The following is a 136848-nucleotide window of genomic DNA, read 5'->3' as shown; positions in this document are numbered from 1 at the left end:
ATTTATATATATAATAATATTTTTTATTTCAATTTCGTTTTATGATACGTATATTAATATATATTTATACATATAATAATAGTTTTTATAATATATGCAATATAAAATTTATATTATACAACAATACATCTAACAAAAAAGAAAAAAAAAGGGAAAAAAGGTTTCCGAACCGAATTCGGAATTTACCAAATTCCGAATTGAATTCGGAATCGAAATCGAAATCGAAACTGGTGAATTTGAAATCGAAATTGGTCAATAATTCCTATGCCAAAATTCCGAAAAAATTCCGAATTTAAACTTTCGAATTACCGAATTCGAATTCGATGCACACCCCTAATGCCTTGATCTCTTTGCAAATCCTCAACTTAAAAAAAAAAAGGTATATATACCTTGCTTCTTCTTCTTTTTTTAATGTAATAATTAAATGCCGCTAAGATTTAGCGTGAGGTATGCAAAATAAACGTACGTACAACAGAAATTGGAAATTTTTTTTTGTCGCAACGATAATATTTGTATAACTTACTTCAGAAAATGAAAATTTTTTTTTTATCGCAACGATAATATTTTTATAACTTATTCTAATTTAATCTAAAGAGAGAGGGAGCCGATAGAAAAATTCAGTCAAAGAAAACCACAATTAAGTAGCAAAGTGAGAGGCAAGATTTAAACTTTTGAACTCTCACTCCGCTGGGACTTAAATGTCCTGGAGGTACCAGCCCAAAGGCTGTTGGCAGAAACTGGAAATCATGTGGTGTAGGACTAAGTTCTCTGCCATGCCATTCAGAGAGAACAGCTGGTGGGTTTTGCCTGCCGGGTAGCCAAGGACAAGTTAGTATGCAGCACACGTCTTTTCTTGCTTTCATTTCCTCAGCCTTAAAGGAGAGCAATGAATGTGCACTATAACTCCGTCATGGGTGCAAAGGACATCGAATGCATATTATATTATTATTACCGCACCAAAAAGTCGGGTATTTCATGGCCCTTTTTTTTTTTTGCGTTGCTTGTAGCAGCATCAAGCAAGGATCCAGATTGTTTTCTTCAACGTGTGCGGAGTCGTTGATTTTTCAGTATACATTCTGAAAGTCTAATCCAGTTGGTTTTGGCGGATGCGTTCAATTTGTAATATGTATATATGGCGGATGAGACGAATTGTAAAACATGTAATAGTACTTTTGCACTATATTATTGTCTTTATGTTTATATGTATTATGCTTATGTATCTACTACATTTATTCTGTTAACGTTACATTGCAACATACAATACAATTGAGACTAGTGAGATAGAAACCCTAATTCGGTTTCAATGGAAGTTCCATTCAAAATTTGGTTTGCCACTACTAATGCTGACCAGCGACCGTCCCAGCAGCGGCATGCAAATGCATGCGGCCGGTATGAACTTCTGATATTACAGATTAAACGAAGCATCGATGAATGCGACTATGAGTATGAGCAGTGTGGAACCGTTGGCAATCAAAAGGCACATAAAACATCCTAAACTTACTAACCTGTGCCCTTCCTGGGAATTTAAAGCCTGAGATATGGATATCTTTATGACCCCTATCATTAATTTTACTACTTGTAATAGAAAGCTAGTCTTGAACGACGAATGAAACATCAATCTGAAATCTGACGCATTAGATTGGTGGACATATAAATGCCAAGAACTGGGAAGCAAAATCTCAATGAATGTGTAAAAGAGGATCCATTTTTAATGCCAGTCGCTTTCTTTTGCGCTCTATTATTGGTCCCGTTGAGGGAGGAGTAGGGTGCTGGAACCACAAAGGCTAATGATTTCATTTGCTTCTTATAGAGATGGAGAGATAGTGTGGTGATGATATGTATATGTGTGTGTGTATATATATATATATATATATATTGTAGTTGAGGTTCCAGTCATGGAGGGGCCTGAGCAAATATGGAGCTAGGCTGGTTATTATTGAATGTATCTCAACTGGCCCCGTCCCCAAATGATGACATGCCTGAATTATGTGTCTTCCAGTATTAAATTTCACATCTGTTGCTGCTACAAAGATAGGAATCCTCTTTATGACACCCCATTCAGTTGGTGTCTTGGTGATGCTATTTAAATCTTGCTCGCGGCTCTTCATTCCTTGAGCCTTGAGGTAAGGTTTACTGCAGATTCCAACCTATGTTTTGAAATTCAGACAGGACAATAACTCAACAGAGGTCAGGGGTCAGCGATTAATGGTCTGATCGGTTAGCCTGGGGTCGAATCAGATAATATCATAATTAAGATATAAAAATATTTTAATTATACATAAAATAAAATAAATAGAATAAACATGTACTTATTTCAATTTTTCGACATATGTCCTATGTATATTAAGATGTCAAATTTGTAGTAACTAATTGTAATAATCAACTCATATGTTCGGCCAACTTAATGATTGTATATCTGAAATGCATATTAATGTGTCTCTAATTCTATAAGATGGTGAATCTAGAATGAAAATTAATAATCATTGTAAACATAACAAAATTAAGGCTGCAAATGACAGTAATAAAAGAACTTTAGGTGTGTAGTTATGATTGTACAAAACATTAAGGGATCAAAGTACAATATGAGAAAATTTTTAAGTTTAAGAGGGGATTCCTTATCAAGTCTTCTTCTTCGCCATCAAACTTTCCAGTTTCTTATGTCCCCATCACAAAGTCCAGTTCATCTGTTTGTGTTCTGATCTTTCTTTTTTTCAAAAAGAAAAGAAAGAAATTGTCTTCATCCAGGTGTCCATCGTTGCTTTCTTATCAAACAGAGGTGAAGAAAAAACGTCCATAGTTGCTTTCTTATCAAACAGAAGTGAAGGAAACTTCTTATTCTTTGCTTTCCCTTCTATTTCTTTGCCTCATTGAGGTTTATTTATTTCGGATGATGTTTTAGATATTTAGATTTGCAAATTTTTCTACCTTACCCAAGTTTTTCATTTAGGTGTCGATGAAGCAATTTCGCCATCATTGATTTATTTGCAAATTGGGGAGAGAAAAAAAAACCTTTTTTTTTTTGTTTGGATAAAAAATGCATAAGCTTGGGAAGTGAAGATTCGGGATTTTCATATCTGATTTTCCCAATTCAACCCCGAATGAACCTGATTTTTGATCGATTTTAATTGAGTTTTCGACAATCATTTTTTTTAGCAACTTGGACCAAATACCTGTCCAGTTCTCGGTTCAACCGATTGAACTGCCCAATCCATAGATTTGAATTTAAAAACATAGATTCCAACCCCAACAATGTTGGGGAGAAAATCAGATTCACATCTGCTATTATTGGTTCTACTACTCCATTAGGAGTATCAACAAGAGGCAGTTTGACACTCCCAATCTAAACAGAGTTTTCAGCATTCTTTTTCCAATCATAAAACAGCTCACTTTTTTTTTTTTAAGAAGAAAAAAAAAACAGATTACGTGTAATGCAGTATAAAATCTAGGGATAAGGAAAGATATGAAGTAAGTAGCTTAGTCGCACCCAAAAAATATAATTTAACTGGTTAAGAATCGTTAGTTATCTCCAAAAACACAGGACATTTCTATTTATTAGATTGAAAAGGATTTCTTTTCATCACCTCAGAAGTAAATTATTTTGAAAATCAACGCTGCTCATAAAATGCTTCATCACTTTGTGTTGTTAGTTGTACATGAAAAATCATATTAAATCGGTTAAGTATTGCTGTTTGATTAGTTGTTATAAATTTTGTGATGATTATGACTGAATTTTCACTGTTCAAATGTTTCTGTCAAATTGAATACTAAAATATTCTCAAATAAACGTCATATTATTTTAGTATGTTGATCTGCTCGTCAGAATAAAAGCAATAACATGACTGGATGGTTGTTTTTGTGCCTCTTTTTTTTTTTTTTTTTCGACACAGGGGATGTCCGGGTCAATCCTTACGGGGCCCGGCTAATCTTCCTGCGCTCCGGGAGAGGAGGCCCCACTCCACACCGAAGATGTAAACAACGGGACTCGAACCCTGGTTGTTAGGTAAGTGGCCATACCCTAAAGAGGGGGAGCACACCGTCCGAGCTACCCCGTGAGGGCTTTTGTGCCTCCTCCTTGACAGCAATTTAATTGTATTCAAATACAATTAATGTTTAATAATTAGTGATGTACAAATACACAAATGTGTTTCTTGTGTATACATCTTCAGAACTTAAATGTCTATGAGAATTGTATGACTAGATTAAATTAGAGTTCTTCATTTTATTTTATTTTTATTTGTGTAAACTAGGAAACACAAGTGTGAATAGAAGTAAAAAATAAAAATAAAATTGTGATTGTTAAAAGTGTCACGTGCTAATCTTGGTTTGCCGTGTGAGGCTGTTGATGATGCCAGCTCTGAACTCTGCCCAGCCCAGTCCAGTCTGGCGGAGGACTTCCCAAAGCAGGAGACTCTCTAGTAGTATTTTTTTTTAGTTACTACGGTGGAAAGTGGAAAACACGTAACGTAACTAATGACTACATTCACGTGACTTATGAGCTTACGTCAGGCAGCCTTTTTTAAACCGAAAACAATGCGGAAAAAGGAAGCAAGGACTTTTTTTTGCGTCATTTTTTCTCTAATTCTTTTTCGTATGGTATGGTGTTGTTGTCCAACAAATTCATCCATTGATTCATTATTATTATTTCTATTTTTGTAGTTTTTGAGGGACACATGGTTCAATGAGCTGACAATATTCATTGTCGTCTATCATTATTATTATTTTTTCAAACATGATAGACCTACATTTATTCTATACTAGAATCCAAGGAGAAGGAGGATTTGAAGAGACCCATAAGAGACTGAACTACTACTGGGATAGACGAGTGCGATAGATCTACACTTATTCTATATTAGGAGAAAGGGGACTTGAAGAGGCCTAAGGAGAATCCAGAACAGACTAAATCACCATCGACCTAAACGGGTGCTTACGCATCGGGTGATAATATTTTTAGAAAAATCTAGATTTTAGAATGTAAATAAGGGAATTTGATTTATTGACTTACAGTCAAATAGAGTTTTAAACCTCTTTTAATGGCCAAGGCACTGCTGTCATTTATCATTAGCCCATGCAAAAATTGTCTATTCATTTAAAGTAGTAGTAGCGGTATATGTAACATTGAATAGTATATTCCAAAATTTCTTCACCCAACTGGTTACTTGATAGACCATTATCTTTGTAGTAGACAATAAATATATTTTTTTAGTGCTTCTATTTCATATTCGCCAAATCCAGTTGCAGTTTAAAGAACTTTTTATGATACACTTTGCTGAAACCATTAAAAGACGTTACCATGGTGGGGATAGGGCCGGCGGGGGCAATATTTGCGTATATGCTTTACTGAGTTGGGCATCAAGAAAAGAGTTACAGATTATACACCTGTCCTGGTTAATCGTAATGGAGTTCAATTTTATTAATGCCGGAGTGGAGCCTTCATTCGAGTGGATAAAGGGCATTTAGTACCATCAAACTTCTTCTTTTTTTATTATTAGAAAAAAAAAAGTGGAGAATCCATGGTTTAAATCATCTAACTAAGAATTAGGACTAATCCCAATAAAGAAAGGAAAATGGATTTTTTTTGGACTATTATATGTAAGATTCTTATTATGAGTAGAGTTAATGGAAAAGTTCGTACGGTACGTTCGACCTTTAGAAGTTCCATAATTAAAGAGTACCAAGATGCAACTCTAAAAGTTTATTTATGGGTAATTCATGCCTGCACTCCACGTATAGGCATCAAATATTATGTGGCCAGCGGCCAGTGCCTCTTCTTCCTTTATCTGTTTTCTTTTTTTTTTTTTTTGACAAGAAATACAACCAAATATTCCATGGAAGGAGGGCTTGGAATAAATTCTTAGGCGATGGTTGATTTGGCAGAATTCTTATGTGTGTTTGTCATCTCATCTCGAAAGATCATTCTTGAACTCATTTTTTTGGGACATTCTAAGATTAGGTTACCTCATCACGAACTTTGTCTACCAATTTCATTGGCATGTCCCGTCTTCATTGACACATATACTGCATTACAAAGAATCCAAACTAAGAACTTGGCAGCTCTTGATCCTGTTTCAGATTTCAATGATGCTTGCGTATGAAACACGATTACTATGTATAAACCCCAGATGCAACTCTGTTGACAGTTCCGTTTGATTAGCTGTTTTTGAAAAATGTTACTGTAACAATGTATATGAAAAAATTTTTACTATAAAATTTTTTGAAATATTTGATATATTGTATGAATGAAATGTTTTTTGAGTTATTGTGTATTACTGTAACATTATATTTAAAAAATTTGTTTTTAAAAAATTGGCCAATCCAAACATAGTTTTGTGGCCTATTACTACTATTACACAAGAAAGACAAACAAAATTGTTCATTAGTATCTATCTTCTAAGGTTGATAGAATGCAAGTGAAATATCTGATTGAATGGACTTGGGACCGTGAGATCCAATATTGCGTACAATCTCTACCATAAGCAGTGCTTCCAAGATTGAAGCAATGCAAATCAAGGGATCCTTCCTTCCTTGAGGATTTAAAAAGATAAAATACTACATGTTGGGCGTTGTTGATGGCTTCTAAATTTTATAGCCAGCACACAATTAACTTGGGCTCAGTAGCTTATTTTGGGCTTTGATGCCGGTTTCCTTGAAAAATCACAGCTAACCAAGTGTCAACTGCAATATCGGTTTTTAGTTTCCACACTTCAAGGCCCAATGCATGTACATGTCTAATGCACATGAGGATGAGTTGTTTTTTTTTTTTGGGTGGATGTGAGTAAAAAATTTCCATTTGTAGTTGTGGTGGCTTATCAAAAATTAATTCAATTAGTAGAATTTTTTTTGTTAAAGTACTAGATTATATTATTTGGGTGTACCCCTGTATAAGTGAGTTTTTTATTTGATAATATATAATTTTGAATTTCTAGAACATATTTATCTCTACATTTAGTTTAAAATTATATATTAAAATAATCAAAGCTAATTCTTTGTATATTTTTTAAAGCACAAGAATTGTTCTAAAAGTACATTTTTTAGTTTGTGCTAAAAGTGCTTTAATGGCTAAAATATATACTCTTAAATTTAATGACTCTTTTGTTTTTTTTTTCCTATTTAAGTAGAAAATAGAAGTTTTACAAAGGAAGCACATAGTTAGATGAAACATTAATTGATTATAGCGTAATATTTGCACTCTCCAGTAGTAAAATTTTTATTTGCTACTAGTGCAAGACTCAGAGGGTACAAATATCACTCCGCCTGCTAATTATTACTCCTAACTGGAAGGGCAGTTTGGTCAAATCAAGTTTCTTAAATTTCCATCTGTACCACCGTAGAAAATTGTGTGGAGATGACAGGAAGTGGAACAGACCGAAGATGGGCATGGGAATGGAAGCTCCATTAGGCACTGTGTTGAGCTTCTCTTCTTCATCACTGGTGCTTCCTCCTCCGCTTCAACAATCCAGCAACTTTAATGTCTTTTGTTTCTCTTCTTTACAAACAAATGTAAGGTCATCTATCAGGCTTAGGGAGCCCAGAAATAACTTGAGATTGAACAAGAAGATTTATTGCAAAGCGCCTGAGAGTGAAGTTCAAGAAAACCCCACAAGAAAAGGCAGCTCCTCCAAGAACAGAATGGAAGAGTATAACATAGCCATGAAGAGAATGATGAGAAACCCTTATGAGTATCATCACGATCTTGGTTAGTTCCTTGGTTTATTTTCGCTTCTTGACTTTGCAAAGTAAGTTCATTTTTTGGGTTTGTCATGTTCGTCCACAAAGATTGAGAAAGGCAAGCATTGAGATGGGGTATTGTTTGCAGTAATATCATGCTACTGGTCGAGTGTGTTTTGTGGTGGTTTTTTTTTTTTTTTTGAGAGTTTCCTATATGAATCAGGAAGATTTGGGATATGATTTACCTTCTGCACTAGAAGCTTTTGAATTATTATACTAAAATAGGTCTCAAGGTTTTTGAGAGCATGGACGCATAGCTTCATCTTCATAAATTTATTTAGCTGCCTCAGGACAAAATTGATAATCTCTTAAATATAGTTTTCATTGATATGAAGTTCAAGGGCATTTTTTTCCCCAAAATGCAATTGAATCCTGAGATGGATGTCTAGATGTCAACCTGGACTAAGTCCTGATTTACTGGTACAAATAATCAAGTTTGTTTGTTATTGTATATATGTTTTTCTAATGAGGACTACTCTCTTTGTTTCCCTTACAATATTATACACTCAAATTTGCTATCCTCCTCATTGAGCTCAATTTCCTTTCAACCATGTGTGCTACCTATCCAGAGTTATAGTACCTTCACCACTTTCAATGAAGCTCCTTCGGTGGTGCAAATTTTCCTTTTTTTTTTTTATGCCTAAGTAGACTGCAGCCCTTCTGAAACAAGATACTGTCGTCTGTCTAGTCTTCTGATATAAGAAAAGTGGAAGACCATGCATCCTAAGTCGATCGGTATTCTACGAAACTGAGAATCTGTGCCTTGTAACCATCAATTCAGATGTTTATTGCTAATTTGACAGCCAAAACTTGCTTTACCCTAATCAAGCATGATAATGAAGAGTGGCCAGATAGGTTCAGCATTATTCTTGGAGAGATCTAAGAATCCGCTGGGTGAAATGCTAACTCCAACATATACATAAGTGGCAGCCAGCTTCTTCATGAAGAGTTCACTCGTGTTTGTTAATCACTTGGCTTTCCTGTTTTGCTACTATCATAGTATTTTTTTTTTATTATTAATGAAAGAATAACTCACTTGTGATGCACTTACACCCTCAGGAAGATTTTCTGGTCTGGTTAAGTGGGATGCACTTAATTTCATGAATAAAATATTGCACTGACTTTCCATACTTGTGTGCATGTGTGTGATGTGCATTTCTACTGAAATTGAGTCTTTGTAAGTTATCTAACAAGTGTATTTTCACGTCAGGCATGAATTACACATTGATTACTGAAGATCTAATTGTTGGCTCCCAACCTCAGAAAGTTGAGGACATAGATCATTTGAAAGAACAAGAGAATGTGGCCTATATTCTGAACCTGCAGCAAGACCAAGATGTCGAGTATTGGGGAATAGACCTCCAGTCAATAGTAAAAAGATGTGAAGAAATTGAAATCCATCACATGAGAAGGCCCGTAAGCAATTAGCAACACTTGCATTTTCTGAAATCCACACTTGAGAGTTTGCTGAAAGCTTTGAACTTGTATTGATGACAACAATTGCCATGTGATAACTTCCTTTCTCAACCATGCCCAGTTTCTGGATTAACTATACTGCATAGCTGCTTGTGCTTGTGCCTATTCAGCAATCATGTCCTTGTGTTAAAAAAGAATGCTGTTGTTCAGGTTTTAGTAGGACAATTGTGGAATTTATTTACCTGCCTTCTCAGGATCATCATGAAGTCATAACTTGTGCTCCTTGACCTTGTTTTACTCTTCCAGTGTGGTATATCATTTTAGATACTTGCAAATGTTCACTTAGTTTGTCTTTCAATTGCTGTCGGTTCGCAAGTTCCAAAAATGAATAGTCATCTATGTGTGTGTAATGCTGTGTATAGCATGAGCTTTTTCTCTTGATCTTTATGATTCACCATTTAATGTTGTAAAGTTTTCTAATTACCAATGCCAGCTTAAACAGTGCCTCTAAATTATCCGGGACTGATATATCCAGAATCACATGTCCTGCAAACCATTTTTTCAAAATTTTCACGGATAAAGAGCATGTTTCTTTTCTTATTATTAGTTTTATAAATTTCTCTGTTATCATGCAATGCAATTCTTGACTGTGCTTATAACAGATATACATTGTTTACTTGCAGGCGAGGGATTTTGATCCAGAATCTTTAAGAATTATGTTACCCAGAGCTGTTTCCTCACTGGAATGGGCAATTGAAGAAGGTAAGGGGAAAGTATATGTGCATTGCACAGCTGGACTGGGGAGGGCACCTGCAACAGCAATTGCTTACATGTTCTGGTTTCAGGGCATGGATGTAAGTGATCAAGTTTTTTTAATCTTAAAGCAACTGTATTAAGTCTCCTTCACTGAAAATCGGCTTGATAGTCTCAGCTCTTTTTAAGAACTGATCGCATATAGGCTGTGTTGGCTTTAAGATTAGTTTGTTTCAATCACCAAGAGATACGAATTGATGTTTAATGTTTTTTTGTCACTATGCTATTGAGCAGCTAAATGCTGCCTATGATGAACTTACTTCAAAGAGACCCTGTGGACCCAGCAAAAGAGCAATCCGGGGGGCTACTTATGATTTGGCTAAGACTGAGGTCTGGAAGGAGCCATTTGATAGTCTTCCAGATTATGCCTTTCAGGACGTAGCAGACTGGGAAAGGAAACTGATTGAGGATCGTGTCCGCGGTCTTCGAAGCACTTGAGAGTTAAAAAGAGTAATTGGTAACTTCCATTTACTTGTACTACAATTTTTCATTTTTCCTGGTGTGGCACGGTCCAAAGCTTGTGCCTGGAGCTTAGTAATCTACCGGATGTTCTTTTCTACTGGCCGCCAGATTACTGGACACATCCGTCACTGTTTCACACTTTCTAGTAAAGCAAATTTTATGGATGTAAATCTACTGGATAACCATTTTTATGGCGTTGGCCAGTTGTGAACGAACCATTGGTGTCGTCAAGGCAAGGCACCCTTTTATAGGGGGACGCGACTTCTTACCAACGAACGTGTTTGCAAATCACCTATATTGCCCTAAGCTCTTTTGGGCGATTGAGTAGTCGAGCACTCTTGAGATTTTTGTTTTTCCTTCATCACTTCATCAATTTGACGCATAAGTACTGCAAATTTTCATGCTTTCAGGATTCTCAAATCTGGGAAGAAGATCAGCAGTGTATGATCGCAAATCGAGAGACTTGGACAAATTTTACGTCGAATGGAAATGATGCGGGTAGAGGAAACTAGAAGCTTTATCAGTAAATAAAATCGTCTTTTTTGGACATGAATTCGTGAATTTTGAAGCTAATGATAATAACCACCCGTCATTTAAACAAAGGGTTTCGCCTGTAATAATCGGTGATGGGAGCTCCTGCAAAACCTATACTTCAATTAAGGTGAGCTGAGGACAACTGTTGGAATTTTGGGAGATTCGAACATCATCATAGACAGACCGTAGGGCAACGGCCTCAAAGTTACTAATGCAATTCATGAGAATGCACCTACGTCTGTCGTCGTCGTCGTCTTATTACCTCGGCCTCAAACAGCTACATCATCTCGAGGCTGCTATTGAGATCTTAATTTAGCGTACATCAAAGGAAAATTTTGGGCGTACAATCATTTTGGCAATGTAAGCAGCAGATAAAATGACAGAACTTCGCAGATGGTAAAGGAAATAGCAAAGTACAAACCCAAAAACCTCATATATCTCGCCGTGCTAATTTTTTACAATAAACAAGTCAACAAGCTATCACTTATCTATACCGAATTTGGTCTTCACCATTTTGGTCAATTTCAATGTAAACTTTGGTCTTCATTGCTTGGTCTTGTGGTGTCAGTCAAAACGAAGGTTCACTCGTCATGCCGCAAAACTTCTAGTCCAACCATTGCCTAGTAAAGTTCATTTCTGATTGCATTAACAAAACCCCTACCAATATCATCTTGGGGAGGTTTCAAGTGACTGCGATGATTGTGGCAGTTTTGCAAGTCGCCTTTGCTGGCTCCCTAAATGGAATGCTGTCACCATCCACAACACGCACACCTGGAATCATGGTACAAGGAAAAAAGGTGTAAAAAGTATCACAGCTTCATTCTAGGCAAAATAACTTGAATTACAATTTGAAATTGTTTCGACAATTAAAAGGTACAACTCATTTTGCGTGTATCAAACAAACAACATACAGGAAGGGCACAAAGAGAGGCAAGAGACGCCTTTCCACTAAGCGTGTCAAAGAGTAGCTTGTACATTCCAGCAGCTGAAGCATCCCCCAGCCGTTGAACAATTACATCTATGCATACCTGAAACATCAGAATATGTAATGTAAACGGCTGCACTCCAGACACTACAACTAAATCCTAATCATACATGCATTTATCAGACTACATCCCATGGAACATTACGGACTGAATCTTCCTGGAGCTACTTCAAACCTCTAATTATAACAACTGAAAGGAAAAGAACAAAAGGAAAAAAAAATTGAAATGAGAGGATTATAGACTCCCCTGCGCCCTTGTACGCTTTCTCAAAATCCTATCTTTCAAAAAGAGGGAGAGGGAAAACAATCAATTTGTGTAATATGTCTAATACCTTTGCTTTGTACTTCTCATCTTGTGAGACAACAGTGAAAAGCAGCTCTCTTCCAGGCCTGGTTACAACATATGTAACCACCTGAAGCAACAAAAAGAACAGATAATACATTTAGTTTGCAACTAATGTAACTTTAATGCCACAATCCAGCTTCCCTCACTGTTGCCCACACAAAAGGTACAGCTACGTGTTTCCTTATTACTTTTCCCCATCCAACGGGTAAATAAAACAGACCTTGCGTAATGTTTCGCACACAGCAACTGCAATCCATGTCGGCCACACAGCTATAGCAATTAAATTAATGATCGCAACAAATGGTGCAGAGCATATAGCAGTTGTAACCCCAAAGATAGTAAGGATACGACCCTGTGATTTCAGAGAAAATTTGTTAAAAGTGTTGAAGGTAATGCAAAGAAAACCATGAAAAGGCCCCCATCTGGATAATCAGAGGAAATTCCAAGAGCACCAAACCAAAAACCAATCGGACAATTGTGTCATACCGTTAAACTAAGTTGTCCAGCAAGAATAAAAACAGCAATAAAGCTATTGATCTGAGCAAACAATCTTCTTCTGTCAACGGGACTTGTAAAACTTGTGGCAATCACAGTCACTTTCTGCAGACAGAAGAGAACCGGATAACATCCGTCAGAGGAAAAGGTCTCAAGAAATATTATCTGGTCATTGTATTCAATCCCTCTGCCTTGTCCAAAAATAATTTCCATAAAGACACACGGACGCAGCTATAAAGGAGGAGGCAGGGAGGGAGGGGTACAGAGAGAGAGATAATGAAAGAAAAAACACAAAAAAGAGGCTGAAAAAAACATAATAAAACCCTCAAATTCTTTAGTAAATGATCAGGCATCCTTTACCTGAAAGTAAAAGAAAGAGGAGACTACTGCACTTAGCCACAAGAATAATGCAACAAGTAGCAAGTAGTTCGATGCGAGTATCAGGCGCAGTCCATCTAATATAGCCAAGAACTGAGGATTTGCTGCTGTAGAAGATAATCTAGGGGAAGATCGTCTATCAGCAGGTTCAGTCTGTTCATTAGCCGTATTAAGATGATCAAAGTCAGATTTCCTAGAGCCCAAAAGAAAAGAAGGTTAAGTCTCTTATCATACCCTACCAAATCCTCAAGAAGGTTAAGATTATATGCACACACATGTGCATGTACGTAAAACTTTTATAGAAGATAAATGTACACAGATGTGCACAGCCACAGAAATGCATATATGAATAAGAAAACATGTTATAAGAAAAAACAAAGATATAAACTAAGTCATGAAGAGACAGAAACAAGAAGAATAAAATCAAAACCTTATGGGAAACTGTTCTTCAGGAAGACGAGAGATATCTTTGTCAATTCCTTTAGCAGATTGTGCAGCAAGTTCCATCAAAATAGCGGCAAAAAGAAGCAAGTCTACAAGTACCCAGATTCATAGTTACAAAGTAGAAGGACAAAATTTAACACAAAAGGGAAAAAAGAAGAAAAGAACAAGTGAGCAATCAAGAGAAGTGCAAAGTGAGAGGCAGAAGCAAAATAGATTTAAAACTAGATCTTCAGACTAAGCAGGGAATATTGACATACATGGTCCTAACCACGCCATTACAGTTGCAAATACTGAACCAAATAGCTGACCAAGTGTAGCACCAGCACCAATAAAACCAAACAATCTTGAACCTGACTGGATTTGTGAGAGAGTTAATTGATGTAGATGCTTGTTATCAAAGCAGCAACGATAGCACTGTTTGATTTCTGCTATTACTTTGAAGTTTTTACCACATATCAGTTGCTCATAAAAAAGTTCTCAAAGCTGGGAAAGAGTAGTTAACTGACCTCACTATCCATCACATCAATAACTCTTGCCCAGGTTGATGATATAGTGATAAGATTAAGCAGTGCAACCTGAGGTGAGAAATGAAGAAGGTAAAACTTCCCCTGTAAGAGTGACCAAGTAGTCCAAAGTCACAATTATACCAAGATACAAGGAATAGAAGCAAACACATACCCAGAGAAACAAAGAAATTCTGACTGAATTGTAAAACCATCCATTGTTGCTCCATCCATCAGAAGATGGAGGAGTGGCTTGATTAACTTGAACCTTGAGTTCTTCTTTAATAGTGGACGACATGTGAAGAAACCCCTAAAAATGGATAAAAAAAAGAATCTCAAATTGAAGAAGTCAAACGTTCTGAAGTTAAAGAGCTGATATAAAACCCCACCTTGAAATTGAACGCTGCGCTTCCAGGTGAGGAGGAAAGCCAGAGGATAAAGAAGACAACAAGAGACGCACTAAAAAACCTGTGGATGAAGACCAGAGCCTGCAAGTTTAAGAATCCATGAGAGATGGCATAAACTGGAGACTCAAATCAAAGCACATTGTATGTGCAACAACTATTAATCATGTAAAAGGATAAATTAATAGACTAGTAGAAATATACTCAAAAATTTTAACTTTTTCCAGGAAGTGAATTCTCGACATCCAATTAGTACATGAAGGTGAAACTAAATAAACAAAAAGAAAAAATTAAACTGAATTCACTAGTTGTCGCAGCATGTGCTTGTGCAGGGGGGAGATAGAATTGAAGTGAATCGAATGGAAAGAAGAATGTAGCCACCTTTCTTTTAGGAAGATTAGGCAAAGAGAAGATGAGGGTGGAAAGGGGAGCAGCAAGCAAGGTGAGGAGCAATGATCCCGCAAATAGGCCAGGCAATTTGCCTAACCCTAATGAGATTGCCCCTTCGTCGCGTAAGGGTAAAACCACGAAATAAGCACCCAATATCTGCAATTGTTAGTTACACTGGTAATTTAATTCATCGAACAAAAGAAATCAAATTAACTAACTGAGATTTATCATATACTACTACTATAAAAGAGATAGTAGTCGAAGAAGAAGAAAATAGTGGGAATGGAGAAGAAAAGCGTACGAAGAAGAAAGTGGAGGTGGAACAAAACAAAGCGGATGTCTCGTGGGGATGAACTCTGACGAACCAAGACATGAATGCTTCAATGCGGGATTTACCGATCATCTTCATCATCATCATCATCTTCTTCCTCCTCCTCCTGCTCTCCGTTTGTTGAGAATTGAGCAAAGATCGTGGCGATGGGAGGCCAATTTTAGGGGAGGACAGATTATGGGATTTCACCTATAATCATCGCAGTCTCGATGGGATCATCCTTCCAACTGATTTTAACTTTTAAGGCGGCGATCAATCATAAAATTCATGACCCACTCATTCACTGACTGACGATTTGGAGCAAAGGGAAGGAAGGAAAGCGTTCCCATAAGCTAAATAAACTGTCCGAGAACCCGTTTGAGTTGCCGTGCATTAAAGAAAAACGCTTTTAAGTATTAAAAAATAGTTTTAGCATGGTTGGTAATTAATTTTTATAATTTAAAGAGTCCAATTTTATTAAAAACACTTGTGTTAAAAGTGCCTGGTTGCAGGAAATAAATAATAAGTAATATGCTAGTTTATTGACTTATGGCCATTTTTTCAACAACCAGCAAGCCATTAAGGCACCTCCCACCAATTACCACATTATGTGGGTTCTTTGGATTCCTCAATTTTTTAAAAACAAGTTTTTCATATACAATGCGATAGTAATACACAAACAAAAATAACTCCAAAAACACCATATCCATATAATATATCAAAAACAACTCCAAATATACAAAAAAAAAATAAAAAATAGACCACTACCCATCATCATCACTCTCCACCACCACAATCGCCACTTTACCGCCACCACCCCCACACCCACGACCCTCTCTCTCTCTCCGCCCATCTTTCCTCACTCTCTCCGCCTCCTTCTTCGTTTTTCCTCCTCCTCTCTCTCTTTGTCCTTTCTCCTTTCTTTTTTCCCTTTCCTTACCCTCCAATTTCCTTCCCCTCTACTGACCACAACCTTTCTAGTCACGATCAAATCTGATCGCAATCAGAAGTCGCGACCAAGACGGTCGTGGTTAGAGTAGTAGCTAAAGTCGCAGCCACCACCCAGAGAGAGGTTTGGGGTTGGGGGGAAAGAGGGGAGGGGAGAAAAGGGAGAAGGGAGAGGAAAGAGGGAGGAGGAGGAGGAGGGGGGAGGAAATAGAGGGGAGGAGGAGAGGAAGAAAAAGGAGGGGGTGATGGTGGGTGGTGTAAAATTTTTTTAAAAATATTTCAAAAAATTGTAAATTATAAAAATATTCAAAAATATATATTAAAATATATCTCTAAAAACAATCTAAAAAACATCTACAGTAAAAGTTTTTCATATACACAGTTACAGTAAAATTTTTGAAAAACACTCTAAAAAAAAGCTAATCCAAACAGAACCCGTTCTTCAAAAAAGGATGCGTAGTGCACTTTTCTGATTCGGTGGTGATTTTATCCCTATCGGCTCCCTGTAGGTTCAGTTAGACCTTCTCTCTTAGTTAGATTAGAATAGAGTATGATATAAATAAAAAGTGATGATTGAAAAAAAAAAAAGACTTATGGCCATTTTTTCCTTTTTTTTTTTTTTTTTTTTTTCAAAACGGCAATATTATGGCCATTTTTTCCTTAAATGACCATTATGTCATTTCACCGCGGGCTTGTTTGTTTGTTCGGTTATTCTGCATTCGGGACGACTATTGAAAACTACACTCCTGCTGCGGTGCGCTTTAGACGAAATTTTACTAGTCCTTTGCTTTGGATTCATCACCATTCTGAAGTCATGCCTACACTACAATCATTGCTGGTTCACTATCGCTTTAGGCACATCATTGATCATTCTCCTGTTGCAGCTCTAGAGTGACTTGACAGATTTAGAATCTTCTTGGTCTTAAGAAAAAGTTCATGATTCAAATCGTGTGTTTAATAGAGCAAGGTGTCAAAAGAATGTGAAAAAGGAGCAAAGGCAAAAAAATAAATAATAATAAAGAATTGGCCGGGAAACACTCTAACAAAACAAAAAATAAAGAACTCTCGCTTCATGTATATACTAAAATTAAATTGCCCGAAGATATCATACTACAATGTAATGTAACTTCCAGCGTGCTAATAAGTGCAAATCAAGTTTTAATCAGTCATTTTACATTTTGCATTACCATAAGGTTGAATTTAGATGCTGACAGTTACAAGATGAGCTTCTTTACAACACTACTTCATCACAACGCCTCTCACATTGTCTACCAGATTGACAAAAGTAGTAACACTCTCTGACTCTCTTCTCCCATCTTTCCCTTGCTTCACCTACACACTCCCCTGGAGCCTTTCCCTCCTCAGTCTCTCCAGCTCCTTCACCATCTGCCAATGATCCAATGACAGACACGTGTCACCAAAGCTCACCGAAACCAATCGCCCCATAGTAAGCAATCTGCAAAAAAATGGTCTCACATCATCAACCCTACTATGAGAAGGATATAAGGGAAATATGGGCAAGTTCACAGTCCGCAACCAACCTGCTGAGTTCTTGGCTTCCTAAGCTTCTATCAGCTTGCCTTGCAGCAACCAAGTCATCTTCTACCACCTGCAATTATGTTTGATCAGTGTTAGCAACGAGTCAGCTGTAGATCTATATATTGAAGTTGATATTTGACCAAAAAAAAAAAACGAGTCAGCTGTAGATGCTGCACAATATACGCAAGTGTGTCTCCATGTATGTCGATATTGGATTGGGACAGGAATATCATATTGGGAAATTGTGAGTCCCTCACTGGAACATTGCAAACAGTTGCACTAACAAATTAAACCCAACTTCACTGAATAAATAAAGAAATTTCAAACACTGTTAGCAGTTTCGCAGACATGCAGGTTTATTTTTATTTTGTAGGCACCAACCACGACTGCAAATGAGGAAATCATTATTGACTGCCACTGGGGACTTTTTCGACTATAAAGATTACACACATATATGACTAAACAGAATAGAAAATACCAAATCAAGAAAAATTTTGGAAAGCCACGTCACTTTCTTGGAGGACTTGAAAACGAAGATCAAAATTAACTTAACCCTTACCTTCTGCATCTCCTGCTCAATGGAATGTGGCAATGATCTCATAGTAGCTAAGTACCATCTCCAAGCTTTCAGTAGTTCTGGGTCCACATCACCATAACAGTCTACCGAGGATGGACGCAAAGGCAACACCAAATCAGCGGGTAAGATATTAGATTTTCCCTCAGAAAGAATTAACATTTGGATGTCTGCAGCCATGTCCATTTTATAGTATGTAAATTCATACTCCACCTGTTAAAGGGAATGAAGATGTTAGCTAAGCTAATATATCGATCTAAACCAGCTTTATCTGAAATCAAGAAAAAAAATTGTAAATCAACTCCTCAAGGCACACATAACCAGAAAAGATATCTACATCTGTCAGAGAAACTTAATGCAACAGCGGACTGAAAAAAATAATACACAACCATAACATTATGAGTCCAAGTATCAGTGTACCTTTTGCAACTCCGTCAAGCTTTTCAGCACTCTTGCATTATCAACTCCAGTCGAGTTAAGGGTCCCTGTTTGTAACTGAGTCTCGTCGATAGTTAAATGAGTGCCCTCAGCTAGTTGTAAAGCTCCAGAAACCAATCTATGACACCGAGAACATTGAACCACAAAATTACACTGAAGCTCAAGAGTTATTGAAGTGCACTTCAAAGAGAAGTATTCTGCAGGCCAACAGTATAACGTCAGAATACCTGTTTATCTGGTAATCCTTTCTTGGGGCAAGAGAAACAGAATTAAGGTAATCAATGGTGAGAGGTAGAGAATGTGCAAAAGGTACAAGGTTCCTGATCGCGAGGTTTAAACGGTTTCCAAAAATAGATATGCTTTCCTTGTTTAAACAAGTAAGGTTTAGTGAAAGCTTTCCCACAGCAACTGTATCCACCCTAGCATGTACCTGCAATGACATTACTTGGTGGATACATCCACTTATGTCCAAAAATTACATGACAAGGAAAGAGGATGACAAATATGATATTCTCATAAATAAAAGGACTAGGAAACTTGGTCTCTTATGAAACATACCCTGGATAAAAGGTGTAATAACATGAACTGAGCTGCTAGCCCGTCATTTCCAAGAACAGCTGTGAGATGCCCCAACAGTGTTTCTCTTATCCCTTTCACCAGGAATGGTTTGGGCTGTGTTACAAGAGTTCGGTTACAGAATTAAATAACCAAATGACATAAGAAGCATCTTTATTTCTCGCTTCCCCTTTTGTTAGATTGAGTGGAAGGATAAAAGATGGAAAAGAGGGGAGATAGCATTGCAACTAATTTGCAGGTTCTTTTTTACTCTCGTACAACAACCACAAGCTCACTCATCTCACCTCCAACATTGTGGGACTTGAAAGAAAGTCATGAACTGCTAGTTTCCTGTGTACTAGACAATGGATACGAGGCACCTACAAAAGGAAGTAATCAGCAAAATCAGTCATTTTTTGTATGAAAAAATCATTTTATTTTAGTAATTGGTTTTGCAGTACAGTATCAAATGAACATTTGCTGGTTAAGACAAATTGTGACTAGTTTTCTTTAAGGTCAGCAAGCTGCAACAGGATTTCAACTTTTGGGGTTCACAGATTCTAGTGCATGACTACCAGTTTGTTCTCACTTCCTTTTATGTAAAGAAAATTTTAAAAAAAATGGTTGGCTTTAAGACAATCTATGATGGAACTTTTCCTTCTAATTGCTGTCTATGGCAATTCAAAAGCATGGCTGTTAGCTATAATCATCTTATTCATAAGCAGGAGGATTAAAAGCTTGTTGCAAATCATTATCAGAAAAAAAGCTTGTTGCAAATCATCATCAGAAGACATTGCAGGTTTCATTCATGATTGATATGCTACAGTCCCCGTGAAATTAACCATCGACCATTGAAATGAGATGCTGAATGAGCCTATTTGGTGGCACAAGCAGCACATAAAGAATTTTGAAAAGCATACAATAAAAAAGGTTGGTAATGATAGTGATCCTTACTTTTTCCTTATCGTTGCACAAGTCATCTTAACACTATTAATTGTTTCGTTACTTGATGAGAAAAGTAGACAGGGCAAACAAGAAGCGAGAAACATTTGGTAGTTTAGAATCAATTAAGACCTTGCTAGGGGGCAGATGAGTCAATTCTTCTTCATATAAACTGTTATTCAGTTCAGTAACCTCATCGGCATCTGTTTTAAGCTCTGTATCAAAAGTAAGGACACCAATAAACTCGAATACATCATTCAGCTTCAAATCCGACTCAGGAGAATCATACATCTGCAAATTCAAGATGATAGAGAAACTAATTTTAATTCGGATTAACATGAGCAGAACATGTAGCTGCTACCACTACATGCAAGTTCTAACAATTAATAGCAATGAATTCACCTTCAGTAGACAGGGAAATGAATTTCCGTCAAAATCAGGCACCAACCCAGTATTAGAACTGGTTTCTCCAATTTTATTCGCCTGGAGATTAGAAGACTGTGAAGGAACACTTTCCTCTCGCTAACAAAGACAAATTAAACCAAAATAAACTTAAAGTCAGTTCAAACAGCTTAGTTACCTCAAATACAAAAAGGAAAACCAAATTGGTCAACTCAGCCCATTTTCAATTATAAGCATTGAAATTTTCAATTATATGAAATATCAACTGATTTCAAAGTTTGGCTCCTATCATCCCCTTCAAAGATTTCATATTGGAAATACACGTAGAATGACTGAACTGTAGAATTGGGAGGATGATTGGGGATAGAGAGGAGATAGAAGAAGATTGTTGAGGAAAGAAGGTAAAGTACAGATTTTAACTAACCTTCCTTTTTGCAGATGGAGAATCCTGAAACTCGTGATCCGGATCCTGGAATCACACAAAGTAAAATACATGTAACAAAACTCTTAATCCTGGTTGAAAACAATGACTGATAAGATTCAATTACAATCCAACAAAGTGAAGGCAATGAAAAAAATCTCTTATTGGAATTATCCAATAATTCAGTATAACTCAGGTCAAATAAGATAACAACTTTTCCTAAGCATAATCATGTTTCCTGTATGATTCATGCATCAAATAACTAAGGCGCTCATATCAAACTTCCAATGAAGTGTTATCTCCAAGTTGATAGCGTATGTACAAAACTAAGAAGGACCAGGTAGTTTAAAGAAACCTGCATGTCCACGTCATTTTCCCTCTGGCGCTTCTCTCTTGCTGGGGAGGTAGAGTTTGCAAATGGAGGCACTGCAGCTTGGCAGAACGACTCGGTCCATGAGTTCTGTCCTGGAACCTAAAATGAGAAGGCCACTAAACTTACTTATCTAACTCCACGGAACATTCTACCTAAATACTGACACTCAAAAATGCTGTGACATTTGATGCAAAACCATAAAAGCACACGTAAAAGGAACAGAACTTACAGGCACACAATAAAGTAAACGGCGTTCCCATACTCGCATATCAGATGATGATCCAATGGGGAATTGGGAATGATCAGCGAACTTATTTGTTCTCCAGACACTCCCATCCTTAATAAAAGAAAAAGTTTAAACATCAAAGACATTAAGAGATGAGAACGTTCTATCTACTACATAGAGACATGTCAAATAGATAAGTAACAAGTAGTACCTTGTAAGCACCAACATAAAATTCATTTCCTAACATGTCTTGAATCATGCCCCGGAACTTAACCAGTGTGTTAGGCTGAAGCGATCTGATGGTGGAATCATTTAACGTTGGCACCTAAAAATTCAATATCCCAGTGAACACAAATTGGCTACAGTCGTACTAAATCAATTTTTATGACCACCAAAGTAAAATCCGATATAAGTGGAAAGTACTCGTACACCATGAACTCCCATCTTAGTACCACTTTCTAGTTAAGACCATGAATTAGAAAGGTAAGGGTGAATTGGGAGGGCTATAAATGAAGAATGCTGACCTTCGCAATTTAACTTGCCAAACTAGAAACACAAGAAGAAATTCCCAATCACAAATTAAACTGCTCCTTACAGGTTTCCGCCCTAGAAGCTTTTAGCAGATTGAAGCAATTAAACGAACCAAACGAGACACGTACAGTAAACCCTAGGGTATTGGGAGAATTATCAAATACTGCAACAAATTAATCAACGCATAAAAAAGAGGACCTGCGAGAGGCCGTCATTTTCGTATAGGAAATCGCGAAAGAGGTCAGTGGCGCCCCAGTCCTTGCCATCGAATGTGGCCGGATCGATGCCTGAGGCCACAGCCTTCTCGAACGTCAATCGGACGGCTCCAAGTGGGTTTGCGAGGCAATCGTACGGCAACCCAACCATTTTTTTTTCCTTTTTTTTGGCTAGCTTTCTGATATAATAAGAAGTTGTAGGTTTTTATCTTCCCTCTTTCAAGCCTCAAAATCCCACGCTCTCCAAGAGCAGTTGCCGGCTTCCCGCGCTAAACTGTTGAGTATAGGTATCTTTTCCCGCCAAGTCTTGGGGGAGTCTTCCCGCCAATTCGGCCTAGAATGATGTTGGTGGTTGAGTCACAAAGCCCACCACTAACAGACTGCTAAACATTGAATTGTTCGATGAATGGGCCCTAATTTCTTGCGCTTGTTTATGTATAGACTTGGGGTTTTACAATGTTGCAATCCTCTTCAAAAGAAATGAAAGAGTTTCACTTTAACTAATAGGCAAAAAAACTATTTGTTCTAAAAGTTTAAGTAATTGAATATTTTCTTGCTAAACAAGTAATACTAAAAAGGATATTGTATTGTTGTAAATTTCTTTGATTATTTTAGGTTTATTAATTAGTTTGACGTTGTCAAATTGAATTTCCATCACTTCAGTTTTTTTTTTTTTTTTTTTGGGCTGCATAAGTATTGTGTTTCTTAATGAACTACGTTGCTTAGAAATATCATTGGTGCCTTTTACAATGATCTTATTTTATGTCTCACAACATTAATTTTTTTATTTTTTTCCTAAACGAAGACTCCAAATCATAAAAGGGATAAGGAGAACGGCTAAAAAATCAAATCAAAGATTTCACGATCACCTGACTAATGTTCCTATCAGCTAAGTTGAATCCTTGGACCACCTTCAATCTTTCTATGCATTGATTTTGATACCAAAATTTACACGAAGACAATTTACTATGTATCAAACCTTTCTGGTGTAGGGTTAGTGTCTACCCTTTTTTTTTTTTTTCCCAAAACCACCTAGAGGGGTCAACAGGCTCAACATTTAGGATGACCTATATATCTAATGAAAATTCCAATTGGCTCCGCTCATCGTTGGTGTTCTTCGAGTAAGATGCAAATTTTTTCCGTTGTGTTAGTCATGTATCATAACCTTCGTATCATTGCATGAACATGCCACAATTCAAAAATTTTAGACTGAGTGAAGAATCTAAAATTATTAGAGTAAGTTTGGACTCCATAGATACTCCACACAAAAATGAAACTTACAAAATGCTTAAGAAGTTCATCCAGCCTCAACCCATGCAGAGCCCACCAAAATTAGAAGGGAAAAAACAAATGTTTAGGAGCTGATTTCACTCAAACATGCCTGAACTGCGATTTCAATATACGAAGCGTACAACTATTGTGTCCATATGGAAATAGGTTAATCAAAACCTAAGCCCAGGAGGAGGGGGCAATCTTGAGGGTGATGTGCCTCTTCCAGAAGTCAGCTGGAGAAGAGCCTTGTGAAAAAATTTCCGGACTTGGACTTCTCAAGACATTCTACATGAACGTATCTCCCGAATTTATCCACTTGCCTTGGTTCACCCCTGGTATCTTTCTTGCAAACTTTGCATGTTTTGTCAACCCATCCTTCGTCAACGTATTGTCCATCCACTGTTTTTTTTTTATTTATAATTATTAATAGATGACGATAAACTGAAAGCTTCAAATAGTGGGGAAAACAGATTATCATGGAATCAAGAAATACGTATTTCAAAGTGTTCATAATTACCTTCAATATAGGATTTGAAGAAATCTTTGTATGTTCCACCGATTTTCCTTCTAAGAGCCCCATACTACAAAGAGGTCATTTATAAGTGTTAGCAACCACTAAGCAAAATATTAGCATCACAAATCATGAAGTGCAAGATAAATAAGTTTCTTCATATTTCATAATTACATTCCATAGCAGCAGCAGCATGAATAGAACTTGGGAGGTTGGTTAATCAGCAAGCTGAAATTAAATTAAGGAAGAGCCGTAGAACTTGATGACTAGTATACTCAGAATTCACCTGTTCCCTACTCATGCGTCCACCTGAGCGCGTAGATTCGCTAGCTTCTTCCAAGAGCTCGGCATCCTTAGCTGATCGGACCTGAGAAAAGTCCAGAGCTTCTGTCACACTTGAAAACAGCGACTGCTTCTTCTCTGTGTTGCCCGCTTCTTCTTCGGTGCTAGCGCTCTCATTCTTGGCGGAAACAGCAATGAAGTTGCAGCTTCTGCTAGAATGGTATCTGAAGAATTTTGGCGCAACCGCTGCATTACCCAGGAACCCATTCTGAGAGGGTGACAGGGGAAGTGCTTTTAGCCCCATATTTTTCCTTCAGTTCGAGCCTCAAAGTCCTTTGAGTCTTTCTTTATTACGACTCAAAATAGTCCTTACTATTAAAATTCAAATCTGTTTAAGTTCTCCTGCTAGAACTTTTAGACGCTGCAATCCTTAAAGAGAAGTTTAAAAGACTTAAAAGTGAGACTGGCTGGGGGAGGGAAGGGACGAATGTGTGATCGTGGATGTACTACAGCGTGATTTTGCTTTGTCTTTTGGTGGAGTTTTGGGTGATTTAGGAGTAGCCTACCGTCTAAAGATTGCATATTTGCCACTCGGGGGAGCTCGTGGTGGTTATGGGAGGACGACGTGGCCTTTTAGGCTTCATTTGACCCCTTCACTGGAACGGAAAAGTCCTCAGCCTGTCGATTGTTACTGTCAACCGCCAGCATCAAGCATGCTGACATAGTCTAACATGCAAGAAATATACTCTCTGGCGTTTAGTTTTGCAACTTCTGCTTCCTCGTAACAAATTACAAGAGAGAGAGATAATAAAAAAAAAAACAAAAAAGTAAGGGATTTCTTTGAAGTAGGAGTTCATCGAGTCGAGTCGAGTTTCGGTTTAATTGAATTTAGTTTCAACATAATTTATAAAACTCAAATTCGAGTTCGAGTTCAATTGATTCAAAATGTCAAACTCGAGTTCGAGTTTAAAAAAATAAAAAATAATTATTTTATTTTTAAAAAATAAATAAAATAATAATTTTTCTTAATAAATAATAAAATATTAGAGATATATATAATTTTTCTATTAAAATAAAAAATTATATATATAATCGAGTGCGAGTCGATTCGCGAACTAACGAGTTTAATATTTTTAAACTCGAGTTTGAGCTCGATATTGATCAAACTTGACTCTAATTTAGATTTGAACCGCTCGCAAGCGGTTCGATTCATTTACAACCCTACTTTGAAGATAAGAGTTTTTTTCTTTCTTGATTTTTTTTGTTACCATGCACGTTGGAACGTCTTCGATAGTTGGTAGTACAGAATTTCAGATAGAAGTTGAACATTTTAAAAATGTTTTTTGTTGCATTTTTCTGATTAGAGGATAGGCCACGGTTTCAGAGAATATACCAATCGTGCAAATTTCTTACGTAGCCATGCACAACGAGTTACCAAGAAAAATTAAGTGACCCGCAAGGAACCCCACCTTTTTTTTTCCCCATTTTCTGTGTCCCCTTTCATTTCCGTTATCACATTCGCGAACTTTCAAGTAGATTTTCGCTTTTTGGGGAGACAGTTTTCCCAAAACATTTTTCCTATCTGATCCCATGTTCTGTACGATGACCTACCTTCTACACCTGCTTTAGACAAGGTTTGTAACAGCAGACTACAATACAAGCCACAACTACAAGCAACAGCAGGACTTCATCTTCCACAAAAGTGCTCACACTACGTAAACCATGCCAACCTCTAGGAGCGAGGCCGGAGGCACCTTTAACGCCACATCTGGTCCCCTGCAATTCCTCCTCAAGAAATTATAACCAATATTAATTGCCAACTTCTTAAGAAGAGACGATCCTTGTTTTGCTCTCACATGTGAGTGACCAAGGATGAAAGCAGTCCCAGCTTGTTGAGCTCCATACAAATCTTCAAGCTCTTCACGGAGTTGGATGTCCATTTCAGGCCGTGAATCAGCTTCAGACTCGTAGTCAACAGCAAATCTAACTCTTCTTTCAACGACACCGACTGGTTCCATTTCTATTGCATCCGTCACACTGTCTATTGTTGGGAAGCCAACAGATACGCTTGCTGGTTGCAGGTCTTCCTCAATCTCAAAAGCTGGTGTGCCAGCGAAACCCACCGTTCCTATCACTGCCAATTTGTAATCACCCGATGATGCACCAGATCGAGAGCCATCTTCCTCATTACACGTATCAATTATGCCACGTGCTTTAAACCAGTCAAAGCGGATGAAATCAGCCAGCTTACTGACCAGTTCGGATTCAAAAGAGTCGACATCCTGGTGAACATCACGGTAACCATATCGGACTATGCACCTATAGGATCGGTGACCTGGGGGACCCACGCGACCCACAAGATATCGTTCAGCTGGGGGTACAAAGGGGACAGGCACTGATTTTACGCATACAAAAACAAGAACGCGGTGGAAAGCAGGAAGGTTTGTGACAAAACGTGAAAAATTGGCAGGTATGCCTGATGTTAGGTCAGTGAAAACAAGACCAATGCCAGGGACTCGAGCAATGCCCAAACTTGGGCCCAAGGCTAATAACCATTCTAGTGAGACCTTGTTGTGGAGGTCATATTCATATTTCTTGACAGTGGCATAGTGCCAAACAAACATGACACTGACTAGGAAGAGTGCAAGGAGGATTGGAAGCCAGGCACCTTCAAGAAACTTAATGAGGGAGGCAGAGAAGTAGAGCAGTTCAATGGAACCAAAGAAAAGGAGGAAGCAAAGGGCTACAATTGGAGGTTTATGCCAACAGAGTATGATGACCAATGATGTGAGGCAAGTTGTCACCAGCATTACAGCCATCACTGCTAATCCTGCAACAGTCAAAAAATAAACAACAAAATGTTAAATGCTTCCAACCAAAGCTCATAATTTAATATCATTTGCAATTTCCAATTGAGATTGGTTCTCTTTAGAGAAGAAAAGGAGAATTTCCTAAACAACCTTCAGCTGATCAGGTCAGTGTTTGTCAGTTCAGGCAAATGCTGATAATTAGCTAGTTGGTATTGTTGAATTTGAATACTAAATAGTTAGAAGCTTGCCTTTATAGGAGCAATCTACATCTTTAACCAACTTAAATACAAATGTTCCTTAGCATTTTCTGTATCTAACAGTTGATACAGAAGGGAAGCAGCCTTGCAGTCTGCAGGCAACAATAAACTGACAGCTTGATAGTATATATAATCAGCCATTGTGAGCGGACTTACCGGACGCATTTCCCATGTGTTTTACATCTCTGAATCCAATTGCAACAGCAATACAGAAGATCATGAGTGTCCAATTGATCTCAGGGATGTAAATTTGGCCGTGTATCTTATCAGAAGTATGAATGACCTTAACTCTTGGAAAGCAACCAAGCGACTGACTCTGGTTGATTATAGAGAATGTTCCACTGATGATTGCCTGGCTTCCAACCACTGAAGCAAGGATGGCAATAACAAGGACTGGCCACCTTACATGTTCTGTATCGAGAAAATAAAAAAACAGAATGTTATTCATGTACATTGCACACGGTTCTGGTGGCCTGAACTGCCACACCCAAGGTAATGTTCAAGCCTTTCTGAATGAAATGAAATTTTAGTGCTACCATTTCCTTTGCAGACTGAAGAATTTATCCTATGCATTATACTTGTCATTGGTTTGAGTAAAAAAGAAAAGAAATAAAACAACTGTTTCTTGACAAAACAAAAGAACTGTTTGCTGTCCAGTAACAGGAAAAGAAAAAGAGACATTTGGATATTGTTTGTCCTATATGATGATAGTGATTCAACAAGTTTTGTTGGGTTTCTTGAAAACAACAGGCAAGAAGTAAGCTTATCCCATGTACGTCAATCACTTGAAACAATGATAATGAACTATTAACTATTAAATGACCCACAGTAAAGAAATTCCATATGATAGTTGACGTGCCTAGATCTCTCTCACACGTGTATTCATGGTATTCTTCTCTCAGAAATTCTTCCTCTTTGTACATAGACCCTGCAAAATGCTAACATTTTTATAAGAGATGGTAATACCTGGAACTGACACATAAAATCCAATCTGGTAGTTGGTATCATGATGCTTTGACAAGAAAGCTGCTTGACCCATGTAAGCCAAAATTAGAGCTGGATATACCATAAAGGTGAAAGCAATCTGCAGAAGAAGAAGGTTTTATAACTATTCCAGAATGTAAGCGAGAATTGGCTCCAGTTAGAGCTGTGACAGACTGGACTAAGGAATATTAAACAAACAATTGTACCTGAATTGCAGTATAAGAAAAATGACCAAGGTCAGCGAACATTGCTTCTGAGCCTGAAAATGCCACAGTAAAGAAGATCAGAAGCACTAGATCTTACTGATAATCTCCAAAATATCAAGTAGTAGAATTAGAGTCAGTCGTTCATTGGTTAAGGTCTCAGAAAAAGTATCATACCCTCTCGGATGTCATTTAACTTCAAAAGCCCCAAGTGTATTAAGGTATGTACATTTCTTGTAACATGAAAATTTTAACTTAGGCTTTACCTGTTATGCACAAAAGGATGCCACCCAAAGACATCCAACCTCTTTTTCTTGTCTTCTTCAAGAACTTGAACATGTAATATGGAGAAAGAGCTTTGTAGACATGTGGATTCCAGCGAAAGATGTTATATAAACCGAGAGCGCTAATGCATAGTAACCAAGTGAGAACCACTGGTGCAAAACAGAATCCTATGCGATGTGTGCCATAGTGTTGTAGTGCAAATAGGCACACCAGTATGAAGCAAGTGATTGGAATCACAGCATCTGCAAGCCAAAATTTGACACAGATGTACAATATGAAAGAATGAACTCACAACCAGCAACTTGTTTCAAGCAGTCAAACACAAGATAAGATTTCTCTTGTGGCTTGGATTAGTTCTTGCAACCCTAGGGGTAAGGAAAATGTTTTCAGATTGTGAAGAATTTGAGTTCAGCCAAAAAATTAACCAAGGAACTCGTACTCTCAGATTTGTCATTAAGAACTTTTCTCCTATGTTAGTCACATCTATTGAGATCTCATAGATCGAAAATATATTTCCACTTTTGACTCACTAATTTATGTAATCATGTTGGTGAAATTTGTTTCCAAGATGGGATTTACATGAATTCTTGAACTTTAAAAAGAAAATGTGTCCTACAAGGCAGGTTTCAACAGATTTCCTTGGAGTGTCATACCTAATGTGCATTGCTACAACAGGTACTGATGACTAAATTTGCATTGCTACAACAAACAACAGGTACTGATGACTTTTGATATCAAAATTGCTCTCAAGTTTCTCGAGTATAAAAGAGTATTTCGAACAGTAATATAGAACAAATACTTTCATTGTCAAATCCTATTCTAACAGTGATATTGGTGAAAAGAAAAAAAAATCATAATTAGCCCCAGTCCCAATTAGTTAACAGTATAATCAAGGACAGGAAACCATCCAAACCACTTTAGGAGATAGCTGGATATGTTCTCCCAGTATTCCATCTAAATGGCATGATCAAACTGGTTATCCTATCCAGAACAACTCCATGTGATACAGGCTAAACATCCCAGGACTCTTTAAACAAAACACGTGGAGTTTCCAAATAGAAGAACCAAGCAAAAGAGGGAGAGAGATTCCGTTCTATGTTTTTACCTGCAAATTAAGCATTTAAAAACTCAGGCAGGCTAAATTGATTCAATTTTAGAATTTTCACTTTGTCTGAGACAACATAACTTCACAGAGGATCCCTAACTCATTTTCCAGTTATATATACACTTTGTAACAAAGAGAAAGCAAACAAAAACATTTATATCATCATCCTACCCCTAGAAGCAGCTGCCTAACTAGCTGTCCTGAAAAGAGTAAAACCTTAAAAAATACTGACATAAGGAAAGGCCTCAAAATGCATCATGTGATTATGTGTTTTAATTCTCGAGGAAAATTGCCAGTCAAACTGCATTATGAGAAAGCCGTAAAGACACAGCATCAATTAGAAGGAGGGGGGGGGGGGGGGGGGGAGGAGAAGGCAATCATCGTGCCACCTGTTACTACTGTCTACTTGAGATGACTATAATTTATCACTTTAATCAACCAGAAAGCAGGCAAAGTTTCTAACTTGTAGAAAAGATTGGAATCTGAACAAATAATAAATTAATATATTCCTCTTTTTCAGTCCACAACCATACATTACCATACTAGTCTACCTATCAATTACAATTAAGTCTGCAGCCATTGGAATACCTATATAAGGAAGGAAGCTTCTAAGTAACATAAGAAAAAGCTTACATTGGTGTCGATCTTTTGACATGGATAGCTCAAGGCCAGAAACTGCAGAGAAAACTACAAAAAACAAACAGTTAGCATCAGTGTTTGAATCACTGCTGCTCCATGAAGGATATGTACCATGAAGAATATTTACCAGATATAGCTGGAGTGAGTAGCCCATCTCCAATGACCATACAAGTGCCTAGGAGTACCAAAATCAATAAAGCTGTGTGCAAGGATTTGTGCTTCTCAAGCAAAAGTTTCACTCTGGAGCTATTCTTTGCCTGAGGTGAGTGTTCAAGTTTATATGTAGAAAGAGCTTCATCAGCAACTTGGCGGTTGGGGAGAAGGCTTACTTTGGCATGCCTGCAAATTAGTGAATAGAGAGCAATAGTACCACCTGCAACATCGTGACAGAACTTCAATTAAATCACTAACTCACTAGCATGCCTTTTAACTGCTCTTTTTCAGCACTGGGAACATACCCTCTCCATTGTCATCAGCTCGCAGAACTACGAACACATACTTGAACAGAGGAACGAGAGTTAAAGTCCAAAACACAAAAGAAAGAACGCCAAGAATTTCTTCATTTGTCTCTGAATGTTGAATATCTTCAGCAAATGAGCTCTTGTACACGTAGAGAGGGGAAATGCTCAGGTCCCCATATACTACACCAAGACTTTGATAGGCTAATAGCAACGTATTTTTCCAAGAGGTCTTCTGATATCCAAATACGCAAGAAAGTGATAGAAAATGCACAGTTAGAGATGACAACAACATTCCGATAGATCTTAAACTTGCTACCAGAAACTTCGGATTCAGCAAGGACCAACCTTTGAGGTGCTCCAACACCTTCCACAATCAAGATCCATGGAGCTTATATGTCAGTGGTCTATACGGTTGCTGATGATTGACAAAGATGGATGCAGATGCTCACTATAAGAACATCATATATGATGATATTAGAATCCCTAAATGAAACGACACTTGTTATATTCAATTTCCCAACTGCAAATAGATAAGATACAAAACAAGAAACATTTGCCCACGCTTCAAAAATCCCCTGCGCGTGCATACATATAGATACACTTTTGCAGAATCCACAAAAAAGACCTACACGAAACCCCGCAGCAAACTGAACCTCTCATCAACTTTTCCTTCAACAAGCTAAATAAAACTAACAGCAAACAATTAAGTAATACCCATACAAGTCATAATATTGAAAGAATGCTGATTCTGAAGGGGGGAACACACCTTCACTTTACAAGCATTCTTTTTACTTCACTTCTCTAGCATTCTTTTTACTTCACTTCTCTGGGAAAAAAAAGTAAAGGAAAGTGGCAGATAACTTCCTCGCCTATAGCACCTTGATTAAGGAAGCAAGCCAGTCAGAAAACACTAGACGCAAGAGAGAGAGAATGGCATGAAAATTGGAAACTACAGTATCACTAACGGTTCATCCAGATTAGGACATTGAACAACTGATGCAAAAATTGAAATCACTCTAAACCAAGAGAGATTGCATAATGTTGACAAGGACCGGGCACTAATCACATAAGGTGAAGACAGTTACATTACCAAATCAACCACACCAACTTGAGCTCATCAAACCAAAAAAAGAAAAAAAGGGGGTAATAGTGATAACACAATCATGCCAAGTTGAGCCCCACGGGAATGAAGGCGATCTTCAGGACCATAAAACGCACATACTTTGCATCCTCACCCCCCTACCCCATTCCCTTCTGTATGTGCCAACACTGTGCACCAAAACAATATAATAATATATTTTATGAACAGTAAGTGTGTGTTTGTGTACAAAAACATTAAAGGGTGCCTGATAGCCCAAACACCGACCAACCAACCAACCTGAAGAGGATAAAACCAATTTATCCCCAAAAAAAAAAAAAGAATGCAAAGAAGCTCCGGAAGCTTGGAAAAATAGCCGCAATGACTAAAGAGCTAGAAGCGGGGAGAGGAAGGGGGGGGGGGGGGGGGTAGTGATCTTTGTGCGGAATGGAAAATGGGTCCATCTTTACCTACCATACTCAGCTGAACTGAACAGAAAACAACAAAAGATGAAAAGTGATTGGAAATGTATCCAAAAAAAAAGATTGGAAATAACATCAAGACAATAACATCAAGGCAGAGCTTTCAAATCTTCAAAAATAGTTGAGCACGTACCAATATTGGAGGTTAGCTTCAAAATCTGGTGATGGAGAAAGAGCAAAGCCCCATAGAGATTGAAAAGATGTGTCCGAGTAAAAATCTGGCACACTACTTGATTAGTACTAATATCTCCTTTAAAGACAGCACCACGTGATTAGAACATGGACCTCAACCCCAACCTATTTATGCAAACATTACATGCTTGTAAGTATTTTGCTGTTCACCAACTTTTATTCTAACTCCTTTTTGATTTCTTGCTTGTTTTCATTCTTCACGGCTTCAACGTTTTACCATCCGTCTTTAAAGCAAAGCAAAACTGATGGGAAAAAAGCTCGCTTTTTTCCAGGTTTTCATATTCCCTTTAGCCCACTTTGCCCATAACTGCCACTTTGCATGCTTTTTCTGTTTCTTTAAAAGACTGCCTTTTTCTAGTTTTTTCTTTTAAGCTGTCACTGTTCTTTCAAATTAAATTAGTGGTTACTGCGGCCTAATCCATCGGCATCTATAGTGAAAATGACCAGCTTATGGCACCAGATCCCCTGGGATGGCAATTGCTGCTGGTGAATCTCCAAAATGGATTCTAGGATTCATCATATTTTGGCGGATAATTATGCATCTTTTTGAGTATTCAAGAGAAAACATGTAAAGGGTCCTTTTCTGCTATAAATGTACTAGTAGTAATAAAGTGTTGATGGTTACCTTTCGATATCCATTAAATTGCCAGGGAGGAGAACGGTTACCATGAGGTAGTACTTGCTGTCTGTTTGTGTAGGCCAATGACTTTTTAATTTGTCACCCAGGTTGAGTTTTTTTTTTTTCTTAATAAAAATTTTGGCAGATTCTACATCATTTACAGAGATTTTACGTATTGCCCACCAATATAATTTTCACATTGATTTAATTTCAGCATGGATCACTTACAAAATTTTTATAAATCGCCCTACTAACATGATTATAACATTATCATAATAACGAGATTCAAACATACATGTTTTTCGTGAAAGGGTTGTACATTATCAACTCGTGTTAGCACTTAGCAGGTTATAAGACAATATGTTACTGTAGCTGTTTAGTGTACTTGTCTATATACTCCGATTCTTTTTTGTTCTCGTTTTTGTCGAGCAGGAGAAAAAAAAAAAGTAGTAGAATTACTTATACACATAAGAAATTTTAATTTTTTTTTGGCCCCTTCTCATTGGCCAATTTCAAAACTCTAACAACGATTTAGCAGTAAAAGGTATTTCATCCACATTTTGGTTAATTTTGTACATGGAACAATGATGCCAGAAGATCACGTCCTACGCTAAGTTGAAGCATAATAAGATGTAAGTATACTATTGCCTAGTGGGGTAATTTATTAGGAGACAAAAAAAAAGCAGAAAAGTCTGTTTCGGGATAAATTAGTGATATACACTTCATGGAAGATGAATTCGATGAAAACTTAGGAGATTGGCTTTAAGGGTTCCTTTTTATTTTATTTTATTTCGCGTGCGTGGTTTCATGCACAGTAAACGATACGGGTGATATTGGAATCCACGCGCAGACATATATTCGCTGACCAAAACAGGGACAAGAAGCAGCGAAAAAAATCCTCGTATTGGAGTTAAACCAAACATTGGTGCGCCATCTTTTAATCTTGCACAAGTTTTGGGAAAATTTCCTCAAAAAAAAATTGTTTTTGAAGAATTGATATTAAAAAAAAAAAAGAATTGACATTAAATCGTACGCTAATGGACAATGGATTCTTTTTTTCTTTTTTTTTTGGGAATTCAATTATTTTTTCTTACCATAATCTAACATATTCTACAGAAATGAAGAGATTAAAAAGGATGTGTAAGAGGCAGGGAAGCCTAAAAAAGCTATTTAAGGGGTTAGTAGATATACAAGTCTGTCATATAGGGAAGATGAGCCTCTTTTAATCCTCATATTGGAGTTAAACCAAACATTGGTGTGCCATCTTTTATTCTTGCACATAAGTTTTGGAAAAATTTCCTCAAAAAAAAAAAAGTTTTGGGAGAATGATATTAAATTGTACGCCTAATGGATAGTGTTTTCTTTTTTTATTTTTTTTGGACTCAATTATTAATTTTTTTTGCCGCAACGATAATATTCTTATAATCTAATATATTCTATTCTATAGGAATGAGAAGTCTAAAAAGACTGTGTACGGGGCAATGGGGTCTAAAAATATCCTATAAGGGGTTATAACCTAATTAGACCTGCAAACGAATCGAGCCGCTCACGTCGAGTTCGAGCTGGCTCGAGTCGAACTCGAACTCAAAATATTAAGCTCGTTAGCTCGCTCGGCTCGCGAGCTAGAGTATAAATATATATATATATATATATATATTTTAAATTTTTTTTTTAAGTATATATATATATATATTTTTTATTTTAAGTATATATATTTTTTATATTTTTTAAATTTTAATAGTAAAATTACATATATATCCTTAATATTTTATTATTTATTAAGGAAAAATATTATTTTATTTATTTTTTAAAAAATAAAATAATTATTTTTTATTTCTTCGAGCTTGAGCTCGAGTTTGAAACTGTCAGCTCGTCGAGCTCGAGCTCGAATTCGAGTTCAATGAAATTATGTCGAGACTCGGCTCGATTAGGCCAAACTCGACTTGATTCGGCTCGTTTGCAACCCTAAACCTAATCTATCATATTTTACAATAAAGAGACTGTGTAAATGGTGAGCCTAAAAAAATTGTATAAGGGACTAGTAGCTATGCAAATCCAATATACACAAAAGAGGAGTCTGGACTAGTAGATATGCAAACCCAATATATACGAAGGAGAAATCTAAATAAATTATGTAAATGGTTGGGGAGTCTAAAGAGACTATACAAAGAACTTAGTAGATATACAAAATCAACATACATAGAGTAGGAGTTTAAAGAAATTGCGTAAGGAACACTAGAACCTAAAGAAATTGTGTAAGGAACTAGTAGGTATACAAACTCGACTGAATCAAATGAGTGTTTGTACATATCTTTTGAATTTTTTCACTACAAATGTAAAGTGTAAGGGAGCCTAAAGAGGCTATATAAGGAACTTAGTAAATATACAAAATCAAGGGAGCCTAAAGAGGCTATATAAGGAACTTAGTAAATATACAAAATCAACATACACGGAGTAGGAGTTTAAACCTAAAGAAACTGGATAAGGAACTAGTAGATGTACAAATTCGACTGAATCAAATAAGTGTTTGTACATCTCTTTTGAATTTTTCCACTACAAACGGGATTCAAACCCCCAGCTTATAGTTCAAAGAGAGACTTAGTTCTTTTTAAGTGGGCACCAAAGCCAAGGTTGGTGGTTTTTGGGAACTCGATTATCGTGGGAGATTAGAATAATATGCCTTCCGACCGTTATAACGCTTGTTTCGGCTAATCCGCCTTTCACCTTTTACTCTGTAACGCTTGCAAACAAAGAAAGAAATCTATTCACCTGAGTTTGCTGTTGAAGTCCAACATTACGCCGACTTTCGCATTTTATCCATTCCACGAGGGGGCGCTTTCCACCATACGTTTCATACACAGAGATTCAGGATTTGGAAAATGGGTTTGCTGATAGGTGCTCTGGTTAAAATTGAAAAGAGGTCTCAAGTGTTAATTTTATTATAAAAATATAATTAATTTGAAAATGTGTGTAGATATGGAAAATGTGGTTTGTGTACGTTCATACGACAAGTTAAATTTAATATAAACGTGTTAATAATAAATAAGCATCCGTTAGAGAACTTCTTTGTAAAGAAATGAAAAGGAGTTCCGAACAATTACTACTATTTCTTATTTAAATTTTTTTTTCGGTTGAGTTTCATGATTTTTTTCCCAAATGCCCTTCTATTAACCACTCAATTTTCTATTTCTGTTAAAGGGTAGGTGCGTTATTTTCCATCACACAAATCCCCACAAAAGCAATTATGCATTGCTTATGTATTATCTTTTGAATGTAAAAAAAAATAAATAGGAAATACAAGTGAATCCGTGCAGTTATTCATTTTCTTGCGCAGCATCAATCAAGTTGCAATTGTGATCCCTCTAGCATTACTTATTTTGTAACCAATACACGCTAATAGTACCTTTTTTAATACATCAATTGCGACCTCAAACGGTATTCTATTCAAATAAATAAACCAATGCATTGAGTTACTTCGAAAATTAAACTATTTGGTTATTGGTTTTCTCTTTGTTCGCCTAAATCACATTTAATCTAATATGTGAATGCATAAATTTGTATTTGTTGCCCGCTTTACATGCGCGCTCATGTGTGCGTGCGTCCGCGTGTGTTTAATTAACTTTATTTTTTAACATATTTAACCTTTAAACCTCATCTTAACGTCGTGGATCCTTGATTATTTGGTGGAGAGGTGGAAGAATAAACAATACAATTCTACAATTCCAAAATCGATTACCAACCCAAATGGTAATAGGTAACACAAATCGAAAAGGAGGAACTTGATTCATCCCTGGGCAGAAACAATCAAAGGCTCAAAAACATGACACTAATTTGCTTGTGAGCTTGAGAGTTTGGGCTTAAAGGGACCCAATGCAACAATAATGAGGAAGCAAATTCCGTTTCCGACACGTGCTCGCCTCCATTTTTACAATAAGGACTGGAACAGTTGGGCCGGCCTAAGTTTACACCCCCCCCGGGCTAGCAGTTATCAACGAGGGCTGTTCTTTTAAAAGGATTAAGCCCATTATCCCAAGGCTGAGCCCGTAGATTACAGCCAATTTATACGTATGAGTTATGACCACCCAGGGCTTTGTAGACTCCTTTGTTTGGAATAGGGATGTAATTGAACTGAACTACTCGCGAATTGGAATTCGACTTACATTTGGCTTTGACCGAGTGCGAGTCGAGTTTGAATGACTCGATTGTGTACTTCGATTCGAGTTCGAGTATTATTTTTTCAGACTCGAAGGCTCGTCGAGCTTTATTGAGCATCAAGTAATTAATTAAAATTATATATTTAATTATTACATTTTCCCTTTTTTAGACTTGATAGTTGTATAAATTACTAGAATATTGGCTATGGCTTTAAAATATTTATAGGTCATACAGTCATTTCACATCGAAAAAAAATAATTTGCTAGGTAAAAGATTAAAATTGAGTATTTCTAAAACAAGACAAGGATATCGAGCTCGAGTACTTGATTCGAGCTTGATACTCGCAAGAAAATCGAACATAATCGAATCGATTTCAAGTATTCGAATAATTGTTCAAGCTCGAGCTCGAGCTCCATTTCTGCTACTCGTTCGAGATCGAGTAGTGCTTTCCTAGTGTCGAGTCAAGCTCAAATACCACGATACTCGAGCTCGATTTGACTCGATTACAGCCCTGGTTTGGAGCTTAGAAAAGAATTGAGAGGCGCACCTACTCTTGCCTGTGCAACATTTCAATCCTACCCTTGGCCACTTCTTAGGGGAAGCTTCCGAATGAAATGGTATTGGTATGCTGGCAAATGCGTTGATTGTCTCCTTCCTTCTGACCTGCATGTTTGTCGCTTCTTCCATTTTGTACATTCGCATACTAGTGGTACTAGTTAACATCTTTTTAAACTCTATAGATCGGGGTTCAAACTTCATATCGTCGGTTAAAATAATTTAGAGGCAGTGCAAAATGCATTAACTGGGAATTATTCACTGCATTCATATACAAAAGGGGTAGAATTGCTATTTTGGTCAGTTTTGGATGATAATTTTACAAAACTCTTTTATAAAGTGTAAGGGCAATTCATTTGTCATGTAGTAAAATACTAGGAGGCATAAACCGTGCTACGCACGGTGGGAAAAAGGATGGAGATGCCCAATTTAACAAAATAATTTATACTAATTCAAAATGGATAATTAGTGGATTGAATTAAATGTAATCAATCCCCACAAAATTTTTACCAAAAAAATAAAGGAAATACAGGCCAGACTATAAAGACAACCGGATTTCATCACTTATCAGGAAGTTTCATCACCCCATCAAGAACGTCGCCTATGGTTGGCACAGAACCGACTGCACTGACCCAACATCAATTCATTCCAGTATCATGTTTCTGTGGCTCAGGCCAGCATTGGATTTTATCTCCACTGGGAAAATTAAAAATCCAATCTCCAATCGCCACGTTTTAAACCATATTTGATCTTAAATTAATCAGGAAAACAGTAGTATTGGTTGAACATGCTAACAACCTCGGCTACTCCATGGAACACTTGCTATTATCCCATCCCTAAACGTTTCTACCTTCAAAATCTCCATTTTTCGAGCAATGCTTATTCCCTCTATTCCCCAGAAACGTTATTCACCAGGACCCCTCTGACACTTACAGCAACAAATAGTTGCAGCAAAGAACAGGAAATGAGAAAAAGCCCAAAAAACCCCCAGTACCCGTGTCAGAAAAAACCTCATTTTCACAAAGTTTTTACTCTTCCATTGAAACTCAGAGAACCCAGAAAAGAGAATATCTAGAAACAGCATATAGTGATTTAGAGATCCACTCGGGTATTTTTACAAACATGTGGTGGGTAGATTTGAAAGCTGCATTAGGGCAGAGAATTAACATGGAGGGTATTGCTTCTTCTGTTGGGATTGTGGCTAAAGATAAGCATTTGAAGAAGAAGAAGAAGACAACTTAGAGCTATAAGTAGTAATTGGAGAAGTAAAACGGTTCAAGTGGTCGGGTTGGTTATAAGAATCGGACCTTTTCTTGGGCAGCGAGGGCGAGTTTGTCGGAAGCGTCGGAAAGGGAGGCATCGAGGGACTGAAGGTCGGCGATGATGGCGTCCTTCTCGGTGAGCTTGTGACGGAGAACCGACGCCTCTGGTTCGAGGAAAAATAGCAACTCTAGGCTAAAAAATGCAGAGAGAGGCACAACGAAGCACGATCCAAACGGCGGAGGAGGAGGTGATCCAAACGGGTGGCAAGATCGAACCTTTCCCGAGAGCAAAACAAGAGCCAGTTGAAAAAAGAAATAAAGGAAAAAAAATAGGGGAAGCTAACAGAGAAGACCGCACCTCAACGTAAAGGAAGAACAACGGAAAGGGAGGCATCGAGGGACTGAAGGTCGGCGATGATGGCGTCCTTCTCGGTGAGCTTGTGACGGAGAACCGACGCCTCTGGTTCGAGGAAAAATAGCAACTCTAGGCTAAAAAATGCAGAGAGAGGCACAACGAAGCACGATCCAAACGGCGGAGGAGGAGGTGATCCAAACGGGTGGCAAGATCGAACCTTTCCCGAGAGCAAAACAAGAGCCAGTTGAAAAAAGAAATAAAGGAAAAAAAATAGGGGAAGCTAACAGAGAAGACCGCACCTCAACGTAAAGGAAGAACAAGGAAACTTACAACGGAGGAGGAGGAGGAAAATCGAACGCACCGCAGCTGATCTGGACGACTGAGACCCAATGAAACGCGAGGGACAGAGGTTCGATGGTCCTTGCGCATCTGGAGAAGGGGAACAAAGAACAAAAACATCAGTTCCAGGCTAAAGATTCACGCAGAAAGCTAATGGGAAAAATTGCACCTCACCGGAAAAGAAGAAAAGGAAGAAGAAGAAAACTCACAACGGAGGAGAGCCAAATGCCTGGAACACAGCAACCCAAAGAACGCGAGAGACCGAGGCTCGCTGATACCTGCGTGGTTAGAAGATAACCGGTTAGCTCAACAGGCTCTCGTACCAAGGCTCAGAATAGTCAGATAAGCAACAGAGCAACATTGCCCAAAGAAAGAGAGAGAGAGAAGACAGTGGGAAGAAGAGGCAGACAACGCAGCAGGAGGCACATGGGGTTTCGGTAGAGGAGAAGAGGCGCGCGATGCGCGAAGAAAACAACGTCTCAATCACATGCACGGCACGTGAGAGGACGACGAAAAACTCCAGGTCATCAGAGCTCTTCGCTCTTTATCTACTTATGTTGAAAAGCTAGTGGCAAATATACCAAACATGAAACACGTAGATTTTCATTTAAAGCATCAAGAATTGTCCCACAAATGAAAATTTTAGTTAAGTACACCAGTAAATGTTAGTTAACAGAAAATGTAATTACTACTACGATTTTTATTGTTTTCATTCAAGGAAAAAATTCAACAACACCCAACACGGTAACTTTAATTACTATCACATTCATTAGACATAAGAATTAGTCATCAATATTACCTGCTAACCACCCGTCATTAAAATTAGCCATAATAGTTTAATGAGTTGGAATGGTAACTGCATCCTGAAAGTTTTATGCATTACCACTCGCACAAGTGTAAGCAACTTTGATTTAATGGCGGTTTATTACAGATTCTCAAAATTATGCTAAAATGGTAAGAAAAGGAATGACGACAAAATCTCATTAGTCTCCTCTCCAAAAACGCCTCCTCCTCACAAGGAAATAACACACTCAAGTCAAAGCGCTGGGTGGGCAGTCGGAGTTTTCCCACGCACGACTTTCTTGGCCTCTGACTTTTTCAACCACTTGCTTACATGCTCCTCCAATATGGTAATGTATATATATATATATATAATTTTTTCTTAAAAAAATTTTTGAAGCACATCTCAATCAGGCAGTGCCTAATGTACACCCATTAGACGGACTCAAAATTAGTCTTTAAATGGCCTAAGCTTTCCACCCCTATTAACTAGCATAAAACTGACGAGTGCCCTTAGCAGGAGCATATACAATACAAGCAACCAGCTCCTTTCTTGCACTCAATTCCAGGTTCTTGCAAACAAATCATAGGAACCCAAATTCATAATCCTCTCACAAAGGAAAAGAAAAAAAGGTTCAACAGAATCAGCTATACCTTTCAATTTATTGCAGATTTTGAGATGATGATGGCGGCCAAGTCAAACACACCGTACTCGCAGCTTACGACGCTAATTCTCTTCCTGTGCCTTGTTCTCTGCAAATCTTCATCAGCCAGACCACTAATTAATGACATGAATTCACAAAGTGTTGGGGCTGAAAAAGGCTCGCATCAGTTGATGAAGGGAGCACCTGCAACCGCAAGCCTAGGGAAGGTTGGAGGAATAGTTGGATTATTAGTCATGCAAGTGCTTCCCAAAGGGGCCACTCCCCCATCTGCACCAAGCCGAAGAAACAACGGCGTAATACAAACCTAGTCAGGATCGAACAACATGTATCTAGCCATGATCATAGGATGGATTGGCTGCTGATCATAACCATGCATGCCATGTTAATCAAGGCTTTCAGCTATATACAAATCTACTGCTACTTGCTTCAGTTGCTTGCTGCTGATCTCTCTCAGTGTTATCTCTGTCGCTTCTATATCCATTTCATTCTTTGAGTTTTCTCCCCTCCTCCTCTTCCTCGATCCTATCTTAATTAATTACTAGGCCGTGTTTTCCTTTTTCCAACTAGTAGTAGTAGCCAGTAATAGCGAAGTAGTTGCATGTAGCCTAGCAGCTATGCAGGAGTTATCAAAACGCAGTATGATTATCGGCTAATTCCATACATCAACAGTTAGTGCAATCGTCAATGTTTCATGGGGAAAGTTTTGCGTCTCATCATTCGTACATGGAATTTCATGTGTTTGACTGAATATACGCGTCGACGAATTAAAGATGTGAACACAGGAATGGAAATGTAACTGAAATTGAGCACCCCATTAATTCCGTTCCACCTTAGGTAAGTAGTTCTTTCTTTTGGCAAGGATTCTAATCAATCTTTGCACCATCAAACGACAATCTTGAGAGTTGTATTCCCATTCTTGCATACGATTTTTTTGAAGGAAAAGTCATCATACATTGGCATCTTCCATTAACTGCTTGGGAAAAATACATAAATGAATCAAGAAGAATGCCAACGTAGACAGCTCAACTCAACGAGGACGACAACTGAGGGGGACGCATGCTTTGGAGTTGTTAAGGCTTAATCAAGAACGAGCCAATCATAAAAATTGATTTCGAAGCTGTTGAGTCCACAAATCAGCAAAAGATGGCACCACCTACACATGGCATTATAGATGCTTTTCCAATTTTTTAATTCCCCGTGGTCAACTCATGTGAGAAGCATGGTTGGGCGACAGTTCTATTTTCTACGTATATACCAAACTTGAAAACCAATTGCAGTAGCATTATTTTGGGGGTGTGTTTTGAAGTGAGAGTAAATGCCTAGGAAAGTATATTTTTTTTTTCACCAATGAATTACGAAACACTTGGTACAAAAAAAAAAAGGAGTTTTTTTATCATTTTACCCCCTTAAACTATACCCCAACTATCAGTTTAGTCCATAACGTTAACTTTTAGTTACTCAACTCCTTGGACTAACAGTCAAACGAGACGGCATTTTATAATTCACGTGAAAAGACATGTTTAGATCCAACTTAAATATGAATGGACAAACATGCCCATGAGACCCTAAAAAAGAAATTTCATTCTCAAAAATGCCCTTTATGAAGTGGCAAGACGACAAAACAAAAAAATCGAAGCCACTTTTCTAATTTCTTCTTCGTCAGTATCAACCCAAATTCTCCCTCCTAAAAACCCTAGAAAGAAATCAAGTGTTTGACGACAGTAAATGTGGGGATACTAGTACATTTCAAATAAAAACATTAGAAGGGATTCCTCGTAAGTGTCCAAGGTCCTATAAGAACAAGAGTGCTAATGCAAGATGGTTAGCTCAAATGTTTGTTAGGGCCATTGCTGATGATCCATCTTTGAAAATTGAGGTATTTAAGAAAGCAATGAAGAAGAAATACAATGTTAATGTGGGTGACCAACAACTTTATAGGGCCAAGAGTAAAGCGAAAACAATGATTCAAGGTGAGCATAAACAACAATACTGGAGATTGATGGACTACTGTGCTACTTTAATACTTAAGAATCCGGGTTCAGTTGCTATTGTAGTGACCGAAAGATTTCCTGTGTATCAAAACCCCATCTTCAAAAGGATGTTTGTAATATTTTCTGCACAAAAAAAGGGGTTAGACATGCTCCTAGACGTGTTGTTTGTTTTGTCCTATTGAATAATGATATTATGTTGCTTTTTTTCTGGTTGGTTGGTGTCTTTTAAGGTAGCAGAATGACTATTTATCTTTTGTTTCAGGACAATTAGACACTTAATGTAATGATGGTATTTTAATGTGATGATGTTGTTTTTAATGTAATGACTATTTATCTTTTGTTTCAGGACAATTAGACACTTAATGTAATGATGGTGTTTTTATGGCAAGTAGACAGTGGAAAAACATTTGTTATTGTAAATGCACCAGGTTGCTAAAGTTGATATTTTGAATTAATATGTGTAGACAAATATGATTTATACATGAAAAAAGTTCCGTTAGGTCTCCTTTTCAACTAATAATGTCTGGTTTCCAATTCCTTAATCTGTGAGAATTGCTTCCATTTGGAAAAACTCACATGTTCTTATAATTTGGAAAATTATGAAAAAGAAAAGACCACTGGAGAAAATTTTTTTAGTAACATATCACTTGTTAAAAAATAGACCTTATAATGGAATAACTATAAAATTTTCCTTCTAAGATTGTCTTTGCTCAATGACGTGCAAACAGGTTATGAAATTCCACACTTCAATATCATCATATTTGCAATGTCTTGAATTGCACAAAATAAGAAATTTTGTTAACAATTTAAGAAAATAGAGGAGAGAAAAGCCTTCTAATCCTTGTTTTATACTTAAAGCACGAGGGGAGGGTACTTTTGTCATAAAAGTTTTCACCAAACTTTTAGTTAGTTAGCAGGGCAATTTTTAAATGGGTTAATGGTCAATTATCTACTTTGACTTAACTGATGGACTTAAATGACTAAAAATTAACGTTAGGAACTAAACTAATAGTTGGGGCATAATTTAAGAGGGTAAACTGATAAAAAGCCAAAAAAAGAAGAGGATAGTTTTGTGCACGAAGAAATTTACCGTTCTGATTTATAAATAATTACCAAAATTTTTGACGACAGAATGATAGAATTAAGGACATGAAGATTTATCGATACATACATAATGATAATTACGCTAAACTAAACTCGCATATAATGAGATTTTTTTTTTCTTTATAGTAAACATCTAATGAGATGTCAATTGAGAATCTCTAATTGTGAGTATCTATTTCGACCATTAGATTAAAGTTTCATTTCTCAATCGATCCTATTAACAATACTTTTTTTCCCTTTTTTTGTTTTTGTAATATTTATGTAAACCAGCGAACTTCATTAATAGGAACAAGTAAGAAAAGCACATGAGCACAAAGGTAATGAAGTTCATTAAATTCTCCTGTACATCAATCAAAAATTCTGAATTCTGCTGTACATTTGAAAAAAAAAAATAATTTACTTGGCAATATATAGTCAAGCGAGATTAAAACGACAAGTGTCACTGTGTCAATTGTCCTTTGATAGGAAGATTAATCTACAGCCAATGATGCCACCACTGAAATAAAAATAAATGACTCCTAAGAATAACTTTTCATGCTGCTTAAAGCAAACAAGGAATTACAAAAGTCGAATGGCATATTTTACTTATTTTGACTCAATTTATCAATGTCCCTATAAGTTCCTTGTCGTGAACGAAAGGGATTACAAAACTTTGGTAATTGAAAATGATTTAGGAATAATATTTTAATAGTATCAATCATAGTTCCAAAAAAAAAAAATACACACATATATATATATATACCTATGTGTTTATATACATACACATATAGACACACACACATAATAAATCGAGTAAAAAGAAGAAGAGTTTGACGTCGTAGGCTCGTAGCTTGTCCTCCTCCTAGGCACTCTACCCTGTGATTTGTAAAAGAATCAAAGCAAATGATCATCCGTATCATGGGGGATCATCATCTTCTAAACCCATATTCTGGTTGCCATCGGCTCTTTTGTATAAGCAATGATTACGAACCAACCATTTTTGTCGAGCATCGAACCGACCAAAATCCAAATCAACATAAAGCTTCTGCACCATCAATATAGGGAAGCATAATAAGTTGTCAACCTCACAAATGATATGGAAGAAATCAAGAATAATCAACCATATTAGTAAGATTTAATACTGGTCTCTCCCAATGTTAAAATCAATATATTGCTCCAAGCATTCGCGAGTATAGTACCGTGTCAAATTCATAGGGATTTTTTTTTTTTTGTCAACACAGAGAGTGTCCCAACAGAGTGTCCCAATTTTCGGTCAGACTAAAAGGATATGCAAGAGTCCCGTCGAATGTCCAAGGAATTTTTCTTTTTAGGTACGTTCTAAGATGCTTAATTCAATATTAAAATTAGACAAAAGAGTCCGAAATTTTATCCAGACGAAGAAGCTAGAATGGAAGTGGGACCATGTCCAGTGTTATTGATTGTTCGCTAAATGGACGGTTATGCTAATGAAAGAATAGCGGATTTGAGAAATGCGAGCTGCTTGTAAAAGAAAAAATTAGCATCTTCCCCTTTTGGCATATTCTTTTACCAAACCAGAGGAAATATACTGTATTATTACTCATTTCACTACCTATGGTGTTGCAGAGCAGAGGCAGCTCAGCCATGGCGCCTGTACTTATAACAATCATGTATATGTACGTCATGTCGGTGATGATTGCTGCTAGAATGGTTCTACCAGTTCATCCTTATTCAAGAAGTCTAGTAAAACCCATCTCCAATATCTTTGATACTTCCAACTATGGCGTTTTTCAGCTCGATAACGGCTTGGCTCAAACTCCACAGATGGGGTACGACTTACATTCATCGTCATCTCTCTCTCTCTCTCTCTCTCTCTCTGGCATACATTTTAATTGGGTGATGACTGTTTCGTTTTCTTTTTTACAATTTTGCTTTTGGGATCCTGCAGGATGTATAAAGTCTGTAACTTGGCTTTTTGAATTTGAGATTCTGTAATTCCATGTGTTCGTTTTAACTGAGATTGAAATTGGGTTTTGCTTGTTTGACTGTGGCTTTTAGTAGTTTGATAATTCAAAGTACTACTTGCAATTAAGTTTATCTGTTGGGGTTTTCATTGTGTACTACTTGCATTTGGATTTTAGCTGTCCTTGTTAAAATAAATTGTAATCTGTTCTTCTAAGTTTTAATTTTGGATAAGATTTTGTTATTTTTACTCAAGTGTATGTGTGGCAGGTGGAATAGCTGGAATTTTTTTGCCTGCAACATCAATGAAACAGTCATCAAGGAAACAGGTGATGCTCTGACTTTGTTGTTAGATATGCTCGTGCATTAGATGGAAGGCCTAATTAAGCTTCCTTTTTTTTTTATGGTTCTTAGAAGCTTAAAAATTTGTTTCATGAAAACTAATGTTATTAAATCGAGATTGGGTTCCTTATGCGACCACAATAAAGAGATATAGGAGCTAATGTCATAAGGACAAAAAGATTTATAAGATCTTGTTCTATGGTAATCATAATGTCTTTGATGTGCGTTACATCAATGATGCTTCCAAGAATCTGACAAAGTAGTCTGGTTTAATTTGGATGGGAAGCTGAAAATGACAGGCTCAAACTTATCGTCCCATGTTTTTCATCAAGTAGCGTTGGATCTTGCCACACTTTCCCTTTTCTTTCATTGTCTTGAGGAGCATGCACGCTTTAGAGAAACACATGCTTGTGTAATCTGGTGCAACGCTGTAACTTGTTTTTCCATCCTATGCATATGCTTCCAATAGATCTCTGCTTCAGGGGTTGATGTTTGCTACATGCATGCACTAGCTGCTGCTCGCTTACAGATCTATTGACTAGTGGAGCTACACATATATGTTAATGTTTCTGTTGTATTTTTCTTTCTTTGGGGCCAAAAGAAGTTCACCTTACCCTTATAATTCTGACAGCCATATTTTCTGATACCGGACCCTTACTCTTTGAATAGCTGACACATATTACTCTCTTTTACAGCGGATGCACTGATCTCCACTGGTTTAGCTGGCCTAGGTTATAACTACGTTAATATAGGTATTGATGTCATATGTTTCCCTGACTGGCCATGTAATCACATATGGACTATAGAAGTACTGAGTATCATTTACCGCAGATGATTGCTGGTCCAGCTGGGCTCGAAACTTGAAGGTCAGTTCAACGATTTCTTAAACTCGTCCTTTGTTGAAGTCCTTTTCTGTTAAAGAAGACAATGATATTTCTCTAGTTATAAAATGCTTCTAAGAAGTTGTTCAGGCTGCAATCTTTGAGATGGCATGCTGAAGAGGTTGAAGTAACTGCTGTTGGCACAATTGTTTGTTTGATCAATTATAGCAAATTTAGTGTTAAATCAAAGGTTAATTGTGGAGATGGTTGTGCAGGGTCAGTTGGTTCCTGATCCTAAAACTTTCCCATCAGGAATCAAAGCTCTTGCAGATTATGTGCATGCGAAAGGGCTCAAGCTTGGTATCTATTCTGATGCAGGGTAGGACCAATTTACTCAGAACTGGTCAGAATGGTTATAATTAGACATAGTTATACAATCACTTTTCCCTGTAAACCATGACATCCTGCTGCAGTCAACATCTGTTTCTCTTCTTACTGATTGGAGCAACTAAAATGTGTAGAGTTTTTACTTGTCAAGTTCGACCTGGATCACTATACCATGAAAATGATGATGCAGCTCTCTTTGCATCTTGGGTTAGTTTCTATTTATCGTTGAATAACTCTCATCTTATAATTTTTGAGTCTGAGAAGTCTGTTCCACTGAAGTCATCTACTCTTTTCTAGTATAATTTGGATTTTTTTTTTCGATGTTGAACTGTGCTTTCTAAGAACTTAAGGCAATATACCATGAGTTTACTCCTGAAATCTATTTCTGCTTTGGGATGGATTTTTTTATTTATTTATTTTTCAAATCGGACTCAGGTTAGTATCATAACCCCAAACATAAGAACATGTTATTTTCATAGTAGATTTACCTATAGTAAGCACTGTTATCCACAGAAGATATGTACCGTAATTGAGCCTCTTGGTGTAGACGTATATTGGATTGCTGGTAGCGAAGGACATAAATCTCTTAGTTTACTATTTTATTACATTCTGCTGTCCGATACAGGTATATGGGCTTCAGATAAGTTAGGAAATTTACCAAGTCTGACCAGTATTTCAAATTTTGATATGTGCATTCACAGGAGTCTCATATACTTTTTTACCCTCTATCTAAATGCTACACAACTTTGGTGGCAGTATTGACAATCTTGTATTGTCTGATAAATTTTGTTTTACCTGGAGTCATAGCAGATGTAAAGCTATTGTTTAATTTGTTAAGAAAATAATGGTTTGATGGAAATTTGAGGTACGTGTGGGTTGGAATAGAGCGTGTGGTAGTAGGGCTGGTCAAGCCACTTAGGGGATGATAAGAGCTTCGGTTTAATTAGTGGGAAGGATGCAGGTAGTGATGGTTGTGAATTTTGGTCAATATCTGCCTTGCCATCTTGAAACAGTGTGTTCCACTGCTGCTTAATAATTTCAATACATGAGTTCCAATTGTAGATAAACAACTTGTTTGGATCTTTTGAAATCTATAAATTTAAGCTGCTACCTTGTGTGTCACATTGTCTGTTGTACAGGATGTGGATTATTTAAAGTATGACAACTGCTTCAACTTGGGTATCCAGCCAAAAGAAAGGTTATAATCTTTCCCATGTTAATGTGAATCTTATTGCTCAATGTCCATAGTTTGACCCATGTGCTTATTTCTTGATTGCCAGATACCCGCCAATGCGAGATGCCCTAAATGCAACTGGGCGAAAAATATTCTATTCTCTTTGTGAATGGTAATCTTCTATCTCTTTTGCTTGTTTCTCCAGTATACAATTCCCAAATTCAAGCCTCCGGATATTGATAATGGATTTTACTTAAATTGTACATATGGCAGGGGCGTTGATGATCCTGCTCTGTGGGCTGGCAAAGTTGGAAATAGCTGGCGTACAACAGATGACATCAATGATTCATGGGCAAGGTTTTGTAATTTAAGCATCTTTCTCTTAGCTGGACTGAAAGAATTTCTTGAAAGGATGATAGTATAAAACCTTCAAGTTAAATAAAGGCAATACTTTTCTTTCAAATGCTTTTTTCCCTGTTTCTAAATCAAGTTGAGTTACAATAACTGCTATCTCATTGCCATGCAGTATATCATTAATGGCATTTACTAAATGTTACCTATTTAATTGAACAACGCCATGAATAGAAGTTTTCTGCCAATTGTATTGAATAAAGCTTTAGATGTCGCTTTCAACAATATCACTTTGTATTTAGATGCTAAAGTTTTCAACTTTTCAACCACTATTACTTAATTAAGTTCCACCTGCTAAATTAACATGATTTACAAGCATCTACTTGAGAAAACAAAGTTTGAGAGTTGGTCCTAAAGCTGCTTGAGCCTATGGTTTCTCTGATGTAATTGTATAAGAAGATAGCTAGAAAAACATGGGCATGGATGATCTCTAATTGCTCTTCCATCTTCATGCATTTATAGTAACTGCCTCCAACCAAAAATTATGCTGACAAGCTTGTAATGTTTTCTATTCCAGCATGACTAGTATTGCTGATCTAAATGACAAGTGGGCTGCTTATGCTGGTCCTGGTGGATGGAATGGTAAGAATGTGTAGCTTTGTCTGATGAATGTTAACGTAGCCTTTATGGTCTGATTTTCAGTTTCTTACACAATCGCTTGATCTTCTGTCAGACCCTGATATGTTAGAGGTTGGGAATGGGGGAATGACTTGCCAGGAGTATCGAGCACATTTTAGCATTTGGGCTTTGATGAAGGTGCTCTTTTACCAAAATTTCACACCTCTTGGCAACTTATATTTTGTTTTACTTGCAATATAACTGTGATTGTTTAATAAAACTGAGTTTAGTGTTGCTTTTAGTTTTCCTTTTCATTGGCTCATTGCCCATTCTGTATACCAGGTAGATCTCAAAATATTTTACTGGTGAACTAACCTTTTCTATGCACATCCTTTTTACACTCAATTCTTTTAAAAATTTACTTTAGTTCCCTGCATGAATCTGACAATGGAAAGTAAATTGCTTGAGTGCAGGCTCCTCTTTTGGTTGGTTGTGATGTGAGAAATATGACCTCTGAAACATTTGAAATTCTGAGCAATGAAGAGGTTATTGCTGTAAATCAAGGTAAAATGTCTTAATTGACGGTTTTTCTAGCTTGCTTCTGTCTGTGATTGTAATGAAACAGGTTTGAAAACTGAGTTGCTTACTGGAATAAGTTTGCACTGCTTGGCAAAGACATCTCAACTTGATGTCTTTGAAAGAATAATCTTGATTGTTTCTCTCTGCAGACTCACTTGGGGTTCAGGGAAGGAAAGTTTACGTTTCTGGAACAGATGGATGTGAACAGGTGTTATTCTCTTTTGCTTTTATGTTCTTCCTTTCTCTTTGGCTGCGTTTTTCTTTTTCCTACACTTTCAGTTGTATGTATCCATAAAAGTAGTCTGACTATTAGAATGGCTGTATTTTTTAACTGGATCAACTTTTGGGATTGTAGCGAGTTTTGAATTGAAGACAAAGTTGGTATGGATACTTTATAGCCAGACTAGGAAGAAAGGAAAGTGTGTAATCCGCTTTTATGAGGGATCTGTGCCTCAGTAGCCATGTTTGGTTTCAATGGGACTATTCTGAAAGACAACATAACAAGTTAGGTTCTAATTTTGTAAGCTGTGATTGATGTGGAGAATCTGTGGTTTTCTACATCATCATTTGACTGTTGAGTGAAGTCCAAATGGGTTCAGGACAGTTAGGCTATATGGTTTTCTTCTTTTAGCATCAATTCAAACTTCCATTTTGGAACTGCCAAAAACGAAAAGTACAAGCCTTTTTCTGGACTGAATTCAAGGAGTTATTAAAATTTTTGAGCCTGCAGAAAAGAGTAACATGAATCAGTTGACACGTGAAGCAGCACAATGGTTCTCTCTGCAGTTATGAAAGGAGAGAGCCATTAATTCTGGAAATGGAAACTCTCCCTAAGGGCAAGAAGTGATAATTGTATGTTTATTCTATGCGCTTTGCAAAGAAGGTATATGGTTATTTTCTTATTGGGCTTGCTCAACTTTCAGAACTTAATTGTCACGAGGGGGTGTCAGGCTACAGTCTGTCTTGCTTCATGCCACTGGTTAACTTTTCATCCATAGTTGTAATGTCCTTCTAGATGTGTTTCTTTGAGTGCAAAATTGATGTTTCTTGAGAGATGGGTGAACTGAAACTGAATTTGTGAGAACAATTATAAAGGTTCTGTCTATTTTAAGAGTAATTGTCTTTTTGTCTTTTTCTGGGTGGGAGGCATTTGTGGTGCAAACAAATCTTTGTCTGCTAAAGTATGCCATGACTACATTCTGTTACATACAATACATATAAATGTGCCCACAGAGATATATTTCTCTTACCAGGTTTGGGCTGGCCCTTTATCTGAGCAACGTGTGGTTGTTGTTCTATGGAATCGATGTTCAAAAGTTGCAACTATTATGGCTGGATGGTTAGCATTGGGACTCGAATCTTCAACCCCTGTGTCTGTTAGAGATTTGTGGAAGGTGATTAATACTGGTACACTTAGACAAATAAGGCAATAATATCACTTACTTGAAACATATTCTTTTTAAGGTTTATCTTCCACACTTTTTAGTATTTTCTTGAGATTTGGTCCCTCTGTCACTTTTAAGTTGCTACGGCCTCTAAGGCCTTTTCAAGAAAGGAATTATATGCAGTTACTTAAGCCCCAAAATCAAGTTGGTTCTAGCTTTGCCTATTTCATAAAACTTAGTTGCAATTTAGAGAAGTGTGGGAACTTGTATAGATCACTGGAACGCTCATATCATATGCCTCTGCGATTCTCTGGTGGCTTTTTTTAAGTTGCAGGGTTCTAATATTTTGCCTCTGTTATTGACCGAATGCTAATGCAGAAAATGGATTCATGAATTTGAACCTTGTTATGTTTCTGAGTGCCATCAAAATATTGGAATTTAGTAGTTAGAACTGAAATATAACATCTTAGGAATCTTATATTCTTTTTTTTATCAGAGGTAACATGATCCAATTCTGTTAGTTGGAATGCATTTTGTTTCCATATTTACTTGGAATCTATTCTTCTGACTGATTGCAGCATGAAGTTGTTGCGGATAACAAGGTGGCTTCATTAAGTGCTCAAGTTGAAGCTCACGCATGTGAAATGTTCATTTTAACTCCTCAGACTACTACTAACTCTCAGATTCTGTAAAAGCTAGCAGAGTCATTGCATGGCTCAATCATATTAGCTGGTTGATGCCAGTAATTTGATGTACGACATGAAGAGGAATATCTGTATCTACTACCTGATGCTCCACCGTATTAGACACCCATCCATGTTGTCCTTGAGTGAATAAATTCATTTCTCTGTACGAAGTTGATGGACAAGTTGGTCAATATTACCTTCATAATCATCATTCTTTTTTGATTTTTTTTTTGGTTGGGGAGGGGGGGGGGGGGGGGGGGTGGCTAGTGTCAACGAAATTCATCCATCATTTTTGCTCCAACGTATGCATTCTGATCAAGTTATTAGTAGATGGTCTATACATAAGTTCATAATTCTCTGCGTAGTTCAGTAATATACTCCAACCTTGACCGTATCACGGTACAAGGAAGTTGCGTTGGTAAATTATAAAAGAAACTAAAACACCGCAGCGAGATTCATCTGTCACAGTACATTCAGAGATGAGAGAAGCTGCGCGCATCCTGCCTTGCAAACGCGGTTTGGCATAACTTGTTTGGCCGTTGGCTTCCCTTGTCAAATGAATGTCTCGACCATGTTGAATGAGCAGGAACACACTTTAATAATACAATTTTAAGTATGGTTACTTATCTACCTTCCATTGTTGCAAGGACCTAGAACCTAGTCTGATCCAATTTCTGGCAATGAATCTGCACCAAGCAAATCTTGTTTGATTTTGGTCGATTCTCTATCTCAAATCCTGACGTGCTCTGAATGTTTTCAGGCTCTAAAAGTATTCATGTTATATAAACAAGAGAAGTTGCTAATTGTAAGATAGACGAAATACAACTACATAGACTGGATATTCTTTCTCTGCAAATAACCGGTGTAGCTTTCCAGGAACAATTTCTAGGCGGACTGACCATTAATCCATAACTGAAAATCCGGTAAGGATTTAGCTATGTATGAAAAGTAAGTGCTACTCTTCTTGAAAAAGTCATTAAATTATCTCTACTTTTAACATATCCAGCAAGGATTTAGCCATGTATGAGGGTAGCACTTCCTTTGCCATTTGAGACCACTATATCTGCGGTCTAGAGCACTTAACATAGCATTTGATTGTATGACATTTATCTGGTTGAAGTGTCACGAATGGAAATTTATACAGAAGAAATGGCCGAAACATCATCCCGCAGATGGTCTGAAACATGAACCTGCTGCTTCTCTGTCATCGGTAAGGACATGACTCGTACAGCTACCGAAGATCTCTGCAGTTGGACAGTTTGCAAGCCCACGGGGAATCATTTGTTAGCTGAATCTGGCTGTGCCTTTCTGCTTGTGACAGGTTTTTTGCAGCTAGAAAGCAGAGGAAAATCATCTAGTGACAGAACAAAAGTGCTGCTTCCAGCATCCTTGTCTGATTCAGCAGAAGTTTTACGAGAAGAAAGAAGCCAGTGCCCTTCTCTCGGGACATTAAAACGACTGCTTTCCCTAACCCTGCTCGACTTGAATGGGATACCACCAGCCATCCGGTTACTTGTAGAGGTTTTCAGCGATGATCCTACTGAATACCTCTTCATCTGAGACGAGTTTATCCGCCAGTCATGGCACTGTGCCTGCAAAAAGTGAAACACAATTCAACCTGAAATAACCAGTCCCATTCATACCCAAGGAATGACAGATTAGACAGATTACTCACCTCAGGCGAACGCAAATCTCTTTCTTTTGACTTCGGCTCCCTTTCTATATCCACTTTAGGGATGAACAAGCCTGTTCCTTCACACTTCGCTCTCTCGCTAACAGGTGAACTAATGAAAGGTGGAGCAGACGCACTCAACTTGAATTTTCCCTTAGAACTTGCAGGGGGTACAGATGTGCCCTTTCCCAGGTAATTTTCTGTTTCATCGACACTCAAAACAGAATCTAAAAGCTGCGAAGCATTTGGATGGACAATTGATGAGGGGACAAAACAATCTGCACCTCCAGCAAAATAGATATTCTGACTAAATTCATCCTCTATGCTTTGGCTCTGAACCACAGAAGGTAATGTCTGAAGGCTTGATTGTCGAAACTCGTCCGAGTTAATATACCACTGGGAATAGTTTAGGCATTGGATGGGACAATTATAATCCCCTTTGAGGTGAAAGATGCTAGATTGGTTATCAACAACAGAAACTTCTGCATCAAGGGTTTGTAACCTTCCACTCCATTTGATAGTGTTGACAAGGAATCCCATTACACCTTCACCTATGCTTTCTAGCGGTCCCTTAAGAACGTCTCTGAGCTTTTCATATCCATAGGAGAAAGCAATTTTCATGCGACAGAGATTGCCTATGAGACAAAAGGCACAATTAATGACTAATTAATGAGCCAAAAATCAAGAATGCAAATGGTATGCTTATAAATACCAACAAATTGTCATGTCAAAGGCATAAAAATATACCATACATGTGAACTTTACATTAAGTCTTTGGCTAAAACTGCTAAACACCAACTGATCATGAACTAATAGTTAATCTTCAAAAACTAATTACAATATCACAAATCAATCGGTTTATGGCACGAAGCTGATATTTCGTGTACTGAGTTCCATACAATTCTGCAGAATATCTTTATATACTATATGGGTTAAAGAGGAAGTCTGAAGGTACATATTTCATGATATATTGCAGACAAAAATCATACAACAAAAGAGGCAAGAGGAAAAAGAGAAACAACAGCATTCAAATTGTTGGATCATAATATTTGTCATATGCAACGACATCTGCTACAAGCTTTTCTGACCAACAAATTCTCTTTTACGTCTGAAAACTTAGGAGTTTCTTGTGCTTTTATGCATCTTCGTATTTTATCTTTCCTGCTTTTTGCTCTCTCATAGACGTAAGTTTCTTTCTGTGTCCTTTCATTAATCTCTCATTTCCTTAATCTCAAAGTTTCTTGACTCTTTAAAATTTTATTCATATGCTGGACAGATATACTATTTTTCACCAATTGAAAATGTTAGTACAAGAGGTTTTGCATTTCTTATGAAAAATGGCAAAAGAGTCGGAAAGGAAATGAGGATAATCAGTCCATCAGTTTGGAGCCAATATAAATGCTAAGAATGAATCCAATCAATCGAAATATGTACAAATGCAACAATAAATCAAATAACTCAAATAACTAGTGCACTAACTCCCACAATTTTTTATAGTCAGAGGGTTGCATGATGTCATTTGACTCGAATCTGTTTCTCTGCAAGTTATTCTGATTCTAGCCTCAAAATGGGAATAAATTATCTGCTCTTGTAGTTGGTCTCAGACAAAACACCATTAGTAACCTAGATAAATTTCCCTTCTTATCTTCTATAGTATCATTTTCATGCATTTAGCTATCTCTCCTTGAAGCTCACAATATCGGACAAAGGGAAAAGATGTGCAGCTTCTCAACTATTACATGCCATAAACATGAAACTTTAAAAAATTAACCTCAATATTGCTATCTAATATGACAGTGGAGTTGGAACCAAATAACACAAATGGACATAGTCTGAAGAAAAGAAACAAAAAAGATTTTAACATCCCTATGAAAGTTACAATTTCTTGAAATGACTTCGTAGTACTCCTGGTGACCGCATGTTAGTTGATCAATAATCTTCACTTATCAGTAAAACATGAAATTTAAAAATGTTCCCAAGTAAAGAATATTTATTTCACGTCTGGTTCACAATGCTCTCAGTCTAATAGCAAGAATAAATAACAGTTCCACAAAAAAGAATAAATGGTACCTTTGCTGATGCTACGGCCCAAGTTATTTTTGTGATTCAGAGGATCAATTATGTTCAAATGCTTTATCTGGAACTCTTGTCTTTCGGTCTCAAACATCCCTTTTGAAGTTGAGAAAGACTTGATGCAGCTTTCAAGGAAATTCTTACCAAGCAACAAGTTAGTCCCCCTGGTTGCTGATGTCTCTACTGGGCAAAAGAGGGGAACAATGAGAAAAAAGTTTTACAAGGAAAGTAACCACCAAATGCTCAAATATACACAGAAAAAAGGAAATCCATTCTGATATAATATTCAATGGCAGCACCCAAGTGCATTAAGCACCAACAGGCAATAGGTGAATGAACATTGGGGCTCACATACAAGTCTAGACAAGGAAATACTTGACTAAGGCATGCCCCTTCCTCCTGCCACATGAAAACCCCATGCACAAACCCCAACCATAAAAGAGAAAAATAAGGTGCAATCGAAAATTATGAGCCAATAAAAGAAAATAGATTCAAGGATCCAAAGACAACAAACAGAAATTGAATACAGAAGAAATTAAGTTGTCAAAGACCGCCCAACACCTAGTGCTGCTACTGCAGATTATGAACCAAAACAAACTACTATAGAAAAAAGCCCAGCCAAGCTCACACATAAGTTCGTGATGCAATTCTACAACCTGGGACCAACTCCAATCCTGAGTAAACCCCTTTGCAAAAACTTTATTTAAGTACTCAAACCATGGTCCCAAATTACGCAAAGCTTTCCAGTTCGAAATAAAAAACCAATCTGCATAAAACCTAATCCTTGAAATGGACACTCAATGCTTTTACCCTTACATCCATGGTACTGGTAACATTACTAAATTTGAAAATTAAACAGCTAAAAAAGAAGAAAGGTGGAGAAAAAAGTTGCTCAGTATTTGAGGCATAATGTAACAGATATGAACATTCAGAGAAAGGAAAATGAAGAAACATTGAAACAAAGACAGCTGAAAGTATTTTGAGGCACTAGATAGCATTCTTGTCAGATTCTACTCACCATCTGCTTTTGCAAGAACATTTATGTCAACTGGACCATACACACTAATACAGTATTTATTCCAATCCAAAGTGCTATAGTAGTCCAAAAACTTATACAAGACCTGTAAATGCAACAGTAAATATGATCACTAAAAAAAATCCAATAACAGGGATAAATTAGTTGAAATCATGAACCAGAACTAACCGCCAAGGGTCCGCTCAAAGAACAATGAAAGATATTGATTATGTACAAGACCAAAATCTCTAATGCATAAGTTGACATCAAGTTACAGTGAGAACCAAGAAGCCGACTCTCATAGAAGCACCAAGCTTTGATCAGGATTAGACTCTGTTTGAAAAGGTTGCCCCTTCCAATATACTGGTCCATCTGTCGTATAGGCAGAAAAGTTATTGAACTTCTTCAGAAATAAAGCATATTCAAAGCGAGCAAGAGAGAGAGAGAGAAAGAGAGAGAGAGAGCTGGCAGCACTCAACAAAATTCAGAAGTATGAAAAAACATGTATAGAATCATAAGTAACTGTTTTCTCATTTTTTTTCTCTTGGCTTTCTGTATCTAGTAAAGGGTCCTGTAATGAAGTTCAAAATACATACCTAAACATAAGCAAGTAATACAGTCTGATAAGATAAAATGGAGAAAAAGGAAAAAGAAACTAGCCAAATACAGCAATGAAATGAAAATAGGACCAATAACATGACTGATAATGGATCTATCTAATATCACCATTCTTGTAATTAAAATTTTGCACAAGCATGTTTTAGTCCTATAAAACATTATATACAAGTGCAGATCAGTTACCACTGATTATGTGGCTTATATGGAACCATGGATGTCCAACATTTCTACACAGAGGCCAGATAGAAGACTGACCGACAAAAACAAAGAAAACACTTTCTCAAAGCAAAGAGAATATGCATGTAAGCATAAATGTAAGCTAAGGTTGATAAGAACAGACAGATTGGTAGAACCAAATGGACACAAACAGCAGAAAAGATTCAACTGTTGACTCGTACTACAAGAAACTGGCATCAAGTATTGAGAATAAAGATATTCTTTGAAACCTATCCAGTCAAGCAACGCTCCTCGAAAAGTTGTCTTTTCTTTGCATGGTAATGCTGCTACAAAAGCAAGCTTCAATGCCGAAACTATGGAAAGTAAGGAAATCTGCATCAGTTGGTGATTAACATGCATGACAGGATGAGAGGGTACTAACCATCTCTTACTATAATTCAAAATTGTGGCAGTAATGCCAGATCAAAGTGCAAACTAAGATGCCATAGACATAAAAAAGCAAGCAAAGACAGAAGACCTCACAACTACATTCTTAGACTCCACAAGGATCAGGAAGAAAAGAAACTAGCAATTGAGTTTTGACTTGTAATAATTGTGTTTTAGCTTATGAATACACACACACACACACACATATATGTGGATGTGTAAGTTTGTATATGATTCTGATTACCTAACTGTTAATGCTTTTATCTAAATGAAAATATTCAAACTTATGTCCAGACGCACTTCTGAAATTTCATGTTACAAGACAGTAGATACTAGGTAATGTTTCTCAAAGGCATTTCCTCCTAGTTTGTTCTGTCAAAGCTATGGCCAAATGATGAGAGTAATTATAAAGTCAAACCTGCTCCAGGAAGCACAAAGCATTAAGTCCAGCCACTTGATTGAAGGAAATGTCCACCCACATATGTTGCACCCAGCACTTGACAATCTTAACCTGTCATTTACAATAATGACATCAACCCCATGAAAGTAAATATGTATAAAATTCTTGACCTGCTGACTATGAGCATTTTGCAGCCACAAGCTCTTTCCCAGAAGCAATAAGGAATAGGTCAAGCCCAGTGTTACCAATTTAAACAAAGACATTTCAGCTAAATCCTCTGTTGTCTTGCAATTTTAACAGCTTACCTCTTCTAACAGGCTGAAGTTAACACCAAAATCATTTGTCTAATCTTGATATCAGTTATCAGAGCAAACGAGGTAACGCCAACAAAATACAATAGGTAAGCACTCAGAGAAAACTAGAACGAAAAATCTGACCATGCCACTGACTCATTCAACTTTCAATTGTTCTACACAATGCTTCCAAACAGGTGGAATTTCTGGCAACAACATCCTGTTCACGTAACAGACATGTTGATCGTAAAATTTTCATGAAAGGAAAAATTCTGATCCTCAACTTCAATGTCATCATTTAAACATAAGCAAAAGAAAAAACAATCATCCTCCATGACAAATTATGCAACACTTTTAAAGAAGAAACCAAATAAAAAAACAAAAAAGGAAGCTTGAACCAATGGAAACTCAACTCTACCATTGCGACCAATTATTATGCAACACAAACAGGTGAGACACTCGTGCTTAACAAAACTTCATCAAAGCTAAATAAGGTGTAAAGTGTGAACTCTATGGACAGGGCCCCAGAAAATTGGAGGCCTAAGAATAAAACAGCCTACATATATGTGTATGTGGAGTTGTGACTTGCCAAGTTAAACTGGAGTAACCCCCAAGTTGATCTAAGGCAAACCCTTAAAGCTTCTACAAGTTGTACAAATGACCATGTGTGTATGTATATTGTAAGTGTATGCTTGTCTATATAGGAATTACAAGAATAATAACTAAATCAGCTGAAACAACACTACCAAATATAAGCATCAGAATCATTAGCATTTTAACTGCTTTCGCCATTGTCAAATATTTATTGATTATTTTAAAGTACAAAAGCTTGATATTCTCCATCAAAACTCAAAAGCAATCTTCATAAGCAACCTGCATAAGCAACTTGACCATTTTTCATTTCTTGATCACCATAAGGAAATTATTCCTTCATACGTGAAAGACGACGAACAGAGAATGATACTTAATTGCTTCAAAGTGAGAAATCGGATTTCATGTTCCTTGACAAATAATTTAATGCATTTAAACTTTCAAAGATTTCCTAAGACATTTATGAACAAGATCTTGATTCATGCAAAGAACATGGAGAGGGGGAAGGAAGGAGGGAGAGGTGAATGAAAAGTAAGTATGTACAACGATCCAAGATAGCACGAACTGGAAAGCCAACTGTAAAAGAAGCATGCGCAGATCTAACTCAATTTTTCAATCCAGTTAAATTCTTAAACCAAATATAGCAGAAGTTAGATTTAAGAACTACCCGTGCATCAACGACTTGAACGTTCTTTATTGGAGAACTGTCACAAATCTGCTCTTCAAGGATACTGCAAACAGAGCTAACCAAATATGCCACATCATTTTGAGAAGTGATTACTGTCAGATCAATGTCTCCATCAGGTAGATATGTTTTCAGTGGCGTTGAACCGAATGCCATAACCTGCAATGCAAGTGCATAATGACCTCCTCATACATCAAAAAGTCTAGACAGAAGAATAAAGTACAATTTAAGGTAACCCAATGTCATGTAACATTTATTTAAGGCCATCATACAGCACCCATGTGTATATGCTCCAAACTTGTCAGGGGAAGCACAGACCAGAAAAAGCTAACTGCCATAGACAGTAAAGCTTCTAAAGTCCTTCATATCTATTTGCCTGACAAAGTCAGAGACATTGGCAACATACACTAGTCAGGAACACATGGTAAAAGGCATCTTAACATTAGAAAATCCTTGTTGATCTTATCAACAAATTTTACATTTTCAGATGCATTAAATGTTCAGAGCAATTTTGGGAAACTACAAGATTAAGGAAAAGAGATATGATGTCTAAATTATCCATTCCTGGCAGCAGTGTCTCAGATAAGTTTGAAACTAAATGCTGAAAAACTGTACATCAATGGTTAGATCTGGAGAAATTAGGTATTATCATTATAGTTCTGCACCAAGGATGCGGACTATTAAACTTTGAAATAAAGAAGAGAAAATGGAGAATTTTGGAAAATCCAATAAAGAGGTTTTAGAGGCACAATAGTTACATGAAGCTAAAAGAAAGACAAGTTTCGTGGTAAAAAACCAAGGTTAAAGCAAATACCTCAATCATATATGAATACAAAATCAGTCAAAAGGCCAAAAAGTGGCAGGAAAAAAAAAACCAACCAAACCAAAATTTAGGGACAAATGAAGGTCTAACCTCATCTCCAACAACATCTCTAATTAGTTCCCGGACATAGCTCACAATTTCCAACCTTTTTTTATAGGAAAGTACAGTTGGTTGTACGACAGATAATACATCCTGGGCTGCTTTTTCAGCTTTCAACCAACATTCAGCCTCACTGTGCAGAAGATTTTTATCCGACATTGAAGAGAAAGAGGATGAAGAACCAACTGAAGTATAATCCATGATCGGAACAATCTAGAGAATCTTATGATCAGAGGAAAAGACCAAGGCCACTCAAAAACCCTATCTATGGTGGCTAGTTTCGATAAGATAAATCAAGATATAAGCAGTATATTGCAGAAAAAGACCCGACCAACAGCAACCCCAATCTTAGCATCCAGAAAACTACAAATTCCACCATGGCACTATTGGCGGGGCCCAAGATATTTAATCCTCTGAGCCTACGTAGATATGGAGTTGGAAAACAGCAGTATGCTTAGGCAAGATGAACTATGAATTGTGCAAAAGCCTAATTGGATAACAACAAATTGAGGTGAAGCTAGCGAATAAAGGACGACTCGGAACTTGAAGAAGACTAGTTCACATTCCAACAGAAAGAGATGGGGACTTGATACACAAACAAAGAAAATGTTTTTCATAACCTGAGATTAAACAAGAAGGAAGCATAGAGACAATTAAACAGCCAATTGTAGAAAAGTACCACTCTCTATAGCTGCTTCCAAACGAAATCCTCCGTAAAGGAAACACAAACACCAGAAGTAACTTAGAAAAGGAAACTCTCAGACTTGAGAAATATAAGGTTCCTTTACTGAACAAATTTAACCCCAACCAAAAGATCTGAGATTAAGCCAGACCAGAATTCAACAATTAGAAAAGGAAAACAGGTTTTACTTCTCTAAAACTTGAAAAATACTAAACTTCCCAAAGGACCTTAGTCTCTCCACAGCAGAGAAAGAAACAAAAGGACAATGCTATTCTGGAAGAGTTAATAAATGATAAAGTTGGGGTCTTCCAAACTTAGACACCATTACGTGGCTGAAATTGCATGCATAAGATGGTACCTCAATCATGAAACTTATACAATTTTGTTTCAGATGAAGACACCTGTGCATTTAATGCCACTCTTTGTTGGGAAATTTCAGCCACGTCTATCTGCTGAGTGTTTTGTTCATTAAATTCACAAAAAATCCTTCACTAATTATCAGAAAAAATTGTAATTTATTTGCTTTCTTGGAAATTGTGTCAAATGAAAATCATGCAATTAGCATCAATTCCATAAACTATCTAAACCATTCCAAAACTTCATGACCACAAATGGAAATTACAAAAACAGTATTATCACTCCTTCTGAAGAGGCCAAAATATTCACTATATTTCGGCTTGATGCAATTCAATAATTACAAAATGCCCCTTCACTAAACACTATCTGCATTAAATATAAAGAGTCATTAAAATCTCGTTTCTGCCACTCCAGTGCCCAATTTAGACTTCTTAGACACCCACTTTTAAGGTATGTATGCTACAAGAAATGAAATAAAAACAGTGGAGATATTTGGCTATTGCAAGGATGTAAAATAAACAACTGAAAGTCAATACAAAGTTAAATTTATTTTGTCTGACTGCATGGGCTTTCTCCAGTTAAAAAAAAAAAAAAAAAGCTCTCGAATAATAACTTTGGAAGCCCAAAAGTGTCCAAATTCTCAAGAAGGCAACCAGCAGTGGAATTTATTACAAACTCTGGACCTTGGACCTGTTTCAACATGTCATCAGCTTAGGTTGCACTTGAGCCAACTCTTTGTACTTGCAGGATATACAAGACATGTTTTATGATGATTCAGTTTTTGTGCATCACAGGTACCATGCTAAACAAATAGCTTGGCATGCACTCTATACTACAAATGGAGGCAAGTATGGGATGTGCTCAATATACCAGCACAATCAAATTAAGTTTCACAGTGACCAAGAAGAATTTGGATTTTTTTTTTATCACAATTATCATGACATTGACATCTAGACATCCATCTAAGTCAAACATGTTGAAAGCAAGCATTACACTTATGCATATATGATGATGTCACCACATTTTAGACCAAAACGGATAGATCTTAATAGCAGTAAATCACAATAAAGGACTTACCATAGTTCTATTTATATGCTAAATGGGCAAAGGCTACAATGGTTGTCACAGAATATAGAAAGAGTAATTTGCCCAATATACCCCCATTCACCAACTTCACTCATATCATGCATCAAGTGGCACAAGTTACTCAGTTGTATCATCACTAATCTCGAGCTGACTCATGATTCAAAAGGGGCAGAATAGAAATGCAGCATTACGAAAGGCCATAATGTTGTCGGAAAAGCATTCATCTCTAGTTAGGAAATACTTAGGTAGAGCAGACCTGCCAGCTGAAGTAGGGCCACGTGGTCAATAGTGCCCCACAATATCTAATAAATAAGTTTATTCTTTGGTTGGACCATGTAGAAGGTGATGCGGTTCAATCTTGACTAGATGATCCACAAAGAGATAAGCTAGGTCCATCTAAGTATTCTCCATGTCTTCTAATCTTCTAAACCCAAATTGAATGAAGTGCTTTCATTGATTCAAAAGCTAACATTACGACGTGCAATAACAAAATATGAATACTATGTCCAACATATTTTGCCAACTCGTTTTTCCATCTTTGGCCATAATGTTGTCGGATAATTGAAGGTTAACATCCTATATACCCAAGTAAGATAGTTTAGTGCAAAAGAGCCCACACAGCTGATTTTGAACACATTTCCTGTAATTATCATTATTCCCCCAAAAAGGGATTAAATTTTCAGATAACCACAATCTGGGGTATTGCAGCAATATATAATCAACGCTGTAAATGAACAAATAATGGTAAGAGAACAAATGCTTGTGAGATTAAACTGATCGAAGTAGATTCATGTAATCTGACAAAAAAAAAGACTTGAACTTTTACCTTATCATTGAATGCAAAGGGGGATGTCCACTCTTCCTTTCTTCTTAATTTTTGTCTTCTTCTTCTTGTTGACCATATTAATTGGGTGTTGAAACTGAAATCGCATTCTTTTGTTTGCTTCCGCGAGGGGGTTAATAAGCACCAACGGATCGATTGTTTTCCCTTATTCAGCAACCAATAAGTAACCGCCTGTTTTCTCTTATTTTCAGCAACCAAAAAGTAACCACCCGATATATTAGCAAGCTTCCAAGAAGTGTTCTCCTTTCTCAACAACCCACAGGATGGAATCCACCATTATGAGAGAGGAAGAAGCAGATGAGGTGAGCAGAGTGAAGGAGACAAAATTCTGCAATGTGGAGGATCGCACGGTTGTTTTGTTTTCCCTGTTTCTTGATCCCGTGTGACTAGTCCATGCTTGTCATCATGGACCGCCTACTGTCCATCATTGTCAATTGACGGCATTAACCCTACGTACTAGTACTAGTTGTGCTTGGACAGTGGATTATTTGCATTTTTTTTATTTGCTTATATCATTGACACATTTTCTATTCACATATTTATTTTAAATACATTATATCAAAAAGTGCTATAAATTTTTTTTTTTTTAACAAAAAATATTCCAAATAATCTCCTATCCAAACTTGTGTAGGGTAATGCCATTAATTACCAAATACTAGCACACACATTAAAAAAATAAAATTTATTTTAGAGGTAATAGATTAGCAAGACCAAAGGCAAGAAAAACTGTCAAATTACTAGTATATCATTTGTTTATCTAAATTTGACTGTCCAATTATTAGTGTTAAGGGCACATGTGCACAATTTGGAAATACTTAAAATGAATTAAATTTATATAATTTTATCTTTTTAATAATAATTTAGTAGTTATAATATTTAAAAGTACTTATAGATAGTTATTATAATACTTAGGTGGTTACAAGTAGTAATGTTAGCAGAATCTATGTGATTAAATGAGTAGAGTAAGATTTTTTTTCTTGTTTTAACAAGAGTATAATTAGAAGTTTAGAGAATGACCCGTAGGAGTAGATAATCTTGCTTTTACTGCATGGAGTAGATAAGGCACCTAAAAAGCCCAAACTACCCCTGCAGCTGCCCAGAAAGGCCAAACCATAAACCACCGCCAAGTAACGGTCGGCATATTCTGGTCATTTCCCGCCATGCTATCGCTCCCCCTGCAACTGCAACCTCTATCCCCGCCTTTCTACCCTCCCAATTCCCAACCTAAAACCCTAAAACCCGTTTTTCCCAAAGCCTGCAAATCTCAATACCAAACCGAAAGGGGTCTTCAGTTTGACATCGGAGACACCTTCTTCCGCCATGAGAGCGCCACCGGTCGTGACTTCGGCGTTCTCTCGGCAGCCCTCTATAAGCAATCCAATGGCAGTCTTCGAGTTCTCGACGCCCTATGTGGATGTGGAATTCGGTCCCTCAGGTACTTAGTAGAGGCAAAAGCCGACTTCGTGTTAGCTAATGACGCAAACGAAAACTATAGAGGGATTATTTCGGGAAATTTGTCCCGGATTTCGGAAGAAAGATGGGTTGTGATGAATTCGGATGCCAATAGAGTAATGACGGAGCGTTATCTGGAAAAGGATTATTTTGACCTGGTCGATGTTGACTCGTTTGGAAGTGATTCTAGCTTCTTGAGAGCTGCTATTGGGGCTGTCAAATTGGACGGTTTGTTGTATATTACTTCTACTGATGGCTACTCATCCGGTGGCCACCGCCCTCAACAGTATGCTTGGCCTTTACATTCCTATGATTTTCTTTTATTCCTACATTGATTTATGTTTGAATCATTTACTGTGTTATTGCTTTCTTCTAGTTCTTTGGCTGCATATGGAGCATATGTTCGGCCAATGCCATACTCAAATGAGGTTGGTTTGCGGATGCTTATAGGTGGGGCGCTTAGGGAGGCTTCTGTGCTTGGTTACCATGTTGTGCCGTTGTTTTCCTACTACTCGTATCACGGCCCTGTTTTTAGAGCAATGCTTCAGATTAAGCGTGGAAGGCTTCCTGATAGCAGGTAAAGAATTGTTTGATTCTTTGTGAGTCGTGTTTGATTCTCTTGGGATCTCTGTAATTGATGGTGACTTGCATGATTTATTACAGCACCTATAACTTCATCAGCTACTGCATTCAGTGTGGAAATTCTCAAACAGTTTCTTGGGATCAACTTGGTCAGATCAGATGCCCCTGCATCACTAATGCATGTGTGAGTACCTTATCTTACCACCCGTGTCTTCTTGTGTTGAGATGTTTGTGAGTGTTAGGCAGTGAACTGGTTCAAGAGAAGCATTTGCACGTGTGATGAGTTAAATAATGCAGCTCTCTTTCTGCTGAATGACACGCCCTTCAAAAACCTTCTATGATGAACTTTTAAATTTATGTTATTTCATTGTAGGTTCCCAACTCGCTAATCGTCTCGGGACCTCTTTGGACAGGACCTCTTCACCAAGCATCTCACCTTGCTCGCATGTTGAATTTGGCTGAGCAATTGGGGTGGATAAGCGACGGCAATGGAAGAAACCTTGAAAAACTGATAAGACTAATGGTGGATGAAAGTGACCCCAAACTGCCAGTTGGATACATCAAGATTGATGAGGTACTCAAGGAATGTGTATGTCTAGGCCTTCGATTGTTATCAAATTCTTATCCATAAGGTGATCGAAGTTTGTTTTTTCTCTTTTCATTTCTGCTTTTTGACGGTTCACTGGTTCAGGTAGCAAGTCGTGCTAAACTTAATTCTCCATCCATTGGGGCGATAATGAACGCCTTGCACGAGGTAGCGTTTTCTCCTTCCTTGTGTTCTTTGTCAGATCAGGATCCTCCTATTGCTTTAGAAACTTTTGATCTCACAGCCTGGCCGAATATACTTTTGTGGGAAACCCCATCTCTTGGCTTTGGTGATGCAAATCATTGATTATCATCATCATGAAAGCTTTGTGACGCTTTGCCTGCTGAATCCTTGATCTAATTGGCATATTGAACAGTCACCTAAGAACGGGAATTTGGAATTATTGTGACAGGAGGGATACGTGGCCAGTAGATCACATATCGCTCCCAATGCCATCAAAACGAATTGCCCCATGACAGAATGTATAAAAACTTTTAAAGCGCTCCAACAGTGTTCAATAAGATGATTTGAGTGTTCAACAGAGTTCAAAATGCAGTCTATACATGCTAAATAACAGCAGGGTTGACGGTCAGTTGAGATGCATGTGGAGGTCCTCAAATGACGATGAAAATTTATGGAGCTACCCTAAGTTCCTAGCAGACAAAGAAGTCTTGGGTGGGTTCGCCAAGGCAGATGTGACCTTTTAAATTGCTGAAATCGACCTCGCACTGCAATGATGCCATTCCTTCTAAGCGTTAAGCTCATATGTCTAGTTACACTTCCATTAGATTCCTAATGTGAGACACAGCGTTGGTTTCTACCAAATAGTAGTTCACCTTGGAAGGTCTTTCTACCCAACGTCATAGAAACTATTCTTTGAAAGTTCTATAATTCCAATTCAGACTTGTATGATGTTGAAGCTATGCGTATGAAATGCACAAAATTAGACAGTAGGAAATTCATAGCCTAGTACTGTGCCTCTGAAAAAGGGGAAACTGACCCATAATCTTATAGTACTTCTTTTCTTGTTATTTCATGGATTTTGCGCCCGTTGATGTCAATATATTACATGTTAACGTCAACTGACATGGTTTCAGAAAATATTCAGAAGTAGCCAAATTATTCTGTAAGTTTGGCAACTGCCAGTCGTCAATTCATGTACTTTTCAAAGCAATGTTTACTTAGTGCCAAGAACAAGAAATCCAGAAGGTTCTGCCAAATCAAATGTATGGCCCATGATTAAAGGCAACTTGCAATCTTGCGTACTTTGTGGCAAACCAGAAACTGAAACCACAGGGAGGGTTGATATTATTAAGATGATCCTGAAAGCTTTAGAACAGCAGGCAACAACCTAAACTAAATATGCATTTAGGATCCAACGCTAATAATACATCATTAAGTTCACACTGCAACGGGAAATTTAGGGATGCCACAAAAGTTGCAGAATTTATTGCCTATCTAAACTGGGTAGAGAGCTGGTAAACCATCTCCCTTGAGGCCAGTTCTCCAGTTCAGCAAGTGTCTGATCAAGGGCATTCTTTCTCATAAATATCACTTGCATATTTCCAGTTGATGACTTTCCATATGTTTTTGAGGTAATCAGGCCTTACATTTTTGTACTGCATCAAAGGAGGCAATGAATGTATTCAGCATTAGAGGATTGTAATGTTTCAAAGTTCACGCTAAGCAAACAAGTACGTAGATTCACAGGACGAAACTTCCATGCAAGAGTGGACAAACTAGTACTGCAACTCAGAAAAACTAAGCAACTCCTTGCAAAACCCAAGGAAAAAAGATGACAAAAAAGTAAAAAAAGGAAGGAAAGGAAGGAAAATAAGGAGATAAATAACCTGTAAGTAGTAAGCGTGTTCCCAGACATCAATACCAAGCAGAGGAACCAAACTGGATCCCTTAGTAACCAGAGGGTCCTGCAAGGAAGCATTAATACACGTTATGAGGCCTTACTTCATTACTTTGCTTATACATGTTACAGGATGGAACTAGTGTAAATATCAGCTCAGAAGATTGAAATCTTTTCTTAGCCTCTTGCAGCTCAGAGTTACGCAGACTAGTAGCACACAGTCGAAACAGATTGGTGTTAATTACAAGATTTCATACTTACGAGAAAACACAGGAACACTACATGCGGTAGGCATTCAGTATTCCTTCAGCAGGAAAATAAAGGTTCAACTCAGAATTGAAAAAATAAAAGTACAAGACATGAACTTGCCAGCATTAAACTTGTTCTTTGAAAAATGAACAGAATGTCTCACATTTGCCCCTCACCACAAGAAATTTAAAATATTTAAACCACTTTACCGTGAAAAATCTTTTATGTAAAACAAACGAATTGTGTGTATCAGATCTAGCAAGGTTTGTATGAGGGGATTGTATGGGGAAGAAAGTAGGAGTTGGCAACTCGATCAGGCTTGATGGGTCTACCAGACTGCCACGGTTTGACTGAGCAGACATTTGATTGAGAATGCTAAAGCAATTCCAGAATAAACACAAGCATAGTGCAATGGAAATTTTTTTATATAAGATGCTACTGTTTCAGATAGCCATTCCTGTGGACTTGAAAAAAACAAAATTCAAAGGTTAAAACTCATCCATAAACTCTCCAAAATTGAAGTTAGGACAAGTAATGGAAGAAGAATTGAGCGTTGAATATACATCCAATAACGGCCAAAATTTTCAGCTAGAAGCTAAAAGACAAATCCAAAATCAAGTACCTGATTCGCTGTTGTTTCGACCACAAGGCGTTTCAGCTCTTTGTCCAATCCAAGCCACTGCCAAGTTTATTTAAAATGAGAACGTGAAGAAAATGTTACCTTCAAAAGCACCAGGAGCCAATTGCAAGTTTCGCCACGGGAAACACTGATTCACAAGGATAAAACTTACCACCCAACCAGATCCCTGTAAACCAGCACCATCTGCATTCATCTTTTGTACTAAGGCTTCCAAAGAGCCAAAATGGTTATCAATAGCCCAGCCTAAAGAACCCTTTGGAGGCTCACCACCACCTTCCTGCAATGAGATTGTAATCATTTGGCATGCATATTAACATAATGAACAGAAGAAAAAGACAATCCTCAGATGATAAACTTACACGAATGGGTGCAAGATTCTTCCAGAAAATAGAGTGATTGATATGGCCTGAAAATCAAAAAAGATAGTTAAAAAATGTCAGTAGATATTAAATAATCTGTCACATTGATATAGCCAAGCAAGCCATCAAGCTGAGAGCAAAGCAAGGTTGATGGCTGAAATCTAACCCCATACATCAAACATCACCAAAATTTTTAGTATCCCAAGCAAAATTTTTCCAACAACATGTTTCGCACAGAATCATGGGCCTTTACAAACTTATAACAATGTGGTAGTTATGTATAGTATGAAATGATGTTGTATCCATGCTAATCTTCACAATAAAGGTGTTATTTTTTCCATGCACTTATTGCAGCACTCAGTAGACTCGAAGATGTAAATATTTTGAACTTAAAGGGCTAGAAAGCCCCATTGGTCATCTAACTTCAATAAATTAATCAATCAAAACCTTCTTAACAGTCTCATGACCGTGCATTTGCCCCCGACAACCTAATTCAAGCTTCGTTGAGCTACAATTATGTCAATGTGTATACTTTCATGCATCAAACTCCCATAACTTGGAAACTAGCCCATTAAGACATGATTACTTTGAAAGTGTCCCTCTCACCAAAGGTTATTTTTGTGCACACGGACATGCTTTCCTTCATAAATGCCTACTTACCAAGTAATATAGATTAACGCAAATTACATGCCCCCACTAAAATGCCAGTGAAAGTTTACTGAACTTTTTCAATAGATTTTAACAGTGACACGCAGTCCAGCACCTTGTTCCTAAATTCCAAATGTTGCAATCACAAACGCATATTGTTTACATCTGAGCTAGCACAATAGCGTATCGCTCTTTTAACCGTAGAAATATCACTGTAATGCCTGATTATTCCTAAATTCCAGTAATTACCGTAAAAGCCAGCAAGACAAAATAGTTTTCCAAATACAAGACAGACGTGACATTTCAAGCAGAATCTTATGCGCAAAGGGGAAAAAGGAATGAACCTCCGCCATTGAATTTGATGGCGCTCTGCAATTTGACAACAGTAGGAGCGTCGCCTTTGTTAATAGCATCATCAAGCTGCTCAAGAGCCTTGTTGAAATTGGTGACGTAAGTCTGGTGATGCTTCTGGTGGTGGAGTTGCATGATCTCTCCGCTTATCGCCGGCTCAATAGCTCCATAATCGTAGGGAAGATCCGGCAACGTGTAGGTCTGCAAGCCGCGCAGCTGTTGCCGGAACGCTACTGAGTTGCCTAGGGCTTTTCTGGTGACTAGAGTTCGAAGAGCCATGCCGAAGAAGCTTCTGTGGATTTCCGAAATGGAAAAAGGAGACGAAAATTGAGAGGAAACTGAATAGATAGGGTATTTGTAAAAACAGGGGAGATTAGTTGAGAAGATGAGATGAGCGAGAATCCAGTGTGCTGACCACAGGCTTGTCGAAATATGGCGGTGAATCCGGCGTCTTTCGGTTTACACTGTGAATCCAGTGTGCTAAAAAGCCACGGGCTCGTCAGAATTAAAACCTGTGAAGTTTGTTGGGCCAGCCCTAATCCAATGTATCTTATAAAATCTTAAATGGGTTAATTACAGAAATTGCCCACGTTGCTCACTTGCTCCATTCGATTGTACGAATCAACATTTTAAATTTTCAGCAAAGGTTTTTTCATTCTACTCGATATATATATATATATATATATCTTGACAAACATTAACATTTTCGTTTCCCGCCGAAAGCGTATGATTTTACATTGGGTTAAAAACATAAAAGCCCCCTGTGGTATAGCTATTACACATAAAAACCCCTCGTAGTTTCAAATCATGCCTATCGGTACCCCATGGTTTGAAAGAAAGTGCATTTTAGACGGAAATCGTTAATGAAAACGCGATTATGAACCACGCGCTGAAAAAGAGCGTGGTTGCTTCGGAAAATGGTTTTTTAACTCAAAGTTTGAGCTGATATTCCTCTTGTGCCCTTGACAACTTAATAAAACTTGATTTCCAATCATTTTCGTCGGACTTTGGAGAAACCCAGCTTCTTTGACCGAAGGTTTCTTCAAGCTCTCGTGCCTCAGGAGGAAAATCTGCAGGCTTGTGCCTCCTTAAGTGCAAGTTTCAAAAGGTAAAACCTTTAACCATTTGGAATATCAATAAATTCTTATAATGAGCTCTATATTTTTGTTTGTGTAAATAGTGAAAGGAATAATTAAGAAACCGTACGACGATGTCTTCCTCAAGCTCTCGACCAGGCAGTGGGGGAAACGGAGCTAGAGATCTTCGATACCAGTACAAGATGTGTAATTGTCGAAGGAAGGCGAAACTAAAGATTGTTGAGTCGGAAAAGCCATCAAAGGGAATGTTATATTTTGTGTGTGAAAAAGATGAATGTAGGTTCTTTTCTTGGTGTATTCCCATTTACAGAGATGAACCAGATCGGGAAAATCAGTTTGTGAGCCAACCTGTTGCAGAACATTCCAATGTGGATGGCGTGCTCTCAAAACTGGAAAATTTGGATAATGAGTTCAAGAACTTAAAATTGCTAGTTAGAGGTTGTGTTATGGTATCTGTTTTTTCTATTTTACTGTTGTTGATATCTACCAAATAAGACTCTGGAATTTGGTAGCCAGTTGTATGGAGTTGCTAAAGCTGATCATTTGGCTGTTTCAGCTAGAACCTTGTAATGCTATGCTTTCTTGATGAAGTATAATTCGACTGTTTCAACTGCTTTCAAAATGTTGTAACTTAAAACTTTGAATAGAATACTCATAAGCAGCAAATGTTTTAGAAAAATGAACAGAAAAAATAAAAGAGGCACGAAGTGCCATTATTCGTGCCTTTACAGACAAAAGATTTCTAGACGTTCAATAACCTGTAAAATAACTAGTGATCAAAGAGGCACGAAGTGCCATTACAGACAAAAGGTTTAGCACTTGGTGGAAAATTTCTGTAAAATAACCTGGCTGCACAGAGAACTTCATTCAAAAGGTACAACCAAATAGTGGCAACTACTGCCAAGTCAAGTGTACAAAAAATTAGACAAAAGAATTCCAGACGTTCTGCAGGCAACCAATCATTCTGCAGGCATCATTACAACCAGATGTAATATTCCAAAATGAAAGTCTAAATACAGATAGGCAAATATTAGGCAAGTAATTAAGGCTGGACAGCTTTTGCTCTCTTTGGCCTTAACTTCTGCAGGACATCAGTAACAGTACGAGCCAGAGCTCTTTTTGTTGGTGCAGTGGTGTCATCAGCCCTGCTACACCCTTGGTTTGTACCAGCTACAGACTGAAATTAAAACAAAAAGACAATTTAGAAATGTCCCACTGAACTGATAAGTCTTTCAACCAGTGAATGTTATGGAAGGAGTGTACACCTTCCGAGCCTTAGTGCTTGTCTTTGTAGTAGTCCCGGTTGCAGCAGCCTCTTCAGTAAATGACTGTGGTTCAGTAGATGACTCAACAATTGGCTGTGATTGCATGGAAGCTGTAGCACTTGCTTCAGGTGCCTACAAAGAGCATTTAACATTAGTAATAATAAATACAAATGCTGTAACAATGCCATTTAAGTGTACAATGAAAGATTACCTTGTAAAATTTGGAGTTAGGGTGAATGGGATTCTTGCACGTCCGTGAGTTATGATTTGGTTGAAAACACCTCTTGCAATGCACAGATAGACCCTTTCTAGTAGATATTTGCCCCTTCTTAGGCTCATCTTGTGCTCTTTGACGCATCTTCTTTGGTCTGCCAGGCATTCTCCTAACTTCAGGGGGGTTTAAGCCCTCTTGTTCACATGTTATTCAGTAGGTATCACTTGGAACATGTGTGATAGTGTGTGCATATATCTTCAGATATTCTACTCTAGTGTAGCAAGCATGAACATAATCGTTTATAGGTAATCTACACACTCCTATTGCAGCACATGCATGGGCACAAGGATAACCTGTTAGTTGAAAATAACCACAGGTACAAGTCCATTCATGCAAATCAACCACCACACATTTTCTCGGACCACAATCTATCTCATATTTCTGATGTCCGTCCCATGTCGCACCAAATGTCCGGCTCAACCTTTGATTCTTATCAATCTTTTCTGCTATATTTGGACAGATTTGTCCATGAAACTTTTGCATTCCAGATCTTTTTGTTTGAATTCTATGCATCAGCTTCCTCCTTATCCATTCAAGCATCCCAATGATTGGTAACTCTCTTGCTTCTAATATATACTTGTTGAATGACTCATTTAGGTTGTTCACTAGAATGTCACACTTACTACTTCCTCTAAAATGTGATCTACTCCACAGAGTTGGTGGAATCCGGTTCAGCCATTCAGCAGCTTCTTTGTTTGCCTTTTCCAAGTCATTCATTGCCACCTTCCATTCCTTTTCATTGCCAACACTTGCAGCAGCCCAGAACATGTCTTTCATTTCCTTTCATTTGAACTTTTGGTTGAAATTTTGGTACATATGTCTCAAGCAGAATCTATGTTCCGAATCTGGAAAAAGTTCATTCACAGCATGTACTAGCCATTTCTGTCTATCTGAGATAAATGTCCAAGGAATGTTATCCTTTCCTATGCCCAAATCAGCCATTAACAACTCCAAAAACCATTTCCAGGAGTCATACCTCTCTACCTCAACCACTGCAACTGCTATTGGCACCATGTTGTCGTTGCCATCTCTCCCAAGAGCAAACAGTAATTGGCCACCAAATGCTGTTTTAAGAAAACAGCCATCTAGACCAATTATTGGTCTACAACCATCAAGAAAACCCTGCTTGCATGCATGCAAGCAATAATATAATCTTTCAAATGTCCCATTTGAACCTTCAGTTGGTCTGTCCATCTGAATCTTGATAGTACTTCCAGGATTTGTGTCTCGGACTGTCGCTGCATAACTCCAAAGTTTCTGATACTGCTCCATGTCCGTACCAAGCATCAGATCCTTTGCCTTACGCTTAGCTCTGCCGACCTTAGCAATTGAAACATTGATCATTAAGTCTCTCCTGATGTCATTCTTCAGCCCCATCAAAGCACCTCTTGGATTATCCCTGATCTTATCTTGATACTTTATGCTCAAATATGCAGCTGTTGCATGCTTGTTTTGATACTCTCGAGCACACACATGCTCACCCTTCAATGACTTTATTTGAAAGGTTGATTCAAATTGAATTGGTGTTGCACGAATCCTCCATGTACAGCCTTTCGCACACTTGGCAATAATTTTCTTGGAGTAGTTTTTCACCCAAGTAACTTCATATCCTTCTCTGACTAGCCATTCACGCAACACAAATCTGAACACTCTGAAATTAGTAAACTTCTGCCCCACTTTCAGCTCAAAGTTTGGCTTCTTAAACTCAACTTCAGGATTAAAGTCAAGGCAATCATCATCTTCTCTACCATCACATCTTTTTGCATCCAGCAACTCCTCATCCGAAATCACTGGTTCCTGCCAATTCTCTTCAACGACATCATCATTCACTTCTTGTTGTATGCCTGCTCTCAAATCTGGATCTCCAACTGTTGAAGGGTCTTTTTCAGTTCTAACAGCTTCATCTTCTGATAGAATTTGTGATGGTATTTGAGTTGAAATAGTTGGTGGAATTTTCTGAATCACATCAGGCCCTTTTGATTGCTTGGTTTTACTTGTCTTTTTCTTCCTTGCATCCGCACTTTTAGCAGCACTTTTTTCATCTTTATTCTCAGCAAATGAGAATACGTGCAGAGGGAGTCTTGCTGAAACAGTGGCCCCATCAGCTTTGTCCTTGTCTCCATCAGCTTTTTGGTTGTTGCCTCCACTAGTTATATTGGTCTGGTTGTTATCTCCTGCGGCATCTTTCTTGGGTGCAAATATGTCCTCATCTTCTATTGTTTCCAACCCCTCTTTTAACCATTCTGGCTCTTCATTATCATCAGTACTTGTATCTGTCCCTGTAGTAACTATAGCTACCCCACCATCCTTTGTATCACTGCCTTTCTTTTTTATTGTTGTGTTGCTGGATGTTTCCTTTGTAGATATACCATCATTGACCCCACCATCTTCAGGCTCTTTTTCAAATGGCTCATCCCCACTACAAGCATAAATTAGTCTTTCTGGTGTCCCCTCATATGCCAAATTCATCAATTTAATATCATCATTGTTTCTAATTGGATGTAGGCCACCATCCAAATCAACAAAGGGGGCACAAAACCAAAACGTTACTCTCGTTGCTCCTTCATCTACTTTCTTAAACATTCTGCACAAACTCACTATGTCTACCTTATCTTCAACTCTTTCTTTGAAAATGGCCATGTGGGTTCCCGTGTAGTGGAGCCTTGGTTTTTCTTTGAATTTTCCACCAAAGTACATCTTTATGTCTACTTTATCCTTGCTGTTCTCCTCTGCTATTGCATGACAAACAATAAAGTACTCATTTTTCAGTAATTTATCTTTCACAATTATACAAAAAGCTAACATAATACAACAGATCCAGAACAAATAATTCATTATACATGAGATGGGGGACCACATTTGACTACAACATGTTTTCATTAACTCCTGAAAACTGATAACGATACAAATTTGGACAGATTCAGTCTTCTGCCAACTACTCTAATTCGATAGTACAACAGATTTAAAGACGAACAACTTAGTTGACTGAGATTCAAAGACAATCACATATTCAGATTCAGCAACTAAGAATGTCCGCTAACAACTCCAGATTATAAGGCTTTTCTTTTTCGTAGTCAACCAAAGACAATATCCTAACAAATTTGCCAATTGATAATCAAAATAGCAAATGTAGGGCATACTTCGAAAACCTTCAATTCATTAACAACATTAATATATATATCAAAAACCTTATTTTTGTTAAATAATGACCTTAAAATGTAGTATGAAACCAGTAAATCACAATAAAAATCCCAAACTACCCCAAACCCCAAATCGAAATAGATGAGGGACGGCATACAAACTCATTTTTCTTCGATTTTTTCAGCAAATCTTCACTTCCTTGTAGTTCCTGTCGCTGTCGGAGTTTGATTGCTATAACAATCGGGAATTTGGCTGATAATTGTCTCTCTCTCTCTCTAGGGCTTTTTCTTTGTTTCTCTCTTCGATCGTTCTGTCTCAGCAAACTGACTAATTCCTTCAGCAATTTTTCGCTTATATCGTTAGGGCATTTATGTCTTTTCACTGACCTCCGTTTTCATTAACGATTTCCGTCGAAAATGCACTTTCTTTCAAATCATGGGGTACCGATAGGCATGATTTGAAACTACGAGGAATTTTTATGTGTAATAGCTATACCACAGGGGGCTTTTATGTTTTTAACCCTTTTACATTTTACAACCAGCGGCATAAGGCGCTATTCGAATGCACTTACAAGGGAAAGTTTGCAGGTTTGGTGGGTCGGGCCTGGAGATTAGAAGCACCAAATTCCCGCAACTTTGCTGCATAATCGTGTTATATATATATATTTTTTTTATCTGGACATCGATAGAATCTATCCTAAATTTACTTTTACTCTATACTAGGGGGAAGCGATGATCTAAAAAGGTCCCAAGGAAAATTCGAAAGGAATTAAACTACCACCTACCCAAACGGATGTGTATATCTACGCACCTGCTAACAAACTTTTTCAGGAAAATTTGAATTTTTAAAAATGCAAATCCGTTAACCTACATCCAAATAAAGGTTTAAAACTCTCTTGGTGGCCAACTACTCTAGGAGTAGTGAATAGTTGGTTGTATAATCGTGTTACATATCTTGTTTGGATTGCAATTTTTCTCTAAAAAAATTTTATATTTTTTGTGAATATATTTTTTAACAATTTTTCTAATTCACATACATCACATCACTACAACAAATTTTCCTATCAAAACTCCAAAAAAAAATAGCAATCTAAATAGCGTATTTGTAACCCTCTATATCTCTTTTCCCATTGTTTTGCTCACCTTCACGGTAACCATTCCTTAATGATATAATAACTTTTAAGCACGCTGTAATTCATTATAAATTGATTGTACATTTTTTGTAATAGAAATGTTACATTCAATTATTGTTCATGTAAGCTCACGCATCAACTGTGTTAGAATTACATCGCATTTTCCTATCTTTACCTCTTAACTTTTTGCCTTGTTAGCATATTTGCGATCTTTTATTGTTTGTGACAAGTATACTTGTCCCTTACACCTCCCCTGTCAAAGCTCTATCTGACCAAGGTCTCTCCATAATGGCATAATATGTAAAGGGATAATTTCAGAAACCTCCCATAAGCTTGCTCGAGGTTTTAAAATAATACGTACCTCCCTTATCAAGCTAAAATAATTATATTAGCCTTAACATCTCAATAAAATTCTCTTGTTAGATATGGATATACAAATAATGGGATTTATAATTATTTTTCCTTTCCCTTTTCTCTTTTTATTCCTTCTTTTTTATATTTTTGCTAGTATAACCATAGAATATAAAACATTAACCCCTAAATGTTGACTTTTTTTTTTGGATGACTTTGAATGTGATCCCATTTTTATTTGACGATCTTTTTTTTTCTTTTTATTTTTTTTGTATCAAAAGCAACATGGGGATTTTTGGCTTTTGCTTTCACCACTGCAGTAAGAGATGCTTGGGGCAAGCTGTACGTACGGAAGGAAGTCTCAAATTCTTCATCTCACATCAATCGCACTTCCTTTGTTAGGGTTTTGTGAGCTGGGGAACAGTACCCAGGCAGCTGCATGTGGGATTCTGATTGGTTCAGCCAGACCTCAGATTGGTTGTTACATAAATTTCATATCCTTCTACCTCATTGGTTTGCCAGTTGCAGCATTACTAGGCTTCAGATCTAGTTATGGTTTTGCAGGATTCTGGATGGGACTTGCCGCTGCACAGATTTCATTTATGTGTTTGATGGTGTCTAATTTGGTTTGCATTAATTGGACACACCAAGCTAGTATGGCTTTTGGCCTATTGGTCACCACCAGTCTTGGTGGTGTCATGTGTGACAGTCTTAATTGGCTTTCTTCGATGAAGTCTCTACTCACATCGAGTCCTCCTCCCCCTAGATTATATTAGATTAGGGTATAGGAATTCTACCATTGCTAAAAAAAAAAAAAAAAAGCTAGTAGCGCCAAAGTACTAAGCCAGGATACAAAAGGATGTAACCAATCTAGAATGACTTTGGAAACCAATCTTCATAGCTGATCTATCCTCCTTAAAAAGAGTAGCAACACAAGTTAAATAAGGAAGGGACAAGGATGTAAGCTACTTCAGTACTGCACCACGTAAGCCAAGACCTTCACACGGTCTGCAAGGACAATCTTATTGTCTTGAACAGTTTACTCCAAAATAATTAATTGCAATATAATATGAGATCAGTCAATTCCTACAATCTGCTCATTTTATCTTCAAGTTAATGGGCATGAGTTTTCTGAGTTCAAAAGTTCATAAATTGACGTGTAGATATGTGTTACGTGTTTAAAGTCTTCAACCTATCTGGATGCAGTTCACTTCAATTGATTCCTTACCACACCTCCCTATCCCCCGTACCCCCAGATGTGGAGAAAGAGACGAAGAGAATGAACATACCTCTTCCAGTTTAAGAACTCTATAATTAAGATACAGATACAAGTGCATGAAAGGAGAAAGATCAAGTTATAGAAAAGGAAAGCGAGTCGTGTTGGGATTTTGCTTTTGATACAAAATGTTTTAAAAAATCACAATATTCTTTTCTGTTGAGAAACTACACAATTTTTACAATTAAAAAAGCTATAAAAATTGAAAATTCAAATTCTAAATTCCAAAAGTATGCAATCCTCAGAACAAAATATGATTGGCATGTCAGATATATATACACAAATATATACTGTAGCAATATCAAGGACCTGCTACGCACATGATTGCTGGGGTTACAGGACCAGAATTTTTATCAACATCCCCCACTTGCACTACATTGGCGTCAACTTATCAGAGTTCAAACAGTTCCATTGCAGCTGTGTACACAAGCACCACAAACCTGGGAAGCATTTATGCATGCATGAACCTCTCAGATTTCCGTTCTGGTGCCCTGGAAACAGCAATATCATTAAATGCTGCAGCACCATTTTCTGCATGTGTTAGAGGTTCAGATTCACCTTCCTCAGCCTGGATGAAAAGAGATAGTAAACTCAGGATAGTAAATTCAGGAAATGAACGAACAAAACTTACGTCTGAAATAATTTTAGAGTCGACAATAGGGAAAAAAGAAGGGGATGTAGTAATTTTATAATAAGGATATATATCTAACGAATAACAGAAGTACCAATGTCAAGTACCTCAGGTGTCGCTGTTGGTTCAATGGTTTTTTTCTGATTTTCATGATTACAATAATAGGAGTAGGAAACCATCCCAACCAGCGCAATCACAATCCCACTAATGTTCCTCCAGCCAAATGGATCGTGTAGTAAAACATAACCGAATGCTAATACCAGGCAAGTTTTCAAATGCCCAAGAACCTGATAGGTGACAGGAGATGTCCTTCCAATCACAAGGAATGTGCTAAAATTAACAGAGACAGAGATCAAGCACGAAAGTACAATAAAAGCCTGCAATATTGACAAAGAATTAGGCCTGAACATATTTTCATGAACACAAAGAAGTATTACTTTCAGTAGTAATCCTCACCAGTACATCTGGAGTATACTTGAACGTGAACACATTTTGATTGGTCAAAAACTTATCTAGAAATGGACCAGATATGAACAAGGTCATTGCTTGATATGGACATGATTGATATAAAAGCTGGGTTGAAGAAACTTTATATTTCTTCTGGATTGTATTCGTCATCTGAGAGAAACTAATTAAGATGCCAAACATGTCATAATATATGCAAAACAAAGAAACACATGGTCTAGGATAGAGTCTCTTCAAAAGGCTGCTTAGGTGTCTTAGCTTAAACAATGGTTCGCTGATTAATACCAAGTAGGCCATGAATTCTCAGCAGGTGATGATGTATTTAGAGAAAGACAACAGAACACGCCAAGATGGTTTTAAAAACAAAAACTAAGCATGGATTCAAAGGTTCATTTCTGGACAGAGATAAGTTTAGGTATCTTGTTTTGAAGTGAAATCTTCAGTTTGCTTTTAAAGTAATCCCTCCACTATGATTGACATATTATATTTTTATAGGTCTATTGTATATGTCCAGACATGCAAATAAATCAACACTTAATTATTGGACAATTGAATTTACTTTTACTTGCAGCAATAAAAGATCCCTAGAACTCCATGATTTTATCCACTATTTCTGCAAGATGCTCATTTAGTCTGACATTATTCAGACATCCCAATGAAAGCAGTTGCACTGACAGAGATCATTAATTCAAGTTCTGCATAACTATGTCACTACTATTAGAAACCAAGTATTAAATGATAAGCATGGTTTAATTTGAAGCAGAAAATATTCCTTTTGCAATGTCAATCTATGGCCTTTTCACATGAAACATATGAATTTACTAGGAAATGCATGTATCACATTCATTGTCTGAAATACTATGACATCAGACTGACAAACAACCATGGGCTTAAGTTTATGACTGATGAAATGCTTCTAGCAGAAAACTGTCTTACAAATTCATCTGTATGCCTGCAGTTTTAAACACTGACAGGAAATAATGCAGTCAAGTTAAAGGATACAATCTGTGCTATGCATGTTGTAACAACTGCAAGCAAGGACAAGACAGAGCCCAGGATGTTGAGCTGCAGATCTGTAACAGTAGCAATTCCAACACCGAGAAGGAGGATGGCAAGAGAAAACTGAACACTCCTACTGCATTAATGAGAGGAAAAAACAGAACAAGGTTGCATGAATTGACCAGGCAAAGAATAAGAAAACAAGGAACAAGACAATTATGAGAAGTAAACAGGAAAAGTGATTTCGGTCCAAATAATGATTAAGAGCTTATAAAGCGCAACACTACGAAAGTGGCATTCTGCTTTTACAAATTTAAAAAAATGAATACAAATCCTATAACTCTGAGATATCCCCACAAAAAAAGGGCATAATTCGAAAAGTGCATCAATTCTTCATATACTCATTATATAATCAAAATGTGGCTGTACAAAGTCATGCATTACTCTACTAAAAAATGTTAAATCATAAGATGTTAGGCTAAAGTTCACAGTGCAGCAACTTTATTTGTCCACAGGAAGATTTGAACTTGCCAGAAGGTTTACCTGATCAACTAGATTTTGTTGTGGAGGTATCCTAATAAGGAATAAAGCACCACAAAGAAAACAAAAAGGACAAGAAATTTTCCTGTTCAGAAGCTGGCAATTCTCCCTAAAATTGTACCTATTAACAACAAATACTTGGAGGATTTACTATCATTACTTCAAACTTTGCTTCTCTGGCTTTAAATGGTTAAGTTGAAAAAAAAAAACCTGAATCTCTTGCTCAAGTAAAGGGTCTCCAACAGCACAGTGCAAGGGATGATTGCCAGCTTGGTCATCTACACAGAAGTTGTAAAGCCATAATTCAGAAACCCCACAATGTTTCTCAACATATAGACTAATAAAGGTTCAAATGATAAACCCAACCTGATAGAAACCAACTGAGTTGAAACCCAGACTAAGGTTTAGCAATCCAATTGAAATCCCATTGAGAATTCCAAATCCAATTACAGTTCGTGGATCAAAAGGTTTGTGTTCAAACAGTTTCATCCAAAGTGCAACATGCAGGGAACAGAAGGTGACAAGCAAATGCCAGCTTGTCAGAGTCGTAGCTGCATTTGGAAAGTGCAGAGACTGAGTCATAAAACACAAGTATATCCTGCCTCTTTTTCAGTATAACGTTTTAACAAAACAAGGTCTTATAGTAAACAAGGAGCATATAAATCAGACTTGTAATACTGTAATTAACACCACAATGCAAATAAACTATGTTCTGACTTATGTATTTTGTCAAGTCCTGGCTTTCAGCTTTCAAATCACTGATCAGAATGGGTTGGATGAATAAACTCCAATGTCCAAAGACGGTAGGAAAAAGAAAAAAGAAAGAAAAAAGATAAATGTGGAAGAAATATATTCTGACTTGTGAAGATAAATCTCCTATAAATGCATGACTCCTCGAACTACAAGGTACATGACAACTTAAATTACTATTGACATCTAATAAAAGCAAATAATTGACATTCCAAGTAAAGAAACAGAATCTAAAAACCAGATTAACATTACAAGCAGTAGTTTAGTCCTTCATGATGGTAGCTCTGCATAGAATAATTTTTCATACTTTGTAAAATAAGTGGACACTCACCTTACCCTTGCGAATAATAGTACAAGAAAGTATACATAGTCCAGTGCAGAAGCAGCCAATATAATTATTACCCAACCAAAAAAAAAAAAGCTATTCTGTATTCTGCAGATGTTACTCTTCCACAACCCGATCCCTTCTTATTTCCCAAGTTACATGAAATCAGCCTAAATACAAGGTCATTTAGACTCATTTCTCCATTAAGTATCATGAAAGAAGCGGTCAGCAACGTAAGGAATTCAACTGAGTTTAAAATATGTATGCATATATATACTAGAAGCTACTAAATCCATTTTTTTTTTAGGATAATAGATAGTTAAAGAGTACTTGCAACTCACCAAAAATGAAACCTAGATAGCTCATAAGCGCTTTATTGCAAATTACGATCGATACTGACGAAACCACTGACAGGCCCAAAGCACCAATGGTCCCAAGCTGAAAACTCTTGCTCTCACTCATCTCTGCAACTTCAATCCTCTGCACATTTTTCACATCACCGACAAAAGAAAAAAAAAACACAGAGAAAATAGAAATACGATCAATGACTAACCAAAAATTTCACACCTGCACTAGAATTTTCAAGTAGATCCGGTCCGAGCAGTTCGACACTTCCGTGTCCACACAGGGCCGCGCTTTATCAGGAGCGGAGAAGCTTTAGTATTTGGGTACAGAAGTTCAGAGTTTTGTTTTGGAAGTTGAGGACTTCGTCGTGTAGATATAAATTTAAAACCGATTTAGGGCAAACAGGTGAGCAGTCATTTTTTGGAGCCAGTTCAACTAGAGTTGGTTGCAACCTGCAACCGGGGGTAGCGTGGAAACTACAGGTTTCTGAATATAGATAGATGGTATCCGTTTGTCTTATAAAGTTTGCAGTCAAATTATCAAATGCGAGAGAGGGAGGAAACGGGAGAGAGAGAGGCGAAGACGTGCTTCCATTTTTCCCTTCTTCCACCGTGGAAAGCGGAGGTTACGGTCTTCATTCAAAATTAACAAATGCAAAACAACGGCGAGTGTGGTGCACACGCGCTGACTTTAAGAGCGTCGGGACTCGGGAGCTGTTGGCAATGCATGTCTAGACAAACTTGTCTTTTCACTCTTTTGGTAGTTGAATAAAGGATTAATTACAAATCTCCAAACTAAACTATTGCTATTTTGTTATTTGTCCCCTGAACAATCCATTACAATATTTTGAGCATCGAATTATCAACTTCTCGTGGCATGTTGATGAAGTTAACGGATGAAAGCTACTGCTTTGTCTTCTTCAAAAACTAAAAAGGTGAAAAAGTAATTAAACTGACGCGTGTCACACACACATATATATATATATATATATTGAAAGAATATTACTTTGCTTGACAAACTCATCTCAAATAAAAAGTTAATTGCATATGTCGTTAAGAATTGTTATCGACTTGATTTTTGCCTCCTAGAAAATTAATAGCAAAAGCATTTTATTGAATTAATATGTGAATTTGTGACCATTATGCAAATTAATTGAAAAAAAAAACTAAGATCTGTCTTAACCTATTTGTAATTTCCTTCTATCGCTATCTTATAAATAATGATTTGCGTTTTTTCATGAAAATGATAATTCAACCTAATTTCATTTGCTAGTTTTTTTTTTTTGTAGTAATCATTTTGTTTTGTTTGGCTTGGAACGCATTAGAGCTTTTTGGGCAATGGAATCATATTAAAGTCATTTTTAGTTTTTTTTTTTTCGCGTTCCAAACACAAAATATGGGGTATGAGCAACTCAATGGTCACAATTGATATTCAAGATATGATAGGTGTTACATGGTAAATTGACAGTAGTGCAAGGGGCATTTTGCAATGATTCGATATAATAACACCTTCGAGACGGCCAGGGTGGCGATGTCAACTGTGGGGCTACAACGACGTCGTTAACCTTTGCTTTGAACCTCTAGTTACTTGAAAATTCTACAACGACGTCGGGATTGATTAGTTGAAAATTCTTGGAAGCTTTTTGTTTGTTTAGTTATTCCCTGGAGTCAAAACAAACTTAATATATAGCAAGATGATGATGGCGACTCTCCAATTATTCCGTAATTCATCATTCTTCCTTGTTTAATCTCCTTTTTTTCAGATATAAAAAGATCATCCTCTACGAAATTACAGGTGGGAAAAGTAATAGTTCAGTTTGGTTCAACGGATTTTTTCTGATTTGTGGGTTTGATTAAATTGAACTTCTGACTGACTTCAGGGTTTTGAAATTTGTGCTTTTCTACAGAGTTTTAAGTCGTTCAGCTTTTAGTGAATTGAAGAAGTTTTCGTGCAGTTGAGAATTTGATGGAGAATTCTGATGATCCATGCGATGTAGTGGTGAACGGAGATGAAAATAACAGACATGACAGCGTTCCGTCGACGTCGACGAGTTCTTCCTATAAATTGTTCGGTCGTCAACGGTCCGTTCACCAGATGATGGGTGGCGGTAAAGGTAACAGCTGTTTTTCTTTTTCTCACCTTTTCTCCCCTTCTCTTTCTTTTGTTTCGTTTGGTTTCCCAAGTCCGAGAAATGTTCATGAGAAATTATTTTCATTGTATTTGCGTGCGTGTTTGGAGCAAAGAAAAGTTTTATACTAAGTAATAAGATACTTTGGTGCTGGAGAAGGTGACATTTTTCGCTTGACAACTAACTAACTTGGTATACTGGCTATCTTAAATCTAGATGGACTTGCATGTCTGACAGTCCTCTTTCTTTTTTTTTTTTTCCTCTAGTTAAATAATTAGGTAATTGGAGAAGTTTGTGGATGAGCAGGATCACTGTTACATGGAATGACTACCGTATGTAATTTTACTGGTACTACAATATTTTGTAATGTATGCTTAGTTTAACGGCAATCGGTTTCCTAAAGAATGGGGTTCATCATTCCTCAAGGAGAATTGTGTTTATGTAAAAAAGACATTTGAATATAAATTATGTGGTTGAATCTTGTAGATCATTTTCCTTTCTATGAATGCATATTTTTAGATATAAACATAGTACGGATGAAGTGAATATACCTATTGACATTTGAGCTTTTAGACCTTGAATATTGTGGGAGAGAGGGAAAATGAATACTTTACTCTATATTGGGAGTTTGGTGAAGAAAAAAAATTATGATGGGAAGAGAACAGAAAGAACAGAGAAGAATTTTTGTGAACCCAATTTTTTGCTTTGAAAGAAAGGTTAAGAAGCTTTTTAAGTAATTTGACATGTTAAACCTGTTTTCTTCGGTCTGGATCACAGCAAAGCAGAAAACAGGAAGTTTAATTTCTTCTCTTTTCTCCCTGTTTCCTCCTAGTTGGAAAGAAAGCAAAATGAATTGATCCCTCCATTTTATTTTTGTTTCTTCTCTTTTCAATTCTTTGTGAGCTTTCTTTTCAATCCATTGTTCTTCTCTCCATTACTCTCCTCAAATCTGAAGCCTAAGGGAGTGTTGTCTTTCGATCAAGTTGGACTGAAAAGAACTGAGAGGAATTGGAAAAATTGAGTCCTAAAATTTTGGATTTAATTTCCAGTGTGATAGGCTGTGGTGATTGGCGAGCAAAGGGAAGGAAATGGTGGGAAAGGGGGGAATAGCTTAAGCAATATGTACTTAAGTTTTGGTTTCACCCAGAAGCCTGCAAAAAAGATGGGAAAGGAAACCAGTATGTTTAATTCCTTTTAACGTAGCTAAACAACCTTCTTTGTCATGCAGTGGTTCCCGTCACTTCTTTCCGTTTTGCTAGGAAAGGGTATGTTTAGATCCTTTTAGTTTCAGTTTGCATATAAGGAAATGAACACTACCTGTCTCCTTTCTCTTTCTTTCCTTTATCTTTTTCTGAATGGTGAGCCGATTCTTGCTGGTAATCCAACAATTGGGGAGACATGGATATGCTTATCTGATTCTTGATACTGTTAGACATTTATTTCCCTGTTTGCCATCTCTGTGCATATTCGTCTTGTTTGTTCAAAGGTTTCACTAATTGTTATTACTACTGCAGCTGCTGATGTTATACTATGGAGGCGGAGGCGTGTCTCATGTGGATTAATGATGGTTGCTACTGTTGCATGGTTTTTGTTTGAGCGGTCTGGGTTGTCATTCCTATCAGTTTGTTGTGATATCTTGCTGATCCTGATTGTGTTGCGGTTTCTTCGAGCTAACTATGCTGTTCTTAGGGAAAGGTGCTATAACCTTCACCAATATCAGTTTCACATTTTCTAGTTGCTTTAAGTGTGAAAATCAAGTTAACTCTTTCCTTTTTCTTTCTCACAGACAACTCCAATCCTTGCCTGAGCTCGTCTTGTCAGAAGAAATGGTGAATAATGCTGCTGCATCATTTCGTGCTAAAGTCAATTACATGCTGCTTATGGCCCATGATATCACCCTTGGCAAAGATTTCAGAGTCTTTTTCAAGGTTGGTTGTTGTGGAGTGTTTGACTAGGGAAGCTTTCTAACACTTCCAAGTGGTCACAGAAAATAGACAAATATTACTCACCTGCAGATTCATTTCCTACTTGCATTTGGAATCTTCCATCCAAATATTTATGTCTGTTATCTTGGATTTAAACTTCTTGGAAAATTTGCAGGTGGTGATTGCTTTGTGGCTCTTGTCAGTGATTGGCAGCTTAATATCATTCTGCACTTTGGCATATATAGGTACATAATTTTAACCATCTGCTAACTGGATGCTTGAACTCTTTGTAGTGATTTAAATTCCTGTGCTTTTCTTGGTTTCATTTAGAATACCACTGACCAGCTGTGCCAATGCGGCTGTACCAACTTGGCTTCTTCTAGACTATAAGGATCATGTTTATTTATGGCCATCATGCACTTCTGAATGAAAAGATTGAAATTTTGTGGCAAAGTTTCAAACTGTAGTAAGCATGTGAAGAATATAGTTAGCACTATAGGCATGACTTGTAAAATGTATGCGGACATTTTGGGTCCATTTTCGTTTTTTGGCTTCTCCTTTTCCATTTTCACCCTTGTTTCAGTGTGTTGGTTGGTTGGGTTGGTCTCATGGATGAGGAGGAGCTAATGGCAGAGAGAAATGATTATGGAGTCTAGGATGGTTTTCACGTTCTTTTGGAATCTTATGTTCACTTTCTTGACAAAATGTTTCCCTTTGGCAATTTGATTACAGATTCTGACCTCTGTGGGTTACATTACTGTTGTGTTTCTTATGTCATGATGAATATTGTGCTATGATGAACTTTCACCTTTAAGAATGGAGGAGGATGTGGTTGATAATAGTTTTGCATTTGCATTGATGACAGGAACCATTATCTTTATTACACTTCCTGCTTTATACGACAAATTTGAAGACCGTGTGGATAGGTACGCTGGAGTGATCCACCAAAAATTTTCAAAGCACTATAAGATAGTGGATGAGAGTGTCATTAGCAGAATACCCCGGAATTTGCGTAGGCACAAAGATTTGTAGAATTTGGCCATCCAGACTGGACAAGTTTTGATAGCAAGATTCTTTTGTAGCAGGGTCTCCTCAATTTTGGTACGATCAAAGATGGAAATTTTGCCTTGGTTTAATCTACCAACAACAAAGTTTCCCGGTTTCAGCTTTTCCAGCGTTAAGAATCATGCACGCACACACGAAAACGAAACAAAGCCCAGTTGGTTGTGAAGTTGCATGCTGCATTCAAGACCAGTTAATTGCGAATATGTATCCCGTATCTAAGCCTTGTCGTCGTTTTTGCTTTGTTGGATTTTGGGTATTTTTTTCACATTTGTTTTGCTCATTCTATTTGATATTTTATCCTTCAAAGTGTTGCAAGAATGTGTGTCCGCAGACATGCGGGCATGCCAATCTTACGAAGTCCATCTTATCTTCTCCAGCTTGTTAATCCTGCTTACTTTACTGGTCATGGAACTTGGCAATTTGCGAGAAATTCTGATTTATTCACAAATACAGGGTGCTATGAAGAAGCCATTCAGGCTGGCAATTTAGCCTCACATGATTAATCGTTTGCGAAAATTTACCAGCTTATATATAAGCGACTTCAAAAACAGGATCATATGATATGAACTCTGAAATTGCTCAAGAGCTTCGACTTTGGACCAATTCTGAAAGTGGGCTTCTCATCTTTCAGAATTACCACCACTTGAAAACACAGAGATGGCCGGTTTCTAGGATTCGATATGATGTCAACGCAAAATGCCACACGAGCATTATTATCATATGCACAAGAAGCCATGAGTTTTTAGATAGATCATGCTACATTAGACACACTCCTTGCCCCCTATCAAAAACCAAAAGTTCTAAATACAAGCCACCAATTTTTCGACAATGCTCCTGGAAATTTATTCGCAAACTGATCATTAATATCCTCAGCAAATAGCCCATGAACCTTGGAATAATTTTTAGAGACTGATGCAAGACAGCTCAGATGCCTCATAACCATATCATCAAACCACCGGCTCATGAATTTGAAAGCAATTCTCTGGCTGCTTTCGACCAAGCATTGTAAATCTCATCTGAGAACAAGACAAAGTGGACCTGAAAATGAATGAAGAATGGCATCAAATTCTGAGCAGCCCTCACAGATACAAGCAGAGAGTCAGGAAAAGATAACGGTGAGCTTGCCTGTAAGCAAGCATGCCCCTATATCTAACCCCATTGTCGTATTTTTTTCAAATTCTGAAAAGTGATCTTATTTTTGGGACTGTAATAGAACATGCGCAAACGAAACTGTCTAAGCAAAATTATGTTCCCAAAGATGAAATAGATATATCTTTTCTTACCACTAAATATAGTTCTTTTTGCCAACTATTTGATGATTGCAGTAATTATTCAACATATCATCATCTAGTTGGCAACTTACTAAGGAGAGACAATATTCCTACTTTTTTGGTTCCAAGGCCATTTTTATTTTTCTAATCATGGCATGGCCCATAGATTTGCTATCTCAAACTCTACACCTCAGCTCTTGAACCACATTGAATTAGTAATTAAATAATCTTCGCTTGATCTTTCAGAGCAGTTTCCCAGCAAAAGCAAACAAAGATTAGCTAAACAGCAAGTAATAGTTGGTGAAGTTCTGGAACACCATAAGCTAAGTTTTTTGACACTTGACAACTGAGAAAAGAAAATTTATTGGTCAAGGCATGTAAACTGGAGGAGAGGTGAAAATGTTCTAATACCCTGTTTGTACTAATATGATGGAGAAAAAACTCGAACGTGGAACAATAGGATTGAGTCTGAAATCCAATTCTCAACAGAAAAGTTGTTTTAAGTGGCTGAACAATATCATTCATCATGACAAATCAAAGAATACTACTAAGCCATTGCTTTCAATCAAATATGACATTCTATACTTTTACTCATCTCCAGTTGCTATCTTTTAAATTAGGGATACTTTCAGAAACCTTCCTTGAGGTTTCTGATAATTTCACCCAGCACACCTTTAATTTGACAAAAATTAAACTGACCTTGCTTACTTTATGGTTTTTGGTTACAAATTTACCCCTGTCAGAAAAAGTGAACAAAAAAATTAAAGGAAATTCTAAGAAAAACACCATTCTGAAATTACCCTTAAAGCTCTCACAATAAATTATGGCACATAATATACCTAAAAATTTGGAATACAAAATGAAGAAAAATCAGAAATTGGTCCAACCCTTTTAGTAGAAAAATTAGAATGAGTAAGTATCATATCTGTTGACTGTCAGGCCCAATATAACTGTTGCCAATGCAACATTGTTTCCGGTGAGGAACTGGATGAAAAAGGCAGGAGATGCAACTAAAATTAACATGCCTTTTCCTACTGAATTAAGAGGTAAATAAGTTCTTAGCTTTTAAGTGCAGCAAGCCAAGAAACTAAAGGCCTAAGAACAGTTCTTCAAAGCATGATGGCAAGCCATAGAGAGAACTCATTTCAACCAGCAACATACTTGAGGATCAACATTCGCATTTGTAGTTATGGTCATAAAGCAACATTATGAGTTTCCAAGAGCCAAAACCATATACACAAGATATACTTTTGCTGGTACAAAATGTTATTTCTTCCATTAGAGATTGTTTTAGTAAAATGAATAGTATTTGAGTAAAATAAAGAACTAATATTTTGCAAAATCACCTTGCTTTGAAAAAACTGTTTCACTAAAGGTACTATAGACAATTTGGGCCTTCTAATTATGACACTTTGTCCCATCAAATTGACGAGGGAGGTTAGCGTAATTTTCAAAATTAGAGGGGTGCTAGGTAAAATTGTCAAAAACCTCAAGGGAGGTTTCTGAAATTATCCCTTTAAATTAAGTAGATCCATCTTCTACAATGTACTCATCTTGGTCACCTTTTATGTGCATACTATCTTTTCATTTTGACCTATCACCTGGTAAGCAACCAAAGAACTGTACAGTCTTTTGCAACCAAATTTGTAATTCAATGCACAAAATGTAGAGAAACACAATAAGACAGTTAACTCAAAATAGGCGTACGTCTTTGAGGCCATCAGCACATTCCCTGACCGTAGAGATAGCCACAAAGGCAGCTTCATCAGAGGGGTACCTGAATGATATTTTGAAAAAAGAAGTTAGACTAATTATCTGAGCGCTCAAGATGAAGCAGGAAACCCAAAATGCCAACTTTACCTGAATACCCCACATGATATGGCTGGGAAAGCAATATACTGAATATTGTTCTCTTTAGCTACGCGTAGACTATTTCTGCAACAAGTTCCAATAAACAGATGGAAAATTGTTAAACAAGGTTAGAAATAAGGTTTCAAATAAAGTTGTGGTGTGTTCAGCATACAAAACACAGTACCTATATGCATTTGCCAAAGAAGCCTCAGGGTTTCCATCGACATCATATATGGGTCCAACAGTGTGAATCACATGAGATGCAGGCAATCTAAAACCACTGCAATACACCATTTGTTAGCAATCCAACAATAAGGTCGAGGAAATCTACAATCCAATGGACCAAAAAAGGGAAAAAATGAAGGGAACGGAACAATGCATTACGGTGTAATCCTTGCTTCTCCAGTAGGGCAGCGGACTCCAGGTCGGACTTCAGGAACTTGATAGCACGCATCTCGTAGTTCTGGACCAGCAGCTCGATGTATGGCTATAAAACAACTTAAGGATTACAAAAGGACAAATTACAAGCTATGCATGGCAGGGATCACAACTTCACACTGCATGTAATCCGCACAGACAACATAACTTACCTCCATCAGCACCACCACCTCCAAGCATTAGCTGATTAGCAGGATTAACCTAATTAAACCAGTTCAATCAGAAATGGAAAAAAAAAAAACGAAAGGGAAAAAAAACTCTAATGTATGCCCAATCACTTTACGTACTATTACCTAGCATTTTCTGCTGTAAAGAAGAAATTTGGTTAGGTTAATTGCAGAATATAACTTACGATGGCATCGGAGGCTCCATCAATTGACCACTGCGTGATATCGCCTTTCTGAATTTCGAGGGAACAGGTAGGAGACAGCTGGAAACTGACTAATTCGCTGCTGTTATCTCCGCCATTTGACAGTGTTGAAACCCTAGCGGAGCTCAATCCACCCCCGTTGGCGACGACACTGCTCTGCTCCATTCCGTTCAAAATGACCCTAAAGGGCCTGATCGGGATTTGAGCAACGAAGAAAGGTCCCCTATGAGGCAGGTTCCACCTGGCCTGGTGAAATTGTAAATAACGGGGGTTTCTAGGGATAGTTAAGGACGATGAAGAGAAAAGTCGAAGGAATAATCCAGAAGTGGAACTCGCCAGTCTCATAGAAATAGTGGCAGTAATAGAAGAGAGAGCGACCGAAGAGGAGGAAATCATCTGCTGACTGGTTGACCCTCTACATTGACTTTTCGGGTGGGATGCAACCCTTTCTATAATTATTAGTACAATTTTCCACTAGGGATGTATTGGGCATAGCCCGACCACTCGACTTCACTGGACCAACAAATAAAACTCTACCACGCAATACAATAACGTGGGTGTGGTATTGTGGTAAATGGGTTTTGATTTTTAAGTACAGTAAATGCAACAACTCCCAGATACTTAGTTTGCTCAATAAAGTTTTTTTTTTTTTTGTATTTTTAGCAAGGGATGGGATTTAAGAAACAGCGAGAGGAGGATGCAGAATTTGAACTCAAAATCTTTTCTTATAGTTTCAACCTTAATTTATTTATAATATATATTCTTCATATTCTAAAAGGATATTTAAGCAGGATGTTTATTTATCACTGGCAGTGAAAAAATAACATAACTTATTATTGACTAATTATTTACTAGTGTAAAACAACAATTATATATATTGAACCAAATTTGAGACAGCTATACAAAAGAGAAGGATATGAGAAATTAGTGGTATAAATAAATGCAATACAATAAGAAAAATAAAAAAAGGAAGTTTAATTTGTATTCCTATTATCCATTTTACATAATTTTATTCTAATTCGCTTCTCACTTCATTCCTAAAGTCTCAATACGACTATTTAAATTTTATGAGGCTATAATGATTTAAATTCCAAACATTACGGACTAAAGTGCAAAATCAAAATTGTTGACTAATTTTAGATTGTTATGTTTTTTTTTTTTCAATTTTACTCCCATAAATTCATCCATATAATTAGAAAGAAGAGCTATATTGAAAAGAGAGACTAAAAATTATTTTGATTTTTTTAATCTTAAAATGAAAAAGTATAATACTTTCAATTTCAATGAGTGGAAGGGAATATATGAGTTTGTAACTGAAGTTTCTTGCACGGTGTCCCTTCGGGAACATCCGATTAAATTGGAACGATACAGAGAAGTTTCTTGCACGCTATCTTTTCAATTTGTCATATATGGGTTTTCAGAAAAGAAAGAAATCGCTCGATAGTGATGTGATGTTTTTTACCACGCTGAACATAAACAAGAACTGAAGGACGCCCAAATGTAAGGTGTAGAGCGCCTGCAACTGCAAGTGATCAATCAGGTTACAGTTCACGAAAAACATGCGCATGGAATTGGTTTCTCACCAAATAGCATGCGTTCTGAACCAAAAAAAAAAAAAACAAATCATAAATGAATTAGGCTATTCAAATAGTAGAAGAACTGTAGAGTAGAGGTACCATAATTGTCTAGGGCCCTCCAACTTTTTGCACCATGAAAGAATGGTTAATGATTATGTAGCCTAACAAGCAATATTTTGAATCCCAGAACACTTTCTAGCCGGTAAAAGGGTACTCAAATCTGGCCCGCGAAAGTTCCGAAGAGGAGACAGACCAAATCACATGGGCAGGCAGGCCATTCACTTCACTCTGTGAGGTTGCCTTGGAGCAATGACTAAGGAAGGAGGTGCTTTTGCACTGTTAATCCTTCTTGTTACGCCCGCATAGAATGCAATTAAGAAGCCACATTTCTGGGTCTAAACATTAAACAGTCGCACCAAAGAAACTGTTCCTTATTAATTGGACTTTCGATCCAATGTGTCAATTTCCACCTTATGAAAAGAGCCTTGACTGTTGAGCGAAGAAAAAGATAATTCAATCATATTTGCCTGCCTCAATCCGGCAACTGCACTTAATCCTACAAGCTTCAACCGGCTTACATTCTATATAGCCACCGATTGAATATCACTTGTGGGGGAAAAAAAATGTGAAAAAGAACCTAAACATATATATGAAATCCACTCCTATTATATGATGGATTAAATATGTCGCGCTATATAGGTAGGCCTAAGCGGGTGCTTAACCAGCCACCACAGCAATAGAGCCAAAAGCCCTGAACCTCCTCTTCCAAACCTACACACCCCTTTTATAATGCCATATACAAACAAAACGAAAAGCCTAATATTAATATTGTTTTCCAAAGACGGTGGAAACCAACAATCACTATCCGTCGATCAAAAGCTTCACTTCCTCTGAAATTTAGAACTGGCCCCCCTCAAATGTTTGCCCAAACTGCCAATTTGCAGGTGCAACATTGTAGCTGGTGAGTGTTCTGCCATCACTGGTGGTGATTTGGAACGAAAGAGTCTGGCCATTCAGGTAGGAATTGCTCTGCCAGTTTTGGCCCCAGTTTCTTGACATGGATTGCCACCCTGTTCTAGACCCCTTGATTGCGACAGTTTGAACATCCCCAGCACCAGCAACATTGGTAACCAGGACCAAGTTGAAGTAGGAGTGTCCATTAATTGTGTACCTTACTCCTCCCTTCTTATTGCACGGTACCCTGTCAAGAATCGCAGAAACATTTATCAGCCAAAACACTACTACCACTACGTCCTTTTTTCTGTTTTCTCCTTTTTACATTTTGGTAAATTATTTATACCTCTGGAAAGCGACGGGAACAATTCCAGCGCGGTACTGGGCAATTTGCAGGAAAGCAGGCTCTGCCAAATCAAAGTGTTGGCGGGGAGGATTGCACCACCCACCATTATCATTGGGCAGAGCAGGGTTAGCAGGGCAGAAGTTTGTCGCCGTGACGGTAATGGTTCCGGGTAGGCATGCTGCTGGGTCAGAATCACATCTGATCTCGTAGCATGACCCGCAGGCCAATCCATTGTTGAATAGAGCAGTGCTTAGCGCTGCAGTGTCCGTACCATAGCCCTGGCTGTACAAATTCCCATATCCACAAGCGCCCCCTGCACGCATTATTTGACCAACCAAAATTAATATTACTTATTGAGAAGGCTAATGGTTAAGAATAATATATATATATATTTTTACTTATTGAGAAGGTCACGAGTATAAAAGAATGATGATGCTTATTAGTTATTATTACATACTTTTTGGTCGTATAAAAGTTAAAAGTCATAATGATGTGTAAAAAGGCAATAATGTAAAAGGAAGGAAAGAACAAATATACTACTATAATTAATTTGTGGAATCAGAAGGGGACACGTACCCATTGTGCCAGAAGCATCACCCCCTCCATAGAAAGTAGCATGAGCGCTTTGCCACCCTCCATAGTCCCCAAAAGCTGTAGGAATGCACATACTAGTTACTACTATAAAGAAGAAGAAGGAGAGAGGAGATGAGGAGGAGGAGGAGAACGCCATTGGAATTGGAAGAGAAATGAGAGGAAGGGGGTCGAGGTGCTTTGGGGGAACTAGGAGGAAGTGCTTGTTTGGTTTGTACAACGTTTGGGAAATGGTGGCCTCTTTATATAGGAAAAAAATCGAAGGTGGAAAATGGATTTGGAGGTGGTGACATGGTGGGAGGGATACGGGCATTTGCATATATTTGGAAGAAATATTTTGTTGTAGTAATAGAAAATGACATGTTAGAGCAGCGGTCACGTCGGAGAATAGGCCAATCAATACACAAAAGAAAGAAAGAAAGGAATAGTACTATTAGTAGTAGTAGAGTTGTGTCATGTGTGATAAATTTTTAAGTAATTTATTAGTAACAGCATACAACGACTGGTAATGCACATGCACTTGTTCCACTTGAACTACCAACTGCTGAAGCTCCATGGCCCTACATGCACATGCATTTCTCAACCGACTCTTTCTTTTCTTTTCCATCCCCCCTCCCCCTCCCCCAATTTTCTTTCATTAATTATATGGATGATATCCTCAAAAATAAAAAAAATAAAAAAGTTTTATTAGTTTTTCCTGCTTCATGTGAATACAGATATATTTTCCCGCTGATATATATTACTACATAGATTTGCCTGAAATCGCGCCAGTCAGTTAGTGGGTTGCGTGGAACGTTTGGCTGTTGAATGCTGAAACACTTTTGTTGACTCTTAAGATTCGTTATTCATTCATTTTCTCCAGCTAGCATTAGCAAGGGTAAAAAAATGGTTGACTGGCAGATTTCTGACCGACTCGAAAATCACAATACTCACATTTGATTTGGATACGTACAATTCCAGAATGCATTCGACCAAGAAACCAGTCATTAATTATATATGTCTCTCTCGAAAATGTAAAAAAAAATCCTCTTATTTTTATGACACGATGAAAGTGAAGGCTGACAAGTTTCCTTAGATAGTTTACGTTAGTTCCAGACCAGTAGTATAAAAGCTGTAGTTTTATACCCTAGACTTGTAGTTAGTAAATAAAAAAACCAAGTAGGATGATGGACCGGAGGATAGGGTCGGTTTAATCAGAATTCTTTTTTTTGTTTTTAGATTTGGTATGGGATTAGGACTTTTAAGCGGAATTTGAACACAATCAGAGCAGATGAACAAAAAAGTCCAAAAGATGGGATTGTCAAATTTTTCTAGCTGTTATTGGTAACCGCCACATTATTGTATCGTTTAGCACACGTGGTTAGACAGAAAGTGTGCCATTTGTGGTGAAGTGTGCAATTATCGATTGTAGTATAATTATTATTATTACGTGCAATGATCAATTCTTAATCGTGATTTTGTGTGTTACGTGATGAATGATTAATTAATGCTGTCATTCATCATCAGTGACTGACCGAAAAGTGGACCCACAAAAATCCAAAAAGGGGGAGAGGTACCACCATTATTATTATTATTCTTGCAATATCTAATCAAATACTGGTTAGCGTGAGATTAGGTTTGAACCGGAGAAGGTTTAATTAGTAATTAGCCGAAAAGGGGGTGATTGGGAGATCTAAATACTAGGAAATAGTATGGAGGGCCTACCATGTTAGGGGGCACATGCAAGAGGCGGACATCACGGTCCCGTTGTTTCCGTGCGTCATTATCATATTACAATCTCTCTATCTGGAGTGGACATGCAAAATCTACTACTAATAATTTCTACTACTACTCCATCCTTTTTACTCTCTCTCTCTCTCTGTAGAAGAGACAATTTTGTGTCCGTCGACTACGTTAAATAAATAAATAAGGGAGATCGCCGAAGATGCTTTTGGACGTATTCTCACTCTCTAGACTCTAGTAGTAATAAATATTTTAAAAGAGAATCCCGACAATCAAGTGTCATAGAATAACCATCCTTTAATTTCAACCAACGCCATTTCTCTTACCATATCTTCAACTTTGTCTTTGTTTTCTTCTTCTTCTTCTTCTTTTTTCTTTTTTTTTCCCCTTTTCCGTGAGAATACAGAGCCAAAGAGATTGGATTCTTTATTCGTTTTTTCATTTTTGAAGGTGGGGTGTTTTTGTGCAACGGAAACAGAGCAGTACTTTTGGTCAATGTCGATTATATTTCTCTTGTCGAGGCCAAAAGTAAACTGTGTTTTGTTGACAGTGAAGGTACCAATTCCACAATCCCACCGCATTAAAGACGACTCCGCTGGCGCCCGGCGGCTGCCAAAAGGAATATACTAGTATTTAATATATATATATATATATATATTCTGATCGTTATTTCCACAAGATAATGAGGCAATCATGAATGGCATATAATCGTTTTTCCCCCCATTTGATTTGAGTCATTTGATTTGAGTAGTTGAGGAGTATCAAAATCGTGATCCATAAAGCCCTCACATCCCTTTTAAACGGGGACACATAAATGATGCTCAGAATAGCATCCACAAAAAGGGCATGTGGGTTTTATCCAAATGTCATTATTGGTTTGGAGGAAGTCAGGAACCAATGAAAGTGTATATCAAAAGGGTTGTCTCATGTCTGCTAGTCCCACTTGTAATTGGATTAAGACCCCTTCAACTTAAAACCCCCCATGAAAATGGTGATACCAAATACTGCTACTATTATAGAGCTAGAGGCCTGTGTTGTTCTCCCAGCTCTCTGTGGCCTCAGGCAGGCGCTGCTCGACACTTTTCTCGTGCATTTATGGACGCGGTCTTGTTGGAGCGGCCACAAGATTGCCCCACAGGAAGTTGCATCTCCGCATCGCAGGCTTATTGCTGACGGATGCCATGTGCATTGGGTAGAGGCCATGGCTATTCATGGTCCCTGCTCGGCTAACAAGTTTGTTACTTGTCTACAGTCGGGACCAGTTTTGGTTTGCTGGGGAGTGAAGCAAGTTGGCTTTGCGGAGTTACATTACATGAACGTCGAATATACATGGAATTGGAGAAACACCAAAACTTTCCCTTCGCCTTAGCATTGAAGGACGTCTTCACTGGAACGGATTAATTACCGTGTACCGTAATACACAACCAATTTGCATTACCAGGACTGTTAATTGAATTATGTCCGGGCTGAAGTTTGGCTCACAACCGGAATAGGATGCGCCCGACTTGGGTCTTAGTCATTGTCAACTTTATTTTTAAGATAAAACTAAACCCTGAAATTTGAAGTCTGAATCTATTAAGTTATTGAATTGTTAAGCATTAAATCTAATACATTTGAAATCATATTATATTCAGTGAAAAGTGAATGGCTTATCACTTAATTTTGATTTTGGAAGCAAGTTTTACTTAGAAAATTCAGTATCATTTAATTAATTTAGATATTCAATTTTTGGTTGTCATATGTTACATACGATTTGAATCTATTAAATTTAAGTGCTGAATTAGATTATCAAACAGGACCTTACACTCTCCTTCATGTACTATCTGCCTCAACCTTCCCCCCCTAATCATAGTCAACTTGAACAAAAAGTGGACAATTCAACATTATGGGAAAATAACCTTATTCTATATGCTTTTTCTTTTTGGGAAATTAAGAAGTCTTAAACCCATAATCTTTTACATATAATCCCACGAACTTTAGCATCCAACTTGACCCTCTCCCGCCCTATTTTATATGCTAAACATGCATGCATGTTTGGGAAATAATTGTCCACCGAGAATTGTTCTAAAAATTTCCCGTCAGCCCGATCTCACACACAAGGCCAAATGGATTATGGGCTCCACAGATGAGAGCTTTTTCTTGGCCGGGCTCAACACAAACTTGCCCTTGCGAAAGCCTGGCTCACTAGGCCCAATTGATTGGCCTAGTTGCAGGTATCACGTGCGTGTACGGAATCATCCCACTTGCTTTTCGTGAAGAAGAAAAGAAAAAGGAGAAGAATACACAATACAACAGTTTCAGCTGAGACAAAAAAGTTAATAAAGCAACAGTATACATAGTCGTGTTTCACCCATCGGTAAATTACAGTACAATTACCGTCCCAGACCGCTACTTAGTTTAACCTGGTACACACACACTGAGAATAAGATCACACGAGAGGTGCGTGCTACTATGGATCCCATGGCCATAGTGGCCATTTCCAGACAAATAAAGGACCAGATCAGAAATATGCTCTCTCACTTCAACCAAAATTTATGTTGGAAAATAAATAAACGAACCTCCACCACCATAACTGAAGACCGATACCAAAAGAACAAGTCAAGGCTACCGAAACCTAAGACACAAATCAAATAAACAATAAAAAAATGGAAGAATAGGTGGACCTGGAGGTTAACTGGGTGTCAGTCTATGAACAACTTCACAAATACCGTTGGAGCAATGCATCAATCATCAGCAATCAGAATGTACTGCTGCTTTCGCTGGCAGAAAGCGAAGGGCCTTCAGATTTCACTGTATGAGAGGTCCTGCTCCCAATATCAAGGCCTTGAAAGCGACCGAGTGGATCCTGCTGTAATGTATCAGAAAAAGAGTGCATTTGAGCAGGTGCAAGCAAAGAGGGGTGGCGATTGGACATGTTTGCCTGCAGGGGATTGAACGGGGCCATTTGTGGATTTTGGGAATCACCGGGTCCTGGCTGTGCCTGATGTGAAAAGAAAGATTGACTATAGGGAACATGCTGCATCCCCAAATGGTAGACATCTGAAGGGCCTGATATTTCTCCAGTGGCAATTCTAAGTCTTTCTACTTCTTGTTTCAGTGCTTCATTAAGCGCTGCATTTCATAAATGGCATAAACCGTCACATAAGATTTGTGGCCGCGGAAAAAAATGCGACAAAGAATGAGGAAGGAGTGAGCAAGCCGTGAACAACAGCTTGATTGGTTTCTTTTGACATAAATCTCCTATATCAACACATTTAAGTTGGGAAGTGTGAGCGTGATCTAGGATTTGTCGAATAACTTGCCAGTGCAGATGAGAGCATGGATTTTATTTATCTAATCAAAATCCAGGTCATGTATGCTGAGAGTTGACTACCAAAAAAAAATCAGAACTACGCATTGACGCAATATCAAGCATAGGATTATTAGGCTTAGATCCAACCTTGATAGTCTCCACGTGCAATAAATGATGCTACACAATTCATAAATTATGGTGGATACTACAATAAACCATTAGAAAGAATTCATTTTCGATCGGGCGAGAGAGAGAGAGAGCTAGAAAAGCAGAAAAAGCTTTCAAACCATAACATCGTATGCAGACACAGTGATATGAATGATAAATCTTGTCCTAAACAAGTATAATATGTACAGCGGTAATTCGAAGCTAACGAATTTAATTAAGGGAAAGGGATGCATACCGTCACGTAACTGAGCCTGTTGTTCCATAGCTTGTAACCGGAGCTTAAGCTCTGTATTTTCAGTAGTTAGTCCAGTCGTATCTCTCTGCAGAAGAAACAACAGCAAAGTAAAACTGATACTTGTCGACAATATCATTAATGACAAATCAAGCCCTATAAAATATGAGCCATGATGCATGGTTTATCCACCCTAATTTAAATGTCCTAGTTCTTAGTGGCATACCATGCGAAATTCATTCTTTCCTATCTCTGCCTAATTGCTCCCCAATCTCCAATCCCTTTGTTATTCTTTGCCATTTTGCATCAGTTGTTTAACTTCATTTCCACCAAATGACATAGGTATATGTTTAATTAAGATTCATATACTACGACCAGTTTGATTACTGATGACATAAATGTAGTAGCTAGTATAAAAATGGAATGAGACCATAAGTGTTCATAATTATTGGAAGTGGATTTCTTTGATTTCCTGATGAAAATTAAACAGGACAAATTTGCCAGCTAACACGCAAGTCCAAAAGAACAATTCTCATTCAGCTAATTTTACATGATTCGCTACATGCTAGACAACTTTCTTTGCCTCAGCAATAAGTTCCAAAATTTCAATTGTCAAGGAAAGTCTACAATTGCACTGAACTTAAGAACAAATTATCAAAATAAGCTGGAAATCCTCAAGCAAACAAGGTTATCTCCAAAAAAGGAATTTGGGTTATTGTTACTAATTTAATTGGTAAAAGGAGGCTGTTTAACAAACAAAGTGGAAGCAAATTCAATCTTTTTGCGTTGTAACGGTAAGTATATTTAAAAGGTCTAAAAAGAATAATCCAATATCCGGATATGAACTAACGTAAACTTAAATCCTAGAAGATATCAAGATATAAATAGAGTTCCAATACATCCAAGAGACTAACATAAACAGAAAACTAGGAACATATCTAGGTTTAAATAAATGTCTTCCCCCTATGTTTTTAGTCACGTGGTATCAGTAAAAACTTGCACGATCAGGGTTGTATATTACTACTCTAATAGACAATATAAACGTTGTTCTATTTCCTAAAGTAAAGTGTCTTTTGATAATTGAAACTCTATATGTGCTCTAGACGAAATATTAATTGCCTGATTGGAACAGGACCACAATCTTATCAGATCTGATTGTAGCCTTTAAACCAATGAAAGACCAGTTCAAGGGGTGGATTCATGTGAGGAATTTGAAGAATGTGGAAGTTGCCCTCCTTTTACAGTATTGTTGCTGTGTATGTTTTCCAGGATCTTAGCAGCCTCAATACCAAATGATTCAAAACAAAAAGAATAACCCAAGGATTAAAACATTCAAATTTTAGTTATAAACCATCAAATCTAAGAGCAAGAATTGGCCATTTCAAACCTAGAAAACCATAACTTTCAGTTCTAGGTATATGTACAAACTGGATGCACGGCTGGAAATACAAAGGCAGAGTTAATCAATCAAAGATATGGTCAACATAATCTTCATTTCAGTAAACAAGAACCTTCTAGGTACCTGGAAAAGAGTGAGTTGTGCGGATAGAGTGGTTGCTTCAGTTTGAAGTGTCTGAACTTTCCTTTCTAGTTCATTTATATAGCGGGCTTTCCTCTCTTTTGATCGAGCAGCAGACTGTCGATTTGCTAAAATTCTGCGCATCATTTGGAAAACTCATCAAATGATCTATGAAGAAAAAAAAACAACAAAATCTTTCTGATCAAGAAAGACAAAAAACCATTCTAGTTGACCACAGTGCAAGGCCTTTTGAGCTTCTGACTAGTGGGAGCAAGAAAGCTTGATGTATCAGACGAAAGAGTTTAAAGACACTGTTGCATGCCATGGAGTGGGAACTCGTTTCAAATGCATGTCAGCCGGAATGGGCATGGTTTTGCTCACTAGGATATAGGCATGTCAACACTACATCTAGAAGCTACCAATCAACCAGATTAGTCTATCAAGAGAAGCGAGAATCCTTTCACACAGAGGTTAGAAGGAATAAAGACAGCTCTAATTTGGTACCAGTTTTGTACGGAAAACCACGAAACACGCTGAATGCGTAAAAGTTGTGGAATTTTCAGTGAGAAAAAAAGAAGAAGTAAACTTGATATGCGCGTTAGATGTAGGAAGATCAGATAGATACTATAAGTTGTTCACCACAATTGGATTGTTGGACTTAAATAGTGCGGGCAACACAAAATGCATCCGACTGCATTTCTGCTGGAGAAACAACTAAATCAATGCGATCATCCTTCTGGGTTGAAATGATCAAAAATAAGGAAAGAGTAAACATGCAGCATCCTACGTGGAAAAAAAAACGGGAAGAAAAGTTTTGACTCGACTGGCTCTCAAGATCCACAAAGATCCAAACACTCGAGATCTTAGTAATTTCCTAAAAATTCAAACCAAACAGAAAAATTAAAAGGTTGAATCACCAAATCCAATCATATTCAGCTGAATTGAAGAGGAAATAAAGAGAAATGGAGTAACTAGTATTAATTTTAAGCATACCTTTTAGCTCGTTTAGGATCAATGGTCCAGAGCTCAGCAAGCTTATCAGGAGCCATAGCTTTCTTAGCTTCAATACTGCTCTCATTCAACAGTAAGCTGGAACTGTCAACGGAATTACTATAGCGATGACGGGGCCTCATAGTTCCGGGGGGCAAGCTCTTCTCTCCATCCGCACCACTGTGGGGCAAACAAGCACCACCCGCATTGTCGCCGTCGTTAACATTATTGTTATTATTATTAGAGTTGGAATTGTTAGATCCGCCGAGCTTCTCAATGTCCATGTAAGTAGAGAAGAGATCGTCCTCGGATCCCATCTCGTCGAAGCTAGTCCCAGCAGGTACATCGAAAGGGTCAGGAACCAGATCTAAGTCTTCCGGTAATCTAAAGTTAACCTCGGAATGAGCTCTTCGGTGGTGAGTGGGCCTAAATGCAAATGGCGCCGCCTGGTGCTGCTGCTGCTGCTGCTGCTGCTTCGCAATGCCAACATTTGGATCTTGCATTTCTCCCTTCTACTACTACTGCTGCTGCTGCTACGGGGCAGCAACCAAAGTGCTGCTCTTAAATTGTTTCTCTTTAACTACTCTTTTTTGAGAGGGTGTATTTGGCGGAATCTGGATGCAAAATCTAGTGCTGGCCTGAAGAGAGTAGCAGTCAATGGAGGAGTAATCTTGCCACTACTTCTTGGTGTTATGGGTGTTGGGTTGGGGGTGCGTGGACAGAGTAACTGTTGTGTTCCTCTTTTCAGTTTTCTCCCGTTGTTGGACTTGGGGGAAAAGTTGACGCGCAGGAATTAAGGGATTTACTACGCTGCGATACGCTGCACTACACCTACATTACGCTTGCTTGGTAGGAGAGGGCAGGGGTATAGATACTGAGTATGGGACATTGGTGGTGTCGTGGACTTCATCCGAGGGATCCATGCCGGCGTAATCATTTCTACCCGTGGGGCAGGGGCATCTGCATGGGCTTTGGCCCCATTTGTCATTTTATACGATACGCACAAGTGTATCATATGTGAGTCTCATTTATGGTTTGGTTAATGAATCTCTTTAGATTTGGTTTGGCCTGTCATTGATCAGCTGCGGTTTTTAATGGATTTACCATCAAATCCACAGTGTTGTCGCGTGTGACCAATTGTCAGAGCCCAAAGGCGGTGGAGTTCTGTGGCGTACCATTTGTTTTCAATTCCCAGTTCTCCAGTTTCGTATTGGCTTTCATGTCCTTAATCCTTATCCCTTGAAAAATTGGACCCCAAAAAAAAATTTTTTGTGGCCGCACATTTCTTGCCGTCTTTTGTGGACAAGGATTTGGTACGATTACATTTCATTGTTATTGTCATGTTTTCACTTTATTGATGTCCCAAAATAAGAGCCACCATTTCAAAATTAACATATGCTTTTCAATCTTGTCATTTGAAAAAAGCAACTTTTTAAAATCCCAGTACACATTATCAAGAGAATATTTTGAATTCAAATTATACGTATGTAAATTCATCAATGACATCTCATCTAGACGTAATGATTATTATATTTCCATAAAAAGCCAGATTCCCAAGAAACGACACTAATATTGAGACGAATGGAATATATTTTATTCATGTATACCACTTTTATTTCGTATATAATAATGTAATATAATTATATATCAAGTAATATTAAAAAAAAATGTACAACAACTGAATCGAACCGTACCAAACTTCAACTACACTCGGTCCTCTCCCCTTTTTTGGGACTTTATGAGAGGATAGCTATAATTATAAATTTGTTTTTTACATTGTTTGATGCTTCACACAAGAAATATAATGATCATAAAATTATTGCATATTACGTTATCTTTCCATCTAACATTGCATAAAGTAAAGTTGGCATATCAAAAGAACTCTTGAAGGCTTAACTTTGAATTTGTTTGGATTGTAATTTTTTTTAGGAGTTTTTATAGAACTATAATTTTTTAGGAGTTTTTATAGAGTTATAATTTTTTCAAAGTTTTTATAGAAAAGATATACAATACGACTTTTTTTAAGAAGCAACACATGTGAAGTAAAAATGTAATTAAAATGTGTTGAGAAATGTTCTCACAAAAAATTTTTAAAAAAAAATCTTACCAAAAATACAATCCAAATAACGGAAAAGATGTGACGTGTGTGAAGAATAGTTTTCATTTTATATCTCTTGGAGAAAAAAAAAATTAAACCAAGTCATCATTCCGAAATTCCAACTGTCATATATTATTAAGTATACTCATCCATTATTACGTGAGAAGCGAAAACTTTGTATTGCGTATTGTGTATTCCGAAAAAAAAAAATTTATTACATGGTGTATTGTGTATTGGGAAATTTGTAATTTTGGTACCAAATATCTGGAGCATCGACAATTTTAATCCTTAAAGTTTGGACGAAAGCAAATTTAATATCAAATGTTTCAATTTTTAAGCACATTTAGTGCAAATGACCGGGTTTGATAAATTGTTACCCGAATCCAATCACACGAGTAATACACGCAAATAGCTAAATTTTAAAAAATCAGAAAAAATGAAAAAAAATGTTGGTGACCATAATCTGTAATTAAAGGGCACTAATTAGTCATATGCCGAGTGACCGAATTCCGATAACAATTTGCCAACGGCATATGACTAATTAGTGCCCTTTAATTACAGATTATTGCCACCAACATTTTTTCTTTTTATATATATTTTTTTAAAACTTAGCCACGTCGCATGCTAATGCTACTCACACGACCGGATTCCGATTATATTTTGCCAAAACCTGTTAATTGAACTAAATGAATTTAAAAATTGAAGTATTTGATATTAAATTTGCTTTCGTCTAAATTTTAGGAATTAAAACTACTTATACCTCAAGCATCAAAACTGCAATTTTCTATTCAATTTGTTGGTGTTCTGGATTGCTCCATTTATCAAAATACGCACCATTAAATAGGCAGGTATACCAACGTGGTAATGGTGGAACGCGTAGGAGGCCGTGGTTGTATGGCATATGTCCGGCTCTATAAATTCAAATGGTCCGCCGACGAAGTAGACGACGGGACGCCTCCCGCTTGCAGACTCGTCTCTAATTTCTGTGTGGCCACAAATAGCTTGCCCGGTGACCCGATCCAAGGTGCAATTGCGCTTCTCACTTTGTTTTGAATCGATAATTATCGAGACATTCCTCGTTTACACTTTGTAGCATGGGTCTCAAAAACAAGAGAACTCAGGAGCATTCATTAATTGTATCCATATTACAGGAAAATGTCCTTTTCCAAGCCTCAAATATAACGTCACGCACTTAATGTACTTATGTGACGCTCATAAGCCGTAGTTGTAACTACGCAGATAAGCAATAAAAAAGAAGAAGAAAAATCTAATGATGGTCCTACATAGATTATGAACAATTTGGGTTATGTATAATCTTGGAAAATACGGCAGTCGGGTTGATTACGGGCTCAATTAGAAACCGTAGCTTTTAAGCTTTATTGATGGGGACAAGGTTTGTTGGGAAGGTGCCAGTGTAAATGAGCTCATAAACCACATTTGGATTCAGGTAAAAATTTTCCAATTCTAATAGGCAAAGAAACCCTTGAATGATATGACTATTTCAGGATTATATATATATATAAAACTCAATAATCACTAATAAAGAGAAAACCCAGATGGGATTTGGAGACAGCATGTGATTAGATGTTGCGTTGAGTAACTTTAGGTTGATACATGGTTGAATGTAGCGTAACCGTGGAATTTGGCTTAATTTGCCTTTCAGACACAGGAAGAGTGTTGGAGCCGAGAAAGGACTTGGGTGCCGAGAGAATCAGTGCTAAGCTAATTGTGAGATTAGGTGGGATCAGGTGCGGTAATAAGAATTCTCTAGCATCCTACTTTTTTACTGGTTTTCTGCTATAAAAGTTGGCACTCCTCTGCGACAGATCAACTCCTCGATATTAATAATGAGTTCGAAAAGAGTCTACTTGAAGCTCAGCTTTCTTGTGGTATCTAGCCATTTTTCTACACCAAAAAACTTTTGCAGTATCTAAATAAGCTACCTTTTCCGTAAGTATCAGCCCTCTCCTGCCTGAGTAGGAACTTCTCTCTGTCCATCTAGAAGGTAATAGGCCAAGCCCTGCAAAACATGTGCTTGAATTCCGTACAGTCCACTCCTTTATCTACTACTAATTGCTAGGTCGTTTGCATTTTTCTTTTTTTTTTTGGGTCTCCAATAATTTGTGGTAAGAGCAGAAGTTTTCTTGAAATCTGTTAACTGTTAGGCTCTAGCTATTGTTCTCTCAATCATATCTGTGGCTACCGGCTCTCCTCTCCTCAGCTTGCAGGTTATCATAGTAGGCGTACAATTTTGCTTGAGGATCAAGAAAGTTAAGAATTTTAACTTTCAGGGAGTAGTCATATGTGCTTCCTCTCCCTAGCGGGTAATCTGGTTCGAAGGTTCAAACTAGAACCGAGTAAGCACTGATCCAAGAGGACTAGGGAAGGAAAGCTAGCAGCGAATAACTGTGTTTTTTCTTGTGTTTCCCTGTCCAATCTCCACTTGATGGTGTCTAGCACTTGAAATTTTTTTGTGAAACAGCATTCTCACTGAAGTATTCCAGATCAAGACTGTATCACATAAACAAGAAAAATTTTTGCTGTTGTATGGGTCGGATGAATTATCTAATTTCCATATCCTTTGTTGTCCGATATACTCTGGAATTGTGGTGGAGTGATGAAATCTGCGGTCTATCTGCGTAACCATTTCTTCTTGTGGTTTGAAGCCCTCTGTGACTCTGTCCTTGTTATCATCAAGCTGCAAAACTGCAAGCGAAGGAGGAGAGTCTTCCTGCTGGATTTGTTTCGTACGTATACTTCATGATCCGGTCGTGATGACCACTTATCATCGCCCGCATCGCTTACTTCTGGGAACTCAACCCGATTCACCCCCAAGAAACGAAAGCAGAACGCACAATGGATACACAAGCGAGACAAAATTTGACACCAATATGGTCATCATTCTAGCAGCTCTGCTGTGTGCATTGATATGTGCTCTTGGACTAAATTCAATCGTGAGATGTGCCTTGAGGTGCAGCCGAAGGTTTGCTTTCGAGTCACAGGACGAGACAGCTGCACGCCTGGCTGCAACCGGACTGAAGAAAAGCATGCTACGGCGGATACCGGTAGCAGAATACGGGACCGGAGTTGTTCTACCGGCAACAGACTGTCCAATATGCCTAGGGGAATTTGAGGATGGGGAGAAAGTAAGAGTGCTGCCAAGGTGTCACCATGGTTTTCATGTGAGGTGTATTGACATTTGGTTGGCTTCACACTCTTCTTGTCCTACGTGTCGGCAATCGTTGTTGGAGCAGCAGCCCTCGTGCCCTGATGATACTACAGATACTGAGGCTCTAAGGCTGCCTGCAAATGGATCAGGAGGTCATGCTGGTGTATCCGTCTCTGCTGAGGAGGTAGGCTGATTGCAATTTATTTAGGCAAACATTTAAGGAGGGAAATTATGTAAAGATGGAAGGTTGAAATGTCCTTTTCCTAGTCTTGGTTGTCAATCTAGCCCCTTATTCTGCATGAAAAAGAATCCTTTTTGTTGTCCGAGAATTTTATAATTTTGAGGGCTGAGACATGACTGCAACGACTGCTCTCTTTTTCTGGATAACCACGCATAAGGAATGATGGAATGATTATACGCTTTAATTAAATTGGAGGATTCTTGATTTTCTGTTGTCAGTTGCAGCTTGATTTTACGCTTTAATTAAATTGGAGGTAACTTACCGTGTGGAAGGATTGGGTTCTTTTACATTTTCAACTTTATTTTTGGTATAAAATCTGATAGTAAAAGTTTCTGATTCCTCCGTCAGCCATCCCTCGACTGAGGAATTTATCGGACCACTAACCATTTGGTTCATAGTCCTCAAACTTGGATCACCTTCTCTCAATTGTTTGTGCATGGTCGCATTATGCCCCCCTTGTCTGATTGAGCTCGTTTCAAGTGGTAAACGCACCCTCATAATTACTCTATCTGCTTGCCCGTCAACATCGAGAACATGACCTGTTTTTATCGGAACATGGTAAGTCCCCCATGCGTTAATGGAGATGGCAACGGGCCGGGTCTGGGGCGGGGGACCCGTTACCAAAAAATTCCCCCGCGCCTACCCCGCCCCGCCTAGTTTTCTTCCTGAATGAATGTCTGTGGGTGATAATTTAATTTTTTTTCTATAAGCTTTTATTCAATAGATCAAAACTAAATTCAAAGAATAAAATAAAATGCGAAACTGAAAAAAGTGAAAAAAAAAAAATGAAACAATAATAGTGTTGAAATAAAACACGAAAAAAATTAAGAAATTCAATTGAATTGTATGGATAATATTTGGGAATACTCATAGAACGCGTAACATGTTTGTACTAAATAACAATTAAGAATTTAGATAGAATTGAAATAAAGGTTATATTTAGTTACCAAATATTCTAAATTTATTATTATTAGATTATATAATATATTACATTTATTTATACCCCCAATTTAGAACGGGGAAAAAAGTTCCCCCCGTCTCCACTCTTGCACCGCCCCATTACTCCCCCGCGAACGGCACCTGCCCCTGTTGCCATGCCTATACATTAATACAAGTTCTGCAGTATAAACAAGTTCCGTAGAAACAAGTGCAGTTTCAGGTGTAAACTGTTAGAGAGAAATTCATTATTCATCATGTAATCAGTTTTCCAAGCACCAATGATTATCAAGAGATTATGGTGTATTCTCCAAGTCTTCTAAGTTCTAACCACTAATCCAAGCTGGAAATAACTCATTATCTTATCACTTGTAGACATGGTGCCCCCTGATTTGACAGGCATATATATATATATTGGATGAAAAGCGATTGGGAACAGAAGGAATCATGACAAATGTGTCCATAAAATGGAATCGAATCCGGGGACTCTCTCCCCTTTTCAATTTCTTCTCCATCTTTTGCTTTCTGGGCCTACGAAGAGCCACGATCAGAATCCCTTCACCATCTCTTTGCATATGGTATATCTGACATTTGGGGATGAAACGTTGCGTGATGAGGCTTTTAATTGTTAGTCCAACCCTCATCAGTCATCATTGGACCACGTCTCCTGCTGCCTTATTCAACTGACTCCATCTCTCATGTTTTCCTTCAATTCGTTGCAGCAAAATGAAGCTCGTCACCTACTAGTCTACAAGCGGGTGATGGGTATTTAGTAATTATTTACCTGAGACGAAACAAACAGGAAAAAAATTGAAAAATAAGATTGATCCAAGTCATATAAAAGTTTACTAAAATAATTTGATAGACGCTTTGGTTCGATAATTAGGATTTTAGTGCCGAAAATGTATCTTAAAATTTCGGGGCCATGGCTAATTCTGTAGTCAAATTTTGGAAGTTAAATACTAAATAGTAGATAATTCCATTTCAAAAATATATTTTTCAATGAAAAAAAAATGACAAATTTCAAAATTTAGTAAAAAAATAGCTATCTCTTTTTTTAAAAAAATTTTGGCAAATTAAACAAACATATCGTATCACTTGCACTTAACTTTATTATTAGACTTTATTTTTACTAATACTACTGTACACATTCATTAACATGGGAGGTAACACGTAGGCATCCTATGTTTAGTTTAGGGTTGCAAACGAGCTCGAACTCGAGCTCAAAATATTAAGCGGCTCGCGAGCTCGATTATATAAATATATTTTTTAAATTTTTTATTTTAATAATAAAATTACATATATATCCTTAATATTTTATTATTTATTAAGAAAAAATATTATTTTATTTATTTTTTAAAAAAATAAATTAATTATTTTTTATTTTTTTCGAGCTCGAATTTTAAATTGTCAATTCGTCGAGTTTGAGTTCGAATTCAATAAAACTAAGTCAAGACTCAGTTCGATTAAACCAAAACTCGACAACTCGACTCGATTGGACTTGTTTGCAGCCCTAGTCTAGTTATGATTGCCAACTAACATGCCACACATCTTTGATCCGGGCCCTCCTAAGAAGGGCCTGCCAATTAACGTGTTACACGATTTTGATTTTACCATATGCCGAACGTACCAATAAAGGGCCTGTTGGCTGCCCTTACCCAACTACTGCCGTTTCCATTGCTGTTTTAAATAAATTTTATACAAAAATATATGATAATAATTTAATATATGTAAAATAAAAAAATAATTGAAAAGTATATATACGAAAAATAAAAAAAATTTAATGAAATGTAACATATGATATGATATAATTTGTAAAAACTTTATAACACATATAACTAATAGTAAAAAAAAAAAAATTTCTTATCTGTGCCTAAATTAAGCACACAAAAAAAAAGATGAGATAGTCTACTAGAGAATTCCACCTCGGAATCAAGTATCTGTGTATTTGTGTGTATAAATGTGTGCGCGCACGCGCGCTGGTTCTTTAAAGGGCCACAGATTAATTAATCTCGCCTCGCATCAATGACCGCCAAGACATCTTCGGCCAAGCAGGCATCTTACTGGGGGCTGAATGCTGAGCATACATAGGCAGACAAGGCGCGATTTTCATGCCCAACTTGACGGGAAAGTCCGGCGCAGCCAGCCATTTCTCTACGTGCGTAGATTCTGCATTCCAATTCGGACCAAGATACTCTCTCCGTCCCACTTTGATAGTCATGTTTTCCTTTTTCATCCGTCCAAAATTATAGTCCACTTTCCAATTGAAGAATGTAATTGTATTTTGATTTCCCTAAAATACCCTTATTCAATGTAAGTTGTTGTTACTATAAACCTACCCCATTTAAGTTCCCATAAGCCATCAATTCAAGTTCCGATAAAGTTGTACTCTAATTAATGTGAGGGTATTTTAGGAATATAGTTACCTAAATTGATTGTTCCAACAAAGTTAATTACTTTTTCTTAAATTGTGTGAAAAAAAAAATCAAGACTATTAAAGTGGGACGGAGGGAGTAAAATTTTTCATACTGGTGTATGATTATGGCTCCGGGTTCTTCCTGCTAGTTGCCCACCGAAGTCAACTGTCATTTACCATTTCAGTCCGTGGCTTTAATTAGTCTTGTACACAAGGCTATATAAATATATATGCCTTCATCTTTGCTTAGAAATAATTTACAAGTACTGACGGCAACCATTTTTGCTCTAATAAGAGCTACCACATAATTAGGGACATGAATACATTATACATGATCCGTTAGCATTATTAAGTTTGGCGTGCATGTTGACTGTTGAGAGCTCATAATTGCATAACTTGGACTAGAAGCATTACACCTTTCCCGCCATCATTATTAAGTTGATCCAATGTGTGTGGAGAGTGAAACTTTTATTTATTTATTTGATAAAATAGAAGTCAACATTATTAATAAACATGTCAGTACGATGTTAAACAAAACTGTTCGGTATGAAGTTAAACAAAATTGCACTAATGGCAAAAAAAATATAAAAATATCACAGATAATTTTGATTTAAAAAATTAATTAGATTTAACAGAAATATAAAATAAGAAAAAAGTTACATTGTGAGTCATAAACCATTAAACTTGATCAATTGTACGAGTTGTTCTATAAATATCTCTGCATATCTCAAATCAGCTATCCAATTAATTCAAATTTAAAACTGATGTAGAGATCTGATAAGAAAACTCAAGAAATTCCAGATCTATATGTTAGATCTGAAAAAACTCTTAGATATGAAAAAAAAAAAACAAAACTCTCACTAGAATTCTAAAATAGTTTAGGAAAGAAGAAAACTCTCACTACATTAAAAGAGAGAAAACTCTCACTAAAATACCCTTATAGAAATTTTACTAATCATAAAATAAAAACGGAATAAGAGGAATGAAGACCTTGAAGCCAAGGTCTTCTATGGAGAAAGAACGGTAGAGAGAAGATTAAAATAGAGAGAAGACAGGGAGAATGAGATGAGATTGAAACTTAAATGTGCTTTTGAAATTCTTTGCGGGCAGCTGCTAAAGGAAAACGCCTATAAGCCCAAAATATAGGAAAACGCCTATTAGCCCAACTTAAGTTGCCTTAGGATCATATGGTCAAAACTAATTTGCATCATTCATCATCATTTGTATTAGGTGATGTAAACTGATTTTAAATCTTAATTACTTAATGTTATAAACTTTACACGGCCAATTCAGGAAAGGAGTTTATTCAAAGTCTTTTTGGTTTGCCGAAGAAATGAAACTTCTTTTATATCATCATGTTCAATTGGAAAGAAACAAACGAGGTACTAACAAATTATGTCAAACCCACGTTTTCCACAACCCCTTAGATTCCACCTTCCCAGATGATAAGCGAATTGGTAATCGAAGAACCGTGTCTCCACCTTCTTAAAATATTCAGATCGTAGGTCAGAATTGGCTAAAACTCGATGCACCTCTAACAAATAAAGCATCAACCACTCGGCACGTTTTTCTTTTAACCTTTTGGCGAGTTAAACTAGCATTCTAAGTGATTTACTTAGAACTGTTATACGCGTTTCTTAAAAAGTTTTTCCAAATACAAAAGACCACAAATTAAATAGTGGAAGCGTTCAAGTAACAAGAACATACAGGGGAATTCCAGTAGCTCTGTTTATGAAGTAAAAGAAATTCTACGGATCCCCAAAAAGGGATCCGTAACAGCAATAGTACAGAGGGTTTCAACTGATTTAATAGTCGACAAGTAAAAGAGATGAAGTAGAATTTACTACGTATTAAATTAGGAAGACCATGAATCCCAACACCAGGTAACACCATTAACGTAGAAAGTACAGACCAAGATTCCAAGCCCAGGCAGTAGACGTTTAACTTCTCATTCTTTAGATAACTCGGCAGCAAGAGTATTGGCTAAGGAGGAGATGGTGGTCTGCGACACCCCTCTGGTTCCACCCAGGTACCATATCTTGATCATCTCAACCACGTTTGCATTCTCCACCTTTATCTTTGATTCCTCTTTTCCCTCTGTTGTGAATGTAATCTGTCATCAAATAAATATTCAGTAATCCGGGGTCAAAGATCAATTCTAGATTAAACCATGTAGGTTTATGGACGGTATTACGGATAATGGTATAATTATACTAGTATCTAGGAGACGATAATGATCACCTCAGCAGGGGCAGAAGAACCGGCAGGGAAATAATATGTCAAGATAGAATCTTTCTTGAAATATTTAGGTTGGAAAAACTCAATAAGTTCCTCGAGAGCTGCTTCCTCCTCATCTTCATATTTATCATCAGCTGCAAGTCGATCCCTCACCGCGCTTTCTAGCTGCACACCATATTGCGAGCCCTTGATCTCTTTAATCACTACGATTCTCAGAAACTTGTCCACGGGGGCTGCCAAAGAAGAAGTGTTAAAAGAGTACAACGCAGTAAATCACTCGTCATTTACACACCTCAAAATTATTAATATTATTATTAACTGGTGAGGAGCAGTGCTCAAAGCCTCGAGATACATAGGCACTTCGAATTTGGTCAGTTGTAGATAATTTGACCCCGGGAAATCTATCAAATATGTCAATCAAACCCTTTAAAAATCACTATGGGAATGCAAGTGTCCCACTGGTGAAGTTTTTTGTTGTTTGATTCCTATAATGTAATTGCTTGTCTTGATTTTTCCATCTAACCAGGAATCTGGCACGATGTCATGTTAATGGAGAGGGCTTAGAAAAAAGTTGGAGATGGAGTCAGAGGGGACAATGCTCGACAAAACTTGCATATCTGAGATCATTTAATAAGAATTAACAATGTGTAAATTTTTTTTTGTAAGAGGGGCTAAGGGATTGGGGAGGGGGAGAAGTTTACCAGAAATTATAGCCTCAAAGAAGTCATCGTCTTCAGCAAGATCAGTGCACTTCTTGCCCTTCCATTGTTGTAAATACGTGACAATTTCGGAATCCATATAAACCCCAATTGCAGTGAATTTAATTTGAAGGAAGTGAACCTCAACGTCAGTTATACCTGTTGCAAAATACACCTCAACATAATTGACCCCCCCCCAAAAAAAAAAAGAGGGGAAAATTAAGCAATGGGGGCTCCAGAGTACGTTTACAAGTGACTTACCATGGCCTAGCAAAGATAGTGGCTTGGTGGTAGAAGGGGTGACTTGGAGAGGAAAGGGAATTTCATCCACCTTCACTACTTCAGTTCCCACTGCAGAGCATATAGGCATGCAAACGAATCAATTATCAGATCCCTGTTTCTTTACCATAGTAGTAATGATTTAAAATCCGAAGCAATTTAGTTAAAACAAACGCAGCTAAATACAAATTTGGTTAAAAAATGAAACCGCATGCAGCAAGAAGAAAGTTGTGCCGGAGCTGTTTTAGCATTTCCAGAAACAAATGAAATTATCACCCAAACACGAAACCCCTTCTAACCCAGGAAAGAAGACGCATAATAGGATAAAATTTCTATCGTTAATGGTGAGAAACAAAAGAAAAAACCGAACAACAACCGACGATCAAAAGTATCTGCGGACTGCAGTTGGCAAACTGGAGCACGCACAGGGAGAAAAGATCACTCACTCTGAAAATTATTGCGAAAGAAACCTGCGGCAGATTCTTTATTGTCAGAGAACAATCTAGTGTTGCTGGTTACTACTAATTCAATGGAAATCGAAGAGAGGTTATATAGACATTATGGTTATGTATGTATTTTTTTGAATGGCGTTGTATGGGTGGTAGATTGAATACTACTAGCGTAGTCCAGTGGTAATTTGTTGGCACCCGTGACTCATCTACCACCGCTTGAATCTGCCATTCTGCTCAATTCAATTAACGTGGCGTGGTAGTTGAAGTGTTTGGTTGTCGACGAATCGAGTCACCCTGGACCAGAACCAAACACCCGCCCCCCCCCCCCCCACCCCCCTCCCCCAACAAAAAAAATGGTGCTTACTTTGGCCTTAGCCGACCTGCTATTTGTTTTTGCAATCTACCCGTCTAGATTCCTATTTTTAGGGGTTTTTGTGAAAAAAATATATTTTAATAATTTGATCTATGCGAGGTAAAAAATTAATTGAGAAATGTATTCATGAAAAACGTAAATTTCTTTTATGAAAAAAAACCTGATTCTCCTCTTTTTTTGAAAAAATAAACCATGTCCATAAGAATTAATCTATTAGTCTTATTTATTGTCTTTGGTCGCTCTGCAAAAATTTAATCAACAGCGAGAGTGCACGTGGGATTTTCAGTGTCATTTTTATATTTATTTTTATCAAATATTCTATTTATTTAACTTGTCATGTGCTACTTTCACGTGATAAGTGAAATTTATACTAAATTTGGCACCGAATAGTAGCATAGAAAAGCCCAATTGGCTAGAATGAATTTTTAAAAAAAACCTCTTTTTTTTGGGACCGGCCCGCGCTTCCAGAATTTCTAAACCAGGGGCCGGCTAACTTTAATTAGCGTGGGTTAAATTAATGAGGCACCAGACGTAACCAGTAGCAAGCATATCGTTTATGACTAGCGTGTTAGGCAACAATTACAAGAAACAAAATACTAAGAATCTTTTCTTTCTTTCTTTCTTTTTTTTTATTTCACAAACGTAACTGTTTACTTCTTTTATTTGTTGCTGAACTTAAACTTCTTTATTTTGGGTTTGTTTGTTACGACAAATTTCATGAACGAGTCGTATGAGAAAGACACGTTGCATGAAACAAATGGCCGCTGTGTTACTAACTCGTTCTCCTTGGACTCTACCCTGTGGAGTAGGGCTGCAATTAGGGATGGCAACGGGGCGGAGTTAGGCCGGGGGACCCCTCCCCCACCCCCCGTCCCATTGCCTATTAATTGCCCTCGACCCCCGCCCCGTCTCCCGCCTCCCATTCCCCCCCGCCCCGCCCCCGTCCCGCCCCGGCCCGCGGGGGTTAATAAAATTTTATTATAGTTAAATTTTAATAAATAATCAAGTACTAAAATATCAACACGTCATCAAGTTATTATTCATTGTAATTTTACAATTGAAACTCATAAAAACAATCAAACAAAAGTTATTTGAATACAATCCAATATTATGAAATAAATATAACTAAAATAGTCAAGTTTTCACTTTTGGTATAACTACAATCACTAATTCATTATTGTGTTTGTACTTTTTTTTGAGAAAAAAGTGTTATTCTATTAAGTGTAATTAGAAATTTAGTATAAATGTATTAGTAAATTCTATTAGTAGACATGTCTAATTATTCATATAATTGATAATATCAATTATATTACATATATTATATAATACGTCTAACTAATAATATCATTATCATAAGTTTATAACTAATTAAATTACATATTATATATAGTTATTTTTATATATATATACTTTTTTTTTTTGCGGGTGGCGGGCGGGGGTATACTCCCCCGCCCCCTGCCCCGTTTCTAAACGGGGGGAAAAAATTCCCCCCGCCCCCGCCCCAACCCATGCCCCGAGAGCCCCCCGCGGGCACCCGCCCCCATTGCCATCCCTAACTGCAATTGATACTCGAGTTCGACTCGACATACAGATAGGGTGCTCAAACTCGAGCTCGAGCGAGTAGTATCATTAGAGATCGAGCTCGAGTTTGAAGCTTGCTCGCAGTACTCAAGCTCGACTCGCATGAGCTCGAGTCCATGCGAGTCTTATCGAGCTCGGTCAAGTTCGAGTTATTAAATTTCATTTTCTTGATAATTTTTGAGGGAAAAGACATTATTGCCCTTTTAAAATTTTTATATGATTTGAAACATTTCGTAAATTCGACAATTCTTTTGGATATAAGGGTAATTTTATAATAATAATAATATATTAAATAATTAACATTAAAATGCTCGATAAGGCTCGTCGAACCTTCGAGCATTGCTTCTGGATACTCGAACTCGGTTTGACCGAGTTCGAGTTAAGCTTTTGACCGTAACTCGCGAGCAGTTCGGTTTGATTACATCCCTATTGTAGAGAGACTCATTTAATTTTAGCCTTTTCTTTCCGTCGTACTCGTGCTCCTGCCTGCATTTTTTCATTGACCTTTCTAATTCTTACCTATTGTTCCCGTCCGTAATTTTAAAACGAAAAAAAAATAGAAAAGAAAAAGATACCGCATATAAAAATAAAAAATAAAAAAAAGGTACCAAGTTCTCCAGCCACATGGTGTGGGCTGTTTCACCATATAAGCAATCCTTTTTTGGTCACTGGCCCATTCCAAAACCTGGACATGTCATTGAGAATTACCGCAACCACGTGATTCATTTGTCTTTTGTTTCTATTGCTTTTGGACGGATCTCATATTAACAGCAATTAGGGCACTTCTTTTTGGGTAAAAACGAAAACAAGGATTCTCAAATAACAGAAAGCCCAAATTTTTACTCGCAAAAGTTCTATGTATTCAGCCCAACCTAATACTAGTGTTCCTTGATAGCCCAAAACAATCCTCGTATTAGCTGCCCCCTGTGATTTTGACCTTGAGAAGTTCCTTTTTTTTTAAATAAAAAATTTAACAGACGAGGGATTTTTCAAATACTATGTAGTAGAGTTTTAGAAGTATATTTTGGGATATTTTTAGACAATATTTAAGAGTAGTAGAGTTTTTAAAATATATTTTGGGATATTTTCTAAATATTTAAAAAAATTTAGACTACTTTTTAGAGTATCCTTTAGAGTACCTTTACAATATTTGTAAAACTAGTTTTTGAAAAACAACAGGATCCAAACATAGCCATAGATGCTCCTCTGCATTTTTCTGGTTGATTAATTCATCAATCTTTAAGTGCTCCACTTCTCTACAATTACTCTATTTCTCTGCAACAGTTGAACTTTCAAATTACCACTTCCATAAAATACTCATCCAACAATTGAATGTTTGCACGGCTATTTTACTCTTTTTTTTTTTTTTTTTTTGTATAAGTATTGTACTTCGCTTAAACAAGCTGACCCCTTACATTACATTTTGACAATCCCGCCGGGAAAAAGCCCACCTCATTACAGGTAAAGTTTATGATTTATTAATGCCTTCTCAAAAAAGCCCACTTATTGTTGGGTCAGAGTGATGAGCTTGAGCACCTTAAAGATCGTTGGCTGTTAGCATGAGAGATGGAATTATGAAAACATATTTGTGTTGGGCAAGGAAAAACTAAATATTAAATCTTTATTTTTTTTAATAACGATAAGATTTGTATAACCTACTCTATTATATTATAGGGGGAGGATGACCCTAGCCTTTGGGAGGCAGGAACAAAAGTGGCAAGCCACAAATAGTTCCTACTATATTCTATTATAGGGGGAGAGTGACCTTAGCCGACGCTTAACCTCCTACCCACAACTAAGATTTAAAGTTTTGATGGTGACCAACAGATTAAATGGCTGTTGGCTTTTGCCTATTAAATCTTTTTTTCTGGTAAGGGGAAAAACAAATTATTCTAGGCAAGTAATAGTGGTACAAGTACAACATAGTACTATTACAATAGTTACAACACGGTCGGGGCGCTGATACCCAAAGATGAGGTTGAGCTACTCTTTTTTTTTTTTTTATAATGAGGTTGAACTACTCTTAGGGTCCGTTTGTTTTGGGTGAAAATGTTTTCCAGGAAAATATTTTCCTAATTTCCCGTGTTTGGTTGCACAAAAGTTACTGAAAACATTTTCCTATGTAAAATATTTTCACTCATCTTATGGAAAACAACTTCCCTTCCAAACTTACTGAAGTTGTTTTCCGAAATGCATACGTCCCGCCTGTAGTATGTTCCAAACTTACTGAAAACATCTTGTAGTATGCTTTTCTTTTTTTTTTAGTGTAAACAGGAAGATTCGAATCCAAGACCTCTTCCTTACACTCCCTCTCCCGTACCACCCAACCCAACCCAACCCTCCCCCTAGTATATTCAAAATAAAAAAAAAACCCCATCCTGCTCATCCTATGCTAGTAATTAATTATGTATAATAGGGACATTCTTTTCTAGAGAAACTTTCAGCAGCGAGAGTGCAAGATATATGTCACAATAAGCATTGCATGTGATTGATATTTGACACTAAATGGCCAACAATTTGTTTATTGCTTAAAGAGATATTTTTTATTCATATATACATTTCTCCAAGATTTTTTAAAGTTAAACAATGAGATAAATTTTCTTATTTTGCATGGGAAGAAGTATGTAGTTATAATGTGTAGAAAGTAAAGATAGAGATAAAAGTGAAAATATTTCAAAAGTTAAACAAACACCAAAAAAATGAAGTAAGAAAATATTTTCAATAAGCTAACCAAACACCTGAAAATGATGAAAAGAAAATGATTTTCATGGAAAATTACTTCCACAGAAAATATTTTCCCAAGGAAAACATTTTACTTCCAACCAAACAGACCCTTAGATGCATAAAAAGCTTAAAAATCAGCCCTGATTCATTTGATCTTAGGGATTAAGTATACATTATTGGAATGAAGATTCGTGTGCCCCGTTTACTTTCTACTCGTGATTTTATTATGCAGGACTTTCTCGTTTTAGATGTATGCAGTTGTAGATATTCTAGTGAGGTTAATATGATCCAACCAGTAAAAATGCATGTCAGCGGAAGGTTTGAGTTCCAGTGACAGAGCCAGGATTTTTTCTTTGGGGGTTAAAATTTTTACTAACGAAATTATTTTAATATGTTATGTTCAAAATAATTTTCACATATTTAAAAATATAACATCTAAAAACATCAAATATTAACTTTAATTATAAATGTATGTAAAAAATAATTAATATTTTTTTGAAAAAAAATTAATTCAAAGGTGGCTAATTCGTGTGTATGTGTGTGTACATAAAAACTCTCATACTATAAACTAAATTTGTAAAAAATTAAGAAGGCCAACTTTATTTTACATATACATTTACACACTATAAATTAAAATTTTCAAAATTTAGGAGGGCCATGGCCCGTCAGCTCCCCTTGACTTCTTCATTGTTGAGTTCAATTATCAATTCAAACATGCCACATCAATAAAACGTTTTATTACGTAGACTTTGGATTTTCTCGTTTTAGACATCGACTTATGAATGATCTATTGAGGTTTTACCTCAATATGATCCAACCACTAAAATGATTGTCAGCCACAAATCGAAACTTGTCTGTGGCAAAATGAGAAAAAAATGTCTTTCATGTATTTCTTTTCAAATCCAATTTCGTGCACGTCTCCAACGTTTACTTCAGAGACATTAAAATTTTGGATTAATCATGTATACATTAATAGTGTATACACTATCAACATTAAATATATGACAACTCATTTGAATTTAAATTTGAATTCCAAAATTTGTTCATATGTAATGCATCTAACCGTGACTATGTATACACTGTCATTGTATATAAGATTTATCATAAAACTTTTAAATTAGTATTTATGATACAAACTCTTGTAGAATCCTGTCCCCCGTTTTTTTTAGGTAAAATCACAGAGGTCCGTATCCGTTTGAGCTGGGCCGGGCCCCTTGCAGGGGGAAGCTCTCCCAATATTGTTTTTTCCATTCTCATAGGTTTCGAATCCGAGACCTCATAGTTAAGGGATGTAAGCCCCTTCCATTTGCACCAATATCCGTTGGTTCCCTCGTGCCCCATGCAATGTCTTTTCACTATCTTTCATGAACTCGTTATTCTAATTTGTGTTCTTTCTATAAAAGGTGAATCCGGTATGCAAAAGTTTAAATCACTTCACAAAAATTTTCTCAATTTAGGAGTGGATAATGATATTTAAAATTAAGAGTATATCGTGTCCTTTGCCGTAAGAACACAAAATACCAAAAAAAAAAAAAAACCTTTGTAATTTAACAACTTATGCAAAGTCATAATCAATACTCCAAATTCAGATTCTATGCTGCCAATTAATTATTTTAAAGGACAACAAGAAACCACTCTTAGCCACTAAAATTCTAAGTCTATTGTTATCCTATTACTTTACCCTAAATTTTAGATATTTTCATTCCTAAAGTTTATATACTTTTTCGAGTACTTATCCAAAGCAATACATACAAAGTTTATGTATGTATATGTATATATATGTATGTATGTATGTGTATATATATAATTGCTTTAATATTATAAAATTATCAGATTATCTCGCTACTTTTCTTTTGATCTCTAGATCAACATACTAAAAAAAATGAAATTGTTTTATAAATATTTTGGCATTCAATTTATACCTAGTATTTGAATGGTGAAAAGTAGATCAAAATTGTAAAAAATTGTGATGATTAATTAGACTGCAAAACTTAGTCAATTTTACATCAAAATTTTATGTAAAACTAACATAAGTAATAAAATATATTGTTAATGGTGTTGATTTTTGAAAACAATTCCTAAATTAATTTTGATATAGTGTAATGGTAGGGGTGTGAATTGGAATCGAAATCGGAACTTTGAAATCAAAAATTTTTCGCAATTTTGGTATCATAATTTCTGACCTAATTCGATTTTGAATCCACCAACTCCAAATTCAAATTCATTCCAAATTCAATTCGGAATTCGGTAAATTCCGATTTCACCGAATTCAGGAATATAAAAATTATTATTATTATACAAATGTTATATTACATATATATTAAAAAATTATTATACATATATATATACATGAAAAATGAATTTGAAATCAAAATAGGAATTTCGAATTACCAAATTAAAGAATATAAAAATTATTATTATAATATAAATGTTATATTACATAGATATATAAAATTATATATATATGAAAAACGAATTTGAAATTGAAATAGGATTCCGATTTCCGATTTCGATTTCAATTTCGAATTGTGAATTCGAAATCGGGATTTCCGATTTGAAAAATCCCATTACCGAATTCAAACCAAATTCGCATAATTCGAAATCAGAAAACCTAATTTCAATTTCGAATTCCGAATTACTGATTTTAAAAATTCTGAATTCAATCGATAAATCGAAATTTTTTGATTTTACACACTCTTACGTAATGGATAGAAATTCTCTCCAATGTAACAGAGAAGAGTTTAGTCTGTATCATCCGTTTCTTAAATTCTATCATTCCCTTGCTAAAAAAAGAACCTTTTTTCTTTGAAAAAAGAATAAAGTTGTAACGTGTGTGATGTTATTAAAATCCTATTATAAAATTACATGGTAGTAACAAGGATCTTTAAACTCTTATACAATACGCAACATTTTTCCATGCCTAGTGCACCCCACTGTTACCATAGGATAATTCTATTCTGTATCTAGTTTTACCTGATGTCACCTTCGCCAGATCCAATAATTGAAGCTCGGGCAAAACCCTGTATATAAGGAGCATGCACTGGCACTTCCACTGAACTTAAAAAACTTAGCTGAGCACTGGTGTAATTCTAGCAACCTTTACCGATATGGCAATGCCAGTCGAGCCTCCCCTAATCCTTGCTTTTATCCTCCTCTTTATCATCATCAAATGGGGATATAATTCCTTCAAGAAAAGCAGGCTTGGTCCAAAACTTCCCCCTGGCCCATCACCATGGCCTATCGTAGGGAACATCCCTGAGCTCTACAAGAACAAGCCACCGTTTTATTGGATCGATGGCATAATGAGAAAACTCAATACCGACGTTGCACTCTTCCATTTAGGCAGCGTCCATGTCATCGTGGTGAATTCACCCCAAGTAGCTCGGGAATTCTTGCACAATCATGATGACCAACTGGCCTCCAGACCGTTCACCATGGCTACTGAACTCTCCAGCCGTGGCTTCCTGAGCATGGCTGTTTCTCCATGGGGTCCTCAGTGGAAGAAAATGAGAAAAATGTACACAAGTGAGTTGATGACCCCCGCGAGACATAGGTGGTTAATCGAGAAAAGGAACCAAGAAGCAGATAACTACGTGTCTTTCATTCTTAATCAGTGCAAGAGTTCTGGCAGAGATGGCGCTGTCGTTGATGTCAGAACAGCGCTCCGTCATTATGCTATAAATGTTGTTAGGAAGGTTGTTTTCAACACAAGATACTTCGGGGAAGGTGGGAAAGATGGAGGTCCAGGTGAAGAAGAAAAAGAGCATGTCAAAGCAATCTTCACAATTCTTCGGCACCTCTATGCATTCTGTGTATCCGATTATTTGCCTTGGTTGAGGGTGCTGGATATAGACAATCACGAGAAAATTGTGAAGGAGGCTTTAGGAGTTATGAACAAGTACCATGACCCAATCATAGAGGAAAGGATTACGAAACGCAGAATCAATGGAGAGAAACAAGAGCCACAAGATTTACTAGATGTTATGATATCGCTTAAGGATGCAACAGGGAAGCCATTATTATCAGAAGAAGAGATCAAAGCACAATGCATTGTGAGTACAACTTCTTTCGAAATCTCTCTCTCTCTCTCTATATATATATAGATATATTTGCGGTTTCTAAGAATTTAATTTGGCTAACTATTCGTATCACGTGGATTAAGGAGTTGGTATTGATAGGGAGGAAGATAAATTAAAATTGGAAATGCGAATAAAGTAAAAATAAAATAAAAATTTACGGATCTAATATTATGCACTGTACTAATATGGTAAATCAAACAAACTTTTCGCCTGTTTAAGTTTAGAGGAAGATCCGCTCTAGTGTAAACTAAATTGAATTAGTCAATTGCTCAATTCTAGTTAGATGCCTACATCGATCCTAATTCTCTATTACAGCCCCGGCGGCACCTATAGTCCCCTTTATAGTTAGTTATTCCGTCCAACTACGACATGGATCTAAAATTCTAAAACAGAAAAACTTTACCCTAAAAATTGTATATACCTAAGATACTCTTTATAGGCAAATAAGAAATAAATGATATAGTGTATACACGATAGTGGTATAAAACTATGCATACCAGATCGTCATTGCTATATACATCATATACCCATATAATAAAATAAACTTTTAAGATTTATATTAGGGATTGATCTTTTGTACACTTTTAGCGTAAGAAAAAATTCTACACTAGCACATATAGATGAATGTCATACAATCTTTATTCAAATTTGAAATTCAATTTTTACTCACGTGACATGCATTTAGATTTGTTAGTATAAAAAAAATCGTTACACTAACATGAAAGATTTATCTATTAAATTTGGTACCCTAAAAGGCGCGCGTAAAAGGTGCGCTATGGGGACGCCTGTGCACTTATCGTACTTTGGTCGGGTTGGGACGCCGGGCTCGGGCCTCAGGGAATTAGTCGGGCCTCGTAAGAATTGACCCGGACACCCCTGTGTCAAAAAAAAAAAGAAAAAAGGTGCGAGTAAAAAATGGGCACGTTGTTAGTTAATCCTTGAAGTATAAATTTCTTTCACAAAAGTCTTGCAATTCAAAGGTGAATAGTATTTTTAAAGTATTAATAGCGAAATCAACTTCCTCTTCTAGTTTGCATGTAGTGTATCACACCATATAGAAAAAGCCATAGAGTATTATGTAAGTCCTATGGTCTGGAAAACCTTAATAGGAGATGCATTCAATTTGAATCTGAATGGCCCAAATCTGAACCATTTTCTGGTCAACAAGAGAACAAAACGTAAATACCTTTTTCATCTTTAACTATCATCTTTAACGCAAGTATTATGTAAGCCATAGAGTATTTGGATAGGAGTTTATTTGAAATATTATTTAGAAAACTTACTATAACACTTTTTAAAATGTGATTGAAAAAATAAAAAAATGCTTGAAAAATATATTTGTAATGCAGGTAAATAACTTTTGTAGAAATACTTATGCCTATCTAAATACACCATATTCCTCCTGTTTTTAGTGGTGAAGTCATCAAAAATATCTTTTATTACAATACCGATCGAACGAAACACGTTGGCTCAGAAGGAAATGATTGACAAATCGTCTGACAAGTTTGGAATCAGTTAGTTAGTGCCAGGACAAAGAATACGATACTTTTGGAAATGGTGCACCAGAAAAGGAAATGGAGTAATACAACCTCATCTGCCTAACTTGTCGGAAAACCTAAAATGGCTAAGGGACGTCGTCATATGATATGATGCGAGTTTTGATTGCTAAAGTGGACATCACATCACTCCATGACAAAATATCCATAATCAACTCATTTTCGCTTGTTCTGCCTGCAATAATTTTTTTGATTGATTACTGAATGGGACTGTAGTGGAACGATGACAGAGCACCAACAATTTTGATGTAAATCCCAACCACCACTCCCCCAGGCCACCCAACGGGGGAAAAATGTCAACACATTTTTTTGCTTATGTTTTGCTTGAGGTGACATTGCAGGAGCTGTTCTTCGGGGTGGATAGTCCGACGACTTCGCTAGAATGGGCTGTGGCACAAATGATCAACAAACCGGAGATTCAACAGAAGGCCGTAGATGAGGTTGACAGGGTGGTGGGAAAAGGAAGACTGGTTCAAGAATCCGATATTCCGCAATTAAACTACGTCAAGGCATGCGTAAAAGAGTCTTTGAGACTCCACCCCATTACACCCTTTAACTTGCCTCACGTTTCCATGTCGAACATAGTCGTTGGTGGTTACTTCATTCCCAAAGGCAGCCACATCCTGTTGGGTCGCCGAGGACTTGGTCGGAATCCTAAAGTGTGGCAGGAGCCCCTGGAGTTTAAGCCCGAACGTTACTTCAATGACGATAAATCAAGTAAAATAGAGCTGATGGAGCCAGAGCTAAGGTTGGTTACCTTCAGTTCAGGTAAACGAGCTTGTCCAGGGATTGCACTGGGATCTGCGTTAAGCGTGATAGCATTGGGAAGGATTTTGCAAGGATTTGCTTGGAGTGTGCCGGAAAATGAAGGAAAGATCGATCTCTCTGAAGCACCCAATGAATTCGAAATGGCCAAACCGCTGCATGCACATGCCAGCCCACGTTTGCCTGCCACAACATATCCAATTATCTCATAAATTCTGAAACTTGAGAGGAAAACTTAAGTTAAGGAACTTGTTGGTGATTAAAATCTTAATCTGGTCAGTGAATTGGCTTCTGCTTGCTACTTTGTCTCAATCCAGGGGTGGACAGTCGGGTTTCTGGATTTGTTTTGTGTTTCAATAATTAATAGCTCTAAACACACCCCTTTGAGTTTCTGTAATTTCTGTTGTTATTGTTATTGAATAAAGTTCAGTTGTTTTAGACCGATCAAAGTCTAAAATTCACTGGGTATTTGCCATATTAAAAACAGGAATATCAGTATAGTTGCACGAAAAGACGTGAATTGAACAAATATCTGCCTCTACACATTTGTATTTACTAGGTATTCTGCCCTGACGCTATGCGTCAGGTAGGTAGGACCTGGTAATAGGAAAACAAGGGAAGGAAAAAACACTGGCCAGAGAAAAGCTAAGAAGAAGAATGAGGAACAGGAAAAACACTCCTGATAAAGAAGGCGAAGAAAAGAAAAAGTAACAGCTCCCAAAACTCTGAAGCGGTGCGCACTGGATTCAGCACAGAACCAAGAACAGAATGTGAGGAAATTGCTGACCGCCAAAATGTTCCCATCCAAGAAGCCCACGCGGACAGAAGTGAATTTCCATCAAACCATTGCCGTCCAATGCCAAAAGGCCAAAACACAGCTCAAGTTCACAAAAATCACAGTATAACCGGCCCACCAAACACAGCTTGCTCAGAAGATCAATTAGGTGAGAAAGTAAAGACATCACCCTGCAAAACCAGAGACTGCTGCGGACACTATCCACCGCCTACTCACCAATGCAGCCAAAGCAACTACAATTATACAAGAGATTGGGAAACCAAACACACGTCTGAAGTGAATCATACAAGAGGACCACACCGACAGAAGCGAATTTCCAAGAAAGCTAATTAAACAGCGAATTACTTGAAAAGCAAAAGAAAACTTTTCAAGTCATTTCTGAAGCTACCAACGAAAACTAAAAAGAAGAAGAAAGCTAAAAGAGAAGAAAGGTTCCAGCAAAGCCAACTAAACAGTGAATCACTTCAAAAGCAAAAGAAAATTTTTCAAGTCATTTCTGAAGCTGCCAAAGGAAACTAAGAAGAAGAAGATAGCTAAAAGAGAAGAAAGAAAACTACTGACCGCCCACCGCCCACTAACCAGCAGAAATTATTAACTTCCAAAAAACCAAGCAGAACCGGAGCCCGCATGGCAAGAGACCAAGCCTTGTCTGCATCAACGTGTCGCCAAGCTGCCCCAATATCATGCAACCAAGAAATCATGCAACCAAGAATCATAAAATTCCAGAAAAACCAATGCCACCCATCAGCAAAAGACCAAAACGCCCCTCAAGCTCACACAAATCACGGCATAACCGGTCCACCAGGCACTGTTCACAAGCCTATTGACACTTTATATATGTAAGATAAGATTTGCCATTTGCTTCCTATCACAGAAAACAAATTGAATATCTTTTCATTGTGTGTATGGTAAAAGCTTGCAATGCCATATTCCCCCTTAAAGTGTACTTTAATCCTTAATCTTTGGTTTGTGTCACTTTACCCCCTTTCAAACCAAATTACCCCTCCATTATTCTAACCTCTGTTTTTTCATTTTCTTCTCATTACCCTTTTTCTTTTCCCCTTCATTATCTTCTTTTTCTCCTTGTTGTTTATTTTCTCGTTCCTTCTTCCACAAGCCCAATATCTTATCGGTAGACATCTTGTTTAAAAAAACATACCAAACGGGTAGGGGTGGCAATCGGGTCGGGTTCGGGTTGGCGGGTTGGGTTGAGGCTTAAGTATAACAAAGAACCTGCTGACCCGAACCCGACCCGTAAACCCGAAACGGGCCAGGGTACCTGGCACGAACCCGAAAATTTCGGGTTGGCGGGTCGACCCGAAATGATCCGAAACTTAATTTTAATTTATTAATTTATCACTGTAATTTCTAATAAAATCAATTTTTCACAGAATTAATTACATCATCAAGTAATAAAAATTTAAATAAATAATTTCAAACCAAATCTAAAATAAATTAAACACCATAAAAGTGTTTTATCCCAAACCAAATATAAAATAAATTAAAACAGCATAAAAGTAAAAAATAACATAATATATTATTTGTCCAAATATAATAATTTTAACTTCACACGAGTTAAATAAATTCATTTAGGATTAAGTAATTAATGCCTTTGGAAAAAAAATGATTTAGTTTAGTTAGATAAAATAATTTTTATGTTTATTAAATTAGTTTTAATTCGTAAACGGGTCACATTGGGTCATATCAGGTCACCACGGGTTGACTCGAAATTGACCTGTTTTCTTTTCGGGTTCATCGGGTTCGACCCGATTCTGACCCAAACTCTCGAAACCTTAACCCAAACCCATTAATTTCGTGTTAGGTTCGTGTCGTGTTTTCGGGTCGTGTCAGGAATTGCCACCCCTACAAACGGGAGATTCTCAAAAATTTCGAATAATTTCAATTCTCAAAACTCAACTCAATAAATTGAGGACTATAGAGTAGACCTTATATGTGTTTTTTTTTTCATCCAATCTGCCATTTTCTTCCTTATTCCTTCTCCCTAGCCCACTCTATAACCATCAAACCCATCTTCATCTCACTTTGCTATCATTGACCAAGAAAAAAAGAATACACAGGCACGCATAGACAAAGTTGGGTTTGATAGGTTGCCGATACCCGGGGTCACCAGCGTATAGTGCAGCAGGATTGTCAAAGTTTGTGCTATTAGTTCTTGATTATTATTATTTTTTTGTTTATAAATACTCTTCCTGAAAATTCAATTCTTCCTTTTTTTTTCTGGATAATTACAATAAGGGGATATTTATGATGCAGTGTAGTTAGAGCTTTGGGACTCGAGTGAAGAAAACAGGAGACGAGAAAACAAGAGAAGAAAGGGGAAAAAAAAAAGAACAATAAAAAAATCAAAATACTAAAGGCATAATTTTGTTCTCATCGGAATGAATGAAGTGACATAAACGAAAGATTAGGAGATAAATTAAAGATAATATGATATATACTCTAATCAGCCCTTTTAATAATCAATCACTATTATACAATCAATTATCACTTTGACCGAAAGAAAGGACAAAATGCTTCAAAACACAAAAAGTTAAGAGGCAAAATGCAAATCACTCTAAAACGTTAAGGGTGTTTAATGCTATTAATATTAAAATAGCAATAGAGGAGTTTCGTTAGGAAAAGGTTCTTCATAGTAGGAAAGATAAGAGCGAGGGAAGGAAAGGTAGGAAAATTTAAAATTAATAGTAAGTGTGTGTTTGTACTTTGGATAATACTATATTATTTGAGAGAATTTTTTTAAAAAAAAATGCAAATAATTAAAAATTAACAAATAGACTGGTACCAAACTACCAATGTACCATCCAAAAGCGAGAGATATGTTTAAGTAACGGTACAAAATCGGAAGTTGACATGAATGGGCCCATGAGCCAGGAAAAGGCGGCAATAGTGTGTCTTTTGCGTCCGCTGAACCCTATGTGGCAGTGGCTCCAATATTTGAATTTGAAGAAGGAAATACTCAAATATAGGCCGTAGCAGCAGCCCATTAGGCCGTCGTCGTCTCTCATGAGTTACTTATGACCCAAAACGTTGCTTAGCTGACACTTTCTAGTACTCTTTCTTACTCCCAAGTCCTATGTATAGTGTCAGCAAACATACATCAAACAAAACAAAAGGTTGCAAATGCAAAGATTCCATCTTTTCTCCCAACCGAAATAAACGCTTTGCCTGTGTGTCAGCGCGCCTCTTCTTCAATTTCAAATCCAAAAACTCTCGACCCGTCTCCGCTCTCCCCCCCCCCCCCCAAAAAAAATATAACGACGACACTATTGGTCCATTTCTTCTTCGCTCTCTTCTTTATCCCCAATGTAATGTACTGATTGATTGATTTCTTCGTTCCTCAGTTACTTACTGCAATAGAATCCTAATTCAGAAGGAACCGATTCTACAGAGTCAATTCTTTTTCATGTTTGTTTTCGACCCTCATCAAGATTTTTCGTCTTGGGTTTTGATTTGGGCTTTTGGGGTTTGGTCCGGGGTCAGAGCTGAAAATCTTGAATTTTTTTTGCGACCGCTTGATTAATGGAGGACGAAAGTGGGGTTTTTGATAAATCCTTGGGAGTCCCTAGATCTGAATTGAAGGTTCGTGACATTACACTTCTACAATTTTTTTGGGTTTTTGACCTCTTGTGTATTCTTTCTTTCTTTCTTTAAAAAAAAAAAAATTAAAGAAACGTTTTTGGGCGGTAAATTTTTCAGGTTTTGGTGGGAGAGAAGAGAGCTCGCCCGGAAGTGGAAGAAAGATCCGAATTTGAACAAAAAAGAGTCAAAACAAGGGATCTTGAATCAGTGTTTCGTTCTGAAGGTATCTCTGTTCTTTACTTGATGGCATCCTTCTTTTTTCTTTTCCATTGAATTTCATATGTCAGCTTGATTAGATAAACAAGTTTAAATTTGAGATATCAAACATTAGGATTTGTTTTTTGGGGTTGGTGGGAATCTACTTGTTAAAGGAACTTAGGTTGACTCAAATGTTTGTTTTTGCTCGACTTCGGCAATTACGCCTCTTGTCATCGTTCCTTAAGTTCCTACCGGGGAGATAACAAAAGAAATTTCACCAGTTCAGAGTTTTGTACTGTCAGGTATCTTCTCAGTGCTGAATTTAGGTAACTTAACAAGATTGGTAGGGTGGAAATGTGGCAGAGTGGTATGTAAGTTTTTGGAAATCGAAATAATGAATTATTATGTCTGCACTTGATAATTGCATAAAAGAACTCCCCCAAATTAAGAAACTGAAGGTCACGGAACGCTGTTTTGCTGGTGCAGAAAGGACAACAAAGGACGCGGTACATCTCGCAGTTGACAATGCAACCAGAGAAATAGACCTCAATGCTAACTTTGGTGCCCCCAACAATGTGCTTGCTGATGATGCTATGGCTCCCAACAATGAGGAATGTAATGTGAGTTTGTTAAATTCAAGAGGTTTTGGCTTAGATCTCAATGAAGGAGACATCTTTACCTTCACCATGAACAAGGAGCCAATTCATCCTTGTGGAATCTATGGACATTCAAAATCTATAGATGATTCTGATTGTGGTAGTTCTGTTGGCCCTTTGGAGGAGAAAGATCCAATGAAGGTTTGGAAAGAGATGAAACAAAATGGATTCATATCGTCTTCTCATGGTGGAGTGCCGATGCCAAAGCCACGTGGAAGAAAACACAAGAACGATGGGATCAAGAGAAAGATGGAGCTTGCTAAAAAAGAACAAGTGGACAGGTTTGCTAAGATGGCTGCTCCTAGTGGGTTGCTTAATGAACTGAATCCTGGGATCATAAATCATGTGAGAAACAAAAAGCAGGTTCATTCTATAATTGAGGCTCTTCTGAAGTCGGAAAGAAATGAGAATTCTCACTCAGGCAGTAGACAGAAAGACCAAACAAAAAGGGGAACGAAAGACTTTAGTGAAGTGAAGGACTTACAAGTCATAAATCGAGCAGAAACTAAGGGACATTCACTCTCTCATGAAGATGGTTCAATGAATAGTTTGCTGGAGAGAAGGCAGATGAGTGGATATCCGGCATCCTTTAATAACTCAGCTTCGTTGTACTCGGTGCTGACAGGTGTTGATCATGAATCCCGCATGGTTGACACAAGAGCAATGGGAAGTACTTCATCTTTCAAACACCCAAATATAGAAAATGAGGATGAAATACTTGCACTTAAGCTGTCTTCTGCTGGAGCTATTACATCAGAAAATAATAGTTCCTTGTCCAATGAGGAATCAGCAAACCTAACTAGTGTTACTTCACTCTCTGCTCAAGGTTGGTCCTTTTTTTTATGAATTTTTTTCAATAAATGCTCTCTGCCATTCATGCAGTTCTCCAAAATAGTATGAAAAGCACCCTTTTCATCTAGAAGAAAGAGTATCACTTAAGAATTTTCTGTTAAGAATTTGCTACATGTTGAATTTTCTGTGAGGTCACAAGGCCCAAATATCAAACTGAATGATGTCAATTTACGATTTTCATCTAGAAGAAAGAGTATATTAATATTTTAACATGGTATTTCTTTGATCTCCAGCTGCTAGCGTTGCTTCCCATTGGTTGGAACTTCTTCATCAAGACATCAAGGGTCGTCTTGCAGGTGGACCTTTACTCCTTGAAATATCACTGCAATAACACAATATTGGGAGTAAATTCACCTCTAATGTCCTATCTTCATCCATGCAGCATTACGACGTAGTAAGAAGAGGGTGCGGGCTGTTATTCATACTGAGTTGCCTTTCCTATTATCAAAAGAATTCCTGTCTGTCCAAGAGAATGCTCCTTACAACTCAAAAACTGCTGATGCTGGTCATTCTCACAATTCAGCTGCTGATGCACATCGTGCTAAATGGAATGTACTGTTTGATCAGATGGATAGAACATTGTCTGAAGAAGAGAAACAATTGGTAGGTTGGCTTCAAATGCTTGTTTCCTTTATAAGAAAAATTTTCCAAAATCTTCAGTATATTTGTCGCGTTGGAGTGATAATACAACATGACATCCATGCTCACTGCTTACAGTTACAGTGAGTTGGCTTGTTATGAACTTATCTTTTCATGCCTTTATTTTGCTAGAGAATATGATTGGACATTTTCCCAGAGGGAATAATATGCATGCTACATAGAGCTTTTCATGATTGTATGTTAGGATTGAAACCAGATTGATCTAACGCGCTTATTGTTTCAGGAAAGTTGGTTAAACCAAGTAACAGAAATGCAGTTGCATTGTGACACGGGTCTTTTCAAATATAGTACAGCATATAGTCTGCAGCATTCAAGCACTTTTGAAAACGATTGCAGGTGAATATTCATGTTGCTAGATTCTACTTTTGTTTATTATGACATTGTTTGCATTGCTTACTGTCTAATTTTTTTGTGTTTCATCTTATTTCGGTTCATTTTGGAGCAAATAACAGCATTAGGTTGCTCCATTGTCTTAAAATGCATGTAATATTTAATTTGGCAAACTAATTGAGAAGACATTGAAAATATAGTAATAAGAAGATATGTAGGTACATCACTTAAAATAGTGAAATTTTGTGATGGAGAAGGGCAACAGGTAGACCCAATAGCTTTCTAATAGAACGTCTGGAGTGATTATGACTAGAAATTTGGTTTATAGAAAGTAGGACATTCATTTTCCAACTGGGCAAGTACTAACTACAAGTTCCTTAATAGCAGTTTCTTACAATTCTTTTGAAGGAGTTACAGTCACTCGTTTCTATGCATGACATTGTAAAGCCAAAGAGGAGCCAATGTGAATTGTGCTTAGAACTTAATTTAATCACCACTTCATTTCCTATCATTCACTGATAACCTGAATATAGCAGTTGGGAAGTCCAAATTTTTGCATCACTTAAATGCCCAGCTGTGCTTTGGTGGAACACTATCTATATGGTTCAGGATTAGAAACGCGTGAACTACTTCCATCTATTCAATTTGAATCTCCAGTTTAAGTCCTTTTTGTCCAATTCGACTTTTATTCTTGATATGATCACATTGAGTCTGCTGTTGCGGTCTCACTTGCAGCAATTGGTTCTCCATCTCCATGAAACTTAGGCTTACAGTATGGAGTATCTTTCCACAGCTCTCTGATTCATATAATTGTTCCTTGAAAAAGCAATTTCTTAAGAAGACACTTTTGGGTACCAGGCTTAATGACCCATTAACAGTGTTCTCTGAGATTTCTTGCAGCAATCAATAAGCCAACCAGACTTGTGGTGATATGTATGCATCTTTTTGGCACTGAGTCAAACTCACAATCTTTTTGAGTTGGCATTTTGCACTTTTTTTAATGAATTGCCTTAAAATTACTTTCCATGAATTACATTTTAACTAGTTACGTCACTATTCACTAGTACTGAGACCAAAAATACCTATTTAATAATTTAATTAAAGTATACTAGAAAATTCCAAGTTGTAATCTTGCTTACTATCGGCAAAATTGCATATTAGATGCAGTTTTCATATGGCAGATCTTTGGTAGTGATTTTCTACAGCTTATGTTCTACAGCTGTTCCATAAGCCGTTGAATGCTGCAGGCTGTCTTAACAGGCATTAGTAGTACGTCAAAATCTAAGTCTTACCTAGATATTAAATTTTGGGTTGCAAAGCTTGCAGTTAGGCCTGTCAACGGCCCGGATCTAGACCCGGACCCGGCTCGGATTCATGAAATTATTGCGGGTATGGGTAGGAATTTAATTCCGTTACCCAGACCCGGATCCGGATCCGTTTTTGTCAAACAAAAAAATGGGTCGGATATGGAATATAGTATTCCGACCCGTATTAGACCCGGATCCGGATATAAATGGATTAATAATTTAAAATA

At 37.2% G+C, this 136848-nt stretch overlaps 18 protein-coding genes across 32 annotated transcripts in view; 7 read left to right on the top strand and 11 right to left on the bottom strand.

Annotated features, from left to right (window-relative positions):
* The first annotated feature begins 7330 nt into the window (after positions 1-7330).
* On the top strand, positions 7331-11018 carry LOC113760501 (phosphoglucan phosphatase LSF2, chloroplastic). Of its 2 annotated transcripts, XM_027303105.1 has the most exons (5): positions 7331-7693; positions 8936-9141; positions 9825-9995; positions 10189-10411; positions 10827-11018. In XM_027303105.1, exons 1-4 carry the CDS (start codon positions 7369-7371, stop codon positions 10390-10392), a joined length of 906 nt encoding a protein of 301 aa, XP_027158906.1. In that variant the 5' UTR covers positions 7331-7368; the 3' UTR covers positions 10393-10411; positions 10827-11018. The 2 variants fall into 2 exon arrangements, with proteins under 2 accessions (XP_027158906.1, XP_027158905.1); XM_027303104.1 differs by lacking the exon at positions 10827-11018 and having other exon boundaries at positions 10189-10692.
* Positions 11019-11274: 256 nt separating this feature from the next.
* LOC113760500 lies at positions 11275-15562 on the bottom strand. 2 transcript variants are annotated; one of them, XM_027303102.1, is made up of 13 exons: positions 15197-15561; positions 14887-15051; positions 14491-14589; positions 14277-14411; positions 14105-14173; positions 13856-13952; positions 13585-13687; positions 13137-13347; positions 12768-12881; positions 12502-12633; positions 12268-12348; positions 11862-11978; positions 11275-11721 (listed from the first exon to the last, which is right to left on the bottom strand). In XM_027303102.1, the coding sequence occupies exons 1-13, from the start codon at positions 15314-15316 to the stop codon at positions 11617-11619; spliced, it is 1548 nt and encodes a 515-aa protein (XP_027158903.1). In that variant the 5' UTR covers positions 15317-15561; the 3' UTR covers positions 11275-11616. The 2 variants fall into 2 exon arrangements, with proteins under 2 accessions (XP_027158903.1, XP_027158904.1); XM_027303103.1 differs by lacking the exons at positions 13585-13687; positions 13856-13952 and having other exon boundaries at positions 13137-13307; positions 15197-15562.
* Positions 15563-17208: 1646 nt separating this feature from the next.
* Positions 17209-22832, bottom strand: LOC113759937 (mini-chromosome maintenance complex-binding protein). The gene is made up of 14 exons (XM_027302517.1): positions 22353-22832; positions 21835-21948; positions 21627-21734; positions 21380-21496; positions 21028-21072; positions 20604-20723; positions 20334-20492; positions 19565-19639; positions 19263-19376; positions 18932-19134; positions 18687-18822; positions 18252-18479; positions 17695-17762; positions 17209-17609 (listed from the first exon to the last, which is right to left on the bottom strand). The coding sequence occupies exons 1-14, from the start codon at positions 22518-22520 to the stop codon at positions 17486-17488; spliced, it is 1779 nt and encodes a 592-aa protein (XP_027158318.1). The 5' UTR covers positions 22521-22832; the 3' UTR covers positions 17209-17485.
* Positions 22833-23579: 747 nt separating this feature from the next.
* On the bottom strand, positions 23580-24959 carry LOC113760572. Its single transcript, XM_027303205.1, has 3 exons — positions 24439-24959; positions 24159-24222; positions 23580-24040 (listed from the first exon to the last, which is right to left on the bottom strand). The coding sequence occupies exons 1-3, from the start codon at positions 24736-24738 to the stop codon at positions 23871-23873; spliced, it is 534 nt and encodes a 177-aa protein (XP_027159006.1). The 5' UTR covers positions 24739-24959; the 3' UTR covers positions 23580-23870.
* Positions 24960-25861: 902 nt separating this feature from the next.
* LOC113763579 (potassium transporter 2) lies at positions 25862-32998 on the bottom strand. Of its 5 annotated transcripts, none has more exons than XM_027307419.1 (11): positions 32872-32998; positions 31945-32056; positions 31524-31626; positions 31176-31410; positions 30845-31090; positions 30712-30765; positions 28955-29215; positions 28692-28744; positions 28468-28585; positions 27658-27912; positions 25862-27264 (listed from the first exon to the last, which is right to left on the bottom strand). In XM_027307419.1, the coding sequence occupies exons 3-11, from the start codon at positions 31560-31562 to the stop codon at positions 26141-26143; spliced, it is 2385 nt and encodes a 794-aa protein (XP_027163220.1). In that variant the 5' UTR covers positions 31563-31626; positions 31945-32056; positions 32872-32998; the 3' UTR covers positions 25862-26140. The 5 variants fall into 5 exon arrangements, with proteins under 5 accessions (XP_027163220.1, XP_027163221.1, XP_027163219.1 ...); XM_027307420.1 differs by lacking the exon at positions 32872-32998 and adding an exon at positions 32269-32418; XM_027307418.1 differs by lacking the exon at positions 32872-32998 and having other exon boundaries at positions 31524-31661; positions 31945-32418.
* Positions 32999-46190: 13192 nt separating this feature from the next.
* On the top strand, positions 46191-53226 carry LOC113761120 (alpha-galactosidase 3). Of its 2 annotated transcripts, XM_027303968.1 has the most exons (15): positions 46198-46542; positions 46946-47004; positions 47713-47769; positions 47849-47883; positions 48114-48217; positions 48360-48432; positions 49365-49423; positions 49506-49571; positions 49673-49756; positions 50328-50392; positions 50484-50566; positions 50842-50932; positions 51097-51155; positions 52201-52341; positions 52911-53226. In XM_027303968.1, exons 1-15 carry the CDS (start codon positions 46328-46330, stop codon positions 53022-53024), a joined length of 1305 nt encoding a protein of 434 aa, XP_027159769.1. In that variant the 5' UTR covers positions 46198-46327; the 3' UTR covers positions 53025-53226. The 2 variants fall into 2 exon arrangements, with proteins under 2 accessions (XP_027159770.1, XP_027159769.1); XM_027303969.1 differs by lacking the exon at positions 52201-52341 and having other exon boundaries at positions 46191-46542.
* A 603-nt stretch (positions 53227-53829) lies between these two features.
* On the bottom strand, positions 53830-65170 carry LOC113763961. 3 transcript variants are annotated; one of them, XM_027307963.1, is made up of 8 exons: positions 64842-65170; positions 60951-61127; positions 59418-59510; positions 57968-58150; positions 57782-57884; positions 56761-56946; positions 54694-55325; positions 53830-54610 (listed from the first exon to the last, which is right to left on the bottom strand). In XM_027307963.1, exons 2-8 carry the CDS (start codon positions 61122-61124, stop codon positions 54296-54298), a joined length of 1686 nt encoding a protein of 561 aa, XP_027163764.1. In that variant the 5' UTR covers positions 61125-61127; positions 64842-65170; the 3' UTR covers positions 53830-54295. The 3 variants fall into 3 exon arrangements, with proteins under 3 accessions (XP_027163764.1, XP_027163765.1, XP_027163766.1); XM_027307964.1 differs by having other exon boundaries at positions 56761-56943; XM_027307965.1 differs by lacking the exon at positions 64842-65170 and having other exon boundaries at positions 59418-59912; positions 60951-61009.
* An 829-nt stretch (positions 65171-65999) lies between these two features.
* LOC113760709 (tRNA (guanine(26)-N(2))-dimethyltransferase) lies at positions 66000-68510 on the top strand. The gene is made up of 6 exons (XM_027303392.1): positions 66000-66597; positions 66688-66888; positions 66975-67077; positions 67267-67467; positions 67585-67647; positions 67892-68510. The coding sequence occupies exons 1-6, from the start codon at positions 66020-66022 to the stop codon at positions 68003-68005; spliced, it is 1260 nt and encodes a 419-aa protein (XP_027159193.1). The 5' UTR covers positions 66000-66019; the 3' UTR covers positions 68006-68510.
* Positions 68511-68742: 232 nt separating this feature from the next.
* On the bottom strand, positions 68743-72061 carry LOC113760710 (superoxide dismutase [Mn], mitochondrial). The gene is made up of 6 exons (XM_027303393.1): positions 71581-72061; positions 70589-70635; positions 70381-70506; positions 70212-70268; positions 69330-69407; positions 68743-69098 (listed from the first exon to the last, which is right to left on the bottom strand). Exons 1-6 carry the CDS (start codon positions 71864-71866, stop codon positions 69006-69008), a joined length of 687 nt encoding a protein of 228 aa, XP_027159194.1. The 5' UTR covers positions 71867-72061; the 3' UTR covers positions 68743-69005.
* An 8191-nt stretch (positions 72062-80252) lies between these two features.
* LOC113763384 (UDP-xylose transporter 3-like) lies at positions 80253-84771 on the bottom strand. Of its 2 annotated transcripts, none has more exons than XM_027307165.1 (8): positions 84401-84771; positions 84175-84313; positions 83125-83309; positions 82969-83036; positions 82222-82354; positions 81211-81372; positions 80862-81131; positions 80253-80691 (listed from the first exon to the last, which is right to left on the bottom strand). In XM_027307165.1, the coding sequence occupies exons 2-8, from the start codon at positions 84293-84295 to the stop codon at positions 80575-80577; spliced, it is 1056 nt and encodes a 351-aa protein (XP_027162966.1). In that variant the 5' UTR covers positions 84296-84313; positions 84401-84771; the 3' UTR covers positions 80253-80574. The 2 variants fall into 2 exon arrangements, with proteins under 2 accessions (XP_027162966.1, XP_027162967.1); XM_027307166.1 differs by having other exon boundaries at positions 84175-84303.
* A 1006-nt stretch (positions 84772-85777) lies between these two features.
* LOC113763386 (reticulon-like protein B16) lies at positions 85778-89744 on the top strand. 4 transcript variants are annotated; one of them, XM_027307168.1, is made up of 7 exons: positions 85778-85899; positions 86133-86291; positions 87821-88001; positions 88093-88234; positions 88407-88476; positions 89097-89157; positions 89317-89744. In XM_027307168.1, the coding sequence occupies exons 1-7, from the start codon at positions 85872-85874 to the stop codon at positions 89459-89461; spliced, it is 786 nt and encodes a 261-aa protein (XP_027162969.1). In that variant the 5' UTR covers positions 85778-85871; the 3' UTR covers positions 89462-89744. The 4 variants fall into 4 exon arrangements, with proteins under 4 accessions (XP_027162969.1, XP_027162972.1, XP_027162971.1 ...); XM_027307171.1 differs by having other exon boundaries at positions 85780-85972; XM_027307170.1 differs by having other exon boundaries at positions 85781-85972; positions 86085-86291.
* Positions 89745-89977: 233 nt separating this feature from the next.
* On the bottom strand, positions 89978-93640 carry LOC113763385 (macro domain-containing protein VPA0103). Its single transcript, XM_027307167.1, has 7 exons — positions 93209-93640; positions 93009-93057; positions 92803-92905; positions 92603-92698; positions 92428-92502; positions 92275-92344; positions 89978-90334 (listed from the first exon to the last, which is right to left on the bottom strand). The coding sequence occupies exons 1-7, from the start codon at positions 93620-93622 to the stop codon at positions 90257-90259; spliced, it is 885 nt and encodes a 294-aa protein (XP_027162968.1). The 5' UTR covers positions 93623-93640; the 3' UTR covers positions 89978-90256.
* Positions 93641-95295: 1655 nt separating this feature from the next.
* Positions 95296-96921, bottom strand: LOC113763291 (expansin-A4-like). Its single transcript, XM_027307055.1, has 3 exons — positions 96680-96921; positions 96104-96416; positions 95296-96004 (listed from the first exon to the last, which is right to left on the bottom strand). Exons 1-3 carry the CDS (start codon positions 96831-96833, stop codon positions 95701-95703), a joined length of 771 nt encoding a protein of 256 aa, XP_027162856.1. The 5' UTR covers positions 96834-96921; the 3' UTR covers positions 95296-95700.
* Positions 96922-100711: 3790 nt separating this feature from the next.
* LOC113763290 (transcription factor RF2b) lies at positions 100712-105365 on the bottom strand. The gene is made up of 4 exons (XM_027307054.1): positions 104621-105365; positions 103631-103763; positions 102112-102196; positions 100712-101527 (listed from the first exon to the last, which is right to left on the bottom strand). The coding sequence occupies exons 1-4, from the start codon at positions 105118-105120 to the stop codon at positions 101154-101156; spliced, it is 1092 nt and encodes a 363-aa protein (XP_027162855.1). The 5' UTR covers positions 105121-105365; the 3' UTR covers positions 100712-101153.
* Positions 105366-108538: 3173 nt separating this feature from the next.
* LOC113761349 (RING-H2 finger protein ATL74-like) lies at positions 108539-110342 on the top strand. Of its 2 annotated transcripts, none has more exons than XM_027304299.1 (2): positions 108539-108720; positions 108944-110342. In XM_027304299.1, the coding sequence occupies exon 2, from the start codon at positions 109490-109492 to the stop codon at positions 110075-110077; it is 588 nt and encodes a 195-aa protein (XP_027160100.1). In that variant the 5' UTR covers positions 108539-108720; positions 108944-109489; the 3' UTR covers positions 110078-110342. The 2 variants fall into 2 exon arrangements, with proteins under 2 accessions (XP_027160100.1, XP_027160099.1); XM_027304298.1 differs by having other exon boundaries at positions 108937-110342.
* Positions 110343-115148: 4806 nt separating this feature from the next.
* Positions 115149-117325, bottom strand: LOC113761348 (probable chalcone--flavonone isomerase 3). Its single transcript, XM_027304297.1, has 5 exons — positions 117139-117325; positions 116675-116764; positions 116417-116572; positions 115719-115948; positions 115149-115590 (listed from the first exon to the last, which is right to left on the bottom strand). Coding segments are annotated over exons 1-5 (642 nt in total). The 5' UTR covers positions 117140-117325; the 3' UTR covers positions 115149-115425.
* Positions 117326-124929: 7604 nt separating this feature from the next.
* On the top strand, positions 124930-128591 carry LOC113755175 (tyrosine N-monooxygenase-like). Its single transcript, XM_027299238.1, has 2 exons — positions 124930-125874; positions 127799-128591. The coding sequence occupies exons 1-2, from the start codon at positions 124930-124932 to the stop codon at positions 128432-128434; spliced, it is 1581 nt and encodes a 526-aa protein (XP_027155039.1). The 3' UTR covers positions 128435-128591.
* Positions 128592-132322: 3731 nt separating this feature from the next.
* LOC113762799 overlaps positions 132323-136848 on the top strand; it is a 5245-nt gene continuing 719 nt past the window's right edge. The window contains exons 1-6 of the mRNA XM_027306396.1: positions 132323-132618; positions 132736-132841; positions 133303-134298; positions 134558-134620; positions 134707-134927; positions 135208-135320. Coding sequence (XP_027162197.1) covers positions 132559-132618; positions 132736-132841; positions 133303-134298; positions 134558-134620; positions 134707-134927; positions 135208-135320 — 1559 coding nt within the window. The 5' untranslated portion in view covers positions 132323-132558. The remainder of the gene's footprint in view (positions 132619-132735; positions 132842-133302; positions 134299-134557; positions 134621-134706; positions 134928-135207; positions 135321-136848) is intronic.

Source organism: Coffea eugenioides, chromosome 2, assembly GCF_003713205.1.
Source record: "Coffea eugenioides isolate CCC68of chromosome 2, Ceug_1.0, whole genome shotgun sequence".
In the NCBI taxonomy this organism is placed as follows: Eukaryota; Viridiplantae; Streptophyta; class Magnoliopsida; order Gentianales; family Rubiaceae; genus Coffea; species Coffea eugenioides.
The sequence above is the reverse complement of the archived record's forward strand: the minus strand, read 5'-3'. Positions and strand labels throughout refer to the sequence as shown.

Bases quoted from the DNA above. Each gene is read 5' to 3' on its own strand.
- LOC113760501 (XM_027303105.1), top strand. From the start codon at position 7,369: ATGGGCATGGGAATGGAAGCTCCATTAGGCACTGTGTTGAGCTTCTCT. The intron at 9,142-9,824 runs GTAAGCAATTAG...GTTTACTTGCAG, and splicing joins TCCATCACATGAGAAGGCCC to GCGAGGGATTTTGATCCAGA. The intron at 9,996-10,188 runs GTAAGTGATCAA...GCTATTGAGCAG, and splicing joins TCTGGTTTCAGGGCATGGAT to CTAAATGCTGCCTATGATGA.
- LOC113760500 (XM_027303102.1), bottom strand. From the start codon at position 15,316: ATGATGATGATGATGAAGATGATCGGTAAATCCCGCATTGAAGCATTC. The intron at 14,412-14,490 runs GTGGGGTTTTAT...ATCCATTTTTAG, and splicing joins GCGCAGCGTTCAATTTCAAG to GGGTTTCTTCACATGTCGTC. The intron at 13,688-13,855 runs GTATGTCAATAT...GGGTACTTGTAG, and splicing joins AATGGCGTGGTTAGGACCAT to ACTTGCTTCTTTTTGCCGCT.
- LOC113759937 (XM_027302517.1), bottom strand. From the start codon at position 22,520: ATGGTTGGGTTGCCGTACGATTGCCTCGCAAACCCACTTGGAGCCGTC. The intron at 21,497-21,626 runs GTAAGTTCTGTT...TTCTCATTTTAG, and splicing joins GTTTACTTTATTGTGTGCCT to GTTCCAGGACAGAACTCATG. The intron at 17,610-17,694 runs GTTGGTTGCGGA...ATTTTTTTGCAG, and splicing joins GGAAGCCAAGAACTCAGCAG to ATTGCTTACTATGGGGCGAT.
- LOC113760572 (XM_027303205.1), bottom strand. From the start codon at position 24,738: ATGGGGCTAAAAGCACTTCCCCTGTCACCCTCTCAGAATGGGTTCCTG. The intron at 24,223-24,438 runs GTGAATTCTGAG...ACCTCTTTGTAG, and splicing joins GACGCATGAGTAGGGAACAG to TATGGGGCTCTTAGAAGGAA. The intron at 24,041-24,158 runs GTAATTATGAAC...AAAAAAAAACAG, and splicing joins CTTCAAATCCTATATTGAAG to TGGATGGACAATACGTTGAC.
- LOC113763579 (XM_027307419.1), bottom strand. From the start codon at position 31,562: ATGGATCTTGATTGTGGAAGGTGTTGGAGCACCTCAAAG. The intron at 27,913-28,467 runs GTATTACCATCT...TTCTCGATACAG, and splicing joins ATTTTATGTGTCAGTTCCAG to AACATGTAAGGTGGCCAGTC. The intron at 27,265-27,657 runs GTAAGTCCGCTC...TGACTGTTGCAG, and splicing joins ACACATGGGAAATGCGTCCG to GATTAGCAGTGATGGCTGTA.
- LOC113761120 (XM_027303968.1), top strand. From the start codon at position 46,328: ATGGTGTTGCAGAGCAGAGGCAGCTCAGCCATGGCGCCTGTACTTATA. The intron at 50,567-50,841 runs GTGCTCTTTTAC...GCTTGAGTGCAG, and splicing joins GCATTTGGGCTTTGATGAAG to GCTCCTCTTTTGGTTGGTTG. The intron at 51,156-52,200 runs GTGTTATTCTCT...TTCTCTTACCAG, and splicing joins GAACAGATGGATGTGAACAG to GTTTGGGCTGGCCCTTTATC.
- LOC113763961 (XM_027307963.1), bottom strand. From the start codon at position 61,124: ATGGCATTCGGTTCAACGCCACTGAAAACATATCTACCTGATGGAGAC. The intron at 59,511-60,950 runs GTAGTTCTTAAA...TGTAAATGACAG, and splicing joins TTCAAGTCGTTGATGCACGG to GTTAAGATTGTCAAGTGCTG. The intron at 57,885-57,967 runs GTTAGTTCTGGT...TTGCATTTACAG, and splicing joins CTTTGAGCGGACCCTTGGCG to GTCTTGTATAAGTTTTTGGA.
- LOC113760709 (XM_027303392.1), top strand. From the start codon at position 66,020: ATGCTATCGCTCCCCCTGCAACTGCAACCTCTATCCCCGCCTTTCTAC. The intron at 66,889-66,974 runs GTAAAGAATTGT...GATTTATTACAG, and splicing joins GGAAGGCTTCCTGATAGCAG to CACCTATAACTTCATCAGCT. The intron at 67,468-67,584 runs GTACTCAAGGAA...TCACTGGTTCAG, and splicing joins GATACATCAAGATTGATGAG to GTAGCAAGTCGTGCTAAACT.
- LOC113760710 (XM_027303393.1), bottom strand. From the start codon at position 71,866: ATGGCTCTTCGAACTCTAGTCACCAGAAAAGCCCTAGGCAACTCAGTA. The intron at 70,636-71,580 runs GTTCATTCCTTT...TTTGATTTTCAG, and splicing joins CATCAAATTCAATGGCGGAG to GCCATATCAATCACTCTATT. The intron at 69,408-70,211 runs GTACTTGATTTT...GCTTCCTTGCAG, and splicing joins TCGAAACAACAGCGAATCAG to GACCCTCTGGTTACTAAGGG.
- LOC113763384 (XM_027307165.1), bottom strand. From the start codon at position 84,295: ATGAGTGAGAGCAAGAGTTTTCAGCTTGGGACCATTGGTGCTTTGGGC. The intron at 83,310-84,174 runs GTGAGTTGCAAG...TTCCAAATGCAG, and splicing joins CTATCTAGGTTTCATTTTTG to CTACGACTCTGACAAGCTGG. The intron at 81,132-81,210 runs GTGAGGATTACT...TCAATATTGCAG, and splicing joins AGTATACTCCAGATGTACTG to GCTTTTATTGTACTTTCGTG.
- LOC113763386 (XM_027307168.1), top strand. From the start codon at position 85,872: ATGATGATGGCGACTCTCCAATTATTCC. The intron at 88,002-88,092 runs GTGCTATAACCT...TCTTTCTCACAG, and splicing joins TATGCTGTTCTTAGGGAAAG to ACAACTCCAATCCTTGCCTG. The intron at 88,235-88,406 runs GTTGGTTGTTGT...GAAAATTTGCAG, and splicing joins ATTTCAGAGTCTTTTTCAAG to GTGGTGATTGCTTTGTGGCT.
- LOC113763385 (XM_027307167.1), bottom strand. From the start codon at position 93,622: ATGATTTCCTCCTCTTCGGTCGCTCTCTCTTCTATTACTGCCACTATT. The intron at 92,699-92,802 runs GTAATGCATTGT...GGTGTATTGCAG, and splicing joins GGAGAAGCAAGGATTACACC to TGGTTTTAGATTGCCTGCAT. The intron at 92,503-92,602 runs GTACTGTGTTTT...AACTTGTTGCAG, and splicing joins TCTTTGGCAAATGCATATAG to AAATAGTCTACGCGTAGCTA.
- LOC113763291 (XM_027307055.1), bottom strand. From the start codon at position 96,833: ATGGCGTTCTCCTCCTCCTCCTCATCTCCTCTCTCCTTCTTCTTCTTT. The intron at 96,417-96,679 runs GTACGTGTCCCC...TAATGCGTGCAG, and splicing joins TGATGCTTCTGGCACAATGG to GGGGCGCTTGTGGATATGGG. The intron at 96,005-96,103 runs GTATAAATAATT...GATTCTTGACAG, and splicing joins GTTCCCGTCGCTTTCCAGAG to GGTACCGTGCAATAAGAAGG.
- LOC113763290 (XM_027307054.1), bottom strand. From the start codon at position 105,120: ATGCAAGATCCAAATGTTGGCATTGCGAAGCAGCAGCAGCAGCAGCAG. The intron at 103,764-104,620 runs GTATGCTTAAAA...AATGATGCGCAG, and splicing joins GATCCTAAACGAGCTAAAAG to AATTTTAGCAAATCGACAGT. The intron at 101,528-102,111 runs GTATGCATCCCT...TATGAAATGCAG, and splicing joins ACAGGCTCAGTTACGTGACG to CGCTTAATGAAGCACTGAAA.
- LOC113761349 (XM_027304299.1), top strand. From the start codon at position 109,490: ATGACCACTTATCATCGCCCGCATCGCTTACTTCTGGGAACTCAACCC.
- LOC113761348 (XM_027304297.1), bottom strand. The intron at 116,573-116,674 runs GTAAGTCACTTG...ATTTTGCAACAG, and splicing joins ACTATCTTTGCTAGGCCATG to GTATAACTGACGTTGAGGTT. The intron at 115,591-115,718 runs GTGATCATTATC...ATTTGATGACAG, and splicing joins GTTCTTCTGCCCCTGCTGAG to ATTACATTCACAACAGAGGG.
- LOC113755175 (XM_027299238.1), top strand. From the start codon at position 124,930: ATGGCAATGCCAGTCGAGCCTCCCCTAATCCTTGCTTTTATCCTCCTC. The intron at 125,875-127,798 runs GTGAGTACAACT...GTGACATTGCAG, and splicing joins AGATCAAAGCACAATGCATT to GAGCTGTTCTTCGGGGTGGA.